This window comes from Lemur catta, chromosome 17 (genome assembly GCF_020740605.2).
Source record: "Lemur catta isolate mLemCat1 chromosome 17, mLemCat1.pri, whole genome shotgun sequence".
Taxonomy (NCBI): Eukaryota; Metazoa; Chordata; class Mammalia; order Primates; family Lemuridae; genus Lemur; species Lemur catta.
This window is the reverse complement of record NC_059144.1, coordinates 24,828,981-24,967,817: the sequence shown is the minus strand read 5'-3', so window position 1 is coordinate 24,967,817 and position 138,837 is coordinate 24,828,981. Positions and strand designations below refer to the sequence as shown.

At 41.8% G+C, this 138,837-nt stretch overlaps 2 protein-coding genes and 1 long non-coding RNA gene across 11 annotated transcripts; 2 read left to right on the top strand and 1 right to left on the bottom strand.

Moving 5' to 3' along the window:
• The first annotated feature begins 22,131 nt into the window (after window positions 1-22,131).
• Window positions 22,132-62,835, top strand: KIF3B (kinesin family member 3B). Of its 2 annotated transcripts, none has more exons than XM_045529462.1 (9): window positions 22,132-22,257; window positions 44,268-45,735; window positions 49,126-49,227; window positions 49,427-49,549; window positions 49,657-49,775; window positions 55,417-55,530; window positions 56,225-56,330; window positions 58,266-58,444; window positions 59,336-62,835. In XM_045529462.1, exons 2-9 carry the CDS (start codon window positions 44,332-44,334, stop codon window positions 59,430-59,432), a joined length of 2,244 nt encoding a protein of 747 aa, XP_045385418.1. In that variant the 5' UTR covers window positions 22,132-22,257; window positions 44,268-44,331; the 3' UTR covers window positions 59,433-62,835. The 2 variants fall into 2 exon arrangements, with proteins under 2 accessions (XP_045385418.1, XP_045385419.1); XM_045529463.1 differs by lacking the exon at window positions 22,132-22,257 and adding an exon at window positions 27,940-27,959.
• Window positions 59,621-138,467, top strand: ASXL1 (ASXL transcriptional regulator 1). 8 transcript variants are annotated; one of them, XM_045529458.1, is made up of 14 exons: window positions 59,621-59,660; window positions 85,845-85,927; window positions 86,674-86,676; window positions 88,136-88,244; window positions 125,200-125,280; window positions 127,749-127,869; window positions 127,945-128,042; window positions 128,605-128,698; window positions 129,191-129,343; window positions 130,621-130,784; window positions 130,883-130,979; window positions 132,070-132,175; window positions 132,462-133,098; window positions 133,585-138,467. In XM_045529458.1, the coding sequence occupies exons 2-14, from the start codon at window positions 85,872-85,874 to the stop codon at window positions 136,495-136,497; spliced, it is 4,632 nt and encodes a 1,543-aa protein (XP_045385414.1). In that variant the 5' UTR covers window positions 59,621-59,660; window positions 85,845-85,871; the 3' UTR covers window positions 136,498-138,467. The 8 variants fall into 8 exon arrangements, 6 of the variants coding, with proteins under 6 accessions (XP_045385414.1, XP_045385412.1, XP_045385413.1 ...); XM_045529456.1 differs by lacking the exon at window positions 59,621-59,660 and adding an exon at window positions 79,954-80,227; XM_045529457.1 differs by lacking the exons at window positions 59,621-59,660; window positions 125,200-125,280 and adding an exon at window positions 79,954-80,227.
• Window positions 77,181-79,479, bottom strand: LOC123622829. Its single transcript, XR_006729642.1, has 2 exons — window positions 79,447-79,479; window positions 77,181-79,245 (listed from the first exon to the last, which is right to left on the bottom strand). It is a non-coding gene; the product is annotated as an uncharacterized LOC123622829 (long non-coding RNA).
• Window positions 138,468-138,837: the final 370 nt, after the last annotated feature.

Genomic DNA, 138,837 nt, shown 5'->3' with positions numbered 1-138,837 from the left:
AAGCCCAGGAGTCTGAGGTTGCTGTGAGCTAGGCTGATGCCACGGCACTCACTCTAGCCCGGGCAACAAAGTGACACTCTGTCTCAAAAAAAAAAAAAAAAGAAAATCTGAATACATTTCGAAGGGAGAGCCAACGGGATTTGCTGACATACTGAATGGGGTTTGGGAGGAAAAAAGGAGTCCAGGATGCTCCAGGATTTAGGGCTCAACAATAGGGAGAAGTTGTTCCTGACTCGAAGAGTGACCTTCAGGCAGGTCCTTTCACCTCCCTGTACTTCACCTCTGCGTTACAGCTGCTAATGATGGTTCAGCCTGGTGTTTCTCAGCAGGTGGTCTTCAGAGGTTCTAGGAGTGCTGGTTGATAAGGCAGATTCCTGGCAGCCACCCCAGACCTGAAGAATCAGAATGTCTGATGGGTAGGGCCCAAGGAATCTGCATTTTCACAAGCACCTACAAGTGATGTTGATGCCTAGTGGTCCTAGACCTGCTTAAATTGTGGTCCTTTGACCAGGAGCATCGGGCATCACCTGGGGGAGCCTGTTTAGAAATCCAGAATCCCAGGCACCAGCCCAGGTCTGCTGAATCAGGATCTCTGGGGATGCAGCCCAGCAGTCTGTCCTAACAAGCTCTTCAGGAGCTAAGGTGTGAGCAAGACGGATCTGAAGGAAGTGGGGAATCACGCTGTGCAGACAGCCAGCAGGCAGTCACGGAACACTTCCGCAGCCCTTTCCTGGCAGCATCACAGGTTCCACCAAGTGTGGTCAGCAAGGTGGCTGTAGGAGGTGCCTACTGCTCAGCTGGCATTGACTCACATTTTATTTTTATGTTTTTTGGAGATAGTCTCGCTCTGTCGCCCAGGCTAGAGTGTCATGGCATCAGCCTAGCTCACAGCAACCTCAAACTCCTGGGCTCAAGTGATCCTCCTGCCTCAGCCTCTCGAATAGCTGGGACTATAGGTGCACACCACCATGCCTGGCTAATTTTTTCTATTTTTAGTAGAGATGGGGGTCTCACTCTTGCTTAGGCTAGTCTCAAACTCCTGACTTCAAGCAATCCTCCCACCTTGGCCTCCCAGAGTGCTAGGATTACAGGTGTGAGCCACCTCACCTAGCCAAATTCACATTTCTTACATATTGGGATACAGAACTGGAGGATTAAACCTTTTGTTGTTAGGATGAGACCAAATTTATATAAGTAAACAAAGGGAATTAATATTTTAAGATTAAGTACTAATAGAGATGGATTGTGGTTTAGGCAGAAATGGAGACGTTTTTCAAAGGAACCAAAGCTGGGAAACACTATGCTAAAACGTCATAGATTTCCAGAAATATGGAAGGGAAGAGGGAGGGAGAGAGGGAAGAGAGAAGGAAGGAGTGAGAGGACAGGGAGAAAGAAAGAAAGAAAGGTGAACTTTCATTAACAACAACAACAATAATAATAAGCTTTCACTGGCCTGAAAATAAAGATCCCTTCCTCTCCTCAGTTCTCTTTCTATCCTAGTAGAATTGACAGGGGGGAAAAAAAAACCCATAGCCTGAAGGCAAATCCTGCTGTCTGCATTATGTTGTCAAAAATTCAAATTCAAGCAAAAATTCAAATTCTTGCTTGAAACCTGGTTTCTTTCAAAGTTGAGACCTTTCCCTTGGAATAACATTATTTAAAGGCAAGCAGGTTTGGTCTGTTTTTACTCTAATCCTTTATTGATCATTAGCCCAGGACGCCAAGCATAACCAGGTAAACAGTGAGAAGGGAAGGAATAAAAGGCATTTCCCAGAAACCTCCTTCCCCTAGTACAGTGACTCAGAAGTGCCCACCTGGGGGGGCACCCTGGGGAGGATACCCCATCCCAGTCTGAAAATCCACTTTTCTAAAAGAATTGGCGACCCATTGATCCATTTGACATTCATCCCCTCCAATGTGGGGAATGCATTCCTTTTCTAACAGCGTGCAAGAGGGTTTAGGTGTGGAACCTGCAGCCTTCTGATTGCAAGATTGTTCTTTTTTAAGCACCAAAGGAGGGAAGAAAAGCTTCATTTTTCTCTGCTGTACCCCTTTTAATGAAAGGATTTGTTCTGTAAAATTGGGATTCCGTCAAGAGGCTGCAGTCAAGGATCCAGAAGGCCACATGTGGCCCCAACGCCACAGGTTCCGCACTGCTGGGAGGTACAAGGCACTAGTAGAAGGCAAGAAATATCTTTTCAGTTTTTCTCAATCCTAACAATGACAGAGAGAAAGTTTCACTTCGATGCCAATGTGTCATTAACTCCTCTATGTGGCTTGCTAATAATCTGCCCTTGTAGTGGAGAGAGTAGACCTCAGGGTCAGAGGACCTTAGCTAGCTGGAATTCAGTGACATTGTTTTCATTATACTTATTTTTTTATACTTTGTATTTATGTTTTTACGGTTACAGATGTGGTTTAAAGTTTCCTTTTAAGAAGCTTATTTAGGTTACAAAAAGTGAGTTGGTTCAGAGAAAAATATTAAATACATGATGTGGTATGTATGAATTATGAAGGTGAAGTTTGGGAGACCCCCACTCAGCCAGACCCTGACCCTGACCCTCACGCAGCCAGACCCACCTCAAAAGAAGACTCAAGGGGCTCCTAAGGGAAACTCCACACACTCTTATCTCCAGCTATTGTCTAGGCTTTCCCTCTGCTTACAACATACTCATTAATGTTTAGCACCTTGAAATTATAATAATAACATGTATTATAATAACTGACATGTATCCCATGTGCCAGGCTGTGCCCTAAGCACTTTACGTAAATTAACTCACCTCGTTAGGGAAAAACTAAGAGGCTGTTTTTCTTATGATGTCTGTGTTATAGACAAGGGCACGGAGGCCCAGAGAGGTGAGGCACCTAGTTTAAGGTCATGCCGCCTGCTGGGACTCAGGCCCTGGCAGTTTGGTGCAAGAGTCAGCACCATGCAGCCCTGTGCTGTGCTGCCTCTGGTGTCACATCACCTGGTGGACGACATTGTCAGCTAATCTGTTTCCCCGGCTAGACCAGCGGCCATGCCTCATGTATCTCCTTAGATCAGCACCTAACCCAGTGGTTGGCTTATAGAAGTGTCCCTTACAGATGAGATGAACAAATGAATATGCAGAAAAAGTGGTCTGGGCAGGTGAGTTGACTTCTGGCATCACAGAGGAGTCACGGAGGAGGTAAGGATGAAGTTGAATGATGACTGTGATCTCAACAGCTACATACGGGGACAAGAATTCTAGGTGGAGGAATGGCATGAACAAAGGAGCTAAGAGCTAAGGTCTTGGAAGCTGAGTTTGTGGGGAGCAGCAAGCAGTGCCACCCACGGGTCTAGGGAGGTGGAGACAGCAGATGAGGTGGCCTGGGAAGGTTAAGCCGTGTGTGAAAGGCCTGGAACTCCAAACTAAGGGTTTGACCCTTACCCTTGGGGAGCCAGAGGAGGCTTTTAAACCGAGGGTGTTCAATCATATCTTAACCAGGGGTTGTCTCTGGGTCTGGGGCCAATAAATGGGGTGGAGGGGAGCAGGGGCTTTGCAGGGCTCGCCAAGGGGCCACCTGAGGCATCTATGAGTGAAGGGTCCCTATAGTGCCCCTTGAGGGCAGGGCCAAGAGGCAGAGCTCTGGCTGTGTAAATTATTCAAAAATTTTCTTGAAAATAAATTCATATACAAGGTAAACAATTCAAAAAGTGGAAAAGAATATACCTGTAAAGTGAAAAAGAAGTGCTCCCTGGTAGTCCAGACACACCCTGGAGGCAAACACTGCTAACAGTTTCTGGTAAGCCTTCCAGAAATCTTCCATGCCATGTATAGGCCATGTGTATGTATATCCTTGAAACACACACATACCCCCAATGTATTGTCTGGCTCTTACTTTTTTCACATAATATACCTTAGAGCTTTTTGCATATCAGGTATATAGATCTTTTTCAGTCTTTTTATCTGCCACATATTAATAATAGTACATAATATGAATGGACTATAATGCATTTAACTTATTGCAAGACATTTAAGTTTGATGTTTTTAGCCATCACAAACAAAAGATATGTTTCTGGAAGTGGAATTGGTGGGTCAAAAGGGCATGGTGCATTTGTCATTCTGATTGACACGGCCACATTGCCCTCCAAAGAAGTTGTGCCACTTCATACCCCTCTCTAGCCAGCACAGCACCTGGTTTTTCATGTTATGTTACAGTCATGTTTTTCATGGCTGAGGGAGAAGGCACTGGTCTTGGATCTGAATACTTTGATTTCTGTCCTGGTGCTGCCGTGTGCTGGCTGACACACGGTCTGGGAGGCTGCGGTTCAAATCCCACCTCAGCCGCTAACTAATGTGTGACTCAAACAAGTCATTAGCCTGTCTGAACCTCAGTTTTTCCATTCTGTAAAATGGAAATAATGTCTTCAATCAAGTCTCATTTTACTTTAAAGACAGGTCCTAAAGTCCCAAGACAAAATTTATTCTTTCTGCTCTAATGTGTTAAACCCACATGCAACCTGACTCCATTCTACATTGTAGGGTTGTCGTGAAAATTTAAAGAACTAATATCGCCATAGTTCTTGATACATAGCACATGCTCAATAATAAAAGTGTGTTATTATTTGGCACAATTGTATGAGCTTTCTGAGGCTCAGTTTCTTCTACTATGAACCAGCGATTCGTACGGGGCTGCCAGAGAGGTTTCAAAGGGCTTGAGAATGCTCTGCAAGTCTTAGAAGGGCCTCAGATACGGGGCATTAAGCACTACCGGGCCCTGGCAGCCCCGCTAGGCTCTGCCTGCTACAAGCTTCCTTTACGTCTCCTCCCGGCTTTTCAGTGTCATGTTTGCTCACAGTGAAACCATCTTCTCCCAGCTGTTGCCAGCGAGCAAACAGGAGCCCTGAGCACTTAGCCTGGGGGGAGATGGGCCAGCAGCAGAACCAGCCCCTACCCAAAGGATCAGGCTTCAGAGGAGTAGGGCTTGGAGGGAGTCAAGGCCCCCGGCCAATGATGTCAGGCAGAGGGGGTGGGCAGAAGCAGAGACCTGCCTCTTTGTGGCCAACTCTGGCTTTCTCTGAACTCAGCTCCTCTTCAACTGTAAAGTGAGGGCAATTTTCAACTGGGCAACCCCTTGGAAAGGGCACTAAGGTTGGAGTCTAAAGGCGTGGGTGCAGGACCGAGCTTTAGCATTAACCCAGTGTGTGATTGTGGGACTCGGTGTTCACATCTGTAAAATGACAATACATATTAAGCCATTGAACCATTACGAATTAAGTCTTCTTCCCATGGAACTTGCATCTAGTGGAGGAGAAACAGATAAGAAACAAATAAATATATGTGAAGGGGTGATGGAGACTGAAGAAGAATGAAATAGGGTAAAGAGGAAAAAAAGTGACTGGGGGGTCAGGGAAGGCCTCTGTGTCCAGGTGACACTTAAGCAGAGTCCTGAAAGAGGTGAGTGAGTGCACCATGTGGATATTGGGATATTGGGGGAGAGCAGTCCAGGTAGGACCAGCCAGTGCAGAAGGCCTGAGGTGGAGATGACTTTGGCATGTTCCAGGGACAGGGAGCGGGGACAGGAGGTGAGGCCAGATCACTGTGGACCTTGTGTCTATTTTTTTGTGAGTGATCTGAGAGGCCATTGGAAGGTTTTGAGCAGAGAGGAGTGATATATCTGATTAAGCTTTTATATTATTTATCTGTTGCTGCATAACAAATAACCCCTAAAGGTAGTAACTTAAAACGATAATCATGTTTTATTGCTCACAGCTTCTGTGGATCAGGAATCTGGAAGTGGCTTGGCTGAGCAGTTCTAGCTCAGGGTCTCTCGGGAGGTTGTGGTCAGATATTGGCCAGGGCTGCCGACATCCGAAGGCTTGACTGTGGCTGCAAGTTACATTTCCGAGGTGCTCACTCCTGTGGCCGGCAGGTTGGGGCTGGCTGTTGGTGGGAGGCCTCAGTTCCTCTCCGTGGGGTTTCCCGAAGGCCCTCACAGCAGTGTGGCCGGCTTCCCCCAGAGTGAGTGATTCAAAAGACCAAGACAGAAGCTGCAACGTCTTTTATGGCCTAGCCTCAGAAGTCACACATTGTCACTCTTGCCATTTTTGTTGGTCACATGGGCTAGCCCTATTCAATGTGAGGGGACATCGGCACAAGGAAGAGGTGAGGATGATCATGGACCATCTTAGAGGCTGGCTGCCACAAGTCTTTTGTTTGTTTGAATTAACATACAGTAAAATTTACCTCTTTCTTTTCCTTTTTTCCTTCTTTTGGCATATAGATGTGTAGTTCTATGAATTTTAACAAGAGTACATTTGCGTAACCATCACCACAAACAGGATGCAGAGCAGTTTCATCACCCCTCGTGTTTCCTTTGTAGTGACACACTCCTCCCACCTCGACCTATAGTAACGACAGACCCAACACTACCGTTTCGTCTTTTGGAGAATGTCATATAAATGAGATCATGTAGTATGTAACCTTTTGAAAGTGGTACGGCTGTTGACTTGAATCTAGCTTCTTTCACTCCAAGTAATGCCTTTGACATTCGTCTAAGTTGTTGCAGGTATCAGTACTTCATTTCTGTTTATTGCCAAATTGCATTCTGTTGTATGGATATACCACGGGCTTGTTTATTGATTTACCCATTGAAGGAGCTGTTTCCAATTTGGGGAAATTTTGAATAAGGCTGTGTCTTAGTCCATTTGGGCTACTATTACAAAGTATTATACCACAGACTGGGTGGTTTATAAACAACAGAAATATATTTCTTAAAGTTCCAGAAGCTAGAAAGTCTAAGACTGAGCCCAGGCACAGTGGCTCATACCTGCAATCCTAGCACTCTGGGAGCCCAACCCTGGAAGATTGCTTGAGCTCAGGAGTTCGAGACCAGCCTGAGCAAGAGCGAGACCCTGTCTCTACTAAAAATAGGAAAATTAGCCAGGCGTGGTGGTGCACACCTGTAGTCCCAGCTACTCGGGAGGCTCAGGCAGGAGACTGGCTTGAGCTCAGGAGTTTGAGGTTGCTGCGAGCTAAGCTGATGCCACAGCTCTCTAGCCCAGGTGACAGAGCAAGACTCTGTCTCAAAAAAAAAAAAAAGAATAGAAAGTCTAAGATCAAGGTGCTAGCAGATTCAGTGTCTGGTGAAGGCTTGCCCCCTGATTGGTGCCTTCTTGCTGTGTCCCCATATGGTGGGAGGGACAAGGCATCTCTCTGGAGCCTCTTTTATCAGGACACCAATCCCATTTATGACAGCTCTGCCCTTATGATCTAATGCCTTCCCAGAGATCCTACCTCCTAATACCATCACCATCACCTTGGGGGTCAGGATTTCAACAAATAGATTTTGACGGGGGACACAAATATTCAGACCATAGCAAACTGCTATAAACATTCATGTAGGCTGGGCATGGTGGCTCACATCTGTAATCCTAGCACTTTGGGAGACTGAGGCAGCAGGATCCCCTGAGACCAGGAGTTCAAGACCAGACTGAGCAACAATAGTGAGACCTGGTCTCTATAAAAAATAAAAACACTAGCTGGGCATGGTGGGGCGCACCTTCAGTCTCAGCTATTCAAGAGGCTGAGGCAGGAGGATCGCTTGAGCCCAGGAGTTTGAGGCTGCAGTGAGCTATGATCATGCCACTGCACTCCAGCCTGGGTGGCAGAGCAAGACCCTGTCTCTAAAAAACAAAATAGAAAACAAAACAAAAAAATCTTAATAGATGGTGGGCTAAATAGCAGAAAGGAGATGTCATGGGAAAGAAGAGTCTGTGAACTTGAAGATAAATCAATATAAATTACCTAATCTGAGCAACAGAGAGAAAAAGATTGAAAGAAAGAAACAGGGCCTAAGGGACGCAGGGGACAATATCAAAAGGTCTTGATACCTGAAGGCTTGACTGGGGCTGGAGGGTCTGTTTCCAAGATAATTCTCTCACAGGGCTGTTGGCTGGAGGTCTCAGGTTTGAATCAGTCCCTCAGGTTGTGGGGCAGACGGTGGACTCGAGGGGGCCAGGCTGGAAGCAAGGAGGCCAGCGAGGATATAGGAGGCGGCTTCACAGAGATGCCCCTGGCATCTTAAAAGATAAGTAGTTTTTTCCAAAAAGGTGATTGTGGGTAGTTTGAGGGATCAGTCTGAGTGATGTCTTGGAGAGGCAAAAGTCTGAGAAGTCTGGAGTGTAAAACGTCGGGAATTCTCAAGTGAAAGGTGCAAGGCTGGGGCAGGATGCAGGGTGATTACCACGAGAGGGGCCAGGGAAATGGGCTGGGCCTGGACGTTGAGAGGTGAGTGGTTGATTTCTGACTTCTACAGCTTGAAGAAAAAGGCCAGGTAATATTTTCCACTAGTGTGCAAGGGGGAGGAAGCCCCCACCCCCGGACCTGAGACAGGATGTGGGGATGCTCGTAGGTGTCCACGGCGCTGGCAGGGAAGGTGGCATCTAAACTGAAAAGGCCAACGGCCCAGTTCCTGGGGAGAAAGAAGGTATGATTTGCAGCAGCTAGAAGGGAATGTCACACTGCTACAGCCTTTCCTGGGTTAGAAGATCTGAGAGAGGGGCCAAGGGGATGTCTGCTTCTGTACCCAAGGCAATAAATTGAACATTTCCCAAGGACTTACCATAAATTGGATGGAGGAGGTGGCAGAGGATGAGGGAATGGGTGTTTAGAGGTAGGAATGACAAAGAGCTTTTGCTATATCCCTTTATTTTAGACCTTAAAAAAATTTGAACCATGTGCATTAGTTAGCTATTGCTGCCAATAAATTACAGCAAAACTCAGCAGCAGAAGACAGCCTTTATTGTCTCACCCAGTTATTGAGGGTGAGGAATCTGGAATCGGCCTTGCTGGGTGGTTCTGTCTCCGGGTCTTTTGTGAGATTGCAGGCAAAGCGTCAGCCAGGGCTGCAGTCATCTGAAGGCCTGACTGGGGTTGGAGGGTCTGTTTCTAAGATTCACTCCCCTGGCTGTTGGCCTCAGTTGTTTCCCATGTGGGCCTCTCCATGGGACTGCTCTCCATACAGCAGCTGCCTTGCGCTACAACAAGAGACCCAAGAGAGAGCATGAGACCAAGATGGAAGCTGCAGTATCTTTTATAACCTAATCTCAGACGTGGCATATAACATCATTTCTGCCATATTCTATTGATCTCACAGGCCAGTGCTGATTCAGTGTGGAAAGGGACTTTACAAGGATTTGTTTTTTTTTAATTTCAGCATATTACGGGGGAACGAATGTTTAGGTTACGTATATTGCCTGTACCCTACCCGAGTCAGAGCTTCAACTGTGTCCATCCCCCAGACAGTGCACACTGCACCCATTAGGTGTGAATATACCCATCCCCTCCTCCCCTCTCCCACCTGCCCAACACCTGATGAATGTTACTACTATATGTGCACATAAGTGTTGATCCATTAATACCAATTTGATGGTGAGTACATGTGGTGCTTGTTTTTCATTTATGATACTTCACTTAGTAGAATGGGCTCCAGCTCTATCCAGGATAATACAAGAGGTGCTAGATCACCATTGTTTTTTGTGGTTGAGTAGAACTCCATGGTACACATATACCACATTTTATTAATCCACTCATGTATTGATGGGCACTTGGGTTGTTTCCACATCTTTACAATTGTGAGTTGTGCTGCTATAAACATTCTAATGCAGATGTCTTTTTATAGAATGTCTTTTTTTCCTTTGGGTAAATGCCCAGTAATGTTATTGCTGGATCAAATGATAGTTCTACTTGTAGCTCTTTGAGGTATCTCCATATTACTTTCCACAGAGGTTGTACTAGTTTGTAGTCCTACCAGCAGTGTAAGAGTGTCCCTATCTCTCTGCATCCATGCCAACATTTATTGTTTTGGGACTTTTTGATAAGTCATTCTCACTGGAGATAAGTGATATCTCATTGTGGTTTTGATTTGCATTTCCCTGATGATTGGAGATGTTGAGCATTTTTTCATATGTTTGATAGCCATTTGTCTTCTTTTGAAAAGTTTCTGTTCATGTCCTTTGCCCACTTTTTAATGGGGTTGTATGATTTTTTCTTCCTGATTTTCCTGAGTTCTATATAGATTCTAGTTATCAGCCCTTTATCGGATGTGTAGCATGCAAATATTCTCTCCTCAAGGATTTGAATACATGGAGGTGGGTGTCATTGAAGACTATTTTGGAAGCATGTGAATGTATTACTGATTTAAGTTCTTTTGCAAATTTAAAGAGGTCACTGAGACATATTATTAATAGAAAAATGGCAAGTTGCCTTTTTGTATAAACTCACCTTAAAAAGCACAAAACCAGCCAGGCGCAGTGACTTACGCCTGTAATCCTAGTACTCTGGGAGGCTGAGGCGGGAGGATCGCTCGAGGTCAGGAGTTCAAGACCAGCCTGAGCAAGAGGGAGACCCTGTCTCTACTAAAAAATAGAAAGAAATTATCTGGACAACTAAAAGTATATAGAAAAAATTAGCCAGGCATGGTGTTGCATGTCTGTAGTCCCAGCTACTTGGGAGGCTGAGGCAGAAGGATTGCTTAAGCCCAGGAGTTTGAGATTGCTGTGAGCTAGGCTGACGCCATGGCACTCTAGCCCAGGCAACAGAGGGAGACTCTGTCTCAAAAAAAAAAAAAGCACAAAACCTATATATTTCTATTATATGTACATACATACATGTATAGAAAAAAAATTAGAAGGATATACTTTAAACTGTTATAGTGTCACCCCCAGGGAGGGAGATAGAATAGTAGGCCTATTATAAAAAGGGAATCTATCATTTTTACTTTATATCTTTTCCTTGTGGTTTGAATTGTTTGCAATAATAGTGTGTTCTTGGGTTGCTGTTCTAATTTTCTGATTGCTGGAGAGCAAACCACCCCAAACCTAGTGGCGTAAAACAACAATCCTTTTATTCTGCTCCTAGATTCTATGGGTCGGGAATTCAGACAGAGCACAGCAGAATTGGTTTGTCTCTGCTCCATGATGTCTGTGGCCTAAGCTGGGAGACTAGAACAGCTGGCAGTGACTCACATTTCTGGTGGCTAGGTTTGGATGCCTAGCATGTTGTGCTCAGCTAGAGCCATTGACTAGAACCCTTACAAACAGCCTTCAGTGTGGCTTGGGCTTCCTCACAGCATGGAAGCTGTGTTCCAAGAGGAAGTGTGCCAAGTGGAAGCAACTGGAGAGAGAATATTCCAAGAGAACCAGGCAGAGCTATGTGTCTTTTTATGACCCAACCTCGAAAGTCACATAGCATCACTGCTGCTGTATTCTGTTGGTGAAATCAGCCACAAGCCTACCCAGATTCAAGAAAAGAGGACATAGATTCCCCTCCAATGGGAGGATGTCAAGGAATTTGTAGCCATTTATTTTAAAACTGCCACAGTTAGTTATAGAATTTAAAAGTCTATTTTAAACAAAGAGTAAGAGATAAAACTTTGAGGCTGCCTTTCCTGAGACAGTGGGTTGGGAGCACCTAGGCACATGCTCACATCCCAGACTCTTAGCTCTTTCTGTCCTTTATCTCCTTGAGCCTGATAGTCTCAGAGAACCTGAGATGACTTGGCAGTTGCAATTTATAATTCTTTTTTTGTTTCTTTTCAGTACCTGGGAGCAAGCCCTTTGGGTAAATATTTACATATAGATTTATTTGTTCCCCATGTCTTATTCCAAAAAGGATTTGAGGAAGCTTACAGGAATTCACACAGTATAATCATATGATTAAAAATATATAAATATTCTGTGTCCTGCTTTAAGTAAAAAAAAAAAAAAGACAAAAAAATATATAAATAGGTCAATAAACCAGGGTAAAGGGAAAAGAAAGATTGAAACAGTAAGTTGAAACCAAACCAGAGAGGAAGTTAGTTCTTAAAATTATAAACTGCGAATCTTAAGTAAATATTTGGCATTGCAGGGCTGGGAAGAATTATATATGTTATCTGATCTACTTTCCTACTGCCTCTTGAAATCCCTCCCCGACACCCCTGCCAAGTAGCCATCTAGCCTCAGTTTGCACGTCTCCAGTGGTGGGGAGCTCAGTACATTGCAAGGCAGACCCAACAGTCACAAATGCAAATGCTTCCAAGGGCCAGACAGGCAATGAAAATGAATTTTGGCAGGTCAGTGCAGTGGGGAGAGGGCTGGGGGACATATGTCAAAGTGGAGTCACACATCCTGTTTAACAAGAGCAACTGCTCTTCCTTCCAGCCGGTTATTGCCATGTGGGAACCCAGGTCTCTGGCTATTTCAGGAGAAGCTAAAAATTCCAATTTTATGGGAAATCTCTTGGTTTTTAAACGTTGGCAATCGATTCTCTATTTTATAAAACACTAAGCAGGCCAAGCAAAACACAGGTGCAGGCAGATGCTGCCCACAATTCACAGGTCTGTGAGCCCCAAGGAGGCCAAAGTCATAGGCTTTGAAGCTGGGTTAGAACAGGCTTTGAATCTGACTCTGCAATTTACTCATTGGCTAATTGTAGCCTCAGTTCTTATCTGTAAAATGGGGATAATAATAGCAACTACCTCTTAAAGAGGCAGATATATGATAAGTAAGATAGTCTATAAGGCACCTAACACAGTGCCTGACACCCAGGAAGCACCCAATAGATGCAGTGCTATAAACAAATGAACATTTATAAGTAAATATGCATTGCTAAATAACTGCAGTAAATAAATAAACTGTTATGAGGGCCTCTCTGAGGTTTTCATCCACTGATCCCAGCTCTACCTACAAAGGTAATATATATATATGTGTATATATATATATTTTTTTAAGAGACAGGGTCTCGCTCTGTCACCTAGGCTGGAGTGCAGTGGTGCAATCCTAGTTCACTGTAACCTGGAACTCCTGGGCTCAAGGGATCCTCCTGCCTCAGCCTCCCAAGTAGCTGGGGACTATAGACATGTGCCACCACATCTGGATAATTATTTTTTTCAAAATATTAAGGGGGTACAAATGCTTTTGGTTACATACATTGCTTTTGTAATGTTTGAGTCATGGCTATAGGTGTGCCCATCACCCAGATAGTGTTCATTGTACCCATTAGGGAGGTTTTTGCCCCTCTTCTCCTCCCCCCTCCCCCCGTCTTGATTTCCACTGAGTTTTACTTCCCTCTATGCACACGTGTGCTCATTGCTCATTGGTGAGTTACAATTTAATAATGAGTACATGTGGTGTTTCATTTTCCAATATTGAGATACTTCACTTATGAGAATGGTCTCCAGTTCCATCCAAATTGTTACCAAAGGCATTAATTCATCCTTTTTTATGGGTGAGTAGTACTCCATGATATACATATACCCCATTTTAATAATCCACTCATGAATTGATGGATACTTGGGTTGATTCCACATCTTTGCAATTGTGAATTGTGCAGCATTAAACATTCAAGTGCAGGTGTCTTTTTGATAGAAAGACTTCTTTTCCTTTGGGTAGATACCCAGTAGTGCGATGGCTGGATCAAATGGTAGGCCTACTCTTAGTTCTTTGAGGAACCTCCATACTGATTTCCATAGAGATTGTACTAATTTGCAGTCCCACCAACAGTGTGTAAGTGTTCCTTTCTCTCTGGACCCATGCCAGCAGCTATCATTTTTGGACTTTTTAATAAAAGTGATTCTAACAGGGCTAAGGTGATATTTCATTATGGTTTTAATTTGCATTTCCCTGATGATTAGTGATGTTGAGCATTTTTTCATATGTTTATTGGCCATTTATCTATTTTCTTTTGAAAAGCTTCTGTTCATGTCTTTTGCCCACTTTTTAATGGGGTCATTTGTTTTTTTCTTGGTGATTTGCTTGAGTTCTTTGTAGATTCTGGTTATTAGCCCTTTATTCGATGTATAGCTTGCAAATATTTTCTCCCATTCTGTAGGTTGTCTATTTACTCTGTTGATTGTTTCCTTAGCTGTGCAGAGCTTTTTGCTTTAATTAAATCCCATTTATTTATTTTAATTGTTGCTGTGATTGCCTTTGGGTCTTATTCATAAATTCTTTGCCTAGGCCAATAGCTAGAAGAGTTTTTCCTACATTTTCCTCTAGAATTCTTATGGTTTCCTCCTGCCTCAGCCCCCAAGTAGCTGGAACTACAGGTCTGTGGCACCACATCTGGCTAATTTTTTAAATAAAATTTTGTAGAGATGGGGTCTGTGTTGCTTAGGCTGTTCTTGAACTCCTGGCCTCAAGTGATCCTCCCACTTCAACTCCCCAAAGTGCTGGGATTACAGGTATAAGCCATGACACCTAGCCACTACAAAGGTCATTTTTTATGAGTGGTTGAGGTACATCCCAAGGTTTGGGGGATTTTTTTTTTTTTAAGACAGGGTCTTGCCTTGTTTTCCGGGCTAGAGTGCAGTGGCATGATCATAACTCACTGCAACCTCCAACTCCTGGGCTCAAGCAATCCTCCTGCCTCAGCCTCCCCAGTAGCTGGCTCTACAGGTGCATGCCACCACGTCTGGCAAATATTTTCTCTTTTTAGTGAAGATGGGGTCTCACTCTTGTTCAGGCTGGTCTCAAACTCCTGACCTCAAGCAATTCTCTCACCTTGCCTCCCAAGGTGCTAGGATTACAAACGTGAGCCACGATGCCCAGCCTGTTTTTAATTATTAAAAGCGCAGATCATATTTTCCCCTGAGGTGCCAGAAATATGACATTTTCCTTTTTCCAGGGCCCAGAAAAACTCAGCTGAGTGAGGAAGTCTGCAGGATCCTGCTTTGGGGCAGGGGGTGATGAACAGTTATGGACATAGAAATGTTGTGTGTACGTGAAGAGTGGAGTTAAAGGGAGATAGCATTCCAGGTGAGGAAAAGCCCGAGAACAAAGGTGTATGGAGGCTGGTGAGCTCACAGCGCCTGATCAGAGAAAAAAGGGCAATAGAGGCAACAATTAGGTAGGGCCTGGTGTTGACAGGAGGACCCTCTGGCCTATTCCTCTGGCCAGTGGGAAGCCACTAGGCAGTTGTGAGCAGGGCAGTTCTGCAGGAACAGCGAGGGGTAGCCGAGAATGAGCACGGTTTGCAAGGCACTGAATGTGGTGAATGTGCTTCCACAGGGCCCGTCTTAAATCAGTTAGGTGTTTGTGTCTCCTCTCTGCGAGTCTAGGAGCCTCCAGGGAAGAGGAGAACAGAGACTTTTTCATCTTGCTGCCATAGAGATACACCCAGTATTTGTAGAGGACTTGAAAGAGGGGAAGAGACTGAGCTGGAGCCACCAGAGGGGAGGGAGAGGGGAGCGTGTGCTCAACACATGTCCTTTCTGGGATTTCTCAGTTCTCTCAGTGGCCTTCCTCTTGCTGTCCTTGCCCTCGGCCACCACACTGTGTCTGTGGATTATCTGTCCCCCTCCAACCCACGTGCTCTCCCTTTCACCCCCTGAGCCCACTTTCCTGTGGGCCAAGAATGTACCTTTGAATTTATTTACTTCTGATGCTCCTTGGAAAAAGCCAGAAGGTCACACCCAGCTGATAAATGGTAGAATGGGGTCTCAAATCCAGGTCAAGTTCGTGAACTTTCATACCACACTGTGCTCTTTGGGCCACTACTCACTGGCTGTGAGAAATCAAGTTTCTCGGCCAAGGCCCAGTCTCCACTTTCCCTTTAGGGGAATCACTGTGCTGCTCCCATATGGCCATGAAGTAGCAGGGCATTTCACTACAGCTCTCCATTATCACTTGGATCACAGACGTTCTCTGAGGTCGTCCAGCAGGAGTCACTCCCAATTCATGGATGAAGAAACGAAGGCTCAGAGAGAGAAAGTGACTTGTCCAAATCCACAGAATTGATATGTCCGAGACTCTCCATGCTTCCAGAGTCCGAGCCCACTGCAAACTCTACATTTTAGCCACTTTAAGGTATCTCATTGCTCCTAAAGTGATGTCCTCCACATAATTGTTTCAGTAAATGTTTCCTAATGAGTTGGCCCCTCCTGTGTCACATGCCAGCTTCCTGCACAGCCGAAGTCTGGTTGTGCCCAAAGCACTGGAAATGGCCTTGCTGTTCTGGGAAGGGAAGGGGAAGTGACCATAACCTGATGGACCATCATGATTGTCCAGGTGGTGGCCATCCCAGGATGACAGTCACCACATCCAAGATGGTGGAGTTACTAATTGTGATCTTCACTAAGACCACAAACAAATACTTCATTTTAACAATACACATAACTTTTGTGTACTATACAAAATTTAGAAAATATGAAAAGGGTTAAGAAGAAAATAGGAATCAACTACAATCCCAATACCCAAAGACGATGACCGCTATAAATATTTGATATATTTCCCTCCAGTTTTCTTTATGCCAGCACACACGCTCATACGCGTGCACACACATACACACACGTACTCTTCTTTTTAAACCAAATGCGTGGTCATAAAGTAACTAGAGTAACATACCTGTGGCACATGCTGTTGATTGTCTACTCAACACACACACACCCTTCTTCCCTGTTCACAACTCCAATTTTGTTTTTAGGTAGTAGTGGAGTGGCCTTACTCTTAATTCAGCCTGTCCTGGGAGATGAATCATGACTGGTGTGGACCGATCATAACAATCTCATTCCCCTTCTAGATTGTTTCACTGCACTGTCTAATATGGTTACCATCACCCATGTGTGGCTGTTTAAATTTAAATTAATTAGAATTAAATCAAATTTAAAATATAATTCCTCTGCTGCACGAGCCACGTTTCAAATGTTCAAAAGCCACCCATTACTAGTGGCTACTGTATTGGACAGAACAGATATAGGACATTTCTGTCCTATGGAAAGTTCCACGGGACAGTGCTGGAGGTGTGCATGTGATCCAATTCTGGCCAATGAAACACAAGTGGTAAATTTGGGGGAGGGTTCCCCTACATGGAAAGAAGGAGCCTCATGCTTCTTCCTTTCTCAGATGCTGGTGTGTGTGACGCCTGGCAGCCATCTTGCAGCCACAAGGTGACAAGTGCAAGGACAAAAGGAGAACTTGCTGAGGATGGCAAGTGGAGTAGGATGAAAAGAAACTGCTTCTTCTTTTTCTTCTTCTTCTTTTTTTAATTATGGTAAAATACACATAACATAAAACTTACCACCTTGGATAACCAATCTTTAGAACTCTTTTCATCTTGCAAATCTGAAACTCTGTACTCATTAAACAACTTCCCATGCTTTCCCCTCCCCAGCCCCTAGCAACCACCATGTTCCTTTCTGTCTCCATGAATTTGACTAGTCTACGTACCTCATACAGGTAGAATCATATAGTATTTATCCTTTTGTGACTGGTTTGTTTCATTTAGCAGAATGTCCTTAAGATTCATCCATGTTGTATCATGTGTCAGAATTTCCTTTCTTTTTGAATAATATTCCAATGTATTTTTATACCACATTTTGTTTATCCATTTATCTGTGATGAACACATAAGTTGCTTCTACCTTTTGGCTATTGTGAGCAATGCCCCTGTGAACATGGCTGTACAGATATCTCTTTGGGACCCTGCTTTCAATTCTTTTGGGTGTATACTCAAAAGTGGAATTGCTGGGTCACATGATAATTTATTTTAAGTTTTTTGAGAAACCAATATTTCAGCATCTGTACCATTTTTCATTCCCTCCAACAGTGCATAAGGGTTCCAATTCTCCACTTCTCTGCTAAAACTTATTTCCTAGCTTTTTTTTTTTGGGGAGTAACCATTCTAATGGGCATGAGGTGGTATCTCATTATGGTCTGATTTGCATTTTCCTAATTATTAGTGATGTTGAACATCTTTTCGTGTGGTTTTTCTTTTTGCATATCTTCTTTGGAGAAATGTCTATTCAAGTCCTTTGTCCATTTTTTGTTTTGAAACAGGGTATTGCTGTGTTGCCCAGGCTGGCCTCGGACTCCTGGGCTCAAGCAATCCTCCTGCCTTAGCCTCTTAAATAGTTGGGATTGCAGGTGTGTGCTGCTGTGCCCAGCTCTGTCCATTTTTTTAACTGGATTGTTTATGTTTTTGTTGTTGAGTTATAGGAGTTCTTTATATAACCTGGATATTAACCCCTTATCAGATGTATGAATTGCAAATATTTTTCTCCCATTCTGTATGTTGCCTTTTTCATTCTGTTGATTGCGCAAGAAACTGTTTCTTGGTGACCACCTTGGAGCAGTTAAAAATTTTTCCTAATGGATATAGATACCCACTCTTCTCCTTATATTTCCATGAGCGTTTCCCCATATCACTGGATGCTCTTCAAAAACATAACTTTTGTGGCAGCATAATATTCCCTGTTACTGCCATCTCTTAGTTTATCTATCCATTTCTCTAATGTTGGATGTAATATTTCCCTGTTGCAAATGAAGCTGGGGTGAACATGCTTATACCTAAATCTTTTGGAGCACATCTCATTATCTCATTATTTTCTCAAAATTGATTCCTAGAAGTGGAATGGGCTGACTCAAATAGTTTTTAGTCATCATGTTAATTTTCCTTACAATGTGTGCCAATTTCTCACTAGCATTAGCAGTGGGCTGAAAGTACTCTTCTCTCCCTCCTTGCCAACATTGGGTATTATGCTTTTAAAAATAATCTGCTAGTTTGAGAAGTGAATGATGATAATGTATGTTTTTATTTTTATTTATTTATTTATTTTGCTATTCCCATCTAGGTTTTTATTTTGTTTATTTATATTTAGAAACAGAGTCTCACTCTGTCACCCCAGCTAGGCTAGAGTGCAGTAGCATGATCATGGCTCACTGCAACCTCAAACTCCTCGGCTCAAGTGACCTTCCTGCTTCAGCCTTTCGAGTAGCTGGAACTACAGGCACGTGCCACCACACCTGGCTAATTTTTCTATTTTTTGTAGAGATGGGATCTCTCTCTTGCTCAGGCTGATCTCAAACTCCTGACCTCAAGTGATCCTCCCGCCTCAGCCTCCCGAGTGCTTGAATTACAGGTGTGAGCCTTCTTGCCCAGCCAAATATATGTTTTTAAATAAGTGTGTTATGCGCTGCTATGCACCAGCCACTGTGCTAAGCATGGAGGGTGGAAATAAGTAAGACAAAACCCAGTCCTGGGACCTACGTTCTAGTCCTGGTTCTGTCAGGGGCTTTCATGACCTCCTTTTGTCGGTAAAATTTTAATATCACTGTTTTCTTCATCTCTCACCACTTAAGTGCCTTGCAGCTGGGAAATCATTTCACACTCACTCCTGGGGTAAATGCTCACAGCAACCCTGCAGGAGGCAAGTGGGGCAGTGAGGTCCAGAAAGGTGAGCTCACCTGCCCAGGGCTGCACAGCCAGTTAAGTGCCTGAGGAGGAAGCAATTAGCCGCCAACTCCTGTCTGGCTTTCATCAGAAAACATCAAAGATGTGAATTTAGAAGCCATTAGCTTGATTCTCAGCCCTTAGAGCCTCCCTCAGGTCCCAGGGTCCCATCATTCTGAAGCTGGGCACTCAGCCAAGTGACAACCACCAGGCACATCTCAGGTGCTTGGCCTCGGTCCAAGCCTGGCATCTTGCTGCTTCCTGAAAGAGACGCTGGGATGCCACCTCTGTGCATTCTAATAAATTATTCCCTTGCAGTCTTTTTACACAACCCCTTTTCAGCCCTCCTCCCCAAATGGTATTAAATCTCCAAGAAGACTAAACTCTCTTACCGGCATGACTCCTGACATTTACAATTATTGTTTCACTGGAGAACACCATGACCCCACCCAATAAACGAAGGAAAGACAGCCACCATTCATGGAGGACCTACTAAGTGCCACACATTGTCTCACACTATGTCTTATTTAATCCTCACAACCAACCTCAGCAGTAGCATTTCTAGCTCCATTTTTCAGATGAGGAAACTCAGTTCCAGCATCTCCAGTAGGCGTGGAGAGCACCAGTCTGGATTAGAGCTGATGTCTTTAGGAGAAAAACACAAAACAAACTCATGGACTATTTGTTGTGTTTAAGCATCTGGAAAAAATCACTGCTAAGTATTTACCTGATTTATTGGACATACAGTGAAATATTACCAATAGCTACAAAGAAAACTAATGAAAATGAAAGTAAATTGAGGCAATTATTAGCCTCAGAAAATACCAAAAGATGTGAAAGATATGAAATATAAATATGATAAAACATAAACATAAATACAGACGTTACTTGGCTCAGTAGATGATAATATCTGCAGTCATTAAAAGAAAAATATTATTTATTGACTTAATAATTAGAATAATGGTGAGTAGGGGTAGGGTGGGTTACCAGGGGAAGGGAAGTAAACTGGGGCTCAATAGATGATTCAGAGTTAGGCATCTTAGTTGGGGCCAGCTAACTACAGTAAAAAAAAGCCTCCACATCCCAATGGCTTAATGCAATAAAAGTTTATTTTCTTATCCAACTTGGATGATCCAGGTTGGTTGGTTTTCTGGCCACGCTTTAAGGGGTATCTTATTGATGTAGGTTCCTCCTATTTTGTAGCTCCTGGGGCCTCAGAGTCCTTTATTTTTTTTTATTTTTATTTTTATTTTTTTTTGAGACAGAGTCTCACTTTGTTGCCCGGGCTAGAGTGAGTGCCGTGGCATCAGCCTAGCTCACAGCAACCTCAGACTCCTGGGCTTAAGCGATCCTACTGCCTCAGCCTCCCGAGTAGCTGGGACTACAGGCATGCGCCACCATGCCCGGCTAATTTTTTTGTATATATATTTTTAGTTGGCCAGATAGTTTCTTTCTATTTTTAGTAGAGACGGGGTCTCACTCTTGCTCAGGCTGGTCTCGAACTCCTGACCTCGAGCGATCCACCCGCCTCGGCCTCCCAGAGCTAGGATTACAGGCGTGAGCCACCGCGCCCGGCCCAGAGTCCTTTAAAATCCTTCACTTTATTTGTTTATTTGTATTTTTTAGAGACAAGAGTCTCACTCTGTCACCCAGGCTGGAGTGCAGTGGCACAATCATAGCTCACTGCAGCCTCAAACCCCTGGCCTCAAGGAATCTTCTCACCTCAGCCTCCTGAGTAGCTGGGATTATAGGTAGGAGCCTCCACACCCAGCAAAATACTTCACTTTAAAGTAGAGAAAGTGTATACAATTGTATGGGAGGTTTTTATGGGCCAGGCCTGAGAATGGCACACATATTTAATTGGCCAGAACTTGGTCTGAACTGCAAGGAAGGCTGGGGAATGTAGTAGAGCTATGTGTCCAGGAGCAAGAAGAAGTTTTCCAGAGCAAGTAGCAATAGCTGCCACACCAGGCAAAACATAGGGGGGTGGGGTGGGGAAGAGAAGCCCTGGTATTCATTCATTCAACAAGCAATACATATTTATTGAGCACCTGCTATGGACCAAGCTTGGTTCTAGAAATGGAGGATATAACAGTGAACAAAGGGAGACTCTGATCTCATGGAGTTTCTATTTAGTGGGGAACAACAGGTGTGAGTTCCTATGGGGGATGGAACCTGGCTTTCTAGGCCAGTGTGGCTGGAATAGAGTTTTAATGATTCTGTAGGAAGCGCTAAGGACTTTGACTTTGATTCTAAGAGTGGTGGGACTCCATTAAAGGGTGCTAACCAGGGACTGGCATGATCTGTTTTATGTTTTTAAATCATTACTCTGGCCCTTGGGGAAAACGAATTGCAGGGCAGAGCTGGACAAAAGAACGGAAGCAGAGGGGCCAGATATTTCAGGGAGGCTAGAGATAGGCGTGGCCTGGCCTTGTCCGGTGCGGTGGCGCCGACAAGGGAGAAAGGTGGATAGACAGGAGAAATTTTGAGCGGTAGACTGAGGGACATGGGGACTGAATGGACGTGAGGGGTGAAGGCCAGGAAAGAGACAAGAATGACTCCCAAGTGTTTGGCCTGAGTCATGGGGTGGACCCTAAATGAGAGCTATCTCAGTAGCAGTTTGACACACAAGTCAGATAACGGATGTGAAATCGCTTTTAGAAAAGGCCAAACGGTGGCTGACGAAATCGCATTGCGCGACCAAGGCAGTGCGTTCCATTTTACAGATGGGAAACTGAGGCACGAGATCTCAGCGGGGGGAGTCAGGCCACAGCGCGCTCGGCTCTGACTCCTTCCGTGGATGAAAAGACCGAGGCGCGTGGGGCACCCATTAAGCGCCCACACCTGGCCGGGACCGCCCTGCCGGCCTTCCCTGTCCGCCGCCCCCGTCCCAATAAAGTTATTGAAATTGACACGGTTGCTAAGGAAGTGGGTCGCCGAGCCAGGTTACTAAGGAAGTGAGCGGCCTCCGTCTCTCCCCATCCGGGGCAACGGGGAATGGCTGAGCCCGGGGTTTGCCGCCCCCGCCGCCGCCGCCGCCGCCGTCGCCGTCGCCGCCGCCCGCTTTCGGCTGTGGCCGCAGGTGAGTCGGGAGGGGCCCGGGCGCCCCCGGCAGGGCAGATCCCTCTGGCCGCCTGGGATTTTCCCGGCCGTCCGCGCCGGCGTCGCCGCTGCCTGGCTTTGCAGCCCCGCGAGCTGGAGCATCCTCTGCCCTGCCTCCCGGGCATCCTCTGGCTGTCCCGGCGGCCTCGCCCCTCCTCCCCCGGGCGGGGTCGCAGCCCGACCCCCAGACACGACTGCCTGGGGTCGGAGTCCTCCTGGGGGGCCTGGGGCCATGGTCAGGGCCCCTGCTCCGGAGGGGGACACGGAAGCGAGAGCCTGAGGTCCAGACCTTGGCGCTGTCCCTGGCTTGCTGTGTGACCTTGGGCAAGTCCCTTCCCCTCTCTGGCCTCAGTTGACCTGTTTGTCCAATGGAGTCCTAATACTTGCTGCTCAGAGTAGTTAAGATGATGAGGTGTGTGCGTGAAAGCGCCTTAGATGGGAAGAGGGAGAATTCTTAGGAAACGCTAGCATAGGGGGGGCCAAGAGTCCAGTTTGAAGTCTGAGTGAGTTAGAGACTTGGCATCCCCACTTAGTAACTGTGTGGCTTTGGGCAAGTTAATCTCTTTGAACCTTCTTTTTTTTATATATAAAATGGGATAATGGGCCACCGTGGAAATCCAATGAGACTGGGTATGGCAAGTAGCTTGGCACATAGTAAGTGCTCAACAAGCTATATTGTTGAGGCATCTCTGGGGTAGGAGGGCAAGACTTCCAGGAGGAGATGACTTTGGGACAGGTAGGACTTGGGTGTGTAGAGCACCAATTGCTATGGATAGTTCTATCCCTGTGACATCCCTCCCACCCCCAGTTTTACTTCTCCATTCTGCTCAGAGCAAGGGTGGTGGTGGACTTCTGCACATAGCCCTAGTGGGTAAAACCTTGAGGTCCAGTCCTTGTAGATGGCTGGGATTATGGTTTTCTTCTCGACCCTTCCAGAAGAAAAAGGGCATCTTTATGTCCTTTGGGAAGTGCTTAAAGCAGTGGTAACTATTTACAAGTATATGATTCAGAAGCATTTTTCAGGTATGTTATTTCATTTACTTTTTACAAAGACTTTACCAGATAGCTGGTGGTGTCATCCCCATTTTGCAGATGAGGCAACTGAGGTTCAGAAAAGTGAAAGACTTGCCTAAGAATCTTATACCTGTTAAGTGATGGAGCTGGACATATTTCTAGGTAAATCCTGTATTTTATCCCCCATACCCTGCTGCCTCTGATTTTTCCTTTTTTTTTGAGACAGAGTCTCACTTTGTTGCCCAGGCTAGAGTGAGTGCCGTGGCATCAGCCTAGCTCACAGCAACCTCAGACTCCTGGGCTTAAGCGATCCTACTGCCTCAGCCTCCCGAGTAGCTGGGACTACAGGCATGAGCCACCATGCCCGGCTAATTTTTTTTTTTTTTTTGTATATATATTTTTAGTTGGCCAGATAATTTCTTTCTATTTTTGGTAGAGACGGGGTCTCACTCTTGCTCAGGCTGGTCTCGAACTCCTGACCTCGAGCGATCCACCCGCCTCGGCCTCCCAGAGCTAGGATTACAGGCGTGAGCCACCGCGCCCGGCCTGCCTCTGATTTTTCAACAGTAGCTGTCATAAGGCCACAAGGGTATTCTTTTGTTACTTCTGACTGCTATGGCTAGAGGCTTTCTTTCAGTGGCAAGGAAACAAGATCTCACATAAAGCTTCATTTAAATAGATACTGTCCAAAGTGTGGACCTGAAAAAAGACCTGGAATGTTTAAAAGGGGGCTTGTCTGTCCTTCGTGCCCTCCTCTTTAAAATGAGGGGTGTAGGCAGCTGGCTGGGTGGTTCATGCCTGTAATCCCTGCACTTTGGGAAATCAAGGCAGGAGGATCGCTTGAGCCCAGTAGTTCGAGGTTGCAGTGAGCTGTGAGTGAGCCACTGCATGCTAGTCTGGGTGACAGAGCGAGACCCTGCTAATCAATCACTCAATTAATCAATTAAAAATAAAAATGAAGGGAGTAGGCTAGATGATACTAAAGGCCCTTTCAGTGGTGTTGTGCAATTGTGGTTAAAAGCATGTAGTCAAGCTGCCTGGGTTAAAATCTTGGCTCTGCCACAATTTACTTCACCTTTTTGTGTTGCACTTTCCTCATGTATAGAATGGGGATAATAATGGTACTTAGGCCGGCTTGGTGGCTGACACCTGTAATCCTAGAACTCTGGGAGGCCGAGGCAGGGGGATTGCTTGAGCTCAGGAGTTCGAGACCAGCCTGAGCAAGAGCGAGACCCCCATCTCCACAAAAAATAGAAAAATTAGCCAGGCGTGATGGTACGAGCCGATAGTCCCAGCTACTTCGAGAGGGAGGGTGAGGCAAGAGAATCCCTTGAGCCCAGGAGTTTGAGGCTGCAGCCATTGCACTCTAGTCTGGGCAACAGAGTGAGACCTTGTCTCAAATGAATAAGTTAAAAGGGGCCGGGCGCAGTGGCTCATGCCTGTAATCCTAGCACTCTGGGAGGCCAAGGTGGGCGGATTGTTTGAGCTCAGGAGTTCGAGACCAGCCTGAGCAAGAGTGAGACCCCATCTCTACTAAAAATAGAAAGAAATTATATGGACAGCTAAAAATATATATAGAAAAAAATTAGCTGGGCATGGTGGCTCATGCCTGTAGTCCCAGCTACTTGGGAGGCTGAGGCAGGAGGATTGCTTGAGCCCAGGAGTTTGAGGTTGCTGTGAGCTAGGCTGACGCCATGGCACTCTAGCCCGGGCAACAGAGGGATACTCTGTCTCAAAAAAAAAAAAAAAGTTAAAAGGATGTGATAATACCAGGTCTCTCAACTTCACAGGATCATTACAAGCATGAAACAGTAGCCATCAAAACATTATGTAAATGTTGGTATTATTATAGCATTGCCCCAGGAACCTGTAATCCTTTGCCACAGTGGGTTGCAAAGAAAAGTGAAAGATGATTACAGGATGCCAGTTTTGGTAGCTCGACACCCAGTTCGGGAAATATGTGTTAAATCCCTCTATGCCAGTCACATGGAGGATGTAGAGCTCAATCTCATCTCCATATCCTTCAAGAAACCTGAGCTTAATTTGCATATTACTAGCACTTGACGTGTTATGACTTGTTTAAATGAATTTATATGTTGCATTTGCCCCTGGTACATAAAGCCTCTGATGCAAATCTTTTCTATTGTATCCCTAGACTTGTTTTAGGTGCCTGGATTAGAAGCCTCACGTGGCCCCTTAAGCCTTTTCATTCATTAATTTATGAGTCCCGAGAAAGAGGGTGGTTAACAATACAATACTATCTGTTTAGTGCATAATGGTTTACAAAAATGCTTACACCTGCCTTTACTCATTTGTTCTCATCAATAACCCTTTGAGGAAGGTCAGGTGCAGATTAAGATCCCTATTTTATAGTCAAGGAACCTGAGGGAGGAGAAGCCATGCTGCTAGTAAGTAGCCCATTTCCCATTGGAATCCAGGTCTTCTGACTCCAAGTTCAATGCTCTTGCCACTGTGCTCTCTTGGTTTTGTTTATTCAACATTTGCTGAGCATCTGGTATGTATCAGTTCTGTTCCAGCTTGGAAATATGATGGTAGAAAGGTCCTTGCTCTCATGCAGCTTACATTCCAGTAGTAGCAAACAGAAAAATAAATCAGTAAATGAACAAGGTAATTTGGATAGAAATAAGTGATGTGAAGACAATAAAACAGTGATGTCACAGAGAGTAACTTCCCCAGAGGATTGGGGATGCTGCTGCTTTAATTGGATGGTCAGAAAAGGCCTCTCTAAAGCAGTGACATTTTTGCTGAGATTTGCTCCCAGGGAGGGACCAGCCATTTGAAGATGTGTCAGAAGGAAGAGCATAGGGAAAAGCTCTGATGTGGGAACAAGCTTGGTAAGTTCCGGGAACTGCAAGAAGGCTTAGGATGGCTGGGGCAGGTGAGTCAGAGGGAGTGGAGAGGTGGGTGGATATAGGGGGGTCTCGGATCGTATAGGGCCTTGTAGGCTGGAGTAAGGAGTTGGAATTTTGTTCCAAAAGCAGTAGGAACCATTGACGGCTGTGAAAAGGGGACTGACATGATCTATTTTTTGTTTTTTAGAAAAATCACTCTGGCCTCTGTGTGGGCAGTGAATTTTAGAGGGCGTAGGAGTGGCAGCCAGGAGACTAGGTTGGAGCTTAGGTGAGAGATAATGGTGGCCTTCTAGGGTGGTGGCAGTGGAGATAGTAAGAAAGGATGGATTGGGGATGTGTTTTGGAGGTAGAACAAGCAGGATGGTGTAGGGGGCGGCGGTGAGGGAGTGGGAGGAATTAAGGATGACTCCTGGGTTTTGGCCCGAGCCGTTAGGTAGACGTTGGAGGTGCCATCTGCCTCTGAAGTGATGAGGGGACTTCTTGGTAAGGGCCCCTGTGAGGAAGAGCTAGCTATAGTTCACTTTGAACCCCTTAGAGGAGAGACACAAGGTATGAACATCATACTTTATAATCTGTGAGGAGGAAATCGCAGATAATGTGGAAGGAAGCTAGCCAGGTACACCTGATTAAAGCATCTACCTTAGACCAACAAAACAAAACAAACAAACAAATAAAACCACACTGCTTTTCCCACAGGCTGACTGTTTGCCAGCTTGTGGAGCAGCAGGTGTGGGCCTTGTCAGGGCAGTGCCCATCTGTCTTGTGCTGTTGGCATCGCTGTTGTGACTCAGGATCTTGGCTGATGGAGGCTGAAGGAGGCTGGCCAGCTCTGGGAGAGGAAGTAGACACACTAGCGAAGCTCGCTCTCAATGCCTCAAATGGCCACCCTCTCCCTGCCAAAGTAGTTCTTTCCTGGCCACCGAAGGACAGTTGTAAAGTTTCAGAGCTTTTGATTTGGGAATCCCTTGAAAATCTGTTGTGTTCTGCCAGAATTCCTAGAGGATTCTTGAATGGAGTATCTCTTCTGAGCAAGGGAATTCAAGCCTCGTTTTTATATATTGCAATAATTACACTTGTAAACTTGGGCATTACAATGTTATAAATTCAACATTGTGAATAGTAAGACTGATAGCCTTGCCACTACCACTTGTATAACTTTGTTTGCAGTTTAGAATACTCTTTCCTGTGCGTTCTCATTTACTAATTTGCAGTCAGTTGAGATCATGTGGAATATGTATTCCCAGTTTACAGATGAAGACATTGAGTTGCAGAGAGTTTGCTTGTTTTGTCGGTGATATTAAGCAGCTGCTAGGAGCTGGGTTAGGCAGATTCGTGCTGCTCAAAGCGTGCATGACAGAGGTACCTGTGTACCTGGGAGCTTGGTAGAAATGCAAAACCTAGGCCTAGATCTAATAAACCAGAGTGTGCGTTATACCAGAATCCCTGGGTGTTTCCTGTGCACAGTAAAGTTTGAGACGTACTCATCTGGGTAATCAGGAGCAATACTAGGACACGCCAATGGTCATGACAATGAAAGTAATAATAATAGCTAACATTTATTGAGCCAAGCACTGTTCTAAGCACCTTACAGATGTTTCATTTAGACATCACAGCAACCCTGTAACACAGGTTTCCAGAAGAGGAAAGTAGAGACATAAAAAGTCAGATAACTTCCCTACATCTGCTGACTCCAAGTCTGTTGCTGTTTCTACCACTCACTTGTTCATCTGTTTTTCAGGTGTGCAGTGACCACATCCCTGGTGTTTTGTCAAAAGCCTTTCTCTTCCATACCTGGGTAACTAATTAAAACAAAAAAAGTTTTATTGAGACAGAGTCTTGCCCTGTCGCCCAGGCTAGAGTGCAGTAGCGTCAACATAGGTCACTGGGACTACAGGCATGAGACACGTGGCCTGGCTAAATTTTCTATTTTTTATAGAGAGGGGTCTTGCTCTTGTCTAGGCTGGTCTCAACTCCTGGCCTCAAGCAATTCTTCCCAAAGTGCTAGGATTGCAGGTGTGAGCCACCAAAGCCTTTAGCTATTTTAGCATATTGATGGGTGTCAAACAGATATCGAATTTGATAAGATAGGCCACCTCTTACACTTTAGTGGTCTAATTCGAAGGCTTGAAACAGCTGAAGCTGGTAGGAACTGTGAGTTTGTATTCTGAGTCATTTAGCCCTAAACTGTTTCTTGATTCTGGTGATAATATCTACACTGGGTGAGAAGAGGGTGGCTAAAGTCCTATGTAACACCTGCTGACTAATTTTAAAAGATTCAGTCTCATAAAGCCTTAGTTTTCCCTCTCTGCCCTATGGGCTCATTTTTTCCCTTTCAACAGCTTCTATCTCTCCAGACTCTTAGAAAGATTTCATGGTCAAGGCCTATGCCATCACAGGAAATTCCGTGGGGGAAAGGCAGTGGGACCTGGGTGTGACTTGCAGCAAGTAACTCAACCGCTCAGCCCCTCTCTCCCCCCTTTCTTAGACTTGGGACAGTTTTTTCAAGGCCCTTCAAGCCCTGCCCAAAAGACTGAGCCTTGAGTTGGGTGATGTTTTCTCCTTCCGTGGTGACTTCATGCTGGGCTTTCACCCAGACCTTCTGGTGGGGCTTTTAACATGTATTTCTTGGCAGTCGGAGAGCATTACAATCAGCCCATCTTATCAGCATCATACATCTGCACTGCACTTGGGATGTTCTTGTTTAAGGCTCAGTTAATCATGGTGACACATTGTGTCTCCTCACTTTGTCACATTGATTGCGGGCATTGAGCTCTTCACACACAGGCAGATCTATCTTTAGTATGCTGACTTATTTAAATCATAATTTGCATTACAGAGGGAACCAGTGATAATCATGGTGGGTGTGGTTTTATTTTTAAAGTTTTTGGCAAGATATTTGCAGCACTTGCATTTTGTCATACTTGAACATAGTGTATAAATGGAAGTGGGTCCAAGTGAAATAGAAATTGCCATAGATTATTGGGAGCTTGGGACTTAACATGCTGTTACCCACTCTGGGGTCTTTCATGTCACCTTCAGCAGTGGTTTCAGGAAGGGCTTGCTTGGGCTTTTGTGTGTGACATAAATTAGACAGAAACTAAAAGCTTACAGCACAATCTCTGGCAGCTTAGTGGACTGCGGTAATCATTACTTTATAATACATTTCGAGAACCTAAGCAAAAATTCTAGCTGGTAAATCATGAAAGATTCCATCCAGGTAAGATAAAATATCAGCTCAAGTTACTTAAAGATAACCACAAGAAGACAGTCCTTGGTGGAAATAGTTACTGGTTTTGCAAGATCTGCAATAATAAATTAAGTTGTAGCCTAAGAAATGTATGCAATGTTTTTCCTTCTTTGGTTGTCCAATTGTCAGCTTTTTAAAATCTATTTATTTACTTAGAGAAAGGGTCTTGCTCTGTACCCTGGGCTCTAGTGAGGTGGTGCAATCATAGTTTACTGCAGCTTCAAACTCCTGGGTTCAAGTGATCCTCCCACCTCAGCCTCCCAAGTAGCTGGAACTACAGGTGTGCACCACCATGCTCAGCTCACTTTTTTTTTGGCAGAGGTGAGGTCTCACTTTGTTGCCTAGGCTGGTCTCAATTGAATGCCTGTCCTCAAGCGATCCTTTTGCCTCAGCCTCCCTAAGTGCTGGGATTACGGAAATGAGCCACTGCACCCAGCCTGCTGCTGCTGCTGCTTTTTTTTTTTAAAAATAGAATTTTTTTTCCTGATTATACAAATAATAAATTTCCCACTGAGGAAAACCCTGAAAAGATTAAAGTAAATAGGATTCACCTTCAGTCCCACCACCCAGAAATAACCACCGTTTAACATTTTTCTGTCCATATGCACATATTCCTAGATACATTTTATCTTATAGATGTGCAGTTCTTACCTATTTCTCCATTGTCAGTTAGGCTATTTTCAGTATTTAAATGTTATGAATAATGCTAAAGAGAACATCTTAATGATTATCTTTGTGTAAACCTTTGTCTGCATTGGTGATCTCTTTAAACTAGATACTTTAATTGTTAAAACTTTTTAATTATAAAGGCAGCCCCCTTAAATTTTAACAAGATAGTGTTTATGCTGAAAAGACAGACATTATTATAATTTTTTTGGGGGGGGATTTATCTATGATGGTATCCAAACTCAGTTTTTAGCTTACTTGTCCATTCGCAGATATATTTTTAGATAGATGTATTCAAAGTCTATCTCCCATTTTGTATTTGGAAATGTTCACTTAACATTGTTTCATAACCATTTTCCCATGTGTTGATAACTACTAAACTTTCCCTAGCATTGGGCATTTAAGTTGTTTCCACCTTTTTATAATCACATATCATGCTGTTGTAGGGAACATCTGGTTCTCTCTCAGCCTCGTAAGAGAACAATTCTAAATAAGTGGTTTGTGAAAAATTAGAACTTTAAAAAATTCTAAAGAACCTGTACATTTCCCTTCTTAGGATCCTCTAAAAGTATCTTTAAAAAAAACAGCTTTATTAAATATAATTCACATGCCATAAAGTATTCTCCTTAATCCATTTCTCTTGAGACAAGGTCTTGCTCTGTTGCCCTGGCTAGAGTGCAGTGGCATCATCATAGCTCACAGCAACCTCAAACTCCTGGGCTCAAGCGATCGGATCCCCTGCCTCAGTCTCCCAAGTAGCTGAGACTATAGGAGCGTGCCACCATGCTTAGCTAATTTTTCTATTTTTTAGTATAGATGGGGTCTCACTCTTGCTCAGGCTGGTCTTAAACTCCTGACCTCAATTGATCCTCCCACCTCAGCCTCCCAGAGTGCTAGGATTGCAGGTGTGAGCCACCGCGCCTGGCCCAGGGATCTTGATTAAACACAATTCTGGTTTGAAGGGTCTGTGTGGGGCCTTATATTCTGCAGAGCTGAACCAGGTGGAACAGGAGGGGACTTTAGGTGACACACACAACATCTGGAATTATGTTGAATGCCATGGGGAGAGCTATTCTCTTTTAAACTCACTTTTGGTTCTTCTGACTATGTCAAGGAGGATACTATATTTGTTTGGTGCCAGTCTATTTCTTAACACTTGCTAAGCAATAGAGATCAAATCAAACCCTTTCAAACCAATAGAAATCAAATCTCAGGCCTTAGATAAGCTATAGTATCTAGCTAGAATTTAATAACATTGTTGTGTGTCCTTATATTTGTTTTCACAGTTATCTTCCATTTATAACACATCATACTAATTTTCTATTCATGGTAATGACATAAAGATTCTTTTTAAAATAAATTTATGTTAAAAGAAAGTAGATTTAGGCATGGCATGGGGGCTCATAGCTGTGATCTCAGTGCTTTGGGAGGCTGAGGTGGGAGGATTGCTTGAGGCCAGGAGTTCAAGACCAGCCTGGGCAATATAGCAAGACCCTGTCTTTACAAAAAAATAAAAAAATAGACACATGATGTCTCTGAAAAGAAAGAAAGAAAGATTTAAAGAAAAATCTTAAGTAAATAATAGTACAGATGGTGCTGTTATTGCGAAGGGACAATCAGATGACTGACATTTAGGACATGTTGGTGTGGAAAAAAGGCCATGGACTTTGGAGCCAAGACGACCTGGTTTTTGCTTGCTTTGCCGCTTATTTACTCAGTGTGCTGTGTTACTTCCTTGTCCAGGTCTCAGGTTTTTTTCTTCTATAAATTGGATCAGAGCAGAAGGCACCTCTTGTGGGCCAGTCACTTGATGCTTATCCTCATCTACTCCTTACATAGCCCCAAGGAGCAGGGCATTGGTGGTATTCCTGTTTTACAGATGAGGAAATAGGCTCATAGAGGTAAGGAACTTGTGCAGAGTGCCAGAACTAGGAGTGGTAGAGCTGGGCTTCAACCTCAGGTATATCTGAGTCTCCTTTTTGCTATTTAGGCCACTTTTAAACGCAGCTTTTGCTATGGCTCTCTACCCAGCTGAATGGCAATTTGATTAAAATGAAAAGCCATTGAGCACACCCCTTTTCACTGCAGGGTTATTCACAATAGTCAAGAGGTGGAAGCAGCCCAAATATCCATTGACAGATAAATGCATAGAGAAAATGTGGTACATACATACAATGGAGTATAGTTCAGCCTTAAAAAAAAAAAAAAAAAGAAGTTCTGATACATACTCCAGTATTGATGAACCTTGAGGACATTATGCTGAATGAAATAAGCCAGTTGCAAAAGCCACAAATAATAATAAATAAACCATATGCAAATACTGTGATTCCACTTATATGAAGTATCGGTAGTAGTCACAACATGGAAGCATGGTTACCAGAGGCTGGGGAAAGGGGAAAATGAGGAGTTGTTCAATGGGTATAAACTTTCAGTTTTTCACAGGAGTTCCACGTGTGAAAAAAGAAAAAAATAAAAGTTTCAGTTTTACAAAAAGTTCCAGAGATGTTATAAAACAATGTGAATATACTTAACACTCCTCAACTGCACACTTAAAAATGATGAAAAGGGTAAATTTTATACTATATTGGGGTATTCTTTTTACCATAATTTAAAAAAAAATTGTAATGAAAAGCTGTTGGTCAGAGGGTAATTTTTTTTTGTCATTTTGGGAAATCCCAAGCATACATAAAGGTTGAATAGTGCTAATGAATCATGAACCCATTAACCCAGCTCCAGCAGTTATCAGCACATAGCAATCCTGTGTCACCTGTAACCTTCCATCCACCCCCACCCCTGATTATTTTTAAAGAAATCCCAGACAGCATATAATTATCTGAAAATACTTTTGTTTATTCTCTAAAAGATAAGAACGTTCTTTTAAAAATAATACCACTTTTATACCTAAAAAAGTCACAGTAATTCCTTAAATCATCTCATATCCATTGTTCTAAATTTTGATTGTCTTGTACATTTTTTCCTTTATTAATATTTTTGAGAGTAAAGTTGTAGATTTTTTCACAATTGGTTTGTTTGAATCAAAATCCAAAAAAAGGGACCCAAACAAGAGCCACATGTTACATTTGGTTGATTAAGGCTCTTAGGGTGTAAATTTTTAGCAGAGAAACAACTTCATTTCTTTGTTAGATTAGTACCTCGAACAAGAAGTTCCTGGCAGAAAGGCTCTTCCAGCTTCCTAGCTTAGTGGTGGTTTAGGAGCATGGCTCTGTATGTCGGGGTCGTGTGGGAAATGGAGTACACTGATGGTGGAGGATAAATGGTATAGCCTGGGGAAGGGGGCAAGATGGTGCCTTCTGTCAAAAAGGAGCGTGCTTAGCATTCCCACCTCTGGGAATGGATCCTACCAGTTACACCCACCTGTCCTAAAGGTATATAAATTTCGGGATAATCGTTGCAGTGTTTGCAGTAGTGAAAGACCCGAAACAATTAGAAGGTCCCACAGCGGGGGTCTGATCAAATACATTATAAGACAACCATACTGTGGCATTTCAGTAGCTATTTAATAAAAGAATGAGAAAGGGAGGGAGTTCTCCAAGATCTATAAAGTAGGAAGTACAGTGGTGTATGGCAGCAGTCCCCAACCTTTTTGGCACGAGAGACCGATTTCATGGAAGACAATTTTTCCACGGAAGGGGGTGGGGCTGGAGCTCAGGCGGTGATGTGAGCGCTGGGGCGCGGCTGTAAATACAGATGGCGCTCGCTGGCCGCCACTCACTCCTGCTGTGCGCGGCCCCCAGACTCCTAAGTTTCCTGGAAGACAATTTTTCCGCAGAAGTGCGGGGCGGGGGATGAGGGGCAGCAGAGCTCCGCGGCCCGGTCTCTAACAGGCCACGGACCGCTACCAGTCCGCAGCCCAGGGGTTGGGGACCGCAGGTGTGTAAGTATACTGCTAATTGAGTTAAAAAGATTTAAAAAAAAAAAAAAAAGAGGGGGAAGCAATGCAGATACATTAATGGTTGCATGTGCATCAGGTATCTCCCCAAGGGTACGGGAAAGATTTACTTGTTCATTGTATACTCCTCTGTACAGCTTGAACTGTTTAATCTGTATATATTGATATATACACATGTATGCACATATGTGTAAATGTGTGTTTTAAAAATATGGTTTATATATGGTTTTAAAATAAGATAAACTTGGTTTTGAATCCTGACTCTTCACTTGATTGTTGTGTGAACTTGGGAAAGTTAATATCCCTGAGCCTCCCTTTTTTTTTCTTTTTTGAGACAGGGTCTCACTCTGTCACCCTGGCTAGAGTGCAGTGTCCTCATCTTAGCTCACTGCAACCTTCAACTCCTATGCTCAAGCGATCCTCCTGCCTCAGCCTTCTCAGTAGCTGGGACTACAGGGGCAAACACCACCACACCCAGCTAATTTTTCTATTTTTTGTAGAGACAGGGTCTTGCTCTTGCTCAGGCTGGTCTCAAACTCCTGAGCTCAAGCAATCCTCCCACCTCAGGCTCCCAGAGTGCTAGGATCACAGGCATGAGCCACTGCGCCTGGCCCCATCCTTATTTTTAAAATGGGCTAATGCCTTCCTTCCACATAAGGTGATTTTGAGGATTAAAAGAGGATACACATAAGCTTTTGATATACTGTGAGTTGTGACTATTGAATACAGTAAAGCCCCAGACCCACAGTGATTCTGAATGGGAGATGTTCTATAGACTTGAATATATTTTTGTGAATGTTTCACAATTGAATACAAAAAAGAGTTTCTTTCCCTCTTCCCACCCTAAATAAATGCTTTGTTTGCCTGTTCACATCATCAAATGACAGGGATCGTATGGCACCCATTTGAATTCAGGGCAGGCATTTATTGTTCCTGGTACTTGTCTGTGACCTTTTTAGGTTTCTTTCTGGAGAACTAGCTTGTGTTCTTAAGACACTTAAGTTAAAATCAAGGTGCTAGACCTTCCCCACCCCAAAGAAAAAATTGCTTTATTGCATCCCCCACCTTAATTATAAAAAACAAAATACATGCACCTGTCAGAAAGTCCAAGGAAGGCTGGGTGTGTTAGCTCATGCCTGTAATCCTAGCACTTTGGGAGGCTGAGGTGGGAGGATACTTGAGGCAAGGAGTTTGAGACCAGTCTGGGGAACAGCCAGACACCATCTCTACAAAAAAAAAAAAGTCCAAAGAAAGCAAAAAATATCACCTGCAAGCTCACCACCCGGAGATCAATATTGCTTGCATTTCCTGAGTATTATGTACCTTGCACCAGGCTAAGCATTTAACATTTATTAGCTCATTTAATGCTTAAAACAGTTCTTTAAAGGAAGTGTTGGTATTAACCCCATTTTATAAAATTATGTGACTTTCTCAAGACTTTATAGCTAGGCTGGGCACAGTGGCTCATGCCTGTAATTACAGCATTTTGGGAGGCCAGGGGGGGAGGATCACTTGAGGTCAGGAGTTCCAGACCAGCCTGGGCAACAATGTGAGACCCCCATCTCTACAAAAAAAAAAAAAATTAGCAAGGCTTGGTGGCACATGCCTGTAGTCCTAGCTCCTCAGGAGGCTGAGGCAAGACAAGGTTTCAGCCTAGGTGACAGAGTGAGACCCTCTTTCTAAAAAACAACTGAAAGTTAACAGCAACAAAAAAAGATTTTATAGGTAGAAAGTGGCAGAGCAGAATTCAAACCTAGACTTTTTAAACACTAAAACTCATACTTTTAACAAAATGACTTTACACAGTGTCCCCAAAATAGCTGTCTGCACATGTACATGTATACACACAAACATTAATTGCATCATAGTAATTCTTTTGTTTAGTAGCCTGCTTTTCCACTCAGCAATATATCATGAATATCTTCCCATATCTAAATACCTAGAGGTTTATTGACATTTTTAATGACTCCATAGTTTCCCATTGTATAGATGTGCCATAATCTAACCAATCTATTATTGGTGAGTATTTAAGTGTTCAGAGATGGTGCTATGATCAACATAAATATGTACATACATCTTTGCACATGTATTCACTTACTCAATTATGTCCTTAAAGTAATTGTAAGAGGCCAGTGTGGTGGCTCACGCCTGTAATCCTAACACTTTGGGAGACTGAGGCAGGAGGATTGCCTGAGGCCAGGATTTCAAGACCAGCCTGGGCAACAGCAAGACCCCTCCTCTACAAAAAATGGGGAAAAAAAAAAAAACCTTAGCTGGGCATGGTGGCACACACCTATAGTCCCAGCTACTCCAGAGGCTGAAGCAGTAGGATCACTGGGACCCAGGAGTTTGAGGTTGCAGTGAGCTGTGATGACTCCACTGCACTCCAGCCCTGGCAAAAGAGTGAGACCCTGTCTCAAAAAAAAAAAAAAAAAAAAAAATCCAAGACATGGAATTTCTATTTCAAGGGAGTATTCACATTTAGTTTTGGTATTGATTGCCCAGCTGCCCTCAAATAAGTTGTACCAATTTGAGATGCCATGGCTCTTATACATCCTGTAAAGCTGGGGTCCCCAACTACCAGGCTGTGGACCAGTACTGGTCCTTGGCCTGTTAGGAACCGGATCGCACAGCAGGAGGTGAGGGGCGGGCAAGCAAGTGAAGCTTCATCTGAATTTACAGCCACTCCCCGTCGCTGGCATCATCACATAGCTCTGCCTCCTGTCAGATGAGCAGCTGTATTAGATTCTGCTAGGCGGGGAACTGTGCATGCGAGGGATCTAGGTTACGTGCTTCTTATGAGGATCCAATGCCTGATGATCTGAGGTGGAGCTGAGGCAGTGATGCTAGCTCTGGGGAGCGACTGCAAATACAGATTATCATTAGCAGTGAGATTTGACTGCACAATAAATGTAGTGTGCTTGAATCATCCTGAAACCATCCCCCTCCCTGGCCCGTGGAAAAATTGTCTTCCATGAAACCGGTCCCTGGTGCCAAAAACGTTGGGGACTGCTGCTGTAAGGGATATTTTGAAACTTTTTGGACAGCTCAGACAATTATTTGGCTTACAGAAAAGATGACCTTATGTTTATAAACAGTCCCTTTAACAACAGAATATATTTTATTAGTCTTATTATTTTGACATCTTTGCTCTTAATGTCTTTGAGAGCTGTTGTGACATGACTTGCTCTATTATTAGAAAGTTAAAAATTCCCTTTCAGTGGACCTCGTATGAGCTCTTTTATGAAGCTTCATCATAAATTTGGGATAAGTAGTTTTACTCCTAGATCTCATTCATCAATTAAAATTTTTTTATTACTTTATATTCATGGTGGTGAGCAAAAATGAGTAGATGAAATGGGAAAAGTGAGTTTTAATGCTTGGATATTAGTTTACTTAACTTCACAAAACTTTTCCACCTCTTTTTTTTCCCCCTTAATTTTATTTTTTTGACTAGGTAATATATTCACATGGCTCAAAACTCGAGAGATATAAAAGGGTATGCAATGAAAAGTCTCCCTCCTACTCTTGGCCCTTATCCACCCAGCTCTTTTAGGGAAAGCCAGTGTTGTTATCTGGCAATCGTTGTTATTTGGCTCTTGCATATCCCTGCAAATATATTTTATGCACATATAAGTAAATGTAGAAATAGTCCCTCAACACAAACATGTCCTTTTGAAAGTTCTGCAGGGCAGTGGTGTTATTTTTCAACTGCAGATGGATAATCTTGTTTTGAAAAGTGTGTAACTCTCATTATAATAACTGGCCTTTATAGGAACCCAAGACCCAGAATTGGACTGGCTCTCTTGGTGTGGTTCAGAGATTACAAACAAGGAGATCTGGTACTTCAAAAACAATTTGAAACAATCGTGAAAGAGAGTAGTGTTGATGGTGATGAGGTTGGATACAGAGTAAAAACAGCTGCTTCCCCTGAGAGACTCCTGGGCAGGGAATTGGTTTAGGCTGGTTAATAGGGAGTCGCTTTTATCTTCTTGCTCAAGTGTTGCAGTGCTTTTCTGATGGCTCATGTGATCTACGGTTCAGGCTGCGTTTCAGATGCTGAGTCCTTGCACTCTGGGCCATGCAGTTGGCAGGTGGTTGCCTGGTGTGATCTTAGAGGACATTGCTTTGGAATGCATTGATTAGAGATGCATTAGTATGCAAGCTGTGTGCCCGCAGATCACTTCTCCTCTCAGGGTTATTCCTGGGGAATTTCCAGACCTTTATTTTTTCCCATTTGGAGATACCACATGCTCAGTAAAGAGAATTTGGAAAATACAGAAATGTTGAAAGAGCAGGGGAAATCACCTATACCCAAAGTGGACCACTTTTGATGTTTTGATGTGTCTTTATTTTATATATTTGTGATTGTATGCAATCATTCAATTTTTGCGAATTGCTTTTTCATTTATGATAAGCATTTTCCATGTCATTACAGAGCCTTGGTAAATGTCATTTAAAAAGATGGACTAGAATGGTAGGCCTCTCTTAATCAGATCATATATACATGAATTTGGTCCTAGACAAGAGATGCCTACAGGAGCCAGACAGGAAGTATAAATGAGCAAAGCATGCTGGGTGTGAGACAGGAGGGAGTGGGGTTGGGGAGGACTGGAGAGCCCAGGCCCAGCAGATGGACTAAGTCCCCATTGGTGCCACTTGGGGCTCAGATCAAGGGCTGTCAGATATTCCCATTCTTCCAGAAAAGCAGGAAAAAAAAATTTTTTTTTAAGTGTGAAATTAGTTGTTGCTGTTTTTTTAAACTAAAAGAAATTCAGAGGATAATATAGGAAATAGCCAGAATCGGCAGTTAACATTTTCTCCTGTGTGCTTCAGACCCTTTCCCCCCATATTTGTTTTTTAAGAGCAATATTAAAATATTACAGATTAGCTGGATGTGGTGGTGTGTACCAGCTACTCAGGAGGCTGAGGCAGGAGGATTGCTTAAGCCCAGAAGTTTGAGGTTGCAGTGAGCTATGATGACACCACTGCACTCTAGCCAGGGTGACAGAGTGAGACTCTGTCTCAAAAAAAAAAAAAAAAAAAATTTACAGATAATGTTGAAATATCCTTCCCATTACTAGTCCCATTTTCCACACTTTCTACTACCCAGTTTGGCAGCCACTATCGTAAATTGTTGTATATCCTTCTCTCTTATTTTTTTATACTTATACATACATATGAGCACCACATTGTTTTGTAAGTTTCTAATCATAATTATCACTCTGCAGCTTGGTTTTTCACTCAACCTGTAGATATTTATCCATGTTAATATATGTAACTCTAATTCAGGAGTTGGCAGACTTTTTCTATAAAAGGCCAGGATATTCCAGGTGTTTGGTTGTTTTGAGACAGGGTCTTGCTCCATGGCCCAGGCTAGCATGCAGTGGCATGATTATAGCTCACTGCAACCTCAAACTCCTGGGCTCAGGCGATCCTCCCACCTCAGCCTCCCAAGTGGTTGAGACTACAGGCCTGCATCACCATGCCAGGCTAATCTTTTTAAAAATACTTTTTGTAGAGACAGGGTGTCTGGTGCTTGGGCTGGTCTTGAACTCCTGGGTTCAAGTGATCCTCTCATCTTGGCCTTCCAGAGTGCTAGGATTATTGGCGTGAGCCACTGCACTGGCCTATTTTAGGTTTTGTGGGCTATATTATCTCTGTTGCAACTACCCAACTCTACAGTTAATGCAGCAATAGATAATACGTAAACAAAGGGGTATAACTGTTCCCATAAAGCTTTATTTGCAAAACCAGGCTGCGGGCCAGATTTGGATCCTGGGCTGTAGTTTGCTGACCCTTGCTCTAATTTATTTCTTATAACTACTGAATGGTATATATTGTCTGGTATATGATTATACCATATTTTATTTTTCAATTCCCTTGTAAATGGATGTTTAGGTTGTTTTTTAGTTTTTCTACTATTATAACAATGCTACAGGCAGCATCCTTGTCCATGTTTCCTTGTGCAAAGGTTTTCACTAGGACACGTGTGTATATATATATATATATATATATATATATATATATATATATATATATGTGGAATTGCTGAGGGTTTGTTGTTGTTGTTGTTATTTTAAATACTGGATGGGCCAAATAAAATGTTTCAGGTAGAATGTGACCATCTGTGACCTGTCTTAGAATCTCTAGAGGAAGCCAATAGTTACTGAGAATCCAATCCACACCTAGTTCTAGCCTCTAAGGTGAGAGTCTATGACAACTAGCAGGGTAAGGACAAATGCATCGAAACATGAAAGAGCTGGAGAATGGTCTGGAAGAGTGTGGCTGCCATGAGAAATGTGCAGCTGATTTCCTTAGTGTACAAAAGAAATGAGGTTGGGGGAAACCTCAATTTTTCATGTGTAATAGCCATTCAAACAGCAGGTGCTAACACTGAATGACAAGTCCGAGTAGAAAAGGTATTGAGGATGAAGGTGATGAGCTGCTGACCTGTGGTTCCTTCTTTCCTGGCAACACTGTGAATTCCCTTAAAGATTTATCACTCTGTAATTAGACCCACTAGAAGAAGAATAAGGAAGGTAATAAAGATTATCAGGGCATCCTTCCAAGAAAACTCTTTCCTTTGAGGAGAATAAGATTTTAAGTCTCAGTGGTAGGAGATTAAATTAGTCCATTTTCCTGAAATAATATGTCAATAATACTTGACTAGTTCAGTCTACCTGGATGTGTTCAGAAAAGAAATGGTGTCCTGTGTTCAGAGTTGAAGAGATTTAATTAAGGGCACTCATGCTTTGGGAATTCCTTTCTTTTTAGAGATTTTTAAGATTAATGTAGGTCATTATCATTCCTTTGTTTTTATCATATTGGAGAGCTCAAAAAATATACAAAGCTATTAGAAAGCTGAACCTTCAGGTCAGCTTGCTGCAGCTTGCTTCTTTTTCTTTTTCTTTTTCTTCTTTTTTTTGTGAAATGTGTTTGAGACCACAATGTTTTGAGAGGTGAAAGTTGGATATAGCTCTGTTCTCAGGAGTAGGTAATGCAGAAGAATCAATCCTCTCCCCTAACCTGTCTCTCTGCCTCACCCTACCCTTACATTTCTCTTAGTCTTTCTAGTCTAGGATCTTGTCTGGCTGTCTCCTGCACTGCAGCAGAGCATCCACAGAGCTGGCTCAGGGCGCTGGGATTTTCACTTTGCACCCAGATCAGCCTTGGCAGGCCTCTTGAAATGGAGGGAGAGTCAGGCTGTAGCTGAGGGGCCATTCCCCTTGAAATGGAAAGGAGACACTGTAAACTGGCCATTCTAACATGTTTCTTTCTGCCTGTCTGCAAAATTATAATAGCATCTAGAAGATGAAGAATGAACCAAAGGGCTACCTTTTACTTAACTTTCTTTACATGGCTTGCTCTTTAGGTCTTATTGAACATCAACTAGGTATTTAGATCCCAGATGAATCTGATTTTTTTTTTAAGAATGATGGCTTCAAATTGAACAATAGAAATCTTATTTTAGTGACGTTTAATGCATAAAATTAGGGCTCACCTGTAATCTCTGGAATGGTCCCTTGACAAGGGTTTTGGATGAATCTATATTATTAATTTTAATCCAGCTTTATATTAGTTTGCAAAGTGCTTCCATCTTTGTAAGCACCTCCTAGTCTCACAATCAACATAAGGAGGGAGAATTACCCTATTTTTACAGATTTTACAGAAAATAAGTTCAGAGAGGGTAAGAAGTCTTCTAGACAACAATATTACATGTAACAACTAGAAGAAGTACGAAAAGTTACTTTTTGTGTTTCCATGTGCTGAGCAGCAGGACAATCTATGATAGATCAATGGGGAAAGTATTGACTGGGTATTAACCTGCAGCATATATGCCCAGAGTGGTTCCTCACTGCTTCACATTCTCCCACCCTTTTGTTGGTAGGGAATGGGTCATTCTCAGGACTAAAAAGAATACTGTTGTCACTGTTCTAAATACCTTTTAAAATTACAAATTCATATATCCTTTGATTCAGCAATTCTACTTCTAGGAATTTATCCTTACAGACATACTTTCCTACACATGAAATAATTGCATGGCCTTGGCTTTTTGCAGCAAAATATCAAAAACAGCTGAAGTGCATCAATTATGGTACATCCATACAGTAGAATATTTTGTTCCTGCTGTAAAGAATAAGGCAGCTCTGTATTTACTGAGGGAACAAACCCTAAGATAGGTTGTTTAGTATGAAAAGGCCAAATGCAGGGCACTGTGTATTATTGTGTATAAAAAGGAAGGCGCTAAGCATTATTAAAACATATTTGTGCTGGGCGAGGTGGCTCATGCCTGTAATCCCACCATTCTGGGAGGCCGAGGCAGGAGTATTGTTTGAGTTTGAGACCAACTTGAGCAAGAGTGAGACCCCATCTCTACAAGAAATAGGAAAAAAATTAGTCAGGTGGGGTGGCATGCCTGTAGTCCCAGCTACTCGGGAGGTTGAGGCAGGAGGATTGCTTGAGCCCAAGAGCTTGAGGTTGCTGTGAGCTATGATGACGCCAGCTGTACTTCAGCTGGGGCGACAGAGCAAGACTGTGTCTCAAAAAAAGAAAATAAATCTAATAATGCTTGTCTGTGGGCAGGGAACAGGGTGGCTGGAGACTAGGTCAAGGAGAGAGACCACAGCGCCTTTTGATCAAGAACCATGTGAATTACCTATTTTTAAAAATCCCCACACTGAGATTTTTCAGGAGTTTGAAGTCCTCATATGTACCTCTTTACTTCGACCTGCTCACTCCCTACCCCTTCCCAAAGGACCCATTGAATCCTTTCTTCTGTTCTCGGAGTTTTCTGGCACCTAGTGAAGTTCTCTTTTTTTTGTTCTTTCTTTAAAAATGTTAACACCTCTTATTTGCATTCACATTCTCTCTGTTAAGTTTATTGATTGAATAAGTGCTTTCTATGTAATGCATTACACCACATCCTTATTTATTTGAACACATTTTGCACAAGCTGATTTTTGTTGAAGATTTTAGAACTGAAAAGTATTGTCAGCACAAGCGAGGACATTCAAACAGTACAAATGAGTACACGGTGAAAAATGTTTTTCTCTGTAGACATCCGAGTCCCCTAGGCTCATAGTTCCCCTGCTGAGGCTGCCACTTTACCTGTTTACTTCTAATAATACTATTTGCACAACAAGCAGACAACATGTATACAACCCCCCCTTTTTGTATGTATTTACTTTTTTTTTTTTAATTTCGGCATATTATGGGGGTATAAAAGTTTGGGTTGCGTATATTGCCCTTACTGCCCCCCGCATCAGAGCTGCAAGTGTGTCCATCCCCCAGACAGTGAGCATTGCACTCATTACGTATGTATACACCCCTCCTCTCCCACCCCCAACATCTGCCCTACACCGGATTAATGTCACTCCTAAATGTGCTTGTTTTTTTAATAGACCATAGAGCAGTTTTAGGTTCACAGAAAAATTAAGCAGAAAGTACAGAGATTTCCCATGTACACCTCCACACATGCACAGCCTCCCCCGTTATCAACATCTCCCGCCACAGTGGTACAGTTGTTACAAGTGACAAACCTACATTGACACATCATTATCCCCCAACGTCCAAAAATTACCTTAAAGTTCACTCTTGGTGTTATAGTCCCCATTTTACACACTGTGTAAACTGTGCTACACGTACTGTTCGTCACCTACTTTTTTCACTTAATATATCTTGGTATAGGATTACATTTAGATTACCACATTCTTTTTAATAACTACATAGGATTCCACTGCATATATATTAAATATATATAATTTAATCAGTCTCCTCTTGATGGGAATTGGGGTTGTCCATAGTCTATAGCTACCACAATAAATATCCATGTATATATGTCTTTGTATGAGACATATATCTGTAGGATAAATTCTTAGAAATACAATTGCTAGGTCAAAAGGTATGTGCATTTTAGATTTTGATAGTTCCAAATTGCTCTGCCTAGAGGCTGTAGTAGTTTAACAGTATATACGCTCACCCAGGCTTTTAAAAGGTTTCCAGCTGCCTCAGTTTGGTAGTATGAGATCAAGTATTGATTGAGGGGACAACAGGGTAGTTAACAATATTGGTGGACTGGAGGTTTTTTTTTTTGTTTTTTGAGTTTTTTTTTTACCACTGAAGCTGAAGATCCTGTGAGGAAATACCCAGTGTGGTATAGTTATTAAATATGGCTGTCGAAAGGTTAGCAAGATGAGATGACTTGGGTGTGTCAGCTTCTATCAGGCAGCCCCCAGTGACAACTGTACTGTACTTATTTACTTTTGCTTTTTTTCTAGGACCTTAGCATCCTGAGACATTTTGGATTCATAGCCCTTAAGACTGACCCAGTCAGACTTCATCATGTCAAAGTTGAAAAGCTCAGAGTCAGTCAGGGTGGTGGTTCGCTGTCGGCCCATGAATGGCAAGGAAAAAGCTGCTTCATATGACAAGGTGGTGGATGTGGATGTGAAGCTGGGACAGGTGTCTGTGAAGAACCCCAAAGGAACGGCCCATGAAATGCCCAAGACCTTCACCTTTGATGCAGTCTATGACTGGAATGCCAAGCAGTTTGAACTCTATGATGAGACATTCCGACCACTCGTGGACTCCGTCCTGCAAGGTTTCAATGGGACCATTTTCGCCTATGGACAAACCGGGACTGGGAAGACCTACACGATGGAAGGAGTCCGTGGTGACCCTGAAAAAAGAGGGGTCATTCCTAACTCATTTGACCACATCTTCACCCACATCTCTCGATCCCAGAATCAGCAGTACCTGGTCAGGGCTTCCTACTTAGAGATCTACCAGGAGGAGATCCGAGATCTGCTCTCAAAGGATCAGACAAAAAGGCTTGAGCTCAAAGAGCGGCCTGACACTGGAGTGTATGTGAAAGACCTGTCTTCCTTTGTCACCAAGAGTGTGAAGGAGATAGAGCACGTGATGAATGTGGGGAACCAGAACCGTTCTGTCGGTGCTACCAACATGAATGAGCACAGCTCACGTTCTCACGCAATTTTTGTTATTACTATCGAGTGCAGTGAGGTGGGCCTCGATGGTGAAAACCATATCCGTGTAGGGAAATTGAACCTTGTAGATCTTGCGGGCAGTGAACGGCAAGCCAAGACTGGTGCACAAGGGGAAAGATTAAAGGAAGCTACCAAGATCAACCTCTCCCTTTCGGCCTTGGGTAATGTCATCTCTGCCCTGGTGGATGGCAAGAGCACTCACATTCCATATCGGGACTCAAAGCTTACTAGGCTCCTCCAAGATTCCCTCGGTGGCAATGCTAAGACTGTGATGGTGGCCAATGTGGGGCCTGCCTCCTACAATGTAGAAGAGACTCTGACCACTCTGCGATATGCCAACCGTGCCAAAAACATTAAGAACAAACCAAGGGTCAATGAAGACCCTAAGGATGCCCTCCTTCGAGAATTCCAGGAAGAGATTGCTCGGCTCAAGGCCCAGCTGGAAAAACGATCCATTGGCAGAAGGAAGAGGCGAGAGAAGCGGAGGGAAGGTGGTGGCAGTGGTGGGGGTGGGGAAGAGGAAGAGGAGGAGGGAGAAGAGGGTGAGGAGGAAGGGGATGATAAGGATGATTACTGGCGGGAACAGCAAGAAAAACTGGAGATTGAGAAGCGGGCCATTGTAGAGGACCATAGTTTGGTTGCAGAGGAGAAGATGAGGCTGCTGAAGGAAAAGGAGAAAAAGATGGAGGACTTGAGGCGGGAGAAGGATGCTGCCGAGATGCTGGGTGCCAAGATTAAGGTACCATACCCTTCCTTACACCCTTGCCCGATCAGTGCTTTTTCTTTTATCAAAAAGAAATGATACGAGGGATGATGTCTCTCTTGGTTTTGCATTCCCCGCTAGCTCCATGATATCCACTGCTCAATATACCTTTGTCGAATTGACTTGAAATGAAAATGGTTTTTCAAATTTAAAAAAATAAAAAATGGCATTCATAATAAGGATAATTATTACGTATGTGCAAAGTATAAAGAACAGCAGTAAAACTGACACCCATGTACTTTCCACCCAATGTGAGAACTAGAACAGCTCTCATATCTTTAGAAGCTGCTTGTGTTCCCCTCCTCCAGACATAACCATCATCCTGAATTTGCTGTTTACTGTTTCCTTGCTTTTCTTTAGAGTTTTGCCATATATGTATATATCTCTAAATAAAACATAGTTTAGTTTCACATAATTTTTTACTTTTGTATAAATGGAATCCCACTGCTGCAGTTTGCTTTTATCTGCCCAACATTATTATGTATTATGTTCTTGAGATCCACACTGATGCCTGTAGCTGTTCGTTATTGCTGTTCCGAGTATTCTGTGGTATTCCATTCTCCTGATAGTATGGGTTGTTTCCACTGTCTGCTGTGAACGTTATTGTACTTGGCTCCAGGAGAACATGAACATGCCAGAGTTTCTTGTCTGGCACCGTTAGGTCCTAGGGTATGTGCAGCCTCAACTTCACTAGACAAGGACAAGTTGTTTTCTAAACTGGCCGGGCATGATGGCTCATGCTTATAATCCTAGCATTTTGGGAGGCCAAGGTGAGAGGATCACTTGAGGCCAGGAGTTCGAGACCAGCCTGAGCAACATAGCAAGACCCCATTTCTACAAAAAATAGAAAAATTAGCCAGGTGTGGTGGCACATGCTTGTAGTTCCAGCTACTCAGGAGCCTGAGGCAGGAGGATCACTTGAACCCAGGAGTTTGAGGTTGCATTGAACTATAGTGGTGCCACTGCACTCCAGCCCGGGCAACAGTGAGACCCGGTCTCGAAAAATTAAATAAATAAATAAATAAAAGTAAAGTAGCTGTGTAGATTGAAGTGTCTACCAGCAGAATATGAGTTCTGGATGCCCCTCATCCTTACAAACACTTGTGATTATCGGACTAACATTTGTGTGTGGCATGGTATCTCAGTGTGGTTTTAGTATTCAGTACCTTGATTATATAAGATACAAAACAGTTCTGTCACCCCCAAAATGTCCTCATGCTGCTCCCTTGTAGTCAAGCCTCTACCCCAACCTCTAACCCCTGTGTGCCAGTATATTTCCTTACATACTCATTTTCCACCAGTGGCTGAGTAGTATTCCAGAGTGTGGAGGCTCCCACTGTTTTGAGTCTTCTTTCTGGCAGCAGCGTACTGTTCCCTCAGGTGCCTGCACTCTGGGCCGCCACTGGGCTTTAATGGCAGAGAAGGGTGCTAAGGTGGCCTTGAAGGTGTGTGGATGGCCACTGGCTACCCACAAGCCAGAATTCCTTGGAAGTGTCCGGTTCTATCTTACCGAATTTATGCAAACTGTGATTTCTACCCTAAAAGGTATCCATGTTTATGAATTAAAAAATGACAAGTTCTCTCTTTCTTGCCTCTGCTTGCCCCACTATATGAAGCTGTACTATTTATCTGTGGCTTCATAGTAGCCCTTTCACAAAGCTGGGTGCTATTTTACTTCAGAGGCAGGGGTCTTAAAACCTTAAAAGTTTCTTCCAGGCCTTTTAAGACCTGTTGCATAAATGGAGTCATATACTATACACAATTAGGCAGTAATTTTGCCCCAGGGAGGGGCTTACTGTGAGATGCCATCGTGTCGGATGCACCTCATCTCTCCTCACTGTTGCACTCAGTGTGTGACTGGGTGTGCCCACCTTTGATTTGCCTACTGCTTTTTAGGATCACACCTGTTATTTAAGGCCAGGAGCACCCAGATTCTCTAAATAACCTCTCAGAGGAGGTTAAACTCTCAGAGGCCGAGTATGGCAAGATTCTGCATTACCTCAAGGTCACTGCATCTCTTAGACATTTTGTCTATGGAGAATGACATTACTTCTGTCTGTCTCAATCCCTGGATGCTGTAAAATTATAGAACAAAAGAATGTTAGAGCTGGAAGGTATGTGTGTCAGGGGTTAGTAATCTAGTCCAGCGCCTTCATTTGACAGAAGAGGAACCAGGCTCAAAGGACTTGCTGAAAGATGGCAGCAGGGTTGCAGTGAATGTTTATAAGTTCCTTAAAGGCAAGGTTGTGGAGTTTGGGGTGTAAAATCAGTCCCGTGGCTTCAGCCCCCATATAAATGCTGAAGGCTCCTAATCTGTGTACCTAGTCCAGAGCTGTCTCCTGCCATGCAGGCCCGGTAGCTTCTGCCTACTGGACATCTCCCCCGAGATGCTCACAGCCCCCCAGAGCCTGCTCCTGCTTCCTTATCTGTGAAGCCAGACCCCTGGGAGTCATCCTTGCTGGCTGCCCCTCCCTCTCTTTTCAGAGTCCATTCAGCCCCAAGGCCTCTGGATCCTGCCTCATCAGGGTCTCTTGGACCCAAACTTTGCCCTCTCCCGCTGGTGGGGAGGCCTAGCCCAGGCCTAGCCCCCTGGCAGCAGCCTCCTGTCTGGTCTCCCACCATCCTGCCAGGCCTTTTCCAATCATTCTTCCCCTTTCAGGGGAGTAATGTTTCCAAAACACAAATCTGATTGTAGACCCTCATGCTCAAAGAACATGCCAGTGGTTCCCCGAGGTCCTCAGAATCAAGTTTAGTGTCCTTCACAGGGCTTTAGGCCAACTTCGCGTATCATCACTCCGTACCCTGCCCTCTCAGAAAAAGCCCTTTTTTGTCATAAGTAGTTCCCATTTCTTACTTCAGCGCTCTGTGCAGATGGCCCTGAGACAGGAAGCTTTCCCTGACTCCATCTCCAGTGCACGTCTCCCATTAGTGACTCTGTACTTTCCTGCTGATGGCACCTGGCACCGTAGGATTAAAGCCCACTCGTCTCCGTCCCTTTGTGGACTCCGAGCTTTGCGATTCACACTCACAGTGACCTCCCCAGTACCTAACACATAGGGGCTGCTTAGTATGTTCTAAGTGGGGTTCATACTTTGTACCAACAAATAAAAACATATTTTATTAAACAAAGGTGAAATACATGAATGGCGAAGCTGTATCTTGAGGTTACCAAGGTAGAGACCGTAGTGAAGCTGCCCAGCCCCGTGCCAGTGAAGGGACAGTACAGCTGAGCACAACACATTTTTTCCCAGAGTTTGTCCCTTTGGCTCAGTCCTGAGCTCTTTGTCTTTCATGGGCCCCCCTATGAGGACCTGGGTTTTGAGGGAGACCGTTCATAAGATGGATTCTGCTCTGCTTCTCACTCAGGCCATGGAGAGTAAGCTGCTTGTTGGAGGAAAAAATATAGTAGATCATACAAATGAACAACAGAAAATTCTGGAGCAGAAACGGCAGGAAATTGCAGAGCAGGTAACTTTTCATTCTTTTTTGGGGTGAATGGAGTGGGGTGAGGTGTGTTTATGCCACAGAATAAATATCTCTTATGTTAGATTCTCATTAAGGGAAATGTTACAAGTTGTGTCAATCTCATCCTAGCTGGAGACTCTGACCTGTATTCTTGCATAGACAGTCTCTAGGGCAAGCTAATGAATTTTGTTATGTTGCTCAGAAACGTCGAGAAAGAGAAATCCAGCAACAGATGGAAAGTCGGGATGAGGAGACTTTGGAACTTAAAGAGACGTATAGTTCATTGCAGCAAGAAGTGGACATCAAGACCAAAAAACTCAAAAAGGTATAAATGAACAAGGCCAATCAGACGAGCCTGGAGACTTGGGGGAAAAGGAGAACTCTATTCTTTGGGTGGATACTGTCCTCACCTACCTCTCCCCTCGGTTCCAGCTCTTCTCCAAGCTTCAGGCGGTGAAGGCTGAGATCCACGACCTCCAAGAAGAGCACATCAAGGAGCGCCAAGAGCTGGAGCAGACTCAGAACGAGCTTACCAGGGAGCTGAAACTCAAGTAAGTGCTGGGCCTTCCTGGGCTCCCTCCAGCCACTTGCTGGGACATTGGTCTTGTTTGTTAAGTTAAACACACTCCTGATGACAGGGCTCCTGCCCTCTTCTCGCCATCTCATCCCTTACCACCCTGTTTGTCTTCCGTTTCTTCCTGAGAAAGTCACTCTCTATCTCTGGGTCCCATCTGGTAACTAATGGCTTCATCAGATGATCTCCAAATTCTCTTCCACCCTACCTTTTGTTTTAAAGGTTCTGGCCTCCTATCTATCTATTGATAAGCGGGAATCTTTTGTTAATTTGACTTCTTATTATGAAAAAATTTTCTGAATGGTATAATGAACACCCAAGTACCCATCACCCAGATTCAATGATTAACAGGTTTTTGTCATCTTTCATAAAAACATTTTAAAGCAGATCTTACCTCATGTTATCTCACTCCTACATACTTACGTATACGACCACAATGCTGTTTTTAAAAAAGCTTATTGAGATATCATTTACATACTATATAGTTCACCTATTTAAAGTGCACGAATCAGTGTTTTTTTAATACATTCACAGGGTTGTGAAATCATCATTATAATCTAATTTTAGAACATTTTGTTCCCCCCCCTACCCCCCACAAAAGAAGCCCTGTACCAGTTAGCAGTTATTCTTCATTACCCCCCCCCCAACCCAAAGTAACCTGTAATCTTTCTATTTCTGTGGGTTTGCCTGTTCTGGACATTTCATATAAGTGGACTCATAAAATGTGGCCTTTTGTGACTGGCTTCTTTTGCATGATGATTTCAAGGAATTTATGGATCGGTAGATATGTAGTTGTCTCAGCATCATTCATTCTTTTTTATGGCTGAATAATATTGCGTTGTATGGATATGCCACATTTGATTTATTTATTTATCAGTTGATGGACATTTGGTTTTTTTCCAGTCTTTGGCTATATGAATAAAACTGCTATAAGCATTCATGTATAAGTTTTTATATGGATATATGTTTTCATTTTTCTGTGATATATATGTAGGAGTGGGATTGCTGGGTCATATGGTAACTCAGTGTTTAACTGTTTGAGGAACTACCAAACTTTTCCATGGTGGCTGCACCATTTTACATTTCCACCACCAATTTTTCCACATCCAAGTTGACATACTTGTTATTGTCTATCAGTCTTATAGCCATCCTGAATGGCTGTGATGTAGTACTTCATTAAGGTTTTGATTTGCATTTCCCTAATGACTGATGATGTTGAGCATCTTTTCATGTGCTTATTGGCCATTTGTATATCTTCTTTGGAGAAATGTCTGTTCAAATCCTTTGCCCGTTTTTACATTGGGTTGTCTTTTTGTTACTGAGTTTTAAGAGTTCTTTATATGTTTCTTTATATCTTCTGGATATCAGTCCCATATCAGATCCATGATTTGCAGATAACTTTCTCCTATTCTGTGGTATGTCTGTCTTCTTGATGGTATTGATTGTTGCTCAAAAGATTTCAATTTTGATGTAGTCCAATTTATCTGCATTTTCTTTTCTTTCTTATACTTTTGGTATTGTATCTAAATTTGCCTATTCTGAACATTTTATGTAATATAAATTTATAAATGGAATAATGTGGCCTTTTGTGACTGGCTTGTTTCACTTGATATAATGTTTTCAAGGGTCATCCATGTTGTAGCATGTACCAATACTCCATTCTTTTTTTCTGGCCAAATAATATTCCACTGTATGAATATACCACATGTTATCCATTCATCATTTGATGGACATTTGGATTGATCCTACTTTTTGGGTGTTATGAATAATGCTGCTATGAACATTCATGTACAAGTTTTTTGTGGACATGTGTTTCAATTCTCTTAGGTCTTCTAAGAGTCTTAACAATTTTAGGTCTTAAATTTAGGTCTAAAATCCATTTTGAGTTAATTTTTGTGTATGGTGTGAGGTAGAGTTCCAAATGCATTCTCTTTCATGCGGATATCTAGTTGTCCCAGCACCTTTTGTTGAAAAAGCTCTGCTCTCTCCATTTCATTATCTTGGCACCCTTGTCGAAAGTCAATTGACCATAGATGTAAGGGTTTATTTCTGGACTTTCAGTACTGTTCCATTGGTCTATATGTCTTTTGTTATGCTAATACCATACTGTTTTGATTACTGTAGCTTTGTAGTAAGTTTTGAAATCAAGAGATGTGAGTCCTCAAACCTTATTCTTTTTTTTTTTTTTTCTGGAATTTCACACACACAGACACACACACACACACACACACACACACCCCAACCTTATTCTTTTTCAAGATTTTTTTGGCTATTCAGGGTTGCTTGCATCTCCATATACAGGCATACCTCATTTTATTGCACTTTGCTTTATTGCTCTTTAACCCCGTGTCAAGCAAGTCTGTTGGTGCCATTTTTCCAACAGCATGTGTTCACTTTGTGTCTCTGTGTAAGCATTTTTTTTTTTTTTTTGAGACAGAGTCTCGCTCTTTTGCCCTGGCTAGAGTGCTGCAGTGTCAGCCTAGCTCACAGCAACCTCAAACTCCTGGGCTCAAGGGATCCTCCTGCCTCAGCCTCCCAAGTAGCTGGGACTACAGGCACGCACCACCATGCCCGGCTAATTTTTTTCTATATATATTTTTAGCTGTCCAGATCATTTCTATTTTTTTTTTAGTAGAGACGGGGTCTTGCTCTTGCTCAGGCTGGTCTCGAACTCCTGACCTCGAGCAATCTTCCCGCCTTGGCCTGCCAGAGTGCTAGGATTACAGGCATGAGCCACCATGCCCAGCCTTCTTTTTCTTTTAAAAAAATTTTTTTCATAGTTGACTCATTGAAAAGTCTAGGTCAGATAGCCTGTAGAGTCTACCACAGCCATACCACTCTGAATGTGCCCAATCTCATCTGATCTCAGAAGCAAAGTAGGGTCAGGCCTCGTTAATACTTGGATCAGAGATAGCCTGTAGAAATAGGCCACATTCTGGATTTGGTAGTCGCTGTCTTCCGTTAACTATGTCTCTATCCCCTTTATTTCACTTTAACAGAAAGCTAGCTCTGAATCACTGGTTCTCAACCTTAGCTACACACTGAGGAGTTTTGTGATGCCTGGGGCCCACCCCAGAGGTTCTGATTTAATTGGTCTAAGGCAGTGGTCCTTAAACTTAAGCAGACATCAGAATCACCTGAAGGGCTTATTAAACAGATCGCTGGGCTTCACACCCAGTGTCTGACTGAGTAAGTCTGGGGCAGGGCCTGAGAATTTTTATTTCCAACAGGTTCCAGGTATTCCTCCTACTGGTTTGGTGAACACACTTTGAGAACTATTGGTCTCCATGAGATCCAAGCAATATATTTTTCAAAACTCTGTAGGTGATATTAATGTGCAGTCTGGCTTGAGAACCACTGAGCTAATGGTTTCAGCCAACAATGATCTTTGTCTGAATCCATTATTTCATTAGGGGTTACCAAATGGTGTTTTTCTATTCTGCATCAGTCCTTCCACATCATGAGTTGGAATTTTTCTTTAAAGAAAAACTTTTAGGCCAGGCACAGTGGCTCACGCCTGTAATCCTAACACTCCGGGAGGCCGAGGCAGGAGGATCGCTTGAGGTCAGGAGTTCAAGACCAGCCTGAGATCCTGTCTCTGCTAAAAATAGAAAGAAATTAGCTGGACAACTAAAAATATATAGAAAAAATTAGCCGGGCATGGTGGCACATGCCTGTAGTCCCAGCGACTTGGAAGGGTGAGGCAGAGATTGCTTAAGCCCAGGAGTTTGAGGTTGCTGTGAGCTAGGCAGATGCCACGGCACTCTAGCCCAGGCAACAGAGTGAAACTGTGTCTCAAAAAAAAATAAAAATAGAAATAAAGAAAAACTTTTCAAGGGGATTCTTTTAATAACCAAATTTTAAATTTGGAAAGGAACCCTTAAAATTAAATATGTGTATCATACCTCTTTGTAGGTATGTACATCTAGAAGAAAGATCGGAATAAAATATACCAAAATATTAATAATAGTTATCTCTAGATAGTGAAATTGTGGGTAATTATATTTTTAAATTTTCTGATATAAAAAATAGGACATTTGTAATCAGAAAAAACCAAATATGTGTTATGAATTTTTGAGATGGCAAACAAAAATCAAAAGAAAATTTCATCTCCCCAAAATAGTTTTTTCCTAAGGAAGCCATTTTGATTGTTATAGTTCTTTTTAATATCTTTTGAATAAACAATGAGTCAGCCTGTTTCTCACAGTACCCTACACCTCTGTGGTGTTTGTTCTGTGTCCCTCCCACATTAGCAGCCCTTTGGCATTGTTCTGTCCTAAGGTTTTGGAAGAGTCAGGCAGAGCTGTTGCAGGAGACAGTCATTACCATGGAGAGACGCAGCCCAGTGGGTTCCAGTTTCCTTGTTTGACATGTTTCCTGGGCACTTGTCAGGCAGAGACTCTCTCAGGAATGGTCTTCATTCTCAGTGCTCTAAGGGCCTGAAATCATTTGGTTCTGCTCTTTGTCCTGGTTGATTAGAATGGAAAGTTTTCCAGCTTGAACAACAAGCCTTGGGACTAGAGGAAGGCAGTTTAATTTCTAATCTATTTTCAGCATTTTGTTTGTTTTGAGACAGGGTCTCACTCTGTTGCCTGGGCTAGAGTGCAGTGGCACAATCATAGCTCTCTACAACCTCAAACTCTTGGGCTCAAACAACCTTCCTGCCTCAGCCTCCTAAGTAGCTGAGACAACAGGTACACACCATCACACTTGGCTAGTTTTTTTATTTTTTATTTTTTTGAGACAGAGTCTCGCTTTGTTGCCCGGGCTAGAGTGAGTGCCGTGACGTCAGCCTAGCTCACAGCAACCTCAAACTCCTGGGCTTAAACGATCCTACTGCCTCAGCCTCCCGAGTAGCTGGGACTACAGGCATGCGCCACCATGCCCGGCTAATTTTTTCTATATATATTTTTTAGTTGGCCAGATAATTTCTTTCTATTTTTAGTAGAGGCGGGGTCTCGTTCTTGCTCAGGCTGGTCTCGAACTCCTGAGCTCAAACAATCCACCCGCCTCGGCTTCCCAGAGTGCTGGGATTACAGGCGTGAGCCACCGTGCCAGGTCAAATTTTTCTATTTTTTGTAGAGACAGTCTTACTATGTTGCTCAGGCTGGTCTTGAACTCCTGGGCACAAGCCATCCTTCCCATCTCGGCCTCCCAAAATGCTAGGATTATAGGCATGAACCACACACCCTGCCTGTTTTCAGCATTTTAGAAGTTAATGACCTGGGTTAGCAGCACCAGTGGCTTTCTAAAAGATACCTCAGGGTAGCAAATGTTCATGCCAGTGTAGCCCAGGCATTGCTTCCCTCTTCACCCTATTCATATCCTCAAGCTGCTCCTGCCCAGGCAAAAGTGACTTCTCCATATTTCTAAAACAGACCACTGTCAGCACCTGTCAAACATTGCTACACCTTACCTCTTTGTCTCAAGCAGGGACCAGGTGTCATTCACGTCTGTATCCCAGCTCTTCATATGGTGTTAGGTCCATAGTACCTGCTCAGTAAATGTTTGCTGAGTGCCTTGACTTTTACCTTATTACTCACTATACATGAGACCAGATAGCCAACACTAGTGTGTATCTTCATCTGTATTCACCCATGTTATATGTCCTCTTACAGGCATCTTATTATAGAAAACTTCATCCCTCTGGAAGAAAAAAGTAAAATTATGAATAGATCCTTCTTTGATGAAGAGGAAGATCATTGGAAATTGCATCCTATAACCAGACTGGAGTAAGTCACTATTGGCTTTAAGTAGACTTTCATGTGGGGAGAAGGGCAAGAATGTTGATAAGCTGGACTTGGCCAGTGGGGTATGGTAAGAACACAGTTTGATTCATTTAAACCAAGAATCAATTGCATTTCTGACTTTGTGGCTGCTGTAGGTCCACCAGGTAAAAGTTTGTTGATGAGCGTGGTGTTAGGAATTAGAAGACTTTGTCACCAGTGAACTAACGTTTCCCAAGCTCCTGCATTTCCATTTCTCCAGCTGTGAAGTGAGGCATGCTAGGCCAAAGGAAGGGCGGCACAGAAGTGTTATCTTGTGTGTCAGTCTGACCACAGTGTTAAGGATTCTCATTCTGAGTCTGGGTCCTGCTGGGAAGGTGGGAGACGTCCGCTAAGGATGCAGCGGTGGGGGAATATTGGCAGCTATGCTTTATGTCTGCTGTCTAAGAACTGGATGATGACTAAAATCCCTTCTGGCTTAAAAGATGAATGACATTCACATCTGAATTAAAAAGCCACTCAAACAGAAAATATAAGCAGCTTCTACCCCACTTATGTCAGGGTTCGGTCCAGGAAGTTACTTGTGTCAAGCTCTGTCTGGCTCAGAGTTTTCTGAGTGCTTGTTCCACAGGACCAGTCCTGGGGCCGGGGCTGTGGAACAGGCTCCAGCCACGCCTTTAACACTGCAGTCCCTTTCCAGGAATCAGCAGATGATGAAGCGGCCAGTCTCAGCCGTGGGATATAAGAGACCATTGAGCCAACATGCAAGAATGTCCATGATGATGCGTCCAGAGGCCCGATACAGGGTGAGAAGATTGTTCTTGGGTTTTTAACTCTTCTCATTTTTGGAGGACTTTAGATCTATGTAAGCCCTTAAGCACTATTCTGCCCAGAGTTTGTGCCCTGGTGATTTCCAGAGGTACTTGAAGATATTTATAACAATAACAACAATTACAACAAATAATAAATAAATATAATAACAAATAAAAATAGTAACTAATAGTAATAAATAAAGTAAAATAGAATAAGATTTAGAAAGTCAGGACTAGGGAAAGAAGAGAGTGCAAAACATTCTGTCCGTAGTGGCCAGTAAACATTAACAATGAACTTCACAATGCTCTGTGGGAAGACAGGAAAGAATGCAGATGCCTAGTGACAGGAGATGAACTTGTGCTAAAGAACTTCCAGTGCGTCCATCTCACATAATGCCTGTCAGTCGTGTAGTCATTTAAAGTGATGTAATTGAGGACTACTTAATGACCCAAAAATATTTTACAATAAAAATGCCATGAGAGCTTCTATTTATAAATACTCGCTGTATGCTGGACACTGTACTTACAGTTGACTGCTTTCTGTAATTGAACTCTCCCATCTACTTGATGCAATGAATCAGGTAGCTGGCAAGTAGGTGAACTGGGAGACACAATGTATAGTTATGAAAAAATTTGTACCAGAAGTGTGGATATGAATAAAAAAATCTGGTACAAAATATATCAAAATGTGAACTGGTTATCTCTGGTTGGTAGAAGTACACTCAATTTGAATTCTCTTCTTTTTGCTCATGTGCATTTTATAACTATAAACAGGGAAGCTGTATTATTTTTATAATGAAAGATTTTCACTTAAAATTTTTAAAAATGTGTTTGAGTCTCCCTTGGCAACTGGAGCCAAACAGGAGATTAAGATTAGTTTGTTCCTCAGGTGCTATTCTTCCTGGCACTGCATTATTTAAATTAAAGAAAGCAAAAGCCAAAAAGATTAGGTGAGCTTTTATATGGTGGAAGATGAGTGGTGTGTCAGACAGAATCCTCAGAAGCATTTTTCTAGTAGTTGCCAATGGTGCATAACTTGCCAGTTATTTCATGTGGTAAGCCAAAAACGTGATTTTAAAGCCCCCAAATTAAGTAGGTAGGTTTTTAGGAGACTAAACTGATGCAAAAGTATAATTTAAAGCAGTGACTCTCAAATGTCGTTAGCAATGGACCTGCTTCTTGCAGAGAAATTTTAGGCACTATCTCAATATCTTACACTGGTAAATGGAGCCAGTCTCTCTCTTCACCTTCTCCCTGCAGTGGCTCCACCTGCCCCACCTCTGGAGCCCTGGGGCTGGAACTCCACTGACTGGGAAGAGTCAGAGGAGAAGATGGCATGTGTAGATTTGTGGGTGCTCTTCCCTCTATATACTTGTCTTGGGAGTTAGGAAAGGCTCACCATGGGATGTCAAATGAAGGAATGGATCAATCCACAAGGCCAATTACGAGGTGGGGCCCAAGCTGGTTTTTAAAATGCACATACAAGCACATGCACTGTGCAGACCCTCCACATACAACATCACACTGCCTTCTTTCTGCAGCTGCAGAGTTCATCAGTGCTGCTGTAGGTGGTGGCTTTATTGGTAATGACTATTTTCTTCTTTATATCTTTTTGTATTTTCAAACTGTCTACAATAAATGGGTTTTGCTTAATTAATAATTTTTCCTGGATTATTTCCCTTCTGGTATAAGACATGTTCATTTTTAAAAGAAAAAAAAAAAAGGAAAATATAGGAAAGCATAGGGAAGGAAATAAAAATCACCTGTAATCCCACCAGGAAAAAAATGATAAAACCACATCACTTCTTCTAGGCAGGTTCTTTCTTGGTAGGCCCTGAATAGTTCTGTTCTTGGAGGGGGCCTAGATTGCTTGTACTCTCTGTGTCTGAATGGAGGCCAACCTAGCTGGTGATGGCTGTGCTTCTGCAGGCAGAAAACATTGTGCTGTTAGAGCTGGACATGCCCAGCCGGACCACCAGAGACTACGAGGGCCCAGCCATCGCCCCCAAGGTCCAGGCTGCATTGGATGCAGCTCTGCAGGATGAAGATGAGATTCAGGTGGATGCGTCATCCTTTGAAAGCACTGCAAATAAGAAATCCAAGTCCAGGTGAGCGGCTTTGCTGACCTTGTTTGACCAGAACATGTTTGAACAAGTTCAAACCAAAGTAAAGGGTGACAAGAGTGCTTGTTTATCATGGAACACTTTTCAGAATGTGCTATAAAATGTTGCGATATTACTTCTATGTTTATTTATTTATTCCAAAAATATTTATGGTTGAGACACTATGCCAGGTATACTTAATGCACCCAGACATGTAAGGAGCATGTATTTTGGTGAAATTGGGGTCAGTTCTCCAGTTCTCACCAGGTGTCAGGTCATCCTAAGTGCTGTACAACGATTCTCTTAATGGTTTCCTGCAAAAAACTTAGAAAGTAAATATTATCAGCAGTCTCATTTTATAGATGAGAAAACTGAGACTTAGAGGATTTGAGAAAATAGCTAGGTCCAAGGAAACCCAGCAAGTAAGTGGCAGAGCTAGAGTTCAAACCTCAGTATATAGATGTAGAAATTCACAACCCAGGCCCCGGGCCTCCCTACTAAGTTTACCTCTTCCATTTGGTGCAAAAGTAGAAATTCTGTCTTATTAAATTCTAGATTAGAAGTTTTAGGAAAACAACTAGGTGGAAAGCCAAAAATGGAAGAAATTCTACCTGCAAACTTAATACTGTTGTATCGATTTGGAGAAGACAGCCAAGCTTTGATTTTAATGGAAGAGCAATTGCTGGGCAATAGAGTCCCTTCCCTCAGATTTCACCCCTCTGTTGGGAGGCTGTGTTAGCCATGCACAGACGGTCAGGCCGTGCCGGCCTTTTATGGTTGGAAGTATCCTGGTTTTCAGGCCATTGAAGAAAGGCCACCTTGGAATGTTAATTGCACTTGATGTGTCAGGGACAAAGATGGGGAGTTGTAATGTAAACATATGTTTGACTTTTGCAGGCCTAAAAGTGGAAGGAAGTCGGGATCCTCCTCTTCTTCCTCAGGAACCCCTGCATCTCAGCTTTATCCACAGTCTCGGGGGCTGGTTCCAAAGTAAAGCCAGCTCCTCCTCTCCCGGGGCGTGAACAGCATTTGCCTTCTGAGAGAAGAGACAAGCAAAAAGCTGCAGAGAGGACCTGAGGCCAAACTCAGAACCGTTCCCCTGAGGAGAAGCAATGGCCTCTTTGCAGATTAACCAACTTAATCTGATCGAACGTGCTGGTCCTAATCTGGCACTCAGCCCCTCTGGGAAACGTCTTTTAATTAGCATCTCAGAAATGCATGGGTAAGGTAAAGTGCGATAGTCCAAGTGGAAAGCAAGAGAAATGACCAGTGACCTTGCTTCCCTTCTCCCTTTCCCTCTTCTCCTCCCTGTTTCCCTGCCCTCTCCTCCTTCCTCTCTCCTTTTCTAGCCTGTTCTTCATGGTGGGCTCCCTTCTTGTTGAACAATAGGGCAGAATCAGGAGTCACCTTGGTGGGACCACGTCTTTGGAACCTCAAGATAAGATGACAGTGAGGTTGAAAAATGAAAGCCCTAGAACTTGAATAGGTGCCTGTTCTTGTAGAGAGAAATGAGAAATGTCATCTGGACTCAGGCTCTAGGTGGGTGTCATCAGTGACCTTGCTTCAATGCACCTCTGTGAGGAGTGGATCTGCCTTGGGGATCTGCTCAGTGAGGAAATCTCTTCCAATCTCGGCTCCTGAGGGATTCAATGTTGGAAGCAATAGAAATAACATTCCCTTTGCCTCCTTGGAGCATTTAGGGAAACAGCTTCTTTAAAACCTCAAAACCATGACCATCTTGTCAAAGGCCTAAGTCTATAAACTGGTGCCATGTCCGTACAACACACCATGTCACTTTACTCTTCATTTGTCACCATCTTTTCCCATGCATGCATACTCTGAGCCTCCTTGCATAGGCCCATCCTCTGCCTCCAGAGTGTGCTGTGCAGTGGGCCTGCTTTGTGGGAGAAAGGAGGCTGGTTCTGCCTTCTCTGATGGGACTGGAATTGAGGGAAGGAGACATATAGTGGCACTTTTGAATTCCCCGTTTTGTTCCATATTGGCATAAAGAGCAGAAGAGTAACGAGGCAGATGCAGAGATGGAGATGTGAGACTCGGTGCAGTGGGAAGGGAAGACATACAGGTGGAAGCAAAGGAATCCTGCCTGCCTGTGGCGAGAACTCACCGAATTCTAGAACTGTGGCTCCATCCATGCGGAGCCTGAGATGCTGGTGAGGAGTGGCTGTGTGATCGAATAGGCTCAGAGGAGAGTTCCGAATTCCCGTTTACATATACTAGTTTGGTTTGTAAGTTTTAGTTCCTTGTATTGAGATTTGAAGGTTCGTTTTATGTTGCTCATTAGGTGACTGTTACTCATATTCCCCGCAAGAGAAGCTCTTAAGTGTGTGTGGGTGTGTGAGCACAATGGTGCTTGTGTTCTGTGAGTGTGTCCATGTGTGTCTGTAAGAGAGAGAGACCAAGAACTTGCCCAATTTTAGAAATATACTAATGTGCAGTTATTGCCTGTTGTCTGTATTAAAGGCCCATTGAATGACTAATCCAGGCTGGAAGCGCTCCCACATGGGTGTCTGAGTCCATGAGCCAAGCCTGAGGGGACGATAGGAGTCCCCAGGTCTGCCACACCGGCGCACCTTGCTGGCACGGTGCCTCAGGAAGGTGGCGACTCAGGTGGGCCTTGAGTTCTATTTTAACTCAGCTGCTCGGTTCCCAGGGCCCAATTCTGGATCAGAACCTGTGGGAAAGAGGAGGTACCAAGTGCAATGTCTCAGCGTTCTGCAAGATGGAGGTCTGTTATCTGGCAGCTTGTCTCCTGTTTAGTAACCATTCTTTTTGAACCCGGGGCCCTTTTCAGCGGTTCCCAGAGCACAGTGGAGCCTTCCCTCATCTTTTCTCGGGATCAAACCCTGCTTCTTTCTTATTGACTAAGAATTTGCCCATTTGAATAGGAACCAAGCGATGAGGTGGGTAGCCTAAGATGGTTATCTGCTGGTTACATGTGTCTCTCACACTGTATTTCCTCAAAGCTAGTCTGAATTCTGTAGGCTGAAAATATTCGTGTAGCATATCTGAGAATTGAAAACTACAAATAACACCACACCTTAATACTAATGTCTCGAGGTGGCTCTTCTGACCAAAAGTGGTTAAGTGGCACGTTGAACTGTTCTACAAAAGCAAAAGAAGAAAGCCAAGTTGACAGGCATGATTATTAAAACACTTGCGTGGTACTAGCTGTGTTCGTGTGGTGGTCTATGGAAGCAAAGTAAAAGAACACCCACTTGGAGTCGAAGCTGTCACTTTCTAAGCAGTCTCTGGTGCTTTTCTTCTCTCAAAATGGATCCGATAAATATTTGAAGAGAACAGATGGTAGGATGTCTTGCTGCCACCAGAAAGCTGCTGCTTTGGGTTCTGAATTGAGCCAAATATGTAGAGGACCTACCAAGCAAGCCCACTGAGGGACTGGGTTTTTAATGTCTGTAGTCATGCTAGAATGTTCCAAGCCATCTGAGGGCCGTCATGCCACCTGCAGCTAGTGAAAGCAAGTCTAACAGGATCTAAGGTGACCATCGGGAGAAGGAGTTTGAGACTGTGTGTGCAACCCTCGTGAGACCCCTGTGTGCTCTGATCAGTAGAATGTATCTGGCTTCATATTTTAAAGTCACATGTCTGTCAGACCCCTGGAGTCAGAACCCAAGGCCACAAAATCATAGGCATGAAGCACTTTCTTAAGACTCTGACCTAAAGTTGGATCGTTCCCCGCCTAAGCCTGCATGCTGCTTGAATTGCTCCACCCACACTTCCATGACCAAGGGCGCCGGAGAGCTGCAGCTCAGGCATGGGCCGCTCTCTGCTTTTCTTGTCTGACTCTTGTAAGTCCTTCCTCACTGAATGTAGAACCATTGCCAAGTTTCTGAGAAGTGTCGATTCCCTGTTAACACGGGATGTCAGTTCTGCCTCAACATTTCCCACTTGAGGTCAAGACATACTGCGAACACCACCTTGGACCATCTGAACCCCATCAGTGGATAAAAATGGGGCTATTACTATACTCTAAAAGCCATACTAAAATTGCTCAGAGGGAACCAGATAAGAATCGTGGGCCTGGCTGTTGTCTATCGTGCAAGGCTTTGTGTCGTATTGTTCAGAAATCTGTCACCTTTCTGTCTGCCCTCGTTTCTTGAATGAAATGCTTTTGAGGTTATTTATGAAAGGAGTGATCCTGGGGGAGGCAAGAGGTGGTGGGCTTTATGGCTCCTTGGAGTTGCGATTGATCTTGACCTTCTCTTTGGCTACCTTTAGACAAAGAATATGCCAATACTTGGGGCTCTAAGTTTTACAATTGATATTTATTTGTATCATCTCTTTGTTTAGGAATGTAAAAGTGATTCTAAACTAAGATGTGTAATAAAAATCAATCAGATTTATTGTACCTACAAAAAGGTGTCCTCATAAATGACTTTGAAAATGACATGTCCGTGGCTGACACACTGCCATTTTCATTAAACATTTTAATTGGGTGGGAGCAGAAAATGAAGATTGAATTGGAATGTTAGGATTATAAAAAATATAGCAACAAGGAAAAGGGACATAAAATGAAGAAAGAATGACAAATAAGTACTTTTCACGTTTTTCCATGGAGGTTCCTGAGATAGGCCTGGGCAACGGGCATGAAATTTCTTTTAACTTTTGTGTTTTGTTTTTTAAATTCCTTTGAATTTATTATTCTACATTATACTTTAAAATATATCTGTATTTTTTAACATAGAAATATTTTATGTTGTTTGCCATCAGGACAAAAAGAGATATCAAAAATGGACCGCACATTGTCTCATGGTTTCTCATGCTCCTGGGCCTGCCAGAGTCTACCTTTGGGGGTTGTGCACCTTAGTTGGGAAGGACTGAGTAGAAGGAGCACACACTCTTGACTCCGGGTTTGAATTCTGTTGTTGCCATTGCTTATAAGCTATATGACTATGAGGAATTTAATTTACCTCTCTGCACACTGGGATCCTTGTCTGTAAAATGGGGTGATTATCCCCACCTTACAGGGCCATTGTGAGGATTAGCAATACATTTAAAGTAAGAAACACAGTATGTGGACTAGAGCAGACATTTTAAAATATTGTTATTGCTGTGATAAGGCCTCGTGTTTACAAAATAACCATGAACAATTTGTATCCCAAGAAGCTGGAAGTCAGTATTGGGCATACCATCTTTAGAAAAAATCTGAAGGAAAGCCACTAACCGTTTAAAAAATACATACGGAGTACTTACTATGTGTCAAGCTGTTCTAGACACTAGATATACAGCTTGCACTTTAATGGGGAAGGAGGAGGGGTAAATGTTAATTATGAATTGTGACAAATACCATGAACTGATATTATAAGAGAATAGTAGAAGCCCAATGTAGAAGGGGTGAGTAAGGGAGGGAAGGGCTTTTTGAAGAAATGGTATTTGAAGTGAGATCTAGAGGACAGAGGTTAGCTGGGTAAGAGGGGAGGGAAGGGCAGCTGTGAAAGGATGGGGGAACAGCATTTGCAAAGGCCTTGCAGAAGTGGAATTTCCCAAGAAGGCATCTGCAGTCCCTTTTTACCCTCACTAGAGGGAAGCATGGAGAACTACTATAGAAAAAATTACAGTATAGGCCTTTAAAGATACCAACAAGAAATTTAAAGAGCGCAAAGAGGATGATGGCCTGTGTGACTTAGGCACAGGTTTTGTAATTACCTTCTTCATAAGATGCTAAGATGCTCTCAAACTATATGTAATGTCTCTTTCCCTCCCTTCCAAAAAGTTAAAATCCATAGCTTGGCTTAGCCTAAATAATTAGTAGTTTAGAATAGTTGAGAATTCATTACCCAAAGCAAGAGTTCAAAGTGTGATGTGAAGAATTGTGACTGCGTTCTTGAAAATGACACAGTTCTGGGTTGGGCCAGAGGCTAATTCATCAGGGAGATACAGGACAGGGCACTTGGGTGACTTCGACATTCCTGCCAACTCAGTTGTGTTTTCATCTTTTGAATTAATTGTTTTCACAAATCAAGAAACTACTAAATCTTGGAAACAGTATTTGGAACTTTAGACTGATAATTTAAGTCTTAGGGCTCGTAATTTTGGCAGGCAGGCCCTGCTATACTAGAGTTGGCATCTGATTGAAGTTTACCCCTAGAATCTGGTCTCCAAGGACCATGTGGTGGTCACATCTGCCAACTGAGTTGTCAGTGGCATTTGCTTCAGTTAGGGCAGCCAACTGGGGACGTGCTGTTGAGGTGGGGACAAGGGCAAGGGAGAGGTCGCTCGCTGCATCTCTGGGGACAGCGCAGCCCGCAAACACTTGTTGAGTGTCTGTTGTGCACCAGGTGTCTTGCTCTGCCCTGGAGGCAGAGAGTAGCAAAATGTGCTGTGGCCTTTCTGAGGAGAGGGGAGACAGAAACACAAAGGACAGCAATTCTGAGCACTTGGTGCCTGTGAGAAGGTCTGCCTCCCCTCACCCCGCCCTCCCAGCCCTCCGAGGCTGGGGCCACACAAGCCGCCATTTGGTTCCTGGGTTATGCCCAATGCTTTCCTGCCCAGCACCTTCATACCTTCACACATGCTATGCCCTCTGCCTGGAAAAATCTCGTCCCCATTCTTTGCTTGGCTAACTCCTTCCCATCCATCAGGAACCAGTTTAATGTCACCTCCTCAGAGAAGCCTTCCCCAGCCATCTGCTCTGATTTCCCCACCCGGCTGTATGGTGTCTCTCTCAGTACCTTGTTTCCTTTTTTAGCCCTCTTCCCAATTTGCAACTATGTAGTTCTTTGCTTTGGTCTCCCCCACTAGAAGTAAGTTCCCTGCATGGGGACGGGCGTGTTCTGTTGTCTTCTCTAAGCTTGTCACTGAGATGAGTTGGCTGGCTGGATAGGTGCTGACACCTACAGCTCAGAACAAAGTGTTACCTGTCAGAGTCAGGGGAGGGAGAGGAAGGCTTTGCAATGGAGGCAACAAAGAATGAGTAGGGTTCTACCTGCTTGGGAAGGAGGGAAGAGCATGCTAGACAAAGGGAACAGCATGAACAAGCGCCTGGAGAGTTCCTGGAGGTTGGGGAAGCTGAGAGGCCTGGAGGGACAGAGTGTAGAATAGAGGACGGGGCTGGGAAGTCTGGGCTCCTTGGCTCTATCTCCCTGTAGATAAGGGGAGAGTGCTTGAAGGCTTGTGTGTGTGTGAGTGGGGGGTGTTAGGGAAGCAAGCACAGCCCTATTTACACGAGCATTTTCTCCTTAAGCCAGCCTGGCATGCTGTTATTTCTCTTTGAGATAACAGAAAGCAACTTCACTAAGTGCTTGCTTTAAGTTTGCCTGCTGGGCTTAGTTGGCAAATACCATTCTACAAGGAGCTTTCCCTGGCTCAGCTAACTCCCTAAGGAATTCCAAGGCTCACTTGAGCTTAACTTTAAGGTCTTAAGTTCCCCAGGAATGGGGCCCGGGAATTTTTCAGAGTACTGGGCTTAAAGGTGGCCCTTTTGGTCTGTTTGGGAGCTGAGAAATTAAACTTCTGCCATTGGTTTTAAAATTTATCTTCCTGTTCCGTCAATAAAAGATTTACATATGCCTTTCAAGACTGTGTCATGGGTTATAGCTGGTGGACCCTGCCCTTTCAGAGCTCCCGATCAGGTAGGAATTCAAGGTGGGCAGTGGCAGTGTCACAGATATGGCACAGAGGGGGCCACAGATTTTGGTAAGGGGCATGCTAAATGTAGTGATCAGCTTCTTTGTTAGGTTAGCCCAGGGGCAGTGAGGAGCCAGCCTTTGGCTTCCGATTCAGTCATTCATTTTTTGAGCATCTACTAATTACTGGGCATTATTCTAGGTCCTAGGGATACAGGATGCCCTAAGGGATGTCACATTCTAGTGGTGGAGACAGATGGTTAACAAAGATGCATGTACTGTGCCAGGTGGTCAGAAGCACTCTGAGGTTATTTAAAAACCTGCAGGTCAGGCTGGGCATGGTGGTGGCTCACACCTGTAATCCTAGCACTCTGGGAGGCTGAGGTGGGAGGATTGCTCAAGGTCAGGAGTTCGAGACCAGCCTGACCAAGAGCGAGACCCCCATCTTCACTAAAAATACAAAGAAATTAGCTGGACAACTAAAAATATATAGAAAAAATTAGCCAGGCATGGTGGCGCATGCCTGTAGTCCCAGCTACTCAGGAGGCTGAGGCAGGAGGATCGCTTGAGCCCAAGAGTTTGAGGTTGCTGTGAGCTAGACTGACTCCACAGCACACTAGCCCGGGCAATGGAGCGAGACTCTGTGTCCAAAATAAAAAAAATTTAAAAAAAAACAACCCTGCAGGTCAGAGGTTAGAGAGTAACGAGCAGGGTGAGGGGGTATCAAGGCGTGACTGGAGGTCAGGGAAGGCATCTCTGGACAGTGAGGGGTACATTTAAGCAGACTCCTGAGTGAAATTCGAGAGCAAGCCATGTGAGTGTCTGGTACCTGGGGGCTGAGTATTCCGGTGAAACGGAGCCACAGTGCAGAGGCCTGGGGCTGGGAGTATGTTTGGGGGCAGCGAAGGAGGATGTGTGGCTAGTGGGCGGTAGGTTGGGAAGGTGGACAGGGCCAAATGTGAATTGTAAGGGAATTTTATTTGGGACCATTGGACACTTCTGAGCCATAGAGGGAAATGATCTGACAGGAATGCTTTCACAGGATTGCTCTGGCTGCTCTGCAGAGAACAGACCACAGGGAACAAGGAGGCAGCAAGGAGACCACTTAGGAGGGGTGCGATAGTCCAGATGAGAGGGCGGCATGGCCCAGGCTGTGGGGGCAGAGAAGCGGGAACATGCCTCAGATACATTTTGTCTGCTGATAATCAGATGTGGGACATGAAAGGGAAAGAAGAGGTGACGTTGGTTCCAAGGTTTTTGATCTGAAGCTTATTGAAATTCCACCTCTGCCACTTCATTCCACATGGCCCCTCTTTTTAGAAAACAAAACAACTACAAAAACTGGCACAGTTTTATTGAGATATACAGTCATGTGTCACTTAACGGAGGAGATGTTCTAAGAAATGTGTCGTTATGGACTTCGTCATCGTGCCAACATTGTAGAGTGTACCGACACAAACCTAGAGGATGCAGCCTATGACAATCTAGGCTGTATGGTAATGGGTATTGTTCTTGGGCTACAAATCTGGACAGCACATTACTGCGCCAAATACTATAGGCAACTGTAACGCAATGCTATTTGTGTATCTAAATGTAAACAAACATAGCAAAGGTACAGTAAAAATACACTATTATAATCTGTGGGACCACCATCATACATGTGATCTGTCATTGACCAAAATGTCCTTATGTGGTGCATGACTGTAATGCATTTACCATGTAATTCACCCATTTAAAGTGTACAGTTCAGTGGGTTTTTTTAGTATATTCACAGTTGTGCAATCATCACCATCATCAATTTTAAAACATTTTCATTTTCATCATCCCCAAAAGTACCCATTAGCAGTCACTCGTCATTTTCTGTCAACCCTGCAGCTGTAGGCAACCACGAATCTACTTTCTGTCTCTTCTGTGTACTTCTGGCCTTTATAGGGTCTCTGAACCCGTTTCCTCATCTCTGACTTCACGGGGTGACTGTGAAGCTTAAAAAGATAACATGAAACACAAGAGCTTGTCTAACAGGCCAAGCAGAGTGGCCCTGCCTTTGCCCACTGTCCTGACCCTTGGTTTGCCATCCTAGAACAGGACAGCTATGACAACGTGTTACTGAGGCAGCATGGGCAGTGGCGGAGAGTGGGTGCTGCACCCAGATGGCTAGATTGTGAATTTTGAACTCCCTGGATTATGAATTTCCTAGCTCTGTGATTTTGTCAACATTTTTAAACCTCCCTGGGGCCTCAGATTCTTCAACTGTCAAAAACGGATCATAGCAAGTATAGTCATGCATCGCTTAACGACGGGGATACTTTCTGAGAAATGCATCATTAGGCGAGTTTGTCATTGTGTGAACATCATAGAGTGTACTCACACAAACCTAGAAGGTATATATATTTTTCATATGGGAAACCACATGTCTCAGCACCATTACTGAATATCAGACATTTTCTCTACTTGATCTGCAATGCTAATATCAGGTTTCTATATATGCCACTGTAATCTTATGGGATCACCGTTGTATATGCTGTCCTTCGTTGACTGAAATGCCGTTATGCAGTGCATGACTGTAATTCCTGTGGTGAGTCAAAACATGTGAAGCACTGGGGACAGTGCTTGGTATGTAGCAAGTGCTCAGTGAATGTTAACTGGTACTGTGTTAGCATTATTAGTCAATTACTAAGTCCTGCAGACAGGTGGTGGTTCCCAACTTCAAGGCCAGGAGTGGACATTTCTGAATCCAGACAGTTGCAAGGGTAATGGAGGGAGAGAATACTGATCTATTTTTAGTCTTGGCTATGCCTTTTGTTGGATCTGTACCTTTGTGAAAGTCACTTGCCCCTCTGAGCATCAAATTGCTCATCTGTAAAGTGGGGGTTAAAAATCGTCCTTCCTTCAAGGGGCTTTGTGGAGAATTCAGTCACTATTTAGTACTTACTATGTGCCAAGCACTGTTTTGAATACAACAGACAAAAACTCCTTCTGGAGCTTGTGTGGAGCTAGTGGAGAGAGACAGAAAGTAAATAATAATCATAATAAATAAATACATAAATAGGAAAGCAATCTGTAAAGCACCTAGCGCCTGGCATGTTGCGACATGCTCTCTGTAAGTGGTAACAATTAGGATTATTATGTGAAAGCGTTTTGTGCAGCTGGATAGCACAACAGATAGGTAAGGCTAAAGGTGATTGTGCCACGAGCATATTGCCTTCCCTGAAGCCTCACCTCATCTGCTCAATTAAATTTCACTCAGTCTCCAAGGTCTCCTTCCTGTTGCCTGGGTGAGATCTTTGCCTCTCATGGTATAGAGCTTTCTTTTTACCTTTCTTCAGAGGCATTTATCGAATGCCACTTTGGGTGATATGTTCTGCTGGGTGCAGGGGCTATTGAGCTGCAAAACCCAGGAGAAGTGTGGTCAGGAGTGTGCACAGAGGGAGCCTCGGGCATTCTGGGAGCCTCGTGACCATGACCAGGCGCGTGAGAGCTAGACTGTGAAGGTTGGGTTTATTCTGCCCGAGAGACCGTGAAGGCTTCTGAGCCGGGTAATAAAGTTGGCAGAAAAACTAAGACTTCACAACATTCTTGTTTAAGTACTACATGGTAAAAATAAACATTTGCATTATGGCTGAAAGCATAATCTATATTTAAGCACTGCAGTCAAACCCAAGAGCTACAAAATGGAGATGTAAGGACATGTGGAGGAGCAAAGACCTCAGGGCAAATAACGTCTCCAGGTGAAGAGAGTATGCTACTAGATCAGCAGGAAATGTGGCAAAAGGAGCAGGGAGGTTTTGGAGCTGGATAAACCTGGCTTAGCACTTACTACCCACAGCAAACTATTGCACCTCTGTGGAAGGGTAAATACCGACCCTGCAGAGTTGCTGAAAGGACGAAAGAAATATCCACCAAATGCCTAGCACTTCACAGGCACACAATAAAAGGCATATATTGTTAGATATTTGTAGCAATATTTATTATTAAGTAGCGCAGCATTATGGAAAGAGCTCTTGTGTCCGCTAGGCCTGTATTCAAATCCTGTTACATCTAGAGCAAGTTGCCTAACCTTTCTGAGTTTCAGGTTGTTGCCTCGCCTGTAAAATGAATGAATAATACCTCCCTTGTAGGGTTGAGGTAGGGAATAAATGTGATAATACAGTTTCTAGGCTGTAGAGTAGGTAAGTGCTATTTTTAAATCAAGCCAACTGTGGTGGTACATGTTCTTAATCCCAGCTACTTGGGAAGTTGAGGCAGGAGGATCCCTTAAACCCAGGAGTTTCAAGTTGCAGTGTGCCATGATCATGTCTGTGGATAACCACTGTACTCCAGCCTGGGCTGGAGTGACGTAGCAAAAACCTGTTTCTACCAAAAAAAAAGAAAAAAATCAAAATGCAGTGAGCTTTATTGAATTTTCTGGTTATAAAAATTATATATTCTGATGATAAAAAATCCAAACAATACAGGAACATTTAAAGAAGTAATTATAAATCACTGGAAATTCCATCACTCAAAGCTGATGACAATCTTTTAGAGGTCTCTGTGTGCAAACATTTTTAGTTTGACCTTCATAATATGCGTAGGTTCATAGTACTTACCTGTCCTGTTTTCACTCACTAATATGCTGCAAACAGACATCCAGTTGATAAATATAAATTTATATTATTATTTTTATGGCTGCCTTTTCTATTGTATTATACCAGAATTTATTTAACACTATTGATGGTCATTGAAGTCATTTCTAGATTTTTACCATTTTATACAATGCTATCTTAAGCAACCTTGGACAAAGATCATTGTTCACTTATTTAATTTCCTTCTGGGATAAATCACTGTAATTTAATTACTAGATCAAAAAGTTTTTCCCTTAAAATTTTCTTAGGTCAGCCAGACCTATATTCAAATCCTGATATACTCAGAGCAAGTGTGATTTCTATTACATATTGCTAAACTGTCTCCTAAAACAACTGTATGAATTTGCATTCCCACTAACAATGTAGTTGTGCCCCTTTCCCTATATTCTTGCTAAAACTGAATTCTGCCAATCTTTTTAACCTTTGCCAATATGATCTTCTGAGAAATGATATCTCAATTTTGTTTTTATCTGTAGTTCCAAGATTACTAATGAGGCTGAAAATCTTTTCAAGTGTAATATTTGTTTCCATCTGTATTTCTTCTTTTGTTAATAGCCTATTTAGGCCATTGTTATTTGACCATTTTCCTATTGAGGTGTTTCCTATTAACCTTTAAGAACTCTTTGTTTATTAGGAATCTTAACCCTTGGTCATATATGTGACAAATATTTCCCCCCACTTTATTATTTGTCTTTAATCTTGTATGTGGTCTATTGTTGCCCCATAAGAATTTTTAATTTTATGTAGTTAAATCTATTGATTTACTTGATGGATTTTCTTTTAACTTTCATATCATGCTTAGAAAGACATTAAGTTCCAGGATTATAAAAATATTCACTTTTTTCTTCTTCTGATATTTTATTGTTTCTTTTATCACATATAAATCTTTGATCTAGGTAGAATTGATTTAGATTTAATAAGGGAGGTGGAGCTCTAACTTAATTTTTCTCCAGATGGCTAGTCTATGGCTAGCACTGTTGTATTTAATTTAATTTATTTTATTTTATTTAGAAATGGGGTCTTGCTGTGTTGCCCAAGCTGGAGTGTAGTGAATGTTCATAGGCATGATCATAACACACTATAGCCTTGAACTCCTGGGCTAAAGTGATCCTCCTACCTGTGCCTCCTGAGTAGCTGGAACTACAGGCACATGCCACCATGCCTGGCTCCATTCTGTTACTGACTTCTACCTTTTCTCCACCAATTTGAAATGTCACCTTTGTCATGCACTACAATTCCTTATACACCTGACTCTGTTTCTGCACCCTGTTTGGTTTAGTAAGTTTATCTGTTCCTTTGTCGAAGTTGCTCTGTTTTAGTTGTTGTAGTTACCTAATACATTTTAATATCTGGTAGAATAAGTCCCAGCTCATTAATTCTCTTCAAACTTTTCTTGGCAGTAGAGCAGAGTGGTTAAATTCATGGAGCTTGAGGTTAGCCAGCCTGGAGCTTTAATCCCAGGTCAGCCAGTTACTAGCTGTGTGACCTTGAACAAGTTATTTTTTTCTCTCTGAACCTCTGCTTCCTCATCTGCATAATGTTAATAATACCAGTATCCACCTCATTGTGTTTTTGTGAAGATGAGATAATGTATAGCAAATCCCTGGGATGGGGCCTGGCACATGGTAAATGGTCAGTAAATGTTAGGTCTTTTTGTTATGAAAATGATACATCTATTTTTCCAGTTGAATTTTAGGATCATTTTGCCAATAAAATCTCACTGGGATCTTCACTGGGATGATTTTACTTGATGGGCTAATTTTGGTATAATTAATATCCACATTCTCTAGAGTCTTCCAGTCTAAGGCAAGCTCTGGTCACCATTGGTCCAAGATTTTATGCTTCTCCGTAGAGTTTTATAGTTTTCATTTTATGTTAACCGGCACATTTTATGTTAACTTTATTTCCAGATGGTGTAATTTTTTTGTTGCTCTTGTGAATAGAATCCTTTGCCCCCATCATTTTCCAATTGGATTATTATTTGTACATAAGAAAGTTATTTACTTTTAAATGTTTATTTTGCACCCAAAGTAACTATAATTGTTGAGCTGGGAAATAATTTTTCCTCTACCTAGTGTCAGCTTTGAGATATCCTCCCTTCTCTCAGCTCTAACAGCACCCCAGACTTCTATCTACTAGGGCATCACTACATGAGCCTTCACTTGTTATCCATCCATGTAATGCAGGGACTGTGTCTAATTAGGCTGTAAGTGCCCAGGGCTGAGCACAGGGCTCACATCCTAATAGGAGGTTATCAGTGCCGATGAAAGAAGGTGCCCCATGCTGTATTCCTGTTGTTTTCTGGGATAGAGGTGTCCCTCCTCTAGGATGGAGGGGAGGGCAGTGAATAAGCCAGCAGTCCCTGACATCATCTGGCTGACAGTCTAGCTTGGAGCAGACATTGAAGTCATCATCAATGTCAAGAGCGAATTATATTTTTCCTCATTATATCTTGAAGGAAGCATTGGGTGCTGTGGGAGTGTGGAGGGCTTAATGAGTGTAGGGCATCAGGGAAAACGTTGCTGAAGAAATGACATTCAAGGAGGCATGAAGGGTAACTCTGCAACCCTATCTTACTTTCTCTTCCCCACTGCGAACCAGCCATAGCTCCCAGTCCTGCTTGAATGAATCCATTCAGCAAACGTTGATGAACACCTGCTCTGTGTCAGGGCCTATGCGGTTGGGTCTAGGGCCACAGGGGTGGGTAAGAGCCAGTATCTGAGTTCAAATCAGAGCTCTATTGACTTGGAATCTACCTTCACTTGGGATCTACCAAGCCCATCTTTCTGGCTTTGTCTCCTGTGCCTACCTCGCTGGACTGCTGGCCCCTCCCCACGTGAACACACTTGCACTTGCACACACACAGTGAGGCTGCCCACCGTCATACCCACTGCTGCTTCTACCCATCACCCACCCAAGCCACCCCTCTTTCCTTCGGGCTTTCAAGGCCCAGCTAAAGTATCACCTTCTCTGTGAAGTCTTCCCTTTCAGAGTTTAATGCTGCTTCATTGTCCACAAGGACCTAAGATTATAGGTTTTAAAATCGTGTACAGTTATGGGTTTTCATCTCTAAGATCCCATTCGACTAGGGGCCCTCAGAGTCAGGGACCTTGTCTTTGTGTCTTTGATGGGTCCTAATACACAATGGGTCACTTAAGATTTGCAATTAAAATGGGGCCAGAGAAATGTGACCTATAAGATTAAAGGGGTAGAATGCAGAAGGAAGATGAAGAGGTAAGGATTACTTAGTTTTAGAGCAGTAGCTCTGAACTTAGGACTTCAGGAAGGCAGAATAACAAGGTGGCAGAGTATAAGCTATGTGCAGAGGTGGGTGAGTTGGGTTTGAATCCTGGCCCAGGCATATATGAGCTCCATAAACTGGGACAAGTGTTTTCATTTCTCTAGGTCTTAGAAAAAAATGGAATACTACAACTATTCTTACTACTTTTATAGTGAAGTGGCTTCAGAGGAGCTGGTAACACCCTTTAACATTACACAGAATTTTGTATAAATATGTATAAGTAAAGTTTTTCTGGAGAGTCCATAGCTTTTTAACAGATTTCACAAATGGTAAGAACCACCCAGAAGGGGAGGCACTATGTCTTTATTAGTTATCAATTGCTGTGTAACAAATTACCTCAAAACTCAGTGACTTTTTAACATTTATTATCTCACACAGTTTCTGTGGGTCTGGAATCCAGCTTATCTGAGTGATTCTGGCTCTGGGTCTTTCATGAGGTTGCAGCCAAGATGTTGGCCAAGGCTGAAGTCATCTGAAAGCTTGTCTGGGGCTACCGTCATGTGGACTCTCCAGAAGGCTGCTTGAGTGTCCTCATGCCATGGTGGCTGGCTTCCCCCAGAGCATGAGAGCCAAGAGAACAAGGCAGAGCTGCAATGTTTTCTCTGACCTAGTCCCAGAAGAAGCCACCTACGGTCATTTCCACAATATCCTATTGCTCACACAGCTCAGCCCTGTTCAAAACGTGAGTCTCAGGTGGTGGAGTCCTTGGGGGCCATTTTGGAGGCTACCACAGTACCTCAGAAAGAATTTGGAATGAGGGGTTTGGGGTTTAAATGTTGTTCCAGCAACAACTAATTGTGTGATCTTGGGAAAGTTCCTTTCTTTTACTGACCCCAGTTTTCTCACTCACCTCATGTGATGGTTTTGATATTCTAGAGTTGAAGCCTGTGAAAAGCCATTTATATAAGCCCTCAACTTCACATTTAGACATTAAAATCATTAAAGAAGAGGAGGAAGAAAAGCCCCCCTCCTTTTTTTTTTTTTTTGTTTCCCGTGGACTTTTGTAGGGAAGAAAAGCCATTTGGGGTGGGGTATAATTTAATGTTTTATTATATTAATAAAACACTGAAAAGAACCCTATTTGCCAATCTTATTACTTTAGCACCACCCTCTTAGCATTTTGGTTTTAAAATGCACTTTAAAGATTCTTTTCCTTCTTTGCAGAGAAAAGAATAAAGGAAATGGCTTAAATTGAGGCCAGAAGGATATGGTAGATTTGAGTACATCTCTCTGTAGTTAAGAGAGATTAAAAATGGGATGGGCACCTCAGTGAGGTCCTGAAATCTCCACCTGAAAACCTTAAAGAATCAGGCAAGGAACTGCCATGTTCCACAATTTTGGTAAAAACTAGTCTAGGTCATCCTTTGACGCCATTCTAGGGGGTCCCACAAATCTTTTTAAGTAAAAATGAAAGGAACACCTTATTAATAATGATGTTCTCAGGCTGGACATGGTGGCTCATGCCTGTAATCCTAGGACTCTGGGAGGCCAACGCGGGAGGATCACTTGAACTCAGGAGTTCGAGACCAGCCTGAGCAAGAACGAGGCCCAGTGTCTACGAAAAATAGAAAAATTAGCCGGGCATACCCAGCTGCTCGGGAAGCTGAGGCAGGAGGATCCCTTGAGCCAGGAGTTTGGGGTTGCAGTGAGTGAGCTGTGATGGTGCCACTGCATTCTAGCCCAGGCAACAGAGCGAGACCCTGTCTCCAAAAAAAGAAAGATGTTCTCACATTGTTGAGCTATATTGCATTGAAAGTTTTTTTTTCATCATCAGAGTAGCACATACTCATTCTAGCTTTGGAAAATACAGACAAGTATAAAGAAGAAAAAAATAATACCTATATCTGTCATTTTAATATAAATGTTCTGTTTTGTGGTTGAAATGAAAAATATTTTTTTTAATTAAAAAATGTAATACTTTGTAGGGGAAAAAAAAAAGAAAACCAGAATTACCCATAGTCTTATAACCCAGCAGTAACCATTATTTTCATTTTGGTAGTTTAAACACTTTCCCCAGCCTCCTGGGAGACTGAAAAACAGCAGGATTTAAATGATGGTGAATGGCAGATCAGCTGTGAGTTAGGGCCTCTCATTGTATGGCCAGATTCTGTGACCTGACGACAATAGACAATAGTGAAGTCATGAAGTCTCTATTTCTGAGCATCTTTACACCTTGCATAGATGTGTTTGTGTGAAATCCTTAGTCTTTCCTGATTCTGCCTGAGCAGGTTCCAAGTACAGTTTAGGGCTCATTCTATGGGAAAATAGGCCTCAGAGATTTTTCTCCAATAAAGTAATTATTGAGATAGGGTCATTCATTCAACAGACTGGGAGCCTACCATGTGCCAAGACTGTGCCAGATGTCAGGGGTATGATGATGAACCCAAAGAGATCCTAGCATGAGCACAGTCACTAAACCAAAAGTCAAACAAAGAAATGAAATGTGGGAGGGACCAGGAGAGCTACACATTTATTGATCATCGGCTATGTTGGAAGTTTCTGTCGCAAATATGATCTCACTTAATCATCTGGGATGTGTGTGGCGGGGTAACTTGACTTCTTGGAACCTCAACTTCATTTTGAAATGGGGATAGAGTTATTGAGAGAGAATATTCATTAGAAGGGCAAACGCTGTTCTAAGGCTTGGTTTATTGGAGTATAAAAACGAGGCACTTTTTATACTAAACACTGCAACTTCTCAGAGGCAAAGAGAGCTGGCCTTTAGTGAGCGTCTACTGTGTGCTAGGCAATTTACAAAGATCCCATTTAATCCCAGTTCCACCTTTGAATTTGCTATGTACCCTGTGTCCAAATGATGGCACCGAGTCAATGAGAGGTTTCATAGCTTGTCCAAGGCCACAGAGCTAGAGAAAAGACTGCAAAGAGATTCAAACCCAGGCCTGCTGAAGTACAGAGCTAGTGGTAGTACATTATCTCATAGTGAAGTTCAGGAGGTATGTGTGTCCTTTTGGGAATTCCTGGGTGTCTGCTGGTGGTGTGTTTGTCACTCAGATTCCTGAATATGTGCTTTGCTTAAAACTGTGCAGTTTGAAAACCTAGTGACTCATCCCCAAACCAGGCAGGGTTGAATATTAGTCCTGTTTATCTTATACTACCCCATGGCACCTGTGTTGACTTTCAAAGATAATCTGTAATGAAAGCACTGTGATAAAAACAGAAAAACACACACCAAGAAAATAAACTCATGAGTCTCATTAATTTTAAAAAAATCGCATCTCCTTAAGGTTTAATAATTAAAGCCAACTTTCCAACACATCTGTACAGTCTTCCGAAAATACTCTCTTTTCACACTTAACTATAATGTCATTAATTTCTGTTTGATTCTGCAAGGGCAAAGACCTTGAAATATTCACATCTGGATTGCCCCATGGTTTGACTTAACTGAGAATAAGTAGTGTTTGCTGAAAGAAATAACGGCATTTCTACAGTGCCTGTATTAGCTTTCTTGTGTTGCTGTAAGAAATTACCACAGATTTAGTAGCTTAAAACAACACATCTCACATTTGCTATGGGCCAGGTGTCTGGACTCTGTGGCTCAGCTGGTTCTCTGCTTGAAGTCTAACAAGGCTGAAATCGAGGTGCCTATATTCCTTTCTGGAGACTCTGGGGGGTAATCTGTTTCCAAGCTCATTCAGATTGTCAGAATTCAGTTCCATGAGGTTGTAGACTGAGGTCCTCGTTTCCTTGCTGGCTGTTAGCAGGGCTTGTTCTCAGCTTTTAGAGGCTGCCTGCATTCGGTGGCTTGTGGCTACCTTCAAAACCAGTGGGTTGTGTTCCTCTCAAACTTTCAATCTAATTCTTCTTCTGCCTCATCTCTCTCCAAAACATCTCTTCTGCCTTCCTCTTCTGCTTTTAAGTGTCCATGTGATTACACTGGGCCCACCCAGATACTCTTCCTATTTTAAAGTCCTTATTTCCAATTTGCAAAGTCCCTTTTGCCATGGAATGTAACATATTCACAGGTTCCAGGGACTAGGGCGTGGACAGTTATGGATGAGGGAGGAGGACATTTTTCTGCCTACCACAGTGCCTGTACTGCGTATAGTAACACGTACATTTTAGAATGAATCTTTTCTAGGTATTTCTTGTAGGTCAGAGGGGAGTGAAGCTACTCAAATAGACATTTGAAAAAAGCCAAATGACTTGTCAAAATTTACTGTGTCAGTTACAGATTGAAAAAAAAAAAAAAGTAAAAAAACCTCTAAGAAATCAAGTCAAACAATTTTTGGAGGTAGGGTTGTTTATCTTCTCTCCCTCTTTGGGTAATGCTAGAAGGACAGAAAATTTAAAAACATGTCTTATTTCACCTTTACAGTCGTTTTACTTTGCAGGGTTTTGCTTACTGAACTTGAAAGTCTTCTGTGTGGCTGGTATTAGAACACTGAACCCTTGGCATTAGGGGTTGGGCTGCACAGTAACAGTCTTCTCTCAGCACTGGCTTTCTCCTATGTGCTAACACCAGGGAGTGGAGGGTGTGTTTCCACACCCAGGGAAAACTTTCAAATGTGGCCACTGACCCTGCCTTCACAGTTTTTAAGAGCTGGTAATTAATCTCGTTCAGGACTGATTCTAGAAATGTTTCTGGACATTGATTCAACAAATAGGTACAAAAAAACTTCTATGTGCTGGGTGCTCTGAACATCACATCATTTAAGTCTCTGCAACTAAGGCTCAAAGAGACCAAGTACATTGCTGACTGTTTCTCAGTTGGTAATAACAGCTACTATTTATTAAACATTTGCTTTATGCCAGGAGCCAAATTCTATCGACCTAATAATGTCAAGGTGTTCCTTCACATCCTCTTCCAAACATAAAACACCTCTTCTGCCAGGTGTTTTATGTTAATTTTAATTCCAGTAGTGCTGTGAGATACTGACATTGACCAGAAAACTGAGGCTCAGACAGGTTGAGCCAACAGCCAGGATTCCAGTCTAAGTCCGTTTGACTCCAGCGCTTGAGCTCTCTCCAGGAACTGTCTCTAAAGATACACACTGGTGCGTTCTGGTCAGTATAGCCTCAAAGTCCAAGTTCTTTACACTACCCATCACGGTATCACCAAGTGGTAAGAACGCTCTAGGCTGTAGGCGCAGACTTTGCAAATACATAGCAGCATGAAAGTAGAGGAGGAAACGGAGAACCGTCTAAGTCGACCAATCGTGGAATAACCGTTTTATCGGTTTGAGTGTCTTTTTGTCTCATTATTATGCGGCAGTGAGTCATCTAGGGCGGACCAAAAGAGAAAGTCCTGCCTCTCGTCACCTACGAGAAGTGTAGGTAAGAACTACTTAAGCAAGCAGAAGCGCAAAGGGGGAGCTGAGAGTCTCGATCCCCACTCTCGACGGCCTAGTGGTGCCAAAGCAAGAAGCGCCGAAGGGGTTAACTGTGGCCTGGGATCCCAGCCACCGCCCCTTCCCAGCATCGCCTCCCAGAATCCCTCAGGCCCCCAGCCAGTTCCCGTACCTCGCGAGACTCCACCCAGTCCCTTGCCTGAACGACTATCTGTCCCCCTTCTGAACCGATCACTGCGCGAGGCGGAGGACGGGAAAGGGAGGGCGGAAAAACCTGGCCGCGGGGCACGCCGGGAAGTGTGGTCCAAGAGCTTCTCGCAGCCATATTCTTCCGGAGCGGGGGAGGCCAGAGAGGCAACTGGGACTACGATTCCCAGTCGCCCTTTCGGTTTGTTTTTTGTTCAAAAAAAAAAAAAAAACCCACACTCCCCCTCCTCACTCTTCACACACACTCACACACACCCACGGCAGACACGCACTCACCCGGGCGCCGAAGGGAAAGCCGCGTCTCGCCCTCCCGCCCCGCCGCCAGTCCTGTCGCGGTCCCACAGCAGAGCGGGAAAGCGGAGGCCTGAGCTGTGACCTCTGACCCCGTGGTTATGCGGAGCCGCCGCATTCCTTAGCGATCGCGGGGCTGCCGCCGCCGCCGTGGGCGACTGACGCAGCGCGGGCGCGTGGAGCCGCCGCCGCCCCTCCCCCACCGTCGCCCTCGCGCCGGGTGTCGCGCCAACCGGTCCCCGCGCGCCCGCCCCTTCTCCCCGGCCGCACCCGACTCCTCGCGCGCCGCCGCCGCCACGCACCCCTTGCCGCCGCCGCCCCAGCCCCGCGCCGACGCCCTAGCCCGCCCCGCCCGGAGGTCCCGCGTGGAGCCGCAGCCACCGCCGGGGAGGAGGAGGATGAAGGACAAACAGAAGAGAAAGAAGGAGCGCACGTGGGCCGAGGCCGCGCGCCTGGTGAGGCGGGCCGCCGGCGGGGGGGCTCGGTGGGGGGTGGGCGCACCCCCTACCGGGAGGGGGAGGGTCGAAGCCCTGCCCGCCGCCGGAGGGGGCGGGGCCACCTTTCCTCTAAGAACGGGACAACCCCACGAGGCGTTGGGTGGGGTGAGGTGCCCCGCCGGCGAGGGATGTGGCGCCTTTTTCTATACCCCCTCCGCCCCGCGCCAAATTCCTGCGGAGGGGCGAGCTAGCAGGCCCGCTCCTCCCCCTCTGGGCGGCGGGGCCCCAGCTTCCCCTCCCCCACTATTTGGCAGCGTCTGGGGGTCTGGGGAAGCTGCGTTTATTCACCCGGGGGAGTTAGGTTTCCGGGAAGGGTCGGAAGCTCCTCCTTCGCTTCCTGGTGGGTAATGGGGTGGTGCGTTTGACTCCGGGGGTGGAAAAGCGACCCCAATTTCAAGGACGCCAGTGACATTTTGAGCTTTCCCAATCTAAACCATGTGTGTGGAGGGAACCAAGTGATTACTCGTAGCTTGAACCCTTAGCAGTGGTTTTCAAACTTTAGTGTCCTGTGGGAGACACTTGGGGGGTTGTTAGAAGTGCTTCTCCTAGGGTCTTTCTTAAGATCTGAGTCTGAGATGCAGGAATAGAGCCCCAGAATCTTCATTTTAACCAGCTTCCCCGGTGATTCTAATGCAGGTGGCCCACGGACCACACTTTGAGAAACGCTGACTAGGGTGTTTTACTTCATGAGCTGAACCGGAGATAGGCACTTTGCAGAGAACTGAAAACACTTTGCAAAGAATGTGTGTTGGACAAAGACAAAGTGTCTGTTTGAAGATACTGTTCACTGAGGATTTAGCAAAGGAGAGTAAATTGAGTGTTTGAAGCTGCTTGGTAAGGGAGAGTGTGAATTTTCTGTTCGAAGCATCAGAGGACTTGTAAGTGAAATATCTTTGTTTCGGATTTGCAACCACATAGCTAAGACTCTTTGAGGCCTGTTCTTATAAAATTTGCTGATGACAACAGTAACAGGTTATACTTTCCCCAGAGATGTCACTTCTTCAGAACTGTCATACAGCGAGGTTGTGGTACACATAGCATAAGGGTCTCTTGACACCCTGTAGTTATATATGTAATTGCTATAATTCACTTTTAAGATGAATGAAGCTCAACCTTTTAATTTTCCCTCTTATTGCAAAGTGAATTTTCTGCCTCAAAGAGGTTGTTCGAAAAAAGATGAATATGTGTTGGGGGCTGTTACAAACCTGGAGTACACCTTAGTACACCTTTTTCTTTCTTGGAGTCTCTGGAACCCAGTTATTGATTTATAAGAACTCAAGCTGTTTGGGCTACAGAATTTTTGCTGGTGTTCCGGATCCTCTTCTCTAGGCATTTGTTGCCCAGGGAACAGAAATAGCTGTTGTTTGTATGCTGAAGTTTTGTGCTTCAGTTTATTAGTTTTGGTTTGGCATGTGAAATCTGAAGATTTTCCAGTCCCTAAATATTTTTTGTGATTGAATCAAAATTGGAAACTTTGGTTAGTTTTCAGGATCTCTTGGAAATTTCAGGATTTCTCTAAGGTTGCTTCACCTGGAAATAAATTTAGGCCTAAAGTGGAGTCAGAGAGAGCCAAGAGGATGCACTTTCTTTCTCCTGGAGGTTGAGTCTTATGTGTTCATTGAAATTCTCCTCTGAGTTTCTGTTATGCAGGTGTTAATGATTCTGGGCACCCAAAGGAAATTTGCTTGCCAGAGTTTTACTTGTTAGAGGTAGGTGAAAGTACCTTTAAATCCTGGTTATTTATGTCTTGACAGAATTCTGAAGTGTATTTGTCTCAAAGCTCTGTTGGCTTTTACTAGTTGAAAGAGTAGCAGTTTGGGGTCTACTGTTATGTTAAGCCTCTTTAGGTTCTTGAATTTACTGTGGTCTGAACTCCAATATTGAGCTTGCTATTTCTGTTTTTACCATTGGCTCAACTTCAAGCCAGTTTATCAAAGGTATCAAAGGGAGTTATTTCTCTTCTTTTTCTTGTATGGCTCCTCATTAAAAATAGTAACGTGATTAGGAATTATTTTGTAGTAAAGTTCTACATGTAAAAGAGGACTCATGAGAGTGTGGTGTGTAATTTTGTGTATCTTTTATGTGTTTTTTGTTTTAGAATTTTCCATCCCTTTAGATGGGACTGGTTGGTAGGTGAAGGGGAAGAGTCCTCTTTCTGTTTAAAATTGTAACGCTAAGTGCTGGAAAGTTTATGAGAGCTTATACTAGACAGAGAAACCTGACTAGGCGTGATTGTGAGTTGTGACGGTAGTGCAACTAATTAGATCACCTGCAGTTAATTCTACTCTTTGGACAGGTGAATTTAGAGTGCTTGCAATTGCAATCACATGTACTTGCTTGGGGGGCAGATTGCTCCTACCCTCAGATTGCTCCCACTCTCAGATTGGCGACTAGAGTGATACTGGGAACTCTTTTTAAAAACTTTTTCTAGAGAAAAGAGACTTCTGGAGAATTTCAGCAGAGTAGTGTACCTAGGGAGATTGACTTTTGGCAGCTGTTAATTGTGTTGTTGAGAAATAGATAACCCTTCTTTTCAAGCATTTTGTAGTATTGTCTTTTCTGGATTTAAAAGTAGACTTTAGGTGGTTGGGTGTGTATAAATCCTTCTGCTTGTTATGAACAATTTGTTTGGGAGAGTAGCCAAGGGGATTTCCCTTTAAATTGAATACCCTTAAATGGATTCTCCCTGGCTTTGAGAAACTCTTCATTGCATGCTTTATCTTTTGCTTTGATTCATGACTGACCATTCTTAACATCAAACATTTTTTTCCCTTTGAAGTAGGAGATAATTTTTTCTTTCTTTTTAAAAAAAAAGACTAAGACTAGAACACTGCTGAATTGTTCTTATACTAAAAGCTGGAGGCATATACAGTTTTAATAAAAGTGAATATTGTGTATCTTTTGATGTAACTTCCCTTTAGAGATTTAGTTTTCCTCTGTCTTAAATTTTCAGGCTGTTCCTGACTGTTGTGTAAATAATTGGTAGATAATTTTTCAGTCAAGCTTCTTTAAAAAAAATTATCCTACAAAAATTCACTAGCTCGGCCCACACTTAATTAGTATCAAAGAAATGATATCTGTGACAGTGAACATTAGTAACTTGTACCAGGGTTAATTGTAAGTCTGTTCAAGTCAAGGCTGCCTATCTTGTCACTTAGGTTCACAGAATACAAAGATGGATTAAGGTTTGCCCCTTATCTGGGGATGGAGAACGTCCAGACACATGAACAGAGTTTTACTACAGGCATGATAAGTGTTATCATAGATATGTAAATGCTTAAACAGATATCCTGGTTCCTGCCTTTTGTCCAGGCAAAATCATGAATAGTTCCTCCTTTCACTGTCAAGTGTCCTGGTTTGTAAGGTAACTTTTTTTTTTTTTTAATATATATGTTGTGAAACAATGGGGACATGGAGAAGAGACATTTTATATGGTGGAGATCAGGGAAGACTTCCTGGAGGAATGTACTTTCTGAGCTGAATCTTGAAGGTTAAGTAGGAGTTAGGCCCATCACAGAGGGCATAAGCAGGAGGTGGTGAAATAAATTAATAGGAGAGAGTGGGTGTATGTGAGAGAAAGTATATATGTATTTGCCAAGTGTGGGAATTGGGTAGAACTATGAGTAGTTACTGGAACATAAAGTTTGTGGAGTGTCAGTGTGGAAATCAGGTAGAGAGGCAGAGACCAGATTGTGAGGGCCTTGTATGCCATGCCAGTGAGCACCTTCTCTGTGCCAGGCACTGTAGGCCTGTGGTCCCCAACCCCTGGGCCACTGACCAGTACCAGTCTGTGGCCTGTTAGGAACTGGGCTGCACAGTAAGAGGTGAGTGGCCCCAAGTGAATGAATGAAGCTTCATCTGTGTTTTACAGCCGATCCCCATCGCTTATGTTACCGCATAAGCTCCACCTCCTATCAGATCAGCAGTGGGCATTAGAGTCTCATAGGAGCGCTAACCCTACTACAGACTAAACATGTGAAAGATCTAGGTTGGATGTTCATGATGAGAATCCGATGCCTGATGATCTGAGGCGGTGATGCTAGTGCTGGGGAGCCGCTGCAAATACAGATTATCATTAGCAGAGAGGTTTGACATCACAATAAATGTGATGCACTTGAATCATCCTGAAACCCCTGGGCTATAGTATGTAAGTTCTGTGGGAGTGGGGATTTGGTTTTGTTTACTGTGAATCCCTAGAATCATGTCTGGCACAAAGTAGGTATTCTATGTGTTCATTGAATGAAAAATGACAACAGTAAGAGTGGGTTTGAGGAGAGCAGGACTAGATGGAGGGATATTAATGAAGAGGCAGTTTTGCTGGGGTCAGGTAAGAGACTGACTTTGGCTGGAGGGACAGATGATGGAGAAGGATGATGCCTGCGTTTCTGAATTAGGTGACCAGACAGGCTGTTAACCAAGGTAGGGAATATAGGAAGAAGGGGGTCTGGAGAAGAGATGACTTAGAGTTGCTGAGTAAATGAATTAGGGTGGAGCTGAATTAGAGTAGACCATCAAGGGGGTAGTATGTCCAGTACAGAATTGAATATTTGAATCTGAAGTTTGTAGAGAAGTTAGAGCTAAAGGTAGAGATTTGGGAGTTACCAGAATTTAGGTAGTAGTTGAAACTGTGAGAGATGACAGTGTTACCCAAGGATAATGTAAAAATTGAAAAGGGAGAGGCTGAGGATGAGACCATGGGAAACAGGGGTTTTATTTTAGTGCCTACTTTTCCAAACCTTGACTTTCTTTAGTGCTAAGGACTTATGTTCTAGCATAGGGAGTACCTTCAGCAGTAGTCCTGTCAGACTTCTTGCTTTACATTTTGTGATAGCCAGCACTTGGTTGTTACTGTTAGTGGTTAAATGGACTGCAAGATGTTAGTTTGATTTGGAGTAACCTCGGTTGCACAGGTGGAGAAAGTACAAAGATAATGACGGTCTTTTTCTTCCCTTAGAAGACTCACATTTCTAAAACAATTCAACTTTTTAAAGTGAGAGAGTCCACTTGTGCACTAAGAAAATACTGCCATGACTTAGTTATAGGTGATGCTAACATAAACAGGACATTCCACTTCTCGTTGTTTGCTTGCACCAGTCACACAGAATCATAGCAGCATGTTGCCAAATGGCAAAATGTACTGTGGCAGTTAACACCAGAATTTCATAACACAGTGGCAAAAAGCACCATTTAAAAATGAGTAGTAATCATACTTCCTTAGGAAATAAAATTTGAACATATTTCTGTGTTAAAATTTACTGTGCAACGCTATATGTTCTGTAGTTTAGCCATAGTAACAGCATCAAGTTAAAGCAGTAACCATCGTTACTAAGGTCTCATGTACCATAACATGTATGCCAAGATGTGTGTTCTTAGAATTGTGAATTAGAATATTTCAGCTAATTGCAGTAACTTTCAGTAACTGGGTATATATGTAATTTGGTTTCTGAAGTAATTTTTAACTGTGGAAAAACTAAATTGTCGCTAGTACCTCATAGCAGAACTGTAGCCCATAATACAGATTAATGGATATACATGGAAATTACACACTGAAATCAGGACATTTATATTTCTTTAGGTATTAGAAAACTACTCGGATGCTCCAATGACACCAAAACAGATTCTACAGGTCATAGAGGCAGAAGGACTAAAGGAAATGAGGTTTGTATTGCTCTTATTGCTTAACGCGAGGGTTTCATAGGACATGTGTCTTTCCATAGTTGTGTAGTGATATGAGTAAGTCCACCTGTGTCAGTATCTGTGCTTGTGTGTCTGGTGGTTAGGTCGAACTATCCACCTCCCAGGTTGTGTGTCCTCTGAGTGGAGGGTGGGAGTGGGTGAACATCCATTTGTTTTCATCAGAGGTACGGTGGCTTTCCCCATCTTTGCTCTCTGTTAAATCTTGTCATAGAGCTTGTTTTTGTGTAAAGAGTCAGGGGACATTTTCTCTTGTACTGTTTTGCAAGTGTCAGTAGTAGAGAAGGGGCAGACCCCTATAGGCTCTACTGTGCCTGTAATTACCCTTTTCTTTATGTCGTACCTCTGAAGTCCTTTTAGGATCAAAGAGAGGTAGTCTCAGCATAAAACTCATTGGCTTTTTCCCCCTCCTACTGATTCTAGCTGTTTATGATATGAATATACTGAATTTTGAGATGACCTTGATTTTCTTTTAATGTAGTTTTCCTAGAGAAGCAACAAGTTAGAAAGACAGAAGGAAGTGTAGGCATGGAAACTAGTGACTATTCTTAATTTTTCTCTCTTCTTAACCTTAACCCAAACTTTTTTTTTTTTAAATTTTAAATGAGGAAGGAGGAGAGCACAGCACAATTCTTTTCTGGAACTCAGAACAAATAGCATATGTTGTTGCTGGTAAAGCTTTAGGTGCTTTAATTGACCTTTTAGGTCAGAAGGTCCTCATTTTCCAATTGTCAGTTTAAATAGTCTCAAATTGATGTTTTGTGGGGAGGGAATATTAGGATTGTCTAGATCACATTTATTTGACTTGTACTTATGCACTGTATAGTCTTATAATTGTGCTTATTTTTGTTTTTGTGGGCTATTTCCCATCATGCTGCTGTCTGCACTGCTGTTGGACCACTGTCCGTATAGAAGGTAAATTAGTCCCTTTGGGACAGATGGAATTAAGAACTTTAACTTGCTTTTGCTTCTTGCTCTTAGAGGAATTATAAAGCAGTCATGGTGGCTCATGATGAGTGAGCAGCTCTATAATTTGTAGACAGAGGTATAGTGTGTAGGAGTTACCGAAGGACTTTGCCAGCATGCCATTCCCCCTTGTAGCAAAGATGCTGGCACACCCACATGATACTCCAGATTCTGCACAAAGTTTCTTTTAGAGATTGGTTCTTGGTGAAAAATTTTTTAGCATCCGGTGTGTTCCAAAGCAAAATAAGTAATAGTTTTTTTAATGGCTTTTTTAGACTCAGAATTTATTTTTAACACTGCATAAATTAGGGCCTTTAGTTCTAAAAAATGCCAGGAGGCTTTATTTAAGGTATTTATATTTTTAAGAGAAGATGCACAGGTGAGTCTTAGCACTAACATGCTACTGCCAGTAGGCATTTGTCTATATTTTTGGCAGCTTTTCTATTTTAGATTCAGTAGGTAGCCTCTATCTCACTGAATTGTCACTGTTTTGTGCCCTACTCTTGTGGAAGGGACCAGGAAACAGCGTAATATGCCATCTTTTTAGTTTAATGTTTAAGCATTACTGGATACTAAATTTACTTAACTTACATTTTGCATTCAGATTTAAACAGTTGTTTCTGGGTAGATGTATTATAAAACTTATTCCCCCACACACAACATAGAAAAAAGCAAATGAAATATTCCTTTTGTGTGCTTATCAGAAAATACTTAGCTGCGAAAAAAGGAGTGCTTATTTTATTTGGACAGCACAGTTGCTTATGTGGTCTTTGTGATGGTAATGATGTATAGCAGTTTCTGAGCATGATATGTGGGTTGCAATGTAGAGACTAGGAAGCTCTCAATTCTGTTTTTAATAGTAAAATTTTATGAAAATTTGATTTAAAAAATTTTATTAAAATATAACAAAAAATCGTGTTTTTTCTAAATTTTGGGGGGGATGTTCATATTGTCAAAAAGCACTAAAAAAGTGTTAGATATGGCTTTTGGGTATCACATAACATCTCTCAGCTCTCTGAGTGTGATTTACGAATTTCATTTGGTTATTCTTTTATTACTTTCACAGTGATATTGTTGTCATGAGATCTTTTCTTCTATATTTCTTGTTCTACTTCTCAATTTGAGAATGAGTTAGAGGGATTAGGCCTTGAGTAAGCAGGCACATGGATTTGTATGACCCTCAAGCCATCCTTTTGTGTTTTATAGTGGAACATCCCCTCTTGCGTGCCTCAATGCCATGCTACATTCCAATTCAAGAGGAGGGGAAGGGCTGTTTTATAAACTGCCTGGCCGAATCAGCCTTTTCACACTCAAGGTAAGTAATATAAACTGTTTTCATGCAGTGATTCTCAAAGTTGTAGTGTGCATTAGAATCACCTGGTAGGTCTGGAATGGGGCCCATGAATTTGCATTTCTACCAAGCAATCAGGAGATGCTGATGCTGTTGGTCCTAAATGGCACTTTGAGATGTTCTGGTGTGAATAGGGTATTAAGAATTATTTAGTCATAGCAGTTCTTGTCTTTGTTCAGCTTTGCTTATCTATATCTTTGTAGGTTGTACAAAATTGAAGGGTAAGTATGCGTGGGGGTAATTGCAAATGTGCCTTAATTAGGATTTTGTTGTAATAATGATGTGAAAGATAAATTACCAGGCAGTTAAAGTAAGACCTACTGTATGGAAAATGACTGAAATGTGAACATATTTGTGGAAATTCAAAAACTCGTTAGCACTTACTGACACTAATTACAAAAGAAGAGAACCTAAATCAGGTAGAGTTCATAATAAAGCTTAAAGGGGTGAAATTAATAGACTGATTATTTTCTTACCATTTGTGATATATGTGGCAGTTATTTAGACCAGAGGTCTGTAAACTTTTTCTATAAAAGTCCAGAAAATAAATATTTTAGGTTTTATGGACCATACTGTTTGTTTCATAACCATTCCAGCTCTGCCATTGTAGCAGGAAAGTAGCCGTAGACCATATACAAATGAATGGGCATGGCTGTGTTCCAATAAAAAAAAACTTATTTATACGTGTTTGTTTTATTTATGAAAACAGGCAGCAGGCTAGATTTGACTTGGGTCTATATTTTGCCAACCCCTGATTTAGACATAATACGACTTGCTGACTCTGGGGAAACTGAAAATTTGATGCTGACCCTTGTTTTCTTCTATATTGTGTTTATAAATAGCAGTAGCCATTATACAAACATTTTCCTTTTAATTTTTTTTCTTGTTAGACTGTATTAATTCAAATTTAATTAAAAACCTGAACAAATACCAATTAATAACCTGAAGTCATGAAACTTAGTCTTTTAATAGTTTGGACTTTTTTTTTTTTTCTTTTGGTTTTGCATGCTTTTCTTATAATTGAGCCTTGGGAGAGCCCCTGATTTCAAAACCTAGCTTTGTAATCTAGGATGGATTTAACCCCTCTTTTTATGGTGGTGTATGGATCCGTGGCATTGAGTCAGTCCTTAGTAAATGGTAGCCTTTGTATTATTCTTAGGTTCTTCGTCCTTAATTGCCTGTTAATGGCACTTTTCTATATTATTGTATATATATTGTATATTATATATATTGTAATTATATATAATTATATATAGTTATACATGCTATACATAACAAATATGCCTGTTAATGGCATATTTCTGTTTTAAAGAGGAAAGAGAATTACTTTTTTCTATGAGTACCTTGAGGGTAAGAACTGAGTTTTGTCTTTGTAATTTGGCTCTAGGCTGAATTCTTGGCAAACAGTTAATAAGTGTTTGAACAGAATTGCATTTCTTCATCTTAATTTTAATATATCATTGAGTAAATATTATTGTATGAACGTGCTGTAGGCTCGGGAGTGTTATATTAGTCTGCAGTCTGTCTGAGATGCACTGATTGAATATGTGCTTAGCACATCATCTCATCTACCTTTGACTTTATGTTGCTTATTCTTCATAGCATCTTATTCATTGGCCTTGTGCAACTGAAAGCATCACCTCTGTGATATTTATTGTGTTCTTTTTGGGTTAATGGTTTGCTTGTCTGGTTCTTCAATTAGACTGTAAACTCCTTGAGGGCACAATCTATCTTACTCATATCCACAGTATCTTATATCTTATCCACAGTACTAGGTACAAAGTCGCCTTCAATAAATGTATATTTAAGCTGGGTGTGGTGGCTTGTGCTTGCAGTCCCAGCTACTTGGGAGGCTGAGATGGGAAAATTGATTGAGCCCAGGAGTTTGAGGATGCATGATCTATGATTGTGCCACTGTACTCCAGCTTGGGTGACAGATTGAGACTTTGACGCTATTAAAAAAAAAACCCACCACTAACAAATGGTATTTTTAATGAATGAATTTAGTGAATAATGGCTACATTTTAGAACTTCATTAATTTTTTGATATTTGATGATAAATACTGTTCATAATTTTGATGAAAGTATCCCTAGATATGCCTCTGGCTGGCGTCTAGTGCATATCTCAGAACCGAAGTGAAGGATGCTGTGGCTTTGGTAGAATTTTAGCTTGGTTAATTGTGTGTGTCTTTTAATGTTTTTGACCTATTATAAAAGCAATATATGCAAATGCAACAGAGAAAGTGAAAGTAACTGGTAAAATTCTACCTGTAACCTAAATAATTTACACAAATATTTGAAAAAATTGGATCATACTTTCCTTATTACATTTGTTACTTGTTTCATTCAGTTAATATATTTTTTTTTGAGACAGAGTCTCTGTTGCCTGGGCTACAGTGCCATGGTATCAGCCAGCTCACAGCAACCTCAAACTCCTGGGCTCAAGAGATCCTCCTTCCTCAGCCTCCAGAGTAGCTGGGACTACAGATGTACACTACCATGCCCAGCTAATTTTTTCTATTTTTAGTTGCCTGGCTCATTTTTTTTCTATTTTCAGTACAGATGGGTTCTTGCTATTGCTCAGGCTGGCCTCGAACTCTTGAGCTCAAGCGATTCTCCTGTCTCGGCCTCCCAAAGTGCTAGGATTGCAGGCGTGAGCCACCGTGCCCAGCCCCCTTTTTTTTTTATTTTGGAAAATTTCAAACCTATAGAAAAATTGGATTACCATAGTGTCTTAGTCTGTTTTCAGTTGCTTATAACAGAATGCCTGAAAGTGGGTAATTTATGAAGGAATTTACAGTTATAGAGGCTGGGAAGTTCAAAGTTGGGGGATGTATCTGGTGAGAGCCTCTACAGGGTCCTGAGGCAGCTCTGGGCATCAGATGGTGAGGGGGCAGAGCATACTAGTGTGCTAACTCAGGTCTCTACTTCCTCTTATAAAGTCATCAGTTCCTCTCCCATGATAATGCATTAATCCATTAGCCCATTAATTCATGAATGGGAATCTGTTCATGAAGGCAGATCCCTCATGACTCAATCACTTCTTAAGGCCTCTCCTCTCAATACTGCCATATTGGGGATTGAGTTTTGGAGGGGGGATGTATATTCAAACCATAGCAGATAATGAACACCCATCTACATTCATTTAGATTTACTAATTGTTACAGGTTTCTCACATTTGCTTTATTTTTCTCTACATATGTATGCATTTTTTTCAGACAGTTGAGTATGGACATGGCACTTTACCTCTAAATATTTTACAATGTATGTTTTAAGAACAAGGACATTTTCCTACATAACCACAATACCATTGTCCCAAGAGACTTAACATTAATACAATAGTATATAATATATAGTACATGTTGAAATTTTTCTTTAGTTCCAAAATTTCTTTGTGGCTTATTTTTTAAAATCTTGCATCCAATGAAGAATTAATGCATTACATTTTGTTGTCATGTTTCTTTAATCTCCTTTAATGTAGTTCCCTTGCTTTTGTTTTTCGTGGATGGCATTGATATTTTTGAACAGTCCAGGCCAGTTGTTGTTTAGAATCAAGTACATTTTAAAGGATTAATAAAAATGTGGAAATCTTGGTTATTTCCAGAGTCCTTTATGTTTTACTGCCTACGTCATGTCTACTGTTGCAAGTTGTGGACCACAGCTATTCAGTAGTGGAAGATAGAAATGGTGGGATGTTTTGCATAGTGGTCTATCAAGAGCTAGTTTGGTCAGCATCTTGCCTATAATAAAGGACAGGAAGACACCAGTTATTTAACTGATATTTCTTATTTTTGCTTTTGAAGGTAGTAGTGACATCTTTGAAATCCTTTGGTCTTTTCTTTGTCTAAGCTTTCCTTTGTGTATTAAGGAAAAGCTTATGTGCAGAATGGCTTGTTAGTTTTTTTGTTCCCTGCTTGCAGATCTCTTCTTGTGGGCCATCAAAGTCAGAATTATATTTTATCCAGGTAGTTTGCTACTTACTGAAAATAGTAGCATTTTTTTCCTTATCTGCAATTACCAAAGATTTACTGGTAAGCTGGAGTCTTTCTGTGCATGCCACAGGGTTCCTTCTCTGATAAAAGTTGTTCTGGTTAATGTAATGATACAGATTGGGTATCCCTTATCCAAAATACTGGGGACTAGAAGTTTTATGGATTTTGGATTTTTTGCATATATAATGAGATATCTTGGGGATGGGACCCAAGTCTAAATATGTAATTCATTTGTTTTATATATACCTTATACACACAATGTGTGTGGGGGTGTGTGTGTGTATTTTTTTTTTTTTTTTTTTTTGAGACAGAGTCTCACTCTGTTGCCTGGGCTAGAGTGCCATCGTGTCAGCCTAGCTCACAACAACCTCAAACTCCTGGGCTCAAGCAATCCTACTACCTCAGCCTCCCGAGTAGCTGGGACTACAGGCATGCGCCACCATGCCCAGCTAATTTTTTCTATATAGTTATCTAGCTAATTGATTTCTATTTTTAGTAGAGATGGGATCTCGCTCTTGCTCAGCCTGGTGCACACTATATTTTTAATAATTCTGTGCATGGAACAAAGTTTTGACTGCATTTTAACAGCGACCTGTCACATGAAGTCAAGTGTAGAATTTTCCATTTGTGGTGTAATGTCAGCAAAAAAATGATTTTGGAGCTTTTTGGATTTTTGGATTAGGGATGCTCAACCTGCATGTTTGACGCTTTATATAGAGATGCTTGTATACCAATACTCAGAGCTAGTCCTTGGATGGATGGAATTGATGAAATGTATGTATCGCTGCTTTTTATTCTTGATTTGAATTGCTTTCCTTAAGCTATTCTTGAAGTCATCTGTCATTGTTGATCATTGCTTGGGTAGAGTTAGGATTTATATTGTTTTTTACACTTGGGATTTCCTGTTGACATAAGACTACTGTGAACTCCTTTGTAGTGTTCTACATTTTTAGGACTTTCATGTTGAAATAGTATGGTTTTGTGACAAGCTGGTTGTGTCACTGGTGAGTTTAAATTGAGTTAGTGGATAACTGCAGTCATCTCAACATTATTCAGTTTTGTTGTTGTATGGTGCTCAACTAGAGATGTCACTTATGGCTGTTTGTACTTTATTATACCAAATGTGGTGATATAAAGTTGAGCCTTCAGGGTCTTTTTTCAATTAACAAGCTCAGTGGAACCTTTTTAATGTATAGACCATTTTAAAAGTATAAAAAAATATCTTGGTAAAAGAAATAGATGACGATACTTGAGGTATCCTACCGTTAAAATCCATAGTTTGTGGGCTGTGCATGGTGACCCATGCCTGTAATTGTGGTGTACTTTGGGAGGCTGAGGTGGAAGGATTGCTTGAGGCCAGGAGTTTAAGACCAACCTGGGCAACATAGCAAGATCCTGTCTCTACAAAAAATAAAATTAGCTGAGTGTGGTGGCACACTCCTGTAGTCCCAGCTACTTGGGAGGCTGAAACAGGAGAATGGCTTGAGCTCAGGAGTTTGAGGTTGCAGTGAGCTATGGTCACGCCACTGTATTCTAGCCTGGGCAACAGAGTGAGACTCTGTCTCAAAAAAATCAACCCACAGTTTGCAAATAAAAGAAAGGAAAAAACAGTGGAGGAAGAGAGGGACATAATTATTGTATTCTTACACTGTTATTTAAATAACCAGAATTAAAATTTTTGTGTACAACTCCACACTTAACATCAATTTCAAAACTATATTACCAGCCCAGCATGGTGGCTCACATTTGTAATCCTAGCACTCTGGGAGGCTGAGGCAGGAGGATTGTTTGAGCTCGGGAGTTCGAGACCAGCCTGAGCAAGAGTGAGACCCTGTCTCTACTAAAAATAGAAAAATTAGCTGGGTGTTGTGACAGGTGCCTGTAGCAGCTACTAAGGAGGCTGAGGCAAGGAGGATCGTTTAAGTCCAGGAGTTGGAGGTCAATGTGAGGTAAGCGGACACCATGGCACTCTAGCCTGGGCAACAGAGCGAGACTCTGTCTCAAAAAAAAAACCGAAACAAAACTGTATTACCATTAAATATCAAGAAAAGAACAAATGGAGTAAGCCTAGATTTAAATACAATAAAATCATAAAACTTATTTGAAAGAGAATATCAGAACCCATTTTGATTTTCAGTAGGTGCATAGCAAAGAGAGTGCTCTTTTTTTTTCTTTGTCTGTCTGTCTTTCTTTTTTTTTTTTTTTTTTTTGGTGAGTCTTGCTCTGTCACCCTGGCTAGAGTGCAGTGGCATCATTGTGGCTCACTGCAATCTCCATCTCCTGGGCTTAAGTGATCCTCCTGCCTCAGCCTCCCGAGTAGCTGGGACTACAGGTGCATACCACCACGCCCGGCTAATTTTTTCTATTTTTAGTGGAGACAGGGTTGCTCTTTCTTATGCTGGTCTCAAACTCCTGAGCTCAAGCGATCCTTGTACTTGGCCTCCCGGAGTGCTAGGATTATAGGTGTGAGCCACTGGTCCAGCGAGATTGTGTTTTTTTTAAAAATGCAAATCAGATCATGTCACTATCGATGTCCTGCGTGGCCCTTGCTTACCTCTCCGATCTGCTCTCCTAGTACTTTCCACTTGGTCATTCATTATACTTCAGCCACTCTGGCCTTCAGTCTGTCTCTCAAGCATCCAAACTTTGTGTACTCTTTAGGACCCTTAGGCTTGCCAGTCTCTGTGCCTGGAAAATTCTGCAGTAGCTTCTTGTCATTTGGTTCTTAGTTTAACAGTATCTTTTTAGTGATGGCTTTCTCCTACTACCAATCTAATTCTGCAACATTATTACGGTTTTTGTTTGTTTCATATTCCTATCAGTATCCTATATTACCTTGATTGTTTGGTTACTTGGTTATCATTAGCTTTCCCCCTCTGGAACGTAAGTGCATGGACTTTGTTTTCACTGTATCCCCGTATCTGGTACATAATAGGTACTTAATAAATATTGGCTGAATGAAAAGTAAAAGACAGTATTACCAAAATCTTAAACCAGCTAATTCTCCTTGTATTTCACCTTGATTTCATATCAGTTTTTGTTATAGAATATGCATATTTTGGGTTATTTTTTTCTCCTGCTCAGCAAGTTAACTTTTAAGAACTCCTTTTTTCTTGCCCTCTTTGGAGCAGTTCACATAAATCTGTGAAAGAATCTGCTGATGTTAGAAATAAACCTGTCTTTCACAGGCAATGGCTATAATCTGGTTTTTCTTAATTGCTGAAGGAAGAAACTTGAACCATTAGAAACAGTTTAAATATTTTATGTACTTTTTAGATATCATATTATTCCTTTTGGAGCTTTGAACTTTGATCATCTTGTTAGAAAATAATTTTTCTGCCTCTTGTTTAGGACTGAAAAAAAGAATTTTTACTTTCACTTAAAATGGTAGGGGTATTTTTAGACAGTGTCTTTTGTAGTCTTTGTGAGTCTTATCAAATATGTGATCTTATCAATGCTTAGGATCCTAGAATTTTAGTGGAGGAGGGGGATCTCAAGTCATCCAGTCCATTTTCATTTTTCAGATAGAAAATTGAGCTTCTCGTAGATTAAATGATTTGTCTGTGACTGTACAGCTGCATGATAAAGACATGGCTGAGCTGGGACTAAAACTCAGGTTCCTCACCTTTGGGTTTGATTTCTTGTCATTATGCCAATTTAGAATAAAGAGTTTTCTTCAGGTTTTGTGAACTTTGGGCGCTTCATCTTTTGAAGGATCTTGCAAATTCCTTTATTTCTCAAAATGTCAGTTTTATTCTCTTTAATGAAAATGTTTGTAATGTTAAGCGAAAGTAGCCTTTCATATTCTTAGATGTGAACCCTTTTGTTATGTCTGGTTGCTTTGAGTTTCTGCACTCTCCATTAATTATATTGGCATTTCTAATTGTTGGCTTTCTTTTCTGTACCAGAATGAGTGATATATGGTGGTGCTAAGAACACCAGAATAGGAGTCAAGGTCTGGGTTATAGCATGGTACCTCATGTATTACTTCATATTTCCACTTGTACTTTCCTGTCTCTGACACTGAGTAGATAAAATAGATTGAGTGTTTAAAAAACTGCAATTGTAAAACCCTTTTATCTCATGAAAACAGCAAAGTACAAATTGGTCACTGTGAAACTGCTCTAGTTGAAACGAGCTTGAGGGCCTAGTTTCTCCATCTTTTGTGGATTCTACCATCTCTATCCCATACCCCAAGCCTAAGGCATCTTCCCTGGACCCTAGAGCTCTGTTGAAAACCTCCTGGGTGGAAAACCAGTAAAGGTACTAACATTCTAGCATCTAGACTGTTCTGTGTAAAAGGTAAGTAAGCCATGGATATTTTTCCTTTCTGTTTTTTTTTTTTTTTTGTGATGCATTTGAGGAGGCTGACTGTTATTGCAAACCCTGTCCCACTCTGTACTGTGTAGAAGAGGTCCGCACAGAAGGCCCAGTTAGTAGAGACCATTTGCTCTGGTTAATTGCCGCAGCACTTTGGTTTTGATGGAGGCTTTGATTCCTCAGTTGGTGAAAGGTTCTTTATTTGAATAATTCTCAAGGGACATCTGGATTTGTCTTTGAAAGAAGGAGTATTCCATTGTCAGGATTCCCAGCCAGCTCAGGGAGAAGAGAGAACTCGATTGTTTTCAGATCCCTGGTCAGAGTCTGGTTTTCTGTCTGAGAGATGAACTGCCTTTTGTCCCTCTACCTCCTGAAGTTCAGAGTCCTGTATGAATGAAATGGTAAAGGTCAAGTAACAGTGGTTTGGAAAACACTACCCACTACCATTGGAGTGATTTTGTGGTATCATAGGGGAGTCGGCAGGCTGATAATTTCAGGGTTGTTAAAGGATATATATATTTGAAACAAAAAGGTTATTTCTGTTAAGTATGATTTTAAAGCCACCAGGGTTTTGGGAAAATGAGATTGTACATGTTCTAGGTGTCCTTGGGACTGTGTTTGGGGAAAAAAAAAAACAAAAAAAACCCTTTTCTTTGCATCAGCCAGTATGAAAACTGTGCACTTGATCTCTTAATCCTTCAGATCAGACTTTTGGGAAGAGTTAGTTGAAGAATTTGTTTAGTCTAAGAAAGTTACTTCTAGCTTAGCTAAATCTAGAAGATAAGATGGCAACGGATGTTTAATTGAGTGCTAACTATATTCCAGCCATACTCCTCATACTGGTGGTCCCTGTGAAGCATAAATATGTTTACAACTCCTACACTAATGAGAAAATGGCCTGAGAGAGTTAAGTAAATGGTACAAAGTAACATTTTTGGCTATTTGAGTGATTTGTATTACACAGAGGACAGTTTAGGAACTTTGAAGCTTCAGCTAAATGAGTCAGTTCTCAGATGTTTGAGAAGCATGCCTCAAGGTTCTAGAAGAATACCTTCAAATTCAAAAATGTTTATTTTCTTCTATTCTGAATGATGCTCTTTTGATTCAGTGGTACTAAATGGGCTTTGAAATGTCTGATGCCTCTTAAAAGTATCTGCTGGTCCTTTTGTTTTAGTCTTCTCTTTTGAGATACAGATGACTCTTCATGCCAGTTTTTCATTGGAAAGCTATCTGTCCTAACAATTCTACTTTTAAAGCTTCAACTTTTTTTTTGGGTCTTCATTTCCACCCTAGCCTAAATTATCCTCATATGTGGGATACCGAAATAGCTACTGCCTGGGTCTACTTGCTCTCACTTCATCCCGTTTATAATCCAGTGCTTTGCTCTTTTGTAATCCATGTAGCCACCAGAGGGATTTTTTTTTTGAAACATAATTTGATCATGACATGTTTTTGTTTGATACTTGTTAATGGTTTCCCATGGCATTTACAGAAAAATCGAAACCTTGCTTGACCACACTGCCCTTCTTTCAGTTCTTTGAATTCCTTAAGCTCTTTCTAGTTTTAGGGTGTCCCATTTTGAACTCTCCTTTCTCTACTTTTTCCTGGCTGTGGGTCTCAAGAACTGACAACTTATGTCAGTTCTTCAGAGGAGCCTTTTCTTACCTCTAAATTGGATTTTCCTGTTGTGTCTGAACTTCTTATCACTTAGACGTTTATAATTATATAATTGGATGATTGTTTGATATGTCTCTCTTGACAAAGCCTTAGGGGCAGAGAATGTGTATTATTTTGTTCTTGGCTATATCCCTAGCACCTATTATAGTAGGTGCTCAATAAATGTTTATTGAATAAATGCAGTGAAAAAACATATAGAAGGAGATTGTTTTAACTTGCCGTGGTAGCATTTCTCAATGCCAAGCAGTTGAATTGGTTCAGGATAGTAATTTTTAGTGTCAGAATGGAACTATGTAGTATGGAATGTTTAGCAAGATCTCTTTTTCATGGTATGGAGTGTTTGAAAACCTCCAAAGTATAAGCTTTTTTTCCTCAAAAGAAAAAAGTAGCGTTCAGCATTGCTTTTGAGATCTAATGCTACATTGATTCCTGATCTTTCATGTATGCCCCTCCCCCTTTTTTCTACTGCCTATCCCTGAAAGCTTTTAGGATCTTTTCCATGATTATGTACCTTGGTATGGGTCTTTTCTCACCCCGTGTGCTATTGGGTCTAGAGACTCATGTCTTGCAGGTCTAGGAAATGATTTTACATATTTTCTGGGTGTTCTGATGCTGTCAATATTTAACTTTATATTAGGAACATTTCATAATACAAACAAAAACTTTTAAATATTATTTATATATTATACAGCCCGTGCTTTTACTGTTTCTTGTGCCCTGTTTCTTTCACATCACAGCCTTACTCAGTTGTCTGGTGATCCCTGGTTGAGGGCTGATGCTTGAGAGTCAGGCTCTTAAATACTAGAGGAATTCAGTGCCTTGTGGTTTTGTGGCTTCATTTGTCTTCTGCAGAAGTGGGGAAGTGGTTGTCGCTTAGATGCGTGGTGCTGTAGTAGGGGTTTCTATCTCCTAATGCAGACTTTTTACCGTCCCCATGTTCTCAACCCCATACCTCATCCTTGTCTGTCATGGTATGTGCTTTAAGTTCTGAGCCTGTCTGGAGTTTAGGGGATGAATTTGCTTTGTTCTTTTCAGTATCTCCCTCTGTAACACTCATATCTCATCTTCCTTTGCTTTGCTAACTTGTCTCATTTGCTTCTCCATCTCTCTGTCATTGATGACTTCCAAGTTATATCCCTATCCTGGATATTCCTCTCTGTACACCAGACTTGTATATTCAGTTACCTGCTCAGTGTCTCTAATGGCATCTCAGATTTAACATGGATAAATCCAATCTCGTGATTTTTCCACCCCAAACCTTTCCACCCTTGTCTTGCCTATATAAATGAATGGGAACTCCATCTTTTAAGTTGCTTAGATCGAAAATCTTGGATTCTTCAACCTTGGAGTCAGCTGTTTTGCTCTCATGGCACATGTAATCATAAATAAATCCTGTTGGTTCTACCTTCAGAATATATCCCGTTTTACCACTCCTTTTGCTACCAGCCTGGTTTATGCCACCATCATCTCTCCTTCATTATTATAGCAGCTTCCTAACTGGTCTCCTTGCTTCCATTCTTGCCACTTTCCTCCTCAACACTGAAGAGATTTTTTAAAAATGACAGTCAGATCATGTCACTTGTCTGTTCAAAGCTCTCTAGTCTTAACTCCATTTCTCCCTTGCACTCAGAGTAAAGGCCAGAATCCTTTGAGTGGCTTGCGGCGCCCTTATTCGATGTGCCTCCCACCCTCACTTCTAGCCATTTTCATGTGACTCTCTCTCTCTGGTTCACTGTGCTCCATAAATGCACTGGCCTACTTGGTGATCCTGGCACTGCTCCTCTCAGGGCTCTGCCCTTGCTCATCTGTCTGTCTGAAACCTTGCCCCAAACGCTGCATGTCTTGCTCTCACGTTTCCTACAAGTCTTTGCTCAAATACCACCTTGTTCCCTGCACACCCCCTTAGCATACCCAGGTTACCTGTTCCTTAACTTATATGTTTTTCTCTTTGGGTTTTATCACTGTCTGATATACTATATTTTGTATGTATGTTTTTTATTATTATTGTCTGTCTGCCTTGACTAGAACATAAGCTCTTCTAGGGGAGGGATTTTTAATTTTAGTTCCTCTTATCTCTCCAGACCTTGGGAAAAAAGTAGGCACTCAATAAATATTTGTGTGAGTAAATGAAATTTTTATTCATTTGGATAAATGGGATTATTTTGTTTCTTTTAGTTTGATATCACTTTAAATGGTTTTCTTTTTAAATATACATTGCTGGACTTAGATCATAAATTATTTAGGATTTTTGCATCTGCATTCATAAATGACATATCTGTAATACTCCAGTTTCAAACCTTGTCCAGATTTGGCAACAAAACAAGCTGTGCTGTTTTTTCTCTCTTGATTCTGTGTAGTGGTCTCTTTAAGGAGAGATTATTTGTTCTTTTTGGTAGAACATGCCTGTAAGACCTACTGGGCATTGTGAGTTTTTATTGTGGGAATATATTGTTTTTACTTTTCTTGTTGTGAAATATATAATTTTTAAAAGAGAGTATTTACCAAGTTTTTCTTTTAAAGAATAATAGCTAAAAAATAAATTGTTCATCCTTGTATGCAAACAGCCAGCTCAAGAATAGGGCATCCTTTACACTTTTAAAGCCTTTGAGCATATTCCTTCCTTTCCCTGCTGAAGATAACTATCAGTACTATTCAGATTTTCATATTGATGATTCCCTTGCTTTTACCTCACATGTGTGTATTACTGAAGTTTAAGGCCTAAATAATACGTTAATTTTCCCTGCTTTAAAAAATATTTTTATGTGAATAGAATCATACTAGATATATTTTTCTCTGACTTGATGCTTTTGCTTATCATTTCTGAGCTTAATCTGTGTTGGTGCATTTAATTAAATTATATTTCCTATTGTATGCTATTTTATGAATGTACCATGATTTGCCTGTTTTGCACTCAGCATATACTTGGGTTGTTTCTAGTTTTTGCTGTAACCAAACATTGCCGCACTGAGTGCTCATGTACATGTGTTCTGGTGCATTTGTTCATTAGCTTCTCCTGTGCGATAGGAGGGTGTGTGTTTTGCTGGGAGTGAAACTGAGTAGTAGCATTTTCACCTGATTGTCATTACTAGGTAGAAGCTGTTTTTCAAAGTGATTGTATGAATTTACAGTCCTCCTAGCAGTATATGAGAATGTGTTTTTCTACAGTGTAAGAATTGAGTGTAAAATAATATCTTTGTTTTTTTCTCAGTTTTTAAATTGACATAATTTACATACACTAAAATTCATCCTTTTTAGTGTATGAGTATACAGTTCTGTGATTTTTAAAAATTCGTTTGACATCATATTTAGTATTTTAACAGTGCTATATAAGTGTATACCATATGTGGGTTGAATGCAATTACCCTAGTACAGATGCTCCTTGACTTATGATGGGGTTATATTCCAATAAACCAATCATAAGTTAAAAATATCATAGCTTGAAAATGCATTTAATATGCTTAGCTTACTAAAAATCCTAGCTTAGCCTAACCTACCTTAAACATGCTCAGAATGCTTATTAGCCTACAGTGGACAAAGTGATCTAACACAAAGCCTATTTTGTAATGTAATTTATTGAATACTGTACTGAAAGTGAAAAACAGAATGGTTGTGTTGTTATTTGAAGTATGGTTTCTACTGAATGCATATCACTTTCACATCATTGTAAAGTCAAAAAATCCTAAGTTGAGTACTGCCTATAGATGCTAACATGCTCCTCTCTCCACCTTTAAAATTCAACTGTATGTTTATTATAGTAAAATTCACACTGTTTAGTGTATAGTCCTGTGACTTTTTTTTTTTTTTTACAGATATGTAATCACCATAATTAAGGTACAGAGGAGATCCATCACTCCAGAAACTTCCCCCTGTACCCTTTTCTAGTCACCCGCTCTCTCCATCCCCAGCTTCTGGTGACAATTGATTTGTTTTCTGTGCCTGCAGTACTGCCTTTTCAGGAATGTCATATAAGTGGAATCATACATTATGTAGTCTGTTCAGTCTGGCTTCCTTCACTCAGTGTGAGGTATTTGAGATTTAGTCAGCTGTAACACGTATGGCATGCTGTTCTGTGTATCAGCAGTTCATTTCTTTATATTGCTGAACAGTATCCCATTTTATATATGTACCACATTTTGCATATGTGTTCCTCGGTTGATGGACATTTGGATTATTTCCTGCTTTTGGCTGTTATGAGTTATGCTGCTGTGAATATTTGCATACAAGTCTCTGTGTGTGGACATACATTTTCATTGTTGTTGGGTAGATATCTTGGAGTAGAATCTTGGTGGGTTGTGTGGTAATTTCTGTTTGGCTTTTTAAGAAACAGCCAAGCTGTTTTAAGTGGCTTCATCATCTTATTCAAGGTTTAGTTTTTATTTTTATTTTTTTAGAGACAAGGGCTCTCTGTGTTGCTCAGGTCTCGAACTCCTGGCCTCAAGTGATCCTTCTGCCTTAGCCTCCCAAAGTGCTGGGATTACAGATGTGAGCCACTGCACCTAGACTCAAGTTTTTTTTGTTTTTTAGTAAAATTTCTGCTCTTCCTGGCAATATTATTTTTTCTAAAATCAACTTTGGTATTGATATAGCCAATCTAGCTGTCTTAATGATTAGTTTTTGCATGGTGTATTTTTCTCCATCCTTTTTCTGTTAACCTGTCTGTCTTCATATTTAAGATTTCTTTATGTTTGTTGGTGGATCTTGACTTTTTCTTTTATTCCAGTCTAATAAATTTCCCTTTTAATTGGGATGCTTGGACCATGTACATTTAATGTAATTATTGGTATGGTTGGTTTAAGTCTACCATGTAGTTACTTGTTTTTTATTTAGTATTCCCCTTTGTTACCACTATTGGCTTATTGACTGTATCTCTTTATCTTTTTCGGAAGTTACTTTATCTTTTACAAAATGTAACTAATCACAGACTACCTTTATATAGTATTATATCATCTCACTTAAAATGTTGGATCCTTAGGGTAGTATTTTTTCTTTTACCCTCTCTTGGCCTTTGTGTTATTCCTTTCATAGATTTTACTTCTATTCTGGTTATATACTTTATAGAATATTATTACTATTTTTCCTTTGAATAATTCGTTTAAAGAAATTTAAAAACAGGAGGGAAAGTTTTGTTTTTCTTCACATATTTACCATTTCTGATATTCTTCATTCCTTTGCAGAGATCCAAATTTCTGTCCTTTGTTTCAATAAATAACCTTAAGCACTTAGAGTACAGGTCTGCTGTGACAGATTCTCTCAGCTTTTCTGTGTATGAAAAAGTATTTATTTTGCCTTAAGGATATTTTTGCTAAGATGCAGAATTTTAGGTTGAAAGTTATATATTTTTTTCTTTATCAGCATTTAGAGAATCTTTTATCTTCCGGTTTACATAGTTTCTGACAAAAAGTCTAGTGATTCTTAATATTTATTCCTCTTTTTTCTGTGGTAAAAGATTTTTCTCTTTATGTTAGGTTTTGACAGTTTGATTATAATGTACCTTGGTGAACCTTTCTGATCTATGGGTCAAATTTCAAATATTTTTAGCCATTATTATATTTTTTAGAGACAGGGTCTCGCTATGTTGCCAGGCTGGAGTGTAGTGGCTGTTCACAGGTGCAGTCATAGCGCAGTTATAGCCTCAAACTCCTGGGCTCAAGGCATCCTCCTGCCTCAGCCTCCCAAGGGCAGGTATAGAATAGCCTTTAGTCTAGGGGTAGTTTAGCTGTAATACTAAAGTATTTCCTTTCTGGAGTCTCTACCAAATGCCCAAGATGTTCAGCAGTGTCCCTGCACTCTGGCTGGCTACGAACTGTATGCCTTCTGCTCGCTGTAGGAATTATTTGGCCATTGATTGCCCAGCCTTGTGGATTTTCACCCTATTCTTATAAAGAGACCCTATACAGATTTCTGGAGGTCTTTTCTACACAGCCCCCTCCTCTCTGGAACTCTCCTTTGCAACTTGCAGCCGTCTCAGCCTGGTTCTCTGTCTCAGTTCTGGAAAACTGCTGTGCTCTGCTTAGGATCCCCCCTCCTCCTCTGTAGTCCAATTGTGCTTCCAGGCGGGGCCATGATAGGACTCTTCTTATTTGTTTTTCTTCTCTTCAGGATTACAGTCTTGCGCTGCCTGTTCTCTAGTGTTGAAAATAGTTGTTTTGGATGTTTTGTCCACTTTCTTAGATGTTTATAGTGGGATGGTAAATTTGGCAATTATTAATTTATCATGGGCACTTTAGGAAGTCTGTGTGTATTTTTTTTTAAGATAAAATACGTATTGACAGATGATTCCAATTCAAAAGTAAGACTATAGGGCTTTTTAAATTTATTCTTGTATAAATTTGTGGTGTACAAGTGTGATTTTGTTACATGCATATGCTGTGCGGTGGTGAAGTCAGGGCTTTTAGTGTATCTTACCACTGGAATAACACTCGTTGTACCTGTTAAGTAATTTTTCATCATTCATTCCCCCTCCCACCTTCTGAGTCTCCATAGGGTTTTAACTTGACCTTTTTACAATCTTACATGTGCATGCCTCCTTTCTGTCATGTGAAATTTCTGATTCTCATTGTTATCACATAATTACTCATTTGCTTTTTCCAACAGTATACATACAGTAGTCTCAGAATAACAATACCAGCGCTGCCCCAACAATATGGTTACTCTAAAGGGTTTTTGTTGTTGTTGACCTTAGGGTATATCTCACTAGGAATTTTTATACTTTATTGCAATTTAAAGTAACTAGAAATAATATGGTTATGTCATCAACTTGATACACAGTTTGGTTCATTCATTTTGTTTACTTTTTTGGGGGGCATTGCCTTTAGAAATTTTAATATTGCTTCCTAATTATGTAAAATTTATATATGGTTAAATATATAGCACAGGGTTTATTCAGTGGATTCAGGGAATCCAATCCCTTTTACCTATTCTATCTCTTCTCTTTGAGTAAGCATTTTATTGTTTTTATTATTTTTCTTCCTTTTAAGAAATATTTGTGTAACATAATACATTTGTAATTATATTTTCTTTCTTTTGTTTTCTTTTCCCTTTCCTTTCTTTCTCTGTTACTGGCACTGGAGTGCAGTGGTGTCATCATATGTCACTTCAACCTCAAACTCCTGGGCCCAAGTGATCCTCCTTCCTTAGTCTTCCAAGTAGCTAGGACTACAGGCATGTGCCACTATGGCCGACTAATTTTTTAAAAACACTTTTTGTGGAGATGGAGTCTCACTATGCTGCTTAGGCTTATTTTCCTACTTACTTAGAATGGAATCATACACACTTTCCCCCACTTTACTTTTTTTTTTTTTTTTAGCTTAACAGTATATCTAGGACATCACTACATCGCAGGATGCAGATGCACCTTGACATAATTATGATGGGGTTACTTCCCAGTAAACCCATCGTAAGTTGAAAGTGCATTTTAATACCTTGATAAATCCATTGTAAGGATGCACCGTTGTACGTTGGAGATTGTCTATATTGAGGTATTATTCATTCCTCTCTATAGTGGCAGAGTACTGAATTTTGTGAATTTATCATTGGTCAGTGGTAATCAAAGTGTGATCCACAGACCAGTGTCAGTTCATGACCTATTGTTCCTGTTTGTGATAAGTACACGAATGAGGAGTATTTAGAAACTTTTGTAGTAATTTAACATTGCCACAATATCTGAGTATGATTAATGGAATCGTTTCTACTCTAGAGTGTAGATCAGCTTGGGTATTTTGAAACTCACACAGTAAGTTGTGTGGTATGTACTGTGTACTAGTCACATGCAGTAGACCACATATTGGTCTTTGATAGGTTGGGGGAACAGCCCAGAACTGATCCTGTACCCCAGATATATTGAGGACTGCATTTATTCTGTATGTCCTATTGGTGGATATGACCCCACAAATTTTGACATGTATACTTTTATATTTCTTCAGTTCTAAATATGTTGAGATTTCTATTATGAAATCTTATTTAATTCATGAATTAAAGTGATTCTTTAAAAAAGTTACCAAATGTACAGTATATTGTGTTCCTTCTTTCCGTTTTACCCATTTTATTAAATCATTGTCAGAGAGGTGATTTATAAGCTGTTGTTTTTTTGTTGTTTTTTTTTTTTTTTGAGACAGAGTCCCCACTCTGTTGCCCAGGCTAGAGTGCCGTGGCATCAGCCTAGCTCACAGCAACCTCAGACTCCTGGGCTCAAGTGATCCTTCTGTCTCAGCCTCCCAAGTAGCTGGGACTACAGGCATGTGCCACCATGCCCGGCTAATTTTTTTTTTCTATATATATTTTTAGCTGTCCAGCTGATTTCTTTGTAATTTTAGTAGAGACAGGGTCTCGCTGTTGCTCAGGCTGGTCTCGACCGCCTGACCTCAAGCTGTCCTCCCGCCTCGGCCTCCCAGAGTGCTAGGATTACAGGCATGAGCCACCGTGCCGGGCCATAAGCTATTGTTTATAAGCAATAGCAAATGCAATGACAGAGAAAGGTTGAAAGTAAAAAATTCTAAGAGACTAGGGCAACCATATCCTACCCAAAAGACAGAAGAATTTAAAGCACTGGTAGGGATAAAGGAGGACGTTATTTAGCAATAAAAGAAACATCCAGAAAGCTGTAACAGTCAAAAACCAAGGCTTCTTTTCTGGCTTAATATATGGTCAATTTTTTTTAAATGTTGAAAGTATTCATTAATAGTATATCTATTCTCTATTTATCTTTCTGTATCACAGTATTCTATATGCACATTTGTCAATTGAGCTTTTTAATTAAAAATATTCTATACTTCCAATTTTTTAATCTACTTGATTATCAACTTGAAAAATATCCCCCTTTAAATGTGAATTTGCCAGTTTCTCATGGAGATCAGACAGTTCTTTATATTTTTGAGGCTAAAAGTGTAGTCACATATTATTGTGTAGTAAACCACCCCAAAGCTAAGTGTCTTAGAACAATAACCATTTTGTCATGTCTTAAGAATCTGTGAATTGACTGGGCTCAGTAGAGTGGTTCTTCATCTGAGTTTGCAGGCATTTGCAGCCTGCAGATGACTGAATTAGATTGAAATGTCCAAGACCATTCACATATGTTTGGTATTTTGGCAGAGATGGAGGGAGGAAGGCAGGGCTTTGCTGGGATGCTTGGGCTTTTCTGTCCACATGGTCTTGAGGCTTCTCCTTTTACCGCAGTTTCTCCATCAGGGGTATTCAACTTTCTTATATATGGCAGCTCAGGGTTCTCAAAAGTGCAAAAGCAGAAGCTGTGAGGGATTCTTAATGTTCAGGTGTAGGACTGGCCGTGTAACTTTTCCCACAGTATATTGTGTAAAGCAGATCAAGGGATCAGCCCAGATTCAGTGGGGGGGGGGGGGACTGTACAATGACAGAAACACCAGGAAGGCTTCATTTACTGGGTCCATTTTTGGCAACTAGCTACCATAATGTGTATTCAGTGTTTTGACTGTTACAGCTTTTTGGTTGCTACTTTTATTGCTAAATAATATCTTCCTTTATCCCTACTAGTCCTTTAAATTCATTTGTCTTTGGGGTAGGATGTGGTTGCCCTATTCTCTTAAAATTTTTTACTTTCAGCCTTTCTCTGTCATTGCTTTTGCTGTTGCTTATAAAAAATAGCTGGATTTTTAAAAATATTAAGTCTGGGAGTTTTGGTATTTTAATAAGTGAATTCATTTACATTTATTGTGATTACTAATATTTTTTCTTTTTCAATACTTTTAATACTTTTTCTTGTGTTGCCTCTTTTCTGGCTTTTAATTGGACTGATTTTTTAACAATCTTTTTTTAAATTGTGGTAAATGTACATAACATAAAATTTACCCTTTTAACCATTTTTTTAGTGTACATGTGTGGCATTAAGTACATGAATATTGTTATGCAGCTATCACCACTATCCATCTCCAGAACTTTTCATCTTCCATAGCTGAAACTCTGTACCCATTAAACACGAACTCCTCATTCCCTGCTTCCTCCGGCCCCTGACAACCATCATTCTACTTCTTTTTTCCGTGAATTTGACTATCCTAGGTATCTTATATAAGTGGAATCATACAATATTTGTCCTTTTGTGACTGGCTTTTTTCACTTAGCATAATGTCTTCAAGGTTCATCCATGTTGTAACATGGGCTAATTTCTAAAATTCCATTTTCCCCCTCTCATCAGTGTGGGTCAGATTTCCTGGTTCTTTGCATTTCTGATGATTTTTGATTGGATGACATTGTGCATTTTACTTTGGGTTCTGGATATTTTGTATTCATGTCAGTATTTTTTGGCTTTGTTTTGGAATGTAAATAAGTTGGCAATGGATCCTTTTGAGGCTTGCTTTTAAGTTAGGTGGGGTATATCCTTTCTGTTTTTATTTTTATAAGCCTTCTTCCATTTCTTTCTTTTACAAAAATAGTCTATGTATGTTCTTTTCATTCATTCTTATTTAATGCTGTAAGTCTTTTTCCTTACAGTTCTAACATTCTTAATCAGGCAGTAATTACCTCTTGCCTAACTATTGCATTAGCCTCTTAATTGGCACTCTTGTTTTCAGACTCTTTCCATCTCTAACGCAGTGTACAGATTGCTGTCAGAATGATTCCAAAGCACAACTCTGATAATGTCACTGCATTGCTTTTCAGTGCCTTCAGCGGTGGGATTCACTTTTTAAAAAATTATTCCCCTAATGGTAATAAAAAAAAATTTGAACTTGCATCCTCATTCTCACTGTATATTTGCTTATACATTATGTCGCATATTCCTGATGTGAGTTTAGCATATATTCTTTCATATATGTCTATTGTGAAATATACCCTGAAACATAAATTTAAGAGTATTAAGAAATGATACTATATTTAAAATTAACTAGCTAACACTGGGGGAAATATTAAAAGATAGAGGATATGTTTTATTTCAACTGGTATATAATTTTGAATGCTTTGGGCTAACTTCTTTTCAGGCATAATTTGATCATTATTGATTTTACCTTGTGACATGTCTGACGAACTTACCTGGTATAAAAAGTCAGCTCTATTGTTTTCTTAGTGTCTCTTTTACTTGCATTATCAGTATTAAATCCAGACTGCCTTTTCCTTATGGTAATATTTTTAAGTCTGGTTAAAACTAGATAATAAAATCTGTTAATCACCTAAGTTGGTATATGAAACATGCTGAAAACAAATGAGTGATTTTCAGAATCCTGGCTATGATGTAGAACTGATGTAGACATTGAGAAAGGGTCAAACTCATATACTAAACGAGTGAAGCTTAGTTTCTTATTTTATCTTTAGATTAAAAATGTGTATGTATACATTTCATTTTGCGTTTATTGGCCCCATCAATACAAATACCTCTGCCTGATCCTTGAGCCTCTCCTGATCGTCCTGTGTATGGCTAAGTATTTTATGTGTTTTGTATCGGTTAGCCGTTGCTGTGTAGCAAACCACCCCCAAACTTAGTGCTTTAAAACAACTCTTGTTTATTTAGCTTGCCATTCCTTGGGTTGCATGAGCTGTTCTTCTGGTCTAGAGTGGCTCAAATTATCTGGACTGGGCTCTTTCTGTCGTCAGCTGGTGGCTGGATGTGTTAGGTAGATTTCTAAGATGGTCCCTGTTAACCCACACCCTTGATAATCTTTTTTTCCTGGTGTGGATGGGAACTCTCACCTGTAGGATACCCATACATGAAGAGATTTTGTAGATGTAATTAAGGTTCCTGTAAGTTGACTGTAAGTTACCTAAATAGAGCTTATCCTGGGTGGGCTTGACCCAATTAGGTGAGCCGTTTTATCTAGAGGTCAGAGATGGGAAGAAGTGAATAATTCTCTCGCTAGCTGTGAAGAAATAAATTGCCATGTATGAGAGGACCACATAGCAAGAACTGTGGGGATCCCTAGGAGCTGAATGCGGGTGCCAGCTGACAATAAGAAAGTGACCTTAGTCCTAAAACTGCAAGAAATTATTTTCTACCAATAAGCACATGAGGTTGGGAGAGATTACTAAGCCTCCGGAAAGGAAAACAGCCCAGTTGACACCTTGATTTGAACCTTTTGAGACCCTGAGCAAGGGACCCAGCCAAATTTGCCTTGGACTTCTTGTCCGTGGAAACTTGAGATAATAAATGTATGTTGTTTTAAGCCACTAAGTTTATGGTATTATAATTTGTTACGCAGCAGTATAACACTAATACACTGGATAGTCTAGCATGACCTCACTTCCTTATCTGGCAATAGGCAGATTGTTGCCTAAAGTGTTTGGGGAAACTGCCACATATGTCACGTCATCTAGCAGACTAGCTCAGGCCTCTTCACATGGGGTAGTGGTGACAAGGTTCTTGTTAGCAAGGTGGCAAACCCCAGTGTGTAGGTGCTTTTCAAGCCTTGGCTTGCATAATTAGAGCAGTGGTTCTCAACCAAGGACTGTTGTGTCCCCAGGAGACATTTGGCAGTCTGGTGACTTTACTTATCACAACTGGTCTGGGGAGGATGCTACTGCCATCTAGTAGGTAGATATGGCTAGGGATGCAGCCAGGTAGATACGGCTACTAAACATCCTACAGTGCACAGGACTTCTACAACAAGGAATTAATCTGACTCAAAATATCAAGGGTGTTGAGGTTGAGAAACCTTGCATTAATCCATTGGTCACAAAGCAAGTCCCAAGAGCAGTAATAAGATTGTTGAGAAGGAGCTACAATGTCATACGACAAGGAGGCACACATGGGAATGGGAGGAATTTGTTGTGGCTATTCTTGCAATCTACCACCTATGTTAACTGATACACATAAGAAATCTGAAAAATGGCTGATATTCCAGTTTTTCCTATTAACAAGTCTCTAGATTTAGAAAAAAGTTTTATAAATAAAAAAGTACAGAGAAATTAATATAACAGATGACTACGAGCCTACCACCCAGGGTTGAGAATGATGGATACATGTTTCCTCAAGTCTTTGATTCTAATTTTATTTTTATCAGAAATTTGGGAAATCAAATAATGCTTTAATCTTCAAATGAAAAAAGCGGTCCCTTGCTCCCCTTCTTCCTAACTTGGTATTCATTGCTGCATACTGTTGCCCTGTCATCCCTCCTCTTCCTCTGTAGATAGCAGATACTTTGTCCCAGTGTACTTAGGTCTGACTTTGTCTGGATCAGTATTCAGTATTTTCATCTTTATTTAAATAAGTGAAATACAGTGAAATTGAGGTATAATTTACATATAATACACTGTGTATTTAAAATGGCCAGTGTGATGAGTCTTGACATATACGTATATACTCATGTAATTGCTACTTCAGGCAAGATAGCATACATTTCCATCACCTCAAAAAGTTTCCTTGTGTTTCTTTGCAGTCCATTCTGCCCTTCACCGCATTTCCATACAACTGTTTGCTTTCTGTCATTATGGATTATCTTTGCTTTTTCTATAATTTCACATAGATAGAACAATATAGTATATACTTTTTTTCGTATGTGTGTATGGCTTTTTTCACTCAGTGTGCTGATTTTGAGATTGGTCCATTGCTATTATGTATATACGGCAGTTCTTTTTCACTGCTTAGTAGGGTTCTATTATGTGGACATAACCATATTTTTTAATCCACTCACCTGTTGAAGGACAGGTGAGTTTTGGTTTTGGGTTTTCCAGTTTTGTACTATAACACATAAGGATGTTATGAATATATATGTACAGGTCTTTGTGTGGGTTTGTTTTCATTTCTCCTAGGTAAAATCTGAGACATGGAATGGACAAGTTGTGCAATAGATACCTGTTTAACATAAAAACAAAAACAACTTTATTTAGAAATAAATTTACTTTTATAAAAGAGAGTTGCAAAGATAGCACAGAGTTCCTGTATACCTTTTTTTTTTTTTTTTTTGAGACAGAATCTCGCTCTGTTGCTGAGGCTAGAGTGCCATGACATCAGCCTAGCTCACAGCAACCTCAAACTCCTGGGCTCAGGCAATCCTCCTGCCTCAGCTTCCTGAGTAGCTGGGACTGCAGGCATGCACCACCACACTCGGCTAATTTTTTTCTATTTTTAGTGGAGGGTGGGGTCTCGCTCTTGCTCAGGCTGGTCTCAAACTCCTGAGCTCAAGCGATCCTCCTGCCTTTGGCCTCCCAGAGTGCTAAGATTACAGGCATTAGCCACCATGCTTGGCTCCTGTATACCCTTTACACAGCTTTCCCCAATGTAAATGTCTTACATAATTGTGGTACATTTATTAATAAAAAGCAGAAATTAATATTTATACAACACTATTAACTACAGACTTTGGATTTCATGGGTTTTTCCATTGTTTTTTTTTTTTGTTACAGGATACCACGTTGTATTTAGTTATCATGTTTCCTTAGATGTGAAACAAATTTGCCAATTTTAGTACAGTATTTGTGTATAGATCTTTTTGTTTGTAGCCTTATAGTATCCAGTGAAAACATTGTTTTCTAAAGTTACTATTATGTAGCCTTTTGGGTCTGGTTTAACTTAGAAAAATGCTTTTAAAATTCATCTATGTTGCATGAATGGTTTGTTTCTTTTTTAAAGATTGAGGTGAAATTCACATAACATAAAATTAACCATTTTAAAGTGAACAATTAAGTGACAAGTAGTACCTTAACTGGGTTGGGCAACCACCATCTGGTTCCAAAACATTTTCTTGACCAAGTCAAAAGAAAAACCCATATCCATTAAGCATTTTCTCTCCACTCTTTTACGAGCTTCTGGCAAACACCAGTCTGCTTTCTTTTCTGTGGATTTACCTATTCTGGATATTTTATGTAAAGGGAATCATAGAATATGTGAGCTTTTGTATCAGGCTTTGTTTTTGAGAGATGTTTTTGCTGGATTAAGGATACGCAGTTGACAGTTTTTTTCCCCCCTTCAGTACTTTAAAGATGTTGTGCCACTGTCTTTTCACTTGTCTTGTTTCCAACAAGAAATCTGCTCTTTGTTTTTGTATTTAGCATGCCTTTTTTTTTTCCTTTTTTGGTTGCTTTTATTATTTTCTCTTTATTACTGCTTTTGTGCAATTTGATTATGATATTCCTATGATATGTAGTTTTCTTCATATTCCTTGTGCTTATGATTCAGTGACATTCTTGAATACATGGGGTTTGTGGTTTGCTTCAAGTTTGGGAAATTTTGGCCATTTTTTCAAATTGTTTTCTGTCTTCTGTCTTTTTTCTTTTATTAGATACTCTGATTATATGTTAGGCTGCTTGAAGTTATCACAGCTCACTGATAGTCTTCATTTTTTGGATTCTTTTTTCTCTTGTTTCTCTTTTCATTTTCTTGGATTCTTATTTTCAAATAAAAATAATTTTCATTTGAAACCTATTTCTGTGCCTTCAAAAAGTTAGTCAAATCTAGCATTTTAAAATCTCACATATTGTGCTTTAGAATTTTGAGTCTTTTTTTTTTTTATCTTCCATGTCTCTGACTTTAAATATAGAAATGCAGTTAGAACTCTTGTGACATCCTAGTCTATTTATTCTAACATCTGTATTATTTCTGCATTGGTTTCAATTGATTATTCTTGTCAGTACAAGTAACTTTTTTCCTGCCTCTTTGTATCCTTGGTAATCTTTGGTTGGATGCCAGACATTGTGAATTTTACCTTGTTGGGTGCTAGAGATACTTGTATTTTTATAAATTTCCTTTTACTTTGTTATTGGATGGAGTTAAGTTGCTTGGAAACTGATTCTTTCATGTCTTGTTTGTAAGATTGGTTAGCTGGGAACAGTGCAGTACTCAGTTTAGAGCTAATTTTTTTCTACTACTGAGATAAGATTATTTGTAAATCTTGAGGTTATTCTTGAGATTTCCTGTCTGTCTGATAGGAATGAATAACCACTATTTTGAGTCCTGGGTAAGGACCATGCTCTGTTCTCTAATTCTTTTGGGGAATGTTCTCTCTCTGTTGCCCCTGTTCTTGGGTAGTTTCATCATAGTCATGGGCTGATCAGTACTCAGATGAATACTTAAGAGGTTTCCTCTGTAGATCTCTGCATGTCTCTCTTGTGTGGTATTTTGTGCTGTGAATTCTAGCTGCCTGTCTTCTGCACACACTCTCTGTCTCTTCAACTCAGAGTCCAGAAGTCTCCATAGGGAATCTACCTGTCTGCACAGTGTCCTGGAAACACTCTCCAGGCAGTAAGTTTGTTAATCATAGGACTCATGCCTTTTATTTCCCCTCATTTGGGGATCACTGTCTCTCATTGCCTAATAGTAGCCATCTTGGAAACTGTAGTTTCTGTGTTTTGTTAGTTTTTTTGGTTGTGTTAGGTGGGCGGGTAAATCTGGGCCCAATTTTTATGCTTGAAAAGTTTTCAGCTTTTCATTTAGAAATAATTTTAGGTTTACTAAAAGTTGCAAAAATTGTAGAGTTCCTATGTATCTCTTACCCAGCTTCCTTCTATAATAATATATAACCATAGTATAGTTATCAAAACTAGGAAGTTGACATTGGTATAATACTGTTAATCCATGGCTTATTTTACATTTTTACATGCACTCTTTTTGTGGGGGCGGGGTGAGTGGTTAGTGTATAGTTCTGTGAAATGTTAGCATGTGTATAGATTCATGTAATTGTCACCACAATTAGGTTAAAGAACTGTTGATCATTTTAATGAAATGCCTTTGTACTACATCTCGTTAGTCATGCTCTCCCCCCAACTCTAATCCTTGGCAACCACTGGTTTGTCTTAATTTTATCACTTTCACTATAATTTTATTCTTTCAGAATGTTATATACAGTAGTTCCTCCCTTATCCTCAGGGAATACATTCTAAGATCCCCATTGGATTCCTGAGATAGTACTGAACTCTGTATATATTCTGTTTTTTCATGTATATACGCACACACACATTTATATACACATATCCCTATGCTAAAGCTTAATTTATAAATTAGGCACAGTAAGAGATTAACAACAATAACATTAGTTAATAAATGTAGTTATAAAACAATTATAACAATGTATTATAATAAAAGTTATGAGAATGTATCCTCTCTTAAAATACTGTAATGTTTTCAGACTGCACTTGACCATGGGTAACTGAAACCGTGGAAAGTAAAACCTCAGAGAAAGCAGGACTGTTGTAAATAGAATCATATAATATGTACCTTTTGAGATTGGCTTTTTTTTTTTTTTTTAAGACAGTCTTGCTCTGTTGCCCGGGCTAGAGTGCTGTAGCATCAACCTAGCTTACAGCAACCTCAAACTCCTGGGCTCAAGTGATCCTCCTGCCTCAGCCTCCCAAGTAGCTGGGAATACAGGTGAGCACCACTGCACCTGGCTAATTTTTCTATTTTTAGTAGAGATGGATGGAGTCTCACTCTTGCTTAGGCTGGTCTTGAACTCCTGAGCTCAAGTGATCCTCCCACTTTGGCCTCCCAAAGTGCTAGAATTACAGGCATGAGCCACCTTGCCTGGCTGAGATTGGCTTTTTTCACTCAGCATAATACTGTTGAAATCTATCCAAGTTGTGTGTATCAGCACTGTTCTTTTTTATTACCAAGTAATACTCCTTTCTTGGGCATACCACAGTTTGTTTATCCATTCTTCCATTGAAGAATATTTGAGTTGTTCTCAGTTTGGGGCTATTACAAATAAAGCTACTGTGAACTTTGTATACAATTTATATACATTATTTAGGATTTCAGTTGCCTTGTTGAATAGGAATGATGAGTGTGGACATCCTTGCCTTGTTCCCAATCTCAGAGGGAAAGGTTTCAGTCTTTCACCATTAGTATGATGTTATTTATAGTTATTCTGTAGATGCTCTTTATCTGGCTGAGGAAGTTTTCTTCTATTCCCAGTTTACTGATAGTTTTCATTATGTGTATGTATGTTGAATTTTATAATATTGTATGCATTAATTGATATAACCATGTTTTCATATCTCAACATTTTATCTCATGCATTTCTCTGATAATGAATATTATGCCTTTTCATATCCTTATTGGCCATTTTATCATCTCATATGAATTGTCTATTAAAGTATTTTGTCCTTTCAGAAAGTAATTTATTTTGCAGCAATTATAAGCTTTCAGAAAAATTTTAAGTATAGCACAAAGAACATTTTTTCATGAACCATTTTAGAGTGCTATTACCCCTTAATACTTTACTATTAATACTTCAGTGTTTTTGTCCTACAGTTAAGCACATTCTGCTTGCTGAATGTCCACAATATATCCATCAAACTCAGAAAATTACATTGAATCATTATTACCATGTAATCTTCAGATGCCATTAAAGTTTTGCTAATTGTCCATGTAATGTTCTTTATGCTTAAAGGATCTAGTTCAGAATTACGTATTGAGTGTATTTGTCAAATGTCTTTGGTCTCCTTCAGTTTAGAAAAGTTCTTTCATCTTCCCTTGAGTTTCATAACCTTGACTCTTTTGAGGATTATAGTTATTTTATAGAATGTTTTTCAGTTTGGGTTTTTTTTCATGATTAGATTTAGGTTTTACATCTTTGTCAGGTGTAACAGAGAAGTGATGCTGTGTTCTTAGTGTATCCTGTCAGGTGGCTCATTATTTCTATTTGTCTTAGTTTGGTGATGTTCACTTTGACTACTTGGTTAAGGTAGCATCTGCCAGACTTCATCACTGTAAAGCCCTTAAGCCCTTTTTATTGTCTTTTTTTTTTTCTTTTACTCCTTTTTTAATTAATAACTTTTGTGGGTGGGGACTGAAGTTCTTTGACATCCCATTTCCCTTCTAAATTTCAGTTTATTTATATCTGTATGAAATAATGGTTTTCTGTTTTTTTTTTTAAGTGTGCTATAATCTAATTTTACTTGTTTGGGTGTTCAAATTATCCCTAATTTGGTGGTGGTAATTTTGTTTGTCTGGCTTGTATGTCCCTTTGACACATTCCTCACATTCTTAGAGTGCTGTCTTCTTTCTGACAAAAGATGATCTAAGCTCACTGTATACTTTCCTTGCCCTAGCCCTTAGTATTAGCCATTTCTCTATGGAGTCCTTATTTTTTTAATATACTGTGATACTTGGAAGCCAAAGTCTAGGTTCTAGATGTGTTTGCTGTTATGGGGATGTGGCTGATCCCAGTTCCTCTCTGTGGAAAGGGGCTAAGGAATATACGGTTGTATTTACATACATATACATATATCTACTTCAATATTTATCATTAGCTTTACTTAAATATGTTGAAAACCACAAGCCTACATCAATAACACAAGGTCTAATCTAATCATTCTAGTTTTTCCGTATTTCTAACTCCCTTCTCCAGCAACACTAATAATAATCTGGCTCCTATTTTTCCTGTTATCCCCCCCGCCCGCAATACACACACTCGTGTGTATTTTTTGTTGCTGTTGCCTGGGCTAGAGTGAAGTGATATCATCATAGCTCACTGCAACCTCAGACTCCTGGGCTCAAGTGGTTCTCTCAGCCTCCTGAATAGCTGGGACTACAGGTGTGTGCCACTATGCCTGGCTAATTTTTATATTTTTTTAATAGACATGGGGTCTTGCTATGTTGCCCAGGCTGGTCTCAAACTCCTTGCCTCAAGCAGTCCTCCTGCCTCAGCCTCCTAAAGTGCTAGGGTTACAGGTGTGAGCCACTATGGCCAGCTCCTAATATATTTACTTGTTTATCCCCCAGCCCCTTTACTTTTGCTACCCCTCCCTCATGCAGGTGTCCTCTTTACCCCTCTTTGACTCCAGCACCTATGCTGGGTTGGCTTCTCTCTCTCTCCATGGTTGATCACCTCACTTGTTCAAGCTCTGACCTGTCACAGCAGGCTGCCCTCCTTGTCCTGCTTGTGCTTTATTTAATACTATGCCCCTTGTTTCCTATTGGGCACTGTACCCTTCTTGAGCTCTGACTCCCACACTATGCCATACTCAGGTGTAGTAGACACCTTCTGTGCCCTGCTTAGGCTCTGACTCCCTATTGTTGGCTACCTAACCCCATAGCCCCACATTTGCATGAGTGTCTACCTTGCTCTGTGCCACTTAATAGAAGGTAAGAACAGTTTGGGGAAGAAAATGGCAGCTCTTTCCATTTAAAATATTAGTCCTTTTGTTGTGTAGAAGTTTTTTAAAAACTATACTCTGGATACAAGTTCTTTCTCCGATATATGTATAGCAAATATTTTCTCCTAGTCTATGGCCTGCTTTTTCATTTTTATTAAAGTGTCTTTTGATTAGAAGTTTTTGACTTTGAGAAAGTCCATTTTATCAAAGTAAAAAAGAAAATTAATGTTTTTAGAAATCTTTGCCTATCCAGTAGCACAAAAATATTTTCTTATGTTTTCTTCTAGAAGCTTTATATTTTTGGCTCTTAGGTTTATGTCTCTTAGGTTTAGGTTTAGGTCTGTGATCTATCTTAATTTTTGTGCGTGGTTTGAGGTAGTTCAGGTTTTTGTTTTTATGTTTATCTAGTTTGAGCTTTATTTGTTGAAGTGATGTTCTCTTCCCCAATGAATAACTTCAGGGCCTTTGTCAAAAATCAATTGTGTGTCTATGTATGGATGTGCTTTTATACTCTGTTCCATTTATTTATCCTCATAGCAATACCATACTCTCTTGGTTTTAGTAAGTCATGAAATTAGGTAGTGTTAGTAGGAGTCCTCGAACTTTGTTCTATTTAAGATTGTTTGGACTATTCCAGATCCATTGCATTTTCATATACGTTTAGAATCAACTTGTCAGTTTTTACCAAGAAAAGAAAAAGGCCATTGAGATTTTGATTGGGATTGTGTTGAATGTGTAGGTCAGTTTGGGGAGAATTGACATCTTAACATTGATTTTTCTAACCCATGAACACGTTGCATCTATTATTTATGTCTTTAATTTTTCTTTGCACTTTTTTTATAGTTTCCAGTGAGGACTTGACTGTCTTAAAATTTTTTTCTCAAGTATTTTTATTTTTGGTGCTATTGTGAATGGAATTGGTTTTTAAATTTTGTTTTCCAGTTTTTTGCTTTAGCAGTTACATAGTTGATTTTTTAAAAACTTGTAGTTTTGACATAATTTCAGACATTAGCACATTTATTTTATTCTATCTATGAATTATTTTTCTTCTAGACTGGAGTAAGATGCAGGCAATAATGCCCCTTTACCTCTAAATACTTATTAAAAATAAAGACATTCTGTTTCATAATCACATTGCAGTCATGAGAAAATTTTCTTTTTTTTGGATGCCCCTTTTTTTTTGTTTTTGAGAAAATTGACATAGTACTGCTTACTGTCTAATCTGCATACTTTATTTAAATTATACCTATTATTTTCTAGTACCAATTATAAAACAGTATTCTGGTTGAGGACCTGGATGTGGATGGTGCATATGTTGTCAGACATATGGTGCATATGTCTCTCATATCTTTTAATCTGGAAAAATTCCGCTAACATTGTCTTTTATGGCTTAATTTTTTTTTTTTAAGTACAGACCATTTATTTTGTAGGAAGTTCCTCAATTTGGGCTTGTCTGATATTTTTCATTATTAGATTCAGGTAATACATTTTTGATAGGAATAGCTCAGAAATAATGTCCTCCTCAGTGCATTATATCAGGAGGCCCATGATACCTGTTCATCAGATTTCTGATAATTCAGTCACTTGGTTAAGGTGGTATCTGCCTTGTTTCTCTCCTGTAAATAGTATCTTATGGAGAGATTACAGTAGTTCCCTCTTACCTGCTAGGGATATGTTTGCAGAACCCCAGTGGATGCTTGAAACCACAGATAGTACTGAACCCTGTATATACTATGTTTTTTCCTGTACATAGCTATGATAAAGTTTAACTTATAGATTAGGCATAGTAAGAGATTAATAACAGTAACAAAATTATATTTGCATCTACCTTGTGGCCCAGCATTTCCACATAGTTATTCAAGGCAGTATTATTTCTGTTTGCAAAATATGAAAAGCCATCAGAATGCCAGTATGTGTTGTATAAAATTTGATACATTCACACCATGGAGTATTATGCAGCTAAGAAGAAGATGAGGAAGATACCCATGAAATGACAGTGGTTTCCAGAAAAAGTGAAAAAGCTAAGTATAAAATACTGTCTGTGGTATGCAATTTTTTTGTCTAAAGATGAAAGGAAAATAAAATGGATGTGTGTATTATCATTTGTGCAAAAAAAAACAAAAAACAAAAACCACAAGAAAAATAAACCAGAAACTAATGAGGTTGGTTACCTAACAGGGCATGGGTAGGAATGGAGTAGAGTGTTGGAGGGAGGGGCTGGGAATAGAAGGGAGAGGGTTAGTGTCACTCCCTGAGTATAACCTTTTACATAGTTTTGACTTTTACAACCATGTTATGTTTCATGTACTTAAAAAAAATAACAAAAATGGAAATAAAAACCCAAATGGGTTACAAACAGAAAAGATGAAGCTTGATGCTATTAGTGGCTGTAAAATTCTTCTTGATATGGTCAACATAATGATTTCATTCTTCTTTCTGCATGTTTGGTCCTGGAGTCGTCCTTTTTCCTGTTCCTAGTATGGACAGTTTGTAGGGTGGTCTAGTTTGCCCATGACTTAGTGGTTTCCTGGAGCACAAGTCTATCAATGTTAAAACTGGAAAATCTTAGGCCAATTTGGGCCATTTGTTACCCTTTTGACAGGCGTATAGCTGTTTTTGTGGGACTTCCCTTCATTGTCATCATGGGAATTCTCTTTGCCTTTCTCCTGTGTTATATCCTGTTGCCTTTCCTAGGTCTCATATGAATTTCATTTTTTTAGAATGTCCTGGTGTGATGCTGTGGAATGGTCTTTTTTTCATTCATTGTGCTGAGTATTTTGCCTTATTAAACCTGGAAACTCAGGGCTTTTTTGGTTGGGGAAATTTTCTTATATTATTTCTGTCTTTTTCGGTTTTCTCTTTCTGGACCTTCTGTTTGTTGGATGTGGGACTTTCTTAATGAAGCCTATTTTTCTTGCCCCTCCCCCCAAGTCATTTCTCTAGTCTATTGTTTTTGGTATCTCATTTTTAATTTCTAGCAGATTGCTCATATTCTCTGATATTCCTTCATTTTATTTGTAAGAAATAGCACTTGGCTGGATGTGGTGTCATGTACCTGTAGTCTCGGCTACTCAGGAGGCTGAGGTGGGAGGATTGCTACTAGAGCCAAGGAATTCAAGACCAACCTGGGCAACATAGTAAGACCCCCATCCCTTTTTTTTTTTTTTTTCCACCTCTACGCCCACCAAGACCCCCATCTCTTAACAGAAAATGTAATACTCTGTACTTGTTTTGGGGCTCTTCGAGAACACTTACTGTTGTGAAATTTTATTTATCTCTGTTTTCTTTCAGTTTCTACTTTTGTTTGTATATTATGGTAATCTTTCATATAACAGATGTGCTCAAATATCTGGTGGTCCTTGATAGGTCGTTCACGGTGAGACAGTGGCCATGAACACAGACTTGTTGGTTGTGGTAGAGTGGGAACCCAGATGCTTTCATGGATCCTCTAGCTGTCTATATCTGAAAGTGTTTTCTCTTAGGCTAGCCACTTTCTCCAGGAGGAGAGATCCTCTTATCATTTCCCTGCTAGCTAAGAGTAGGCAGAGGTTAGGGTCATAGGGCTACTGTTTGGGGAGCTTTGGGAGCCAAATTTAGGAAAGCTGATGGCATCACCATTTTGTTTGTGGTCTTTGACTTTTTGCTCTTGTTTAGAAATATGGCACCTCACTCCATGCCCCAACCTTTGAATTATGCCTTCTGTCTTCTATTCCAGAACTTTTCTGGTTCAGTCTAACCAGAATATAAATCTGTTTTCTTTTGAAGCTGGAGAAGAGTATTGTCTGTGTGGGGACAAGGAGGAGACTTGAGGGGTCTAACTTCTTGTCTAGACTTTGAACCAGTTCTCCTGTTCTCAGCCCCATGCCTTGCCTCTGCCTGCAGTGGTTCCTGGTACCTCCAATCCCTGCCCACTGTGGAGTTTTGCAGAACTAACTGGCTTGCTTTTTGTGGGCTTTTCCCTCTGCAGTCTTGGACTTCAGCTTTCTTTCCTTGCTGAGTTAATTACTTCTTACCTTCCTACTATCCATCTTCTGTGTTTCTGTTGATATCTCTCATCTACTGCCTTTTCCTCCCCCTTTATCTTTGTGTATTTATACCTTTATTATTTCCTTATTGCTATTGTGATGACATTTCAGGAGGATGCAGAGAAGCTGTGTTTGTTTTACCGTGTTTATTGTCCCTCCCAACAAATCACATTTATAAAAATTTTTAATTGAGGCCAGGCATGGTGGCTCACGCCTATAATCCTAGCACTCTGGGAGGCCAAGGTGGGAGGATTGCTTGAGCTCAGTAGTTTGAGACCACCCTGAGCAAGAACAAGACCCTGTCTTTACTAAAAATAGAAAAAAAATAGCTAGGGCATGGTGGCATGTGCCTCCATGCCTGGCCCCTTTTATTTTTTAAAACTTCTGACTTATGGGAGAATATTTTATTTAAGTTTATTTATTACTGATGGTTGCTTTTTTTAATTCTTCACAAGCCTCTTTTCCAGTTGCCTTGCCAAACAAATATACTTATGCATTTTAAAGATACCTGCATTAATAGATGAATATTGGTAAAAAGTACATGGCAAGTGTTCTTTGTGCTGTTTTACTCTTGCAGCTTTTCTGTAAATTTGAACTTATTTCCAAATGTTTAAAATGTATTTGTAAAGGTAATACATGCCCATGATCAATATGAAAGAGTCCAGAATAAAGAGTTCCTACAACTATAATTTAAAAAGGACAAATAACTCAATTAAAAAATGGGTGAAAGACTTGGATACTTCAAAAGGTAGATATGAGTATGGCCAATAAACACATAAAAAAATGCTCAAAGTCTTTAATCACTAGGCAAATGAAAACTAAAACCACAATGAGATCCCATTACCTTCCCACTAGACTGGCTAAAATAAGACTGACCAAGTATCAGTGAATTAACTGTAACTCTCATACAATGCTGTTGGGAGTGTAAATCTTTGGAAATCTGTTTGGCTTTCTTTTTTTAACTTATTTAAAGTTAAATTTTGATTCATCTTATGACTCAGCAATTTTACTCCTAGATATTTACCCAGGAGAAATCAAAGCATGTCTGCAAAAGGTCTTGTACAAGAATGTTCATAATAATTTTATTCATAATCGTCAAAATCTGGAAATAACCCAAATGTCCATCAACGAGAGAATAAACAGATGGTTGTATATCAGCATTACTCTGTAGTAACAAATAATGAAACTGCTGATGTATGCAGCAACACGGATGAGTATCATAAACATTAGGCTGAGCAAAAGAAGCCAGATGCAAAAGAGCACATACGTATGATTGATTTACATGAGCCCAAGAACAGGCAAAAGTAATTTATAGCAATAGAAATCAGAACAGTGATTACCTTAGTGGAGGGGGAGGGCGGGGGTAGTACAGAGTGGGGATTGACTAGGAAGCGGCACAAGGAAACCTGGGGATGTTGGAAATACTACGCATCTTGATATGTATTTGTCAAAACTCATTAAACTTATTACACTTAAGATCTGTGCATTTCACTGTATGTAAATTATACCTTAATTTTCGAAAAATAAGAGGAAGGGTGTGAGGGAGGTATATGTGATCCAGGGTCATTCTCTGACATAAGCAGCATACAGTTATCATACTCAGGAATTTTTTTTTTTTTTTTCCAAGAAGTCTTGATGTGCTACCCAGACTGGCCTCAAACTCCTAGGTTCAAGTGATTCCGCTGCCTCAGCCTCCTGAGTACCTGGGAGTACAGGCAGATGCACCTGGCTTGTCACTCAGGAAATTTAACATTAATCCAACACTACCATGTAGTATGCAGTTCACATTCAAATATTCCAATAATGTTTTGAAATTTACCGAGAGTAGATCCTCAAACCACTCCCCACCATGGTAATTGTGTGGTGATGGATGTGTTAATTAATTTGATTAATTATTTCATACTGTATACATATATCAGATCATCACATTGTCCACTTTGAATGTATACAATTTTTGTTTGTCAAATATACCTTAATAAAGCTGGCGAAAAAAAATAGTACAAGAAGTCTTTTACAGCATTTTTTTAATATTTAGGATTCTGCGAAAGAATCCTTCACAGAATTACTTATTAATTTTTTTAAAGCTTCTTGATGAAAAATATCCTTACAAAAAAATTAAAATCTTGAGTCCTAGGGCATATTTTCTGGCACCTATAGTTTTCTATAACCTATTTTCTTTTTGTCAAACTTCTAGAGTTAATGTATGAAAAATTAATGTTATCAAACTTCTGGAGTTTATATGGAAAGGTTAAATGATCTTACAAATTGCAGATTTAGAATTGCTTTTATTTTCTTAAAAGTTTCATTTTCCTGTTTGCTTTTTACTTAAAATGTATGGTTTTAGAAACTACTGGGCAGTTTGAATCGCAGACAAGCAGGCCCTGTTTCTGTTTGTTTAATTAATGGGATTTGTAATCAGCACTAGGTTTATTTTGACTGAACTGTTGGTAAAGAGTTTAGCAACTAATTTTTCTTTTTAAATGTTATTCTCTTGATCACACACACAAAAATGCATGTTAATTGTAGAAAATACTCAAAATTAAAAAGAAAGTAAAGCACTTACAACTCCACCACCCAGAGATGATGATGGCTAACAATTTACGAAAATTTCACTCATGTATTATATGCATACACATTCATACAGATTTTTATTTTTTTAAAAAGGATGATGGAATCATCATTGTGTGAGTTTAACTACCTAATTCACTAGCTGTATCATCAACATTTCTCCTGGCGTTAAATACTCTACAGCTGTATTTTAAATGGCTGTCTATGGTAGCATTACTTGATGGAAAAACTTTAATTATTTTTTGTTTTTGAAGTTTTTAAGTTATAGTATAATACAGTGAAATGCACAGGACACAAATGTTCAGCTTAATGAATTGTTGTAAAGTGAACACCCTTGTAACTGCTACTCAGGTCAAGACACCGAACATGGCCAACAGCCAGGAGCCCACTGCGTGCTCCTTGCCAGTCACAGCCCCATTCTTCCCCCTAAAGGTAACTACTGTGCTGACTTTATGAAAGTTATTTTCATGCTTTTCTTTCTTGTTTCCTACCTGTGTTTGTTCCCTAACAACTATAGTTTAGTTTTGCCTGTTTTTGAACTGTTTACAAATGGAATCATCACAGTATACATTCTTTTGTTTCTGGCCCTCATTTGATATTTTGTTTTTAAGAGTTATCTATCTTCATTCATTTTTTTATTGTATTATCATCCTTTTATTGAATACCACTTACTGATTCTACTGTTTTGATGGCCATGCTGGTTGTTTACAGTCCAGGTTACAAACGCTGCATCCGTGAACATTCTGATTGTGCCTTCCGATGTGTGTATGCATGCACTTCTCAAGGGAATTCAAACCTAGGAGTGACATTGCTGGAGCATGGGGATGTTTGTGTCTTCAACTGTGCCAGATAATACCAACGTGTATTCTCAAACGGTTGGATCAGTTTTCAGTGTACCTGTTCCACATCCTTGTTAACACTACTTAGTATTGTCAAACTTTAATTTTAGCCATTTTGGTGGATGTGGTGGTATCTCATTGCGATTTTAATTTACATTATTTTGTATTTTCCTTATTGTTAGTGAGGATACCCTTTCATGTGTCTGTTGGCCATTTAGATATATCTTCTTTTGTGCAGTGCCTAATTCAGATCTTTTATTTCTCTTCTGAGTTGCTTTTTCTCATTGATTTATGTAGTCTAGATACAGGTTCTTCATTGGTTATAAGGGTTTAAATATCTCCTGTAGGTAGCTTGATCTTTTCATTCCATTAATGGTGTCTTTTGATGAATAGAAGATCTTAATTTTAATATAGTTTAATTGTTTAATTTTCTCCTTTATCAGAGTTAATGCTTTTCATGTTCTATATAAGTCTTAGAAGTATTGGGTTAAAAGGTATATACATATTTTTAGGTTTTTGCTAGCAGTTTACTCTCTTGCTGGCAGTGCGTGAACCTTGTGATACCATTTTTACTTTCACCAACAGTGTATGTGTGACTTTGCCACACTCTTGCCAGAACTGGAGATTTGGGGTCAGCTTTGCCAGTGTAATAGACTCCCTTAATTCATTAATGAGTATTTTTTCTTAGTTTGTTCGTAAGAGTCAGAAATTAAATTTGTTTTGTTATTCTAAGAACATGGCAGTCAATAAGCAAATCTGTAATAGTAATAATAAAAATATTCTTTAGCTTTTGATTCTGAGGTTGCATTTGACAACCAGTAGAGAAAAGAGGAAAAGATCTAAAAAGCTGTTTTCCTTTTTTATTAATTTAAGACAGCATGATTTTGGCTAAAATTAATAAAAATAAATTGAAACCTTAATGTAATATATCAAGGGACCCATTAAATTTGAGTTACATTGTGTGGGTTCCCCTTTTAAATTTATGGTACATTTTCATGAAAAGAAGACATTCCCTTCTTCCACCCCAACTTTTCTCTTTCTTTCTCCAGCAGCCCCCAATATTCATTCATACTTCCTCCTAGTGTTGAGGTGTGAGACGGGTTCTCCTTGGGAATGGGTGGAGTTTAGTTTTGAGACTATCTATATTAATACAACGAGCCTGTTGGAAGAAACTTTGTTAGGAGATGAAATTTGGGATGAAGCTCTCCTCTACACTCTGGCCTTGTTGCCACAATTTAAGTTTCGTTAGATCTTCAGCATTTTTCACTGAAGATCTAACTCTTCTTCCTGCCCTCAGACTTCCTGTGGTTGCCAGAATGAAATTCCTAAAACTCAGATCATTCCCCTGATTAATATCCTTCAGAGACTCCAGAACAATAATAGTGTTAATCCCTCCCCACAGTGTCTTATCATCTGCCCTCTTGCGCTGTCTCTAGCCTCCTACCTGTCCACTTCCCCACATCCCTACTGAAATCATGATTTCCCTGAGTTTGGAATATTCTTTCACATTTGCTCATCTCAGTATCTAGAACTTCCTACTTCCTTACTGCTGACCCGTCTGCTCAGTAGCTAACTTTAAAATAAAACTCAGCTTTTATTTTATCCTCTTGGATGGAAGCCTTACCTCCCTGATCCTTATTCATGCCCTAAACCCATTCCCTCTTTCCGCCAACTCAGTTATGTGCCCCTCTTCTGGGCTGCCACAGGTCTGTGTTTACCACTGTTGCTGTTTGTATTGTAATTGATTTTTTTCCCTGCTCAGTTGAGCTCTCTGAGGGTAGGGCTCTGATTCCTACTCCTTACTACTCCACCCTCCTCAGAACTAGCACAGTGTAGCTTATAGGACACACCCTATAAATATTTAATGAATGATTAAATGCAAAATTATATCTTTCTTAATGATATATTTATGAAAAGAACTTATTAAGAAAGATGTTAGAAAGGGATAGGAGTTTAGCAATATTCTAAACTCCTCTTCTCTGAAGCATACATTAGTAATAATCGCCATGCTTGTAGGATTTGTAGAGTTTTGCTCACCTGAGTTGTGCCTTGCCGTCACAGAAGGATGCCCTACAGTGGTCTCGCAATCCAGCTGCAGCAGAGGGAGAGGAGCCAGAGGACACGGCTGACGTGGAGAGCTGTGGGTCTAATGAAGCCAGCACTGTGAGTGGTGAAAACGATGGTAAGGACCCTTGACCGCGTGGGTGAGGGAACCACAGCAGGTGCTAGGAGCTAACCTTTATTTTCCTCTCTCCAGTATCTCTTGATGAAACATCTTCGAATGCATCCTGTTCTACAGAATCTCAGAGCCGGCCTCTTTCCAATCCCAGGGACAGCTACAGAGCTTCCTCACAGGTAGGGAGGCAAGGTGGAGATGAGGCCAGGAGAATGAATGATGGCAGGCACAAGACAGGATTCTTCCTCCTCCTGCAGTTAGCTGTGGATGTGTTTGAAGAGTGGAGAACAGAAGTTTGGTCTCCACTTGTTAGTGACATTTAAAAGTGGGCTGTAGGTCTAAGAGCAGAGTGATTCATATTTTTCTTTACCGTAGCTGGGTGATGCCGTTCAGTCTTGTTACACAGGTGCACATCCAGGGAGAAGTACAGTACGGTGCAGACTGGATAGAACATGGGCTTGGGATTCAGGAATTTGAGTGATAGCTCTGCCACTTACTAGCTGTGAGACTTTGGGCAAATTCCTGACCTGTAAAATGGGGATAATAATACAGTCTTTTTAGCTCGGGGTGATCCTTGGCACAGTGGCTGGCAGTCAGTGCTCTTGTCAGCATTACCTGGCAGACCTGGTTGAGTACGAACTCTGTTTTACAAGAGAGTTGGTAGAGATAGGATCAACAGGGAGTGCTGTTGTGGCTCTGCAGGTGACTTGGGCTCTCTTTTTATTCCCTCTGGGAACACAGGCAAACAAACAGAAGAAAAAGACTGGGGTGATGCTGCCTCGAGTTGTCCTGACTCCTCTGAAGGTAAACGGGGCCCACGTGGAATCTGCATCAGGTATGTGTAAACTCATGATTGTGATGCTTTTTCCTCAGGTCCTGGGGACCTGGCTTCCTTCTGTCAGCAGTTTCTGACCTAGTAGTGTGACGCCAGTTGGGCCAGAGCTGTTGGGCCAGAGTCAGGAGACCCCAGCCCCTCTGCAGGCAGCAGGCGTGGTGGTGAGGCCTGCGTAGGCTCTCGTGCTGGGCTCAGCTCTGTGCCCTCCTCTTCGCCTTCCAGGGCAGTCGTGAGCATCCAATGAATGTTTGTGTCAGTGCTTTGTAAAAGGTGTAGTGCTATACAAATAAAGGCGACCGCGGTTTGGCATTCTTAAAGTGATATTTTAAAGCCAGACTATGAGGTGGTGGTTTCTGTCAGCCCAAGGCTGGGAGATGGCAGCACCCCGGTATTGCTGGCAGCATCTCAGGGAGAGCTGGGAGAAGTAAGCTTGTCTGAGAGCCATGGGCGCGGCGTGTGATGCTTTTGACCAGTGGAATGCTGTGCCTTCAGGGTTCTCAGGCCGCCACGCCGATGGCGAGAGCGGCAGCCCGTCCAGCAGCAGCAGCGGCTCTCTGGCCCTGGGCAGCGCTGCTATTCGTGGCCAGGCCGAGGTCGCCCGGGACCCTGCCCCGCTCCTGAGAGGCTTCCGGAAGCCAGCCACAGGTGAGTGGCTTGGCACTCGTTTCTCTGCCTATAATGGGGGCCCCAGCAGGCCTAGTGAGAAGATGATGTCTTCTATTACAGTTCCTTTACCAGTTTATTTTTACTTCTTGGGTGGCCCTCTATTTTTTGTTTATATTTATCTTGTAATTTGGTTATTTCATGTGTGTCGATCTTTGCTAGACTGTGAGAGAACTCCTTGCAGGCAGAGATGGTGCCACATTGCTCCTTGTATGTCCCTGTAGGGCCTAGCCTGTGCCCGCCTTGATACTGCTTAGCAAGTGTTTGAGTGAGTGAAAATTGCTTCTGAGCGTCTCAGTGAAGAATTCCAACATCCATTTTCTTTCTTTGGTAGCTGCCTGCCATGTTTGTTCTCAACATCTGTAGTCTTTATTGGATTCTCCCTTTTTATCAATATGTTGAGTGGAAGCATATGTTGAATTTTGGGGATGCAAACAAATTTAGTAGTGCTATACTGTGCACCTCTCACTCCCGAGTAGGGTTTTTGCAGTGCTAGTATGCTGTTTGCTATTTCAGGATTTATTTCTTATGGCTCACATGCTGAGGGTTTTTTGTAGATGGGCCACATGAAATCATTAAGACGACTACCCTTTGATTCTGAAAATTAGAATAAACCATTGCCCAAGTGGAGACTAGGTTTGCTATCTTACTGCTTTTCCCAGCTCATCATCAGTGTTTAATCCATGGTCTCATAGGTCTCTACTCTTAGTGAGTTTTTCAAATAAAATAACGTTTGCTTAGGCTTTTGTGAGAGTATTAACCTGTCAGTTAGCTTTTAACAACCCTTAGTTCATTTCTGTGTGGAGATCATACCTCTCCAGCCCATTCACAGAAGACTTTTGCAGATTTTTCTGTAGTACACTAACTAGATTTGCTTTTAGAAAACTTCCATCATTTCTCCAGTTGGGCTTTGTGGAGCCTGTTCTCCAGCTTCGGAGGGAAGCTCAGAACCTGCCCCCTGCCTGGTTTTTCGTGGGAAGAGTGTCCTCTTCAGGCTGTGACACAGCACGGTACAGAGTGTTGTCTGAGGGGACGCGAGCCCAAGTGTTCTCTTAGGTTTGATGGCAACGGCAGTAACCTGGAAAGAACAATTGTAACATACAGGTTAGGATGGACTGGACGGTTGAGCAGATTGTGTGCAGATAAGTTCCGGGTAGCTTGGGTGCTGCCACCAAAGTTTTCCCATCAGTTGGATTTATTTTTTTGCTTTAAAAAGCTGAAAATGTATACCTTGCTGCTGCTTGCTTGAAAAATCACAGGTCAGATGAAGCGCAACAGAGGTGAAGAGATAGATTTTGAGACGCCTGGGTCCATTCTTGTCAACACCAACCTCCGAGCCCTGATCAACTCTCGGACCTTCCACGCGTTGCCATCACACTTCCAGCAGCAGCTCCTCTTCCTCCTGCCGGAAGTGGACAGACAGGTGCACATGGGCAGCCGCCTTTTTGCCTCTTTCTGGGCAGGCCTCTGTTCTCTTTTAAGTTCATTTATTGGGGTTTTCTCCCCCCTCAATCCTTCTAGGTGGGGACAGATGGCCTGTTGCGTCTCAGCAGCAGTGCGCTAAATAACGAGTTTTTTACCCATGCGGCTCAGAGTTGGCGGGAACGTTTGGCTGATGGTAAGTAGACTTCATCCTCTCTGATCAGCTGAGATGGTGCCTTCCTGGTGTGGCATGTCTCTTGGTATTTAAAACCCAAGCACTCATTTTTCACCAATCTCTTTTTTTCATCGGGATATTTAGTATAAGGCAGGCTTTCCTCACAATACTAGTAAGTGTGGTGGGTTTAGTTAAGTGCCACACAGCTCTGAAGAAGTAACAGGATATTTTTTGGACTTTCACTGTATTGCATGTACATATAGTGTACTTGTCACTTGAAGTGATTGTTAGCTTCTCTGAAGTGAATTTTGTGTGTAAGCTACAAGGGGAATGTGTTGGGAGGACTCCAAGACCACCCCTAGGTTTGATGATTTGCTGGCAGGACTCATATAGAGTCATACCCACGGCTGTGATTTATCACAACAGAAGAAGACAAAGCAAAATCAGCAAAGGGAGAGGCACATGGGGTGAGGTCCAGGGGAAGCAGGTGCAGGCTTCCAAGGTCCTCTCAGTGGAGTCACACAGGACACATTTAATTCCCCCAACAATAGGTTGTGACAACACGTGAAATGTCTACCAGGAAAGCCTGTTAAACACGTGGTGCCCAGGGTTTTTATTGGGGGCTGACCGTATAGGAAGCCACTGCTTGGCACATACCCAGATTTCCAAAAGGAAAGCAGATGTTCAGCATAAACCATATTGTTCGCATAAACAGTTTAGGCACAGCGAGCCACTCCTTTCGGTTGTGGTGGGAACCCTCCTGAAGTCCACGTTCCTGGATGTCAGCCAAGGGCCATCCTTGTAAGTGGGCCTAAGCGAGGGTAAATAGTCAGGCCTACTATGCTAACTTGCTTCTACACAGGAAGTGAGAATGGTTCTTTTGTTTGTTCAATGTGTTGCTTGCCCTTGAATGACTGAGTACCTTAAACAAGAGTAAATTTCCCTTATAGGAGACGTGTTAGCTCTGTCCCAAGTGAGAGCATGATGTGAGAGGGCCTCTGGAAGAGACGGGAGCATGTTCTTTTAAAATCTGTGGTATGGTGGAACTGGAAGATTTGGCTGTCCATAATATCTTGAATGCATTCACTGGAAAAGTTGTATTTCTCTCTAGGCGAATTCACTCATGAGATGCAAGTCAGGATACGACAGGAAATGGAGAAGGAAAAGAAGGTGGAACAGTGGAAAGAAAAGTTCTTTGAAGACTACTATGGACAGAAGTAAGGCTCTTGGAGCTGAGTCCTAGTCTGGGCTTTTGAGGGGATGGGGTCAGATGGTTTCAAAATAGTGTATACTTATTTGTTGGACAAGAATGTGGAGATTGCAATGACTCGAGTCGTTTAACTTAATGCCATTCATAGTGAAGCTAACACATTTTTCTTGTGGTTAGTGTTACACACTGTACAGATTTGTTCTGATATATCTGTGTTTCTGGGTGTTATTCATAGAGATAAAAGAGACATGATCTCTTTGGCCTGCAATTGATGATGTGAATCTGGTTTGCAGATTGGGTTTGACCAAAGAAGAGTCATTGCAGCAGAATGTGGGCCAGGAGGAGGCTGAAATCAAGAGTGGTTTGCGTGTCCCAGGAGAATCAGTGCGGCCGCAGCGTGGTCCGGCCACCCGACAGCGGGATGGGCATTATAAGAAACGCTCTCGGCCAGATCTCCGAACCAGAGCCAGAGGGAATCTGTACAAAAAACAGGAGCCAGAACAAGCAGGGGTTGCTAAGGATGCAAAATCCGTAGCACCAGACATTCCCCGCTACAAGGATGGGGAGGCTGAAACTGACTCAGCAGGGAGGAGCAGTCCCCACTTGCCAAGGATGTCCTCCGCAGCACCCAACTCAGAGGCTCCCAAGTTCCCGGTTGAACCTGTGGCTTCCCGGATCCCAACTGAGCCAGACAACTCAGCACATGCCTCTGCATCATCTCCAGACAGAATTCCTAACTTGCCTCCGGAGACTGTAGATCAGGAGCCCAAGGATCAGAAGAGGAAATCCTTTGAGCAGGCGGCCTCTGCGTCCTTTCCCGAAAAGAAGCCCCGGCTTGAAGATCGTCAGTCCTTTCGTAACACAATTGAAAGTGTTCACACCGAAAAGCCACAGCCCACTAAAGAGGAGCCCAAAGTCCCGCCCATCCGGGTAGGAGAGGTTTCCTTTGAGGGTCATGAGATTATAGATCCCCTTTGCCCTGGGGCCTTTGAGTTAACCATGTGGGAATGTAGAGCTTCCTATGAGAGAGCCTTTCTTGGGACTTACATAAAGTTTAGGGAGATGAGGTTCTTTTCTTTCTTTTTTGTTCACCATGTTGAAGTTATCTCTAGAGGTCAAAATCCTTTGGAGTTTTTAAATCTTTTATTAGGTAGTGTTAGATTTCTTTGCTGCAGTGACTCACACAGTCCCACCAGAAATTAAATTTAGAAATGTGGCATCTAACAGCCCTTGAGCAGAATCTTCGCCGAATGGTGTGGTGTCATGGGCAGCCATTTTACTATGCTTATTTCATTTTTAGGGAAATTGATTCTGTATGCTGTGACTCCCACGCTGCTAGAATACTAGTTTTGCTTTACAGTTCCTAGGTCAGATCACCTAGTCAATTAAAACTGTTTTCCAATTCTTTTCCCGCAGATTCAACTTTCACGTATCAAACCACCCTGGGTGGTTAAAGGTCAGCCCACTTACCAGATATGCCCCCGGATCGTCCCCATCACGGAGCCCTCCTGCCGGGGCTGGACTGGCACCAGGACCCTCGCAGACATTAAAGCCCGTGCTCTGCAAGCCCGAGGGGCGAGAGGTCACCACTGCCATCGAGAGGCGGCCACCACTGCCATCGGAGGGGGGGGTGGCCCGGGTGGAGGTGGCGGCGGGACCACCGATGAGGGAGGTGGCAGAGGCACCAGCAGCAGTGGTGATGGTAGTGAGGCCTGTGGCCACCCTGAGCCCAGGGGAGCCACGAGCACCCCTGGAGAGTGTGCGTCAGATCTACAGCGAACACAACTATTGCCGCCTTGTCCTCTAAATGAGGGGCATGCCCAGGCTGGAACTGCCATGTCAAGAGCCAGAAGAGAGGAACTGGCTTCTCTCAGGCAGGAGGAAAGCTGCCCACTACAGAGGGTTCCAGTTGTATTCACAAGTGGGCTAGAAGATACCTCCCAGCTTCCCATCGCTCCCACTGGGGACCAGCCGTGCCAGGCTTTGCCCCCACTGTCCTCCCAAACCCCAATAGCTGAGAGATTAGTTGAGCAGCCTAAATTGCATCTAGATGTTAGAACTGAATGTGAGTCTGGTACCACTTCTTGGGAAAGGGATAATGAGAAGCGAGGACCCACTGTCATCCCGGAGGATGGTCCTGTTCAATCTCTGGTGGGAGGTGTGTTAGAAGAAGGGACTGGCCTGGCTCTTGACAGTAAACCCCCTGTGACAGTTCCTGTAGATGTGACTCAGAGTTCCACACCTGAATCGTCATTGGCTCACTGCCTACAAGACAGACCATTTGATGATGAATTAGTACTTGGTGACTCATGCCCTGCCATGAGGGAAAGTGATTCTAGAAAAGAAAATTTGAAAACCAAGACTCTCATTTCTGACAGTGCTACTCCTTGGCTGCCCATCCTGTCAGATGATGAGGTAGTGAAACAGCCTGAACCAGAATCCAGAGAAAACGTACCATGTGTTGAGCCCCAGGTTGGGGAAGAGTGGGAAAAAGCTGCTCCCTTCATTCCTGCATTGCCTGGGGCTTTGACAGCAGAGGAGGGCATTGATGCCCCTGGCAACCTCCCTTCCCTCTGGACGGTGCTGTCTCAAGCAGGTGTCGACAGCGCTGGCAGTGCCTGCAAACAGGTGGACACTGAGAAGCTGAAAATCAATGGAGACTCTGAAGTACTGAGTCCTCACAGCGAGTCCACAGACACAGCCTCTGACTTTGAAGGCCACCTCACTGAGGACAGCAGTGAGGCCGACACTGGTGAAGCCACAGTGATGAAGGGATCCTTGGTAGACAAGGATGAGAAACACGACTGGAACCGATCTGTCTCACTGTCCAAGGTGAACGGTGACCTGAGTCTGGTTGCAAGGACAGATGGTATGATCACACCTCAGAGCTGGGTGTCTCGAGTATGTGCAGTCCCCCAAAAGATCCCGGACTCCCTGCTGCTGGCCAGTACTGAGTACCAGCCGAAACCCACATGCCTGGCCAGGCCTGGGTCCTCGGTGGAGCCCGCTAACCCACTTGTGATACAGTTGCTGCAGGGTAAGTTGGCCCTAGAGAAGGTTCTTCCTCCAGCCCATGGTGGCATCAAGCCAGAATCTCCACAGCTACCACTTACAAAAGAGCAGAGCCACGGTGGCTCCACGAGCATGGGGTCTTTACGTAATCCTGGGGAAAACAGTCACCTGGTTGTCAGAAGCAGCCCCACTTCTCTAAGGGCTTTGAAGGAGCCTCTTCTGTCCAAGAGCTGTGATGCAGGCACTAGTCTTGCCAGGATAGAGGCCACCCAGGCTCCTGGAGTGCCCCAAAAGATTTCCAAGACAGCCCCAAGTTTTGACTCCCTACATCCAGTGACACATCTGATGACTTCCTCTGGGAAAATGGAAGAATTAGATTCCAAAGAGCAGTTCTCTTCCTTTAGTTTTGAAGATCAGAAGGAAATCCATGCCATGTCCCAGTGCAGTAATTCAAATGCTGCTCCAGGCAAAAGTCCAGGAGATCTCCCTACCTCGAGAGCACCTTGTTTTTCATCTCCAAATGTGATCTCCTTTGGTCCAGAGCAGACGGGCCGGGCCCTGGGTGATCAGAACAATGTTGGAGGACAAGGGAAGAAGCTCTTTGGCTCTGGGAGTGTGACTGCAACCCTTCAGTGTCCCAGGCCTGCAGACCCAACGCCACTGCCTGCTGAGGTCCCCCCAGTTTTTCCCAGTGGGAAATTGGGACCAAGCAAAAACTCTGTGCCTAGTGGGGTACAGACTGCAAGAGAAGACTGGGCTCCTAAGCCACCACCTGCCTCTGTTGGCAGCATTAAGAATGAGAAGACTTTTGTTGGGGGGCCTGTCAAGGCAAATGCAGAGAACAGGAAAGCTGCTGGGCACAGTCCCCTGGAACTGGTAGGTCACTGGCAAGGGATGCCCTTTGTCATGGACCTGCCCTTCTGGAAATTACCCCGAGAGCCAGGGAAGGGGCTCAATGAGCCTCTGGAGCCACCTTCTATCCCCTCCCAACTCAACATCAAGCAGGCATTTTATGGGAAGCTTTCTAAACTCCAACTAAGTTCCACCAGCTTTAATTATTCCTCCAGCTCTCCCTCCTTTCCCAAAGGCCTTGCTGGAAGCGTGGTGCAGCTGAGCCACAAAGCAAACTTCGGTGCGAGCCACAGTGCATCACTCTCCTTGCAAATGTTCACTGACAGCAGCACGGTGGAAAGCATCTCGCTGCAGTGTGCGTGCAGCCTGAAAGCCATGATCATGTGCCAAGGCTGTGGTGCGTTCTGTCATGATGACTGTATTGGACCCTCAAAGCTCTGTGTATTGTGCCTTGTGGTGAGATAATAAATTATGGCCATGGGAAAAATTGTATATTTAGTGTGTGTATTTTGATAATGATTGATCTTAAATCTGTATACAGAATCTCATTGATATAATACTCTGTATTTCTAGGCAAGAGTACTCTTGCTTTCCCCAAAATTTATAGTGCTAAAGCCCTCTGTCACTTGCCGACCCTTCTGGTCTTGCTGGAGGTGTTTCCTGGGGAACGACCCACTGGGCTACCCAAGGCCAGCCAGCCTGGTGTGGCTTAGGGAGCCTGCCTGACACCCAGAGGGACTTGAAACCGAAGCAGGAAGGTTTTGTTCTCCATCAAGGGAACTAATCTACCGGAACTGAGTAGAAATGTCAGTCTTCCACTGCCCCCTCCTTGCCATCTTTTCTTCTGCTACTTTGGGGAGTTGATGGTGGGGAAGAAGCCAGCACAGGGTTAAAGTAACTCCCAGCATTGCCCACCAGGGGGCTCGAGCATCTGCTGACCTCAGGGTCACAGTTCAGTCATTTGCCAGTTGAAGCCAGTTTGACCTTTGGTTCTGTTGCTGAAGGAAATTTGGAACTTTTCTGTCTCAGTATGATCCAGTAGCCCACAGGATCTTTTGAAACCTTGAATAGCCCTGCTTGGACAATGGGGTTGGGGAATAGGGTTGTCTTTCTTATGAAAATGCCATCTGTAGACCTTGCGAGTCAACTATCCAGACATTTGCAGGTGAATTCCTCTGACACTCTGCCCATCACTTCGGACTCTGTGGGAGTGGGCATCTCCACGTACCGGTGTATGTGAAAGTCATTTTACATTTCAAAGCAGTGTGTTTCTTATTTTTATATTTTTAACCCTTTATTCTTGGATGTATAAAGTGAACTTTTTGGCTTCTGTAAGTATGCTCTATGCACCTCTAATGTTTTATCATGTATTTATATGTTGTACACAGTACAGGCCGATTCTGTAAATGGATGTTATTGTACAGAGAACATGACTGTCTCCTTATTTTACGTCTTCAGCATCATCGCATTAAAGTGGTGTAATTTACTTCTCCATGCCTATTGTCAGAGCCACTGAGTACTGTGCTGCTTGACGTGAGGGCGAAATGATTGACTTGTGACCTGCCAGGCTGGCGCGGCCCCCCGTCATGGGTCACCGGGTGGATCTGTCACAGCCCGCAGAGCCACAGTCAGCCCGTCCACACGCTACTGAGCAAATGCATCTTGCTCCTCACATCTCTTCTCCTTCTCCAGCCTTTAGTGGCTGCTCGCTGCCATATGTGACAAGTCACCACCACCAGTGTTAAGTGCTTCTGGATTCATGGGTGAGTTCCCTGGGCATCCCCCAGGCAGGCCTTCCAGATTTGGCTCCAGGGTCACCACTTGTCACAGCAATACCTGGAACCGTGTTCTCGTGGGGTCATGGGGCTCCTTTTCATGTACTTTTGGCAGCAGGCAGGTTTAAGAGGAAGCAAAGCCTTGCTTGCTGCCTACCTCTCTCCCAGTCATTTTCCAGCAAGTAGATATCCCTGTATTTGTCATCTCTCACCCTGTTTCCTGCCTTACTACTTGTATCTCAACTTACTACAGAGTTGAGAGTCCTCATTTAGTTTCAGTCTCCCTGTGTGAGTGCTCCTATACGAAGCATAAGATTTTTATGACTTCGGCAAATCTCATTTCATCCGACAGGTTTTTTTTTCCCATTTAATCTGATGTGACATTTTTGTCACCTGAGGAACGAGTGAGAAGTTGACAATGATATGGTGACTTAAAGTGCAGTATTGGCCAAGTCTAAGTTGTCAACTTAAGAGTCTGTTTACCAAAGCCTGGGAGCAGGGGCCCACGAGTGTCTGGTCCTCTTCTTCCCTCTGCTGGGAACTTTGGGGCCACTCAAGGGTGCAGTTTGATACCGGTCTGGTCCATGAGGCTGCCCCAGAGAAAGCACTGCTTTTGTATGTCTCTTGTGGTATTGGAACAATAAACCTGTACACCCTGCAGTTGTGGTCTCAGTCATCTTCTGTGGCTGCCCCACTGGCGTGGGAAGGTCAGGCTGGAGTGCGGAGCTGGATGGGAAGGAGTCGTGCCAGCTCACCTCACGTCTGCTCTGGAGCTGCTGTTCTACCCGGAGCTCTTCTTTGGGAGGTTAGTCCAAAAGGAATGACGTGGCAGCTTCATTGGTCTGCAGCCTCTGGTCGTGACTCGGCAAACCTTTCCACTCTGTGGGCTACAATAAGATACCTGCTGAAAGCAATGGGAGTGTTTCCCTTTGTGGGTGAAAGTCGTAAACTGTGACATCCCTCTGCAGCTGCCCATCCAAGTGGCCTCACTGAGCCTGAGGTTGTCAAATGGATTCCTCACGGTTGATGG

What these genes read in the sequence shown, in the direction of transcription:
- KIF3B (XM_045529462.1), top strand. Translation starts at nt 44,332, where the DNA reads ATGTCAAAGTTGAAAAGCTCAGAGTCAGTCAGGGTGGTGGTTCGCTGT. An exon ending in TGCTGGGTGCCAAGATTAAG is followed by an intron (nt 45,736 to 49,125) that starts GTACCATACCCT and finishes CTTCTCACTCAG; the next exon opens with GCCATGGAGAGTAAGCTGCT. An exon ending in GTCCAGAGGCCCGATACAGG is followed by an intron (nt 56,331 to 58,265) that starts GTGAGAAGATTG and finishes GTGCTTCTGCAG; the next exon opens with GCAGAAAACATTGTGCTGTT.
- ASXL1 (XM_045529456.1), top strand. Translation starts at nt 80,171, where the DNA reads ATGAAGGACAAACAGAAGAGAAAGAAGGAGCGCACGTGGGCCGAGGCC. An exon ending in TCAGCCTTTTCACACTCAAG is followed by an intron (nt 88,245 to 125,199) that starts GTAAGTAATATA and finishes ACTGCTACTCAG; the next exon opens with GTCAAGACACCGAACATGGC. An exon ending in CCAAAGTCCCGCCCATCCGG is followed by an intron (nt 133,099 to 133,584) that starts GTAGGAGAGGTT and finishes CTTTTCCCGCAG; the next exon opens with ATTCAACTTTCACGTATCAA.